This window comes from Pongo pygmaeus, chromosome 21 (assembly GCF_028885625.2).
Source record: "Pongo pygmaeus isolate AG05252 chromosome 21, NHGRI_mPonPyg2-v2.0_pri, whole genome shotgun sequence".
NCBI lineage: Eukaryota > Metazoa > Chordata > Mammalia > Primates > Hominidae > Pongo > Pongo pygmaeus.
In genome coordinates, this window is record NC_072394.2 from 33120870 (window position 1) to 33242765 (window position 121896).

The 121896-nt window shown below is 43.0% G+C and overlaps 1 protein-coding gene and 1 non-coding gene across 5 annotated transcripts; both read left to right on the plus strand.

The window, feature by feature from the left end:
* The first annotated feature begins 12827 nt into the window (after positions 1 to 12827).
* On the plus strand, positions 12828 to 12890 carry LOC129022171 (U7 small nuclear RNA). Its single transcript, XR_008496260.1, has one exon. It is a non-coding gene; the product is annotated as a U7 small nuclear RNA (small nuclear RNA).
* Positions 12891 to 58464: 45574 nt separating this feature from the next.
* Positions 58465 to 119746, plus strand: CSNK2A1 (casein kinase 2 alpha 1). Of its 4 annotated transcripts, XM_054466696.2 has the most exons (14): positions 58500 to 58638; positions 74391 to 74507; positions 93728 to 93937; positions 97127 to 97238; positions 102423 to 102524; positions 103051 to 103101; positions 104586 to 104645; positions 106567 to 106650; positions 109984 to 110094; positions 112479 to 112580; positions 113583 to 113683; positions 114793 to 114941; positions 115917 to 116003; positions 118363 to 119746. In XM_054466696.2, exons 3-14 carry the CDS (start codon positions 93837 to 93839, stop codon positions 118476 to 118478), a joined length of 1176 nt encoding a protein of 391 aa, XP_054322671.1. In that variant the 5' UTR covers positions 58500 to 58638; positions 74391 to 74507; positions 93728 to 93836; the 3' UTR covers positions 118479 to 119746. The 4 variants fall into 4 exon arrangements, with proteins under 4 accessions (XP_054322670.1, XP_063515174.1, XP_054322671.1 ...); XM_054466695.2 differs by lacking the exon at positions 74391 to 74507 and having other exon boundaries at positions 58465 to 58638; XM_063659104.1 differs by lacking the exons at positions 74391 to 74507; positions 93728 to 93937 and having other exon boundaries at positions 58487 to 58638.
* The last annotated feature ends 2150 nt before the right edge of the window (positions 119747 to 121896 follow it).

The window sequence follows — 121896 nt, forward strand, 5'->3', positions numbered from 1 at the left end:
CTCTCCAAAAAGAAATTTTATTTTAATTTGCCAAGCGTGATGGTGCAAGCCTGTAGTCCTAGCTACTGAGGAGGCTGAGGTGAGAGGATCTCTTGAGCCCCCAGAGATGGAGGCTGTAGTGAACCGAGATCACACTACTGCACTCCAGTCTGGGAGACAGAGTGAGACCCAGAGACCCTGTCTCTCTCTCTCTGACATATATATCTTGGGAATCATTCCACATTGGTACATAAAGACACTCTTCATTCATCTTTATGGCTGCGTATTATTCCCTTCTGTGGAAGGAGGTACCATGATATGATTAACGCATCCACTCTTGGTGAACCTTAGGGATATTTCCAATCTCTTCTCCCTGCATTACACTGCAATGGATAGCCAACGTGATCTCTCTAAAGCATAGGTTGAACCCCAACAGTCCAATACTCGAAAACTCTCCATCTTTCCCCCTTATGTGCAGAGGCGCATCTTAAATGTAGGAATTATCAAGAGCCCCTCTAAGACTCTGGTAAAAGTAATGGACCAGCTGGGTGCAGTGGCCCACACCTATAATCTCAGCACTTTGGGAGGCCGAGATGGGCGGATCACTTGAGGTCAGGAGTTTGAGACCAGCCTGGTCAACATGGTGAAACCCTGTCTCTACTAAAAATACAAAAATTAGTCAAGCGTGGTAGCACACACCTGTAATCCCAGCTACTCAGGAGGCTGAGGCAGGAGAATCACTTGAACCCGGGAGGCAGAAATTGCAGTGACCTGAGATCGTGCCACTGCACTCCAGCCTGGGTGATAGAGCATGATTCCGTCTCAAAAAAAAAAAAAAAAAAAAAAAAGTAATGGATCACGGCTGGGCACGATGGCTCACACTTGTACTAACACTTTGAGAGGCCAAGGCAGGAGGATCACTTGAGCACAGGAGTTCGAGACCAGCCTGCACAACACAGGGAGACACCATCTCTTTAAAAAAAAAAAAAAAAAAAAAAAATTATGCAGGCATGGTGATGCATGCCTGTGGTCCCAGCTACTTGGGAGGCTGAGGCAAGAGGATCTCTTGAAGCCAAGAGATGGAGGCTGCAGTGAGCTATGACCATACCACTGCAAGGCAGCCTGGGTAACAAAGCAAGACCCTGTCAAAAAAAAAAAAAAAAAATACAAGTAATGGACCTGCCCCCACACCCAAAAAGTTCATGGACAACCAATCTTCATATGGGACTCCAGGACTCCTGGAAACCCCGTCCATGGATGCAGTAGTGCCAAGACACCTCCTCCAGCTGCGTGCGGTGCCCATGGCTTTGGGCTGCACACTTTGGACTGTCAGCTCTCCTGCTTCTGAGTTATGTAGCCTTAGGAAAATTGATTAATTTCACCATGCCTCAGTTTTCTCATCTCTAGAGTGGGGCTAACACAGTGATTTCCTCCAAATATTGTGAAATAGAAATCAGATCCAGATTTGGAAGTGTTTAACACAGTGCCCGATGCATAGCAAGTTGTCAACTTGGGTTGGATATTACTTTCGTTGGTGGAGGTGGTGGTAGTGGTGGTGGGAGTATCGTTTCTGCAAGATAAATTCCAAACTCATTCATCTATTCAATAAACATTTATTGAGAACATACTATGAGCTGGGAACTGGGGGTTCAGGGAGCTAAGGAAAGGGAAAGGCTTGTACAAAACCAAACCAAACCAATGTGCTTTGCATGCCAACGTGCTCGGGGCTCTGAAAGTGGAAGATGTGATGGTTTAGGGAGCACTGAAGAGGAGCTAGCTAAGCCAGCCTGGGGCAGGGACGGCCAAGGAAGACTTCACAGAGGAGTGATGCTGGGAGGTTCTTGAAGGATGGAAGGGGGCTGTCTAGGTGTAAAGGAACCTGAGTACAGCAGACAGCCATACACCAGCCTTGAGGAGGGCGAGCCTACGGCAGCAGGGGAACCCCATGGAGGCTCCAAGTGACTAACTGTGGGCTTTGGGGTGAGGAGAAAAGAAGCTAGATGGGGCTAGACTGGAAAGTTGGGGGGCTGTGGCTCTCACCAAGGCAAGGGCTGGTCATAGCTGCAGGTAGAAAGAGACCCCGATGACTGGTGGAGGCTGGGTCGGCAGGAGGCAGGGAGGCCAGTTGGAGGCCATTTGGGTCAGCCATATAAAAACAATGACCTCTCTGGGCGCGGTGGTTCATGCCTGTAATCCCAGCACTTTGGGAGGCCAAGGTGGGTGGATCACTTGAGGCCAGGTGTTCAAGACCAGCCTGGCCAACATGGCAAAACCCCATCGCTACTACAAATACAAAAATTAACTGGGTATTGTGGTGCACACCTGAATCTCAGCTACTCAGGAGGCTAAGGCGTGAGAATGGCTTGAACCCAGGAGGCAGAGGCTATAGTGAGCTGAGATTGTGCCACTGCACTCCAGCTGAGTGACAGAGTGAGACTCTGTCTCAAAAAAAAAAAAAAAGACGACCTCAGCAAGTTAGTGGTCATAAAGCTGTGCAGAAGAGGGCAGCAGCCAGGAGAGAGAGATAGTCAGAAGCAGAGGCAAGATCACCATCCTGATTAAGAGCGGGACTGAGTGTGGGCAGAGGGAGATTTGAACAGAAAGTCTGATTCATATCCCTTCCCTGCTCAGCCCTCCGATGGCTTCCCATCACTCATACAACCAAATCCAAAGTTCTCTCCTGGCATACAAGCCCCTGCTGATCCCTGTACTCATCTTCCTCCCCCTCTCCCTTTGCTCTCTGGGCTGCAGCCACAAGGGCCCACTTGTTGTCCTTAGAACACACCAGGCTGACTCCGGCCCCACAGGATCTGTCCTGGCAATTCCCTCCACCCAGAATACCTTCCCCCCAATCTCTTCAAGGCTTGCTAATTCCCCTCCATTCTGTTCAAACGACACCTCCTTGAGACACATGCCCTGACCACCCTAGCTAAAATAGCACCCCTTTACCAATCCTGTTTTTTATTGTGGTAAAATGTACATAATATAAAGAACAGAAAAATACCTAATGTAAAATTTATCATTTTAACCATTTTACCGTTCACTGGCATTGAATGCACTCACAATGTCGGTCAACCATCAGTATTATCCATTTTCATCCCAAACACCTCTCCACTAGTCTGTATTCCTTTTACTCGTCTTAATTTTTCTAGATAACAGTTACTGCTCCCTGACACTATGATACTTGCTTATTTCTTTCTCATGTTTACCACCCGTGTCCTTCACCTACAAAAGAAGCTACAAGAGGGCAGGGACTTGGTGGTGTGGCCCACAGCTCTCTCTCCAGCCCTTCAACAGTGCCTGGCACATGCTGGTGTTCAGTAAATGGTTGTGGATGAATTAACTGATGAAGGGCATGCCTCCAGAGGAGGAGGATGCAGGCGAAGGAACAGACTGGATCTCTGCACGATTAGGGCACATCCCTTCTTGCCAGCTCCTCTCCCACCACCTCTCTATCCCCATCCTCTCCAATCACACTGGATGGTGCCACTTCCCTGCCCTGTTCCACCACCAAGCCTTTGCCCAGGATGTTCCCCTCACTGGAAATACTGTTTCTTCACCTTCTTTGTATATCAAAATCCTCTCCATTTCTCAAAACCCTGCTCAAAACCTGCCTCCACCAGGAAGGACTCCCAGATAAATCTTTACACACACTCCATCCCCTCTCCCTTGCCAACATTCCCATGATATTGTTTCTGCCTGGAATTAGCCAGGTCTCTTTGTGATTTTAAGAGACAGAAATCCATCTCAAAGTGGCTAATGCAAATATGTATGTGTGTGTGTGTTATTGGCTTCTAGAACCGAGTTCAAGCCTGGGCAACATAGTGAGACCCCATCTCTATAAAAATAAAAATGAGCCAGGCACAGTAGCTCACACCTGTAATCCCAGACCTTTGGGAGGTGAAGGTAGGAGGATCACCTGAGGCCAGGAGTTCGAGACCAGCCTGGGTAACATAGTGAGACCACATGTCTACAAAAAATAAAAATTAAAAATTAAATAAAATAATAAATAATAAAAATTAAAAATTAGCCAGACGTGGTGGCACACAACTGTAGTCGCAACTACATGGGAGGCTGAGGCAGGAAGATCACTTGACCCTAGGAGGTTGAGTCTGCAGTGAGCTGTGATTGCACCACTGCACTCCAGTGTAGGTGATAGAGACCTTGTCTCTAAAAATTAAAATTTAATTTAATTAAAAAAATAAAAAACTCCAGCCTGGGTAACAAAGCAAAATAGAACTGAGTTCAGGGTCACTGATTTCATGGCTGGATCCAGGAGGTGACCATACAGTAGCATTAGGACTCTAGCTGTCTCTCCATCTGTCATCCCTGCGTTCCCGTCAGCTTCATTTTCAGAGAACCTCTCCTCTTTTGGTGGCAAAGATAGCTGCCAGCAACTCTGGATTACAATGTATCCATTTAAAAAACCGTATGAAGTGGGATTTTTCTCTAGTAGTTCCAGCAAATTCCTGGGGAAGGCCCCCTCTGGCCTGCCTTGGGTCACGTGCCCAACCATGTGCCAGTCTCTGTGGCAAAAGGGATAAAGTGTTCTAATTGGCCAGGTCTGGTCATGTGCCCACCTCTGAAGTGGGTGTGGGGTTTGCCTGGTCTGAGCTACAAGAATCAAGAGTGGTGAAGAGGTGGTTTCCCAAAAGAATATGGGGAAATGACCACTGAGCAGACAAAAACCTAAATGTCACTAGAGAGGCCTCTGTTGGAGCACTTACCACACTGTCGCCAGAAACTTGAGTTATCTAGGATGTGTCTGCCCCCAAATTTGTGAATTCCCTAGGGGTGATGTCTGGCACCCGAACATCTAGCATAGTCAGTGCGCAATAAACACCAGCATTCTTCTCTCCTCCCCTCCAGGTCCCCCGGTCCTTTTTGCCTTCAGTCCATGACTTGGTCAACCTTGGAGGACTCTGTCTGACTAGCGGATCAGTGCACTGGACTGACCAGTGGGGCTGCACACAGTCCCTGACTTCTGCCCTCTGCCTTCCCCATCTGACACAAGATATCCCCCACCACAGGGCTATCAAGAGGCTGTCAGTTCTTAGTCCACATCATCAGTGTGACCTTGACAAAGTCCCTTCTCCTCTCTGTGCCTCAGTGGTCCCTTCTGTTAAGTAGGGGCTGGGAGAGGCATTAGCCTAAGAAGCATGTCCTCCTTTTCAGCACATTACATACCTCTTTATAATTTCTTCCCTGTCTCGTTACCACCTGTGCTGTAAATATTATGTAATTAATATTACATAATATTTTTTTTAAATGGTCCTTCTTCTAAAAACATAAATATATTATTTCAAAAGGAAAGTTTAGGGCCCTCCATAAATGGAAAACCAGTATCTCATGCCATAAATAGAAGGTAGCCATAAAAATAAGTACAATGAAAACAAAACAATGTCATCACATTCTAGCCAGATCCGGTTGCCTGCCAAAGGCTCTGGAAGCCTATTCTCTGTTAAAAAGGGAAGTGTTAAGAGAGGTGTTAAAAACACACCAGCATTGAACGGAGACTTTCTCCTTAATAACAAGTTGAAGGAAAATGGGAAAGGGAGGAAGGTTCTCTCTCTGGGCTTTGATGTTCTTTAGTTGGTGTGGCTCCACTGAGCAGCAGCTCAGGTACAACCTGTTGTACCTGGCCCACTCTTAGAAAGCAGTGGATCTGGCCATCCCTTCCCAGGGAGGGGCTGCTGCTCCTGATTCACACAGGGCAGGTGGGAGGTCAGAGCCCAAGCCAGGACAGAGCCTGGGTTTAGGGATCTGATTTATGTTTTACAGTCAAATAAATGTATAATCTTGTGCCCTCCCAGAATAATGGCTGTGTTGAGAAGGCCAGTGAGGATGAATACATCAAGTTCTCTGACTCTGTGCCCGCCTCAGCGGTCCCTGCCTTCTCAGTCCCAACTACCCCCACCAAGCAAGGCATGGGGGAATAGCAAGATATTTCATTTACATAAATTTGCATGAAGAACCTCTGGAAAGCTAAGAAATGAATAAAAGTGATGGGAACCAAACAGACGGAAAATGGAGTGGGAATGAGCCTCTTCCCAGTATATGTTTTAATATGTTTGAATCATATGAATATATCATTCATATTTTAAATAATAGAAACAAATATTTTCTAGCAACTGTTATGTAAGCAGGCTTGGTGTTAAGCACTATGAGTTCATTCATTCATTCATACATTCATTTATTCTTTCATTCATTCATCCTTTTATAAACAAATTGATTCAATGAGCATTATTCACACAAACTATGGACGAAGCCCTATACTAGGCACTGAGAGCTTGTTTGTTCATTCAGTCAGTCAATTAACATCTATCAGGACTCTGTGAGTTTGTTTGCTCATGTGAGGCTGGATCAGCAATAACCCCTGCCTTCATGGACTAGAAGGGGAGGCAGGTGCCCTAACAAAGTTAGCTGCAAGGAGTCCAGACAGTAAGCACAATTTCCGCAAGGCTGGGAGATGAGAGATTGCCCACACTGTAGAACCTTGCACGTTGTCCTGGGAGGAGGGGGGCCAGATTCAGACATCACAAAGGCCTGGTCACAATGGGGAGAAGCTGGGCCATTATACAGCAGGGAAGGGGGCAGTCTTTGATGCTGAGATGAATCCCATGCAAACCCTGCCCACTCCTCCTGAACTTCTCCCTTCATCCCCTCCCCAAAGCTCCCAAAGTCACATAGGATTTCCAAGTGCCAAATCCAAAGATTACATCTCCATATGCATCCACTCCACTGCTCAGCAGCATTTGATAGAACCGAACATTCCATCTGGAAGAGAATCTGGTGGTTGCTGTGACAGAAACTTCTGGTTGTCCTCAAATTTTTACTCTTTCCTTCTTCTATAGACAGTTGAACAACCTATTCTTCTGGCCAATAGGATGTAAGTAAAGTTGTGACTTCCAGGAAGTGTTCTTAAATGTAGGGAGCTTTGCTCCTTCATTTCTTCCTTCTTCTGGCTGCGTGGAAAGCAGATGTGATGTCTGGAGCTCAAGTAGCTATTTTGTAACATAAGACAAAGTTGGGAATGAAAGCCACACATGATGAAGTGACAAGATTGAAAAAGCCTGGGTCTCTGAATCCACATGGTGACTGACCAGTCATGAATTGCCTACCTCAGGACTTAGTGAATATCAGTTGAAAATAAACCACTTTCTTGTTTAAGCCAATTTTTAAGCATTTTTATGTTCTTTGCAGTTGAATTTAAATCTAAGTGCTGCCTGCAGCTGTCATCCAATGAACATTTTCCTTTTTTGTTATGCTAAAAAGATCTTCACTTTGCTCTACCGTCTACCCCTCTTTTCCTTACTTTTTTTGGGGAAAATTCTGATTGGTCCAAGTAAATCATGGTGGTCTCCTTCCCCTTGCTATAATTAGTTTAGGGATGAGCATGTGGCCTATTTCTGACCAATGAGTCATAAAAGGAAGTCTGCTCAGGGAAGGACTTCTAGGAAGGTTTCTTTAAACAAAAGAAAAAGAGCACTTTGGGAGGCTGAGGTGGAAGAATCACTTGAGTCCAGAAGTTTGAGACCAGCCTGGGCAACATAGTGAAATCCTGTCTCTACAAAAAGTTAAAAGAAAAAAAAAAGAAAAGAAAAAGGCATACGTGGAAGAAATGGCTCTTTTCTGCCTCTGTACCTTGCTGAGTGAGGATGTGATGCCTGGATCTGTGGCAATCATCTTGCAACTATGAAGGGAACTAGTTGAAGGAAGAGTAAAAAGATGGGGAAAAAAAATCTGAGTTCTTGACCGGACGCGGTGGCTCACGCCTGTAATCCCAGCACTTTGGGAGGCTGAGGCGGGCGGATCACGAGGTCAGGCGATCAAGACCATCCTGGCTAACATGGTGAAACCCCGTCTCTACTAAAAATACAAAAAATTAGCCAGGCGTGGTGGCAGGTGCCTGTAGTCTCAGCTACTCGGGAGGCTGAGGCAAGAGAATGGCATGAACCTGGGAGGTGGAGCTTGCAGTAAGCCAAGATCACGCCACTGCACTCCAGCCTGGGTGACAGAGCGAGACTCCGTCTCAAAAAAAAAAAAAAAAAAAAATCTGAGTTCTTGATGATGATATTCTATTAACCAACGCTCAAGTCACCCTACATCTGGGCTTCTTATTGCACAATAATAAATTCTCTTCTTGTTTACACTAGTCTGGTTTGCGTTGTTGCTTGCAGGTGAAGGTATCTTAACTGTTATATTTTCCTTCTTAAAACACTCTCTTGTTATTCCACACACAGCACGTACCCAGACCTTTTAGAACTAATAAACAAATTCAGCAAAGTCGTGGAATACGAAATAGATTTCACACAAATCAGTTGCATTACTACACACCAACAATGAGCAATCCAAAAGGAAATTAAGAAAGCAATTTCATTTACAATAGCATCAAAAAGAATAAAATACTTAGAAATAAACTTAATCTAGGAGATGAAAGACTTGTACACTGAAAACTACAAAATGTTGCTGAAGGAAATTTAAAAAGACACAAATATATGGAAAGATATCCCATGTTCATGAATTAGAAGACTTAATACTTTTGGCTGGACATGGTGGCTTATGCCTGTAATCTCAGCACTTTGGGAGGCCAAAGTGGGCAGATCACTTGAGGTCAGGCATTCAAGACCAGCCTGGCCAACATGGTGAAACCCCACCACTACGAAAAATACAAAAATTAGCCAGGTGTTGTGGCATGCACCTATCATCCCAGCTACACAGGAGCCTGAGGCACAAGAATCGTTTGAACCTGGGAGGCAGAGGTTGCAGTGAGCTGAGATCACGCCACTGCACTCCAGCCTAGGCAACAGAGCAAGACTCCATCTCGAAAAAAAAAAAAAAAAAGACTTAATACTTTGAAGATGTCAGTACTACACAAAGCAATCTATAGAATTAATGCAATTCCTATCAAAATCTGAAGGATTTCTTTTTGCAGAAATAGAAAAATTCATCCTAAAATTCATATGGAGTTTCAAGAGATCCTCAAATATCCAAAACAATCTTGATAAAGAACAAAGTTGGAGTTCTCACACTTCTCGATTTCAAAACTTACTACAAAACTACAGTAATCAAAGCAGTGTCATACTGGCATAAGAACAGAAATACACACCAGTAGAACAAAATAGAGCCCAGAAATAATACCTCATATATATGGTCAAATGATTTTTGACAAGACTGCCAAGACCATTCAATGAGGGAAAGTACAGTCTTTTCAACATGCAAAAGAATGAATTTGAACCATTACCTTACATCATATGCAACAATTAACTCAAAATAGATCTAAGACCTAAAAGTAAGAAATAAAACTATACAACTCTTAGAAGAAAACATAGGGAGAAAGCTTCTTGAAATTGAATTTGACAATGATTTCTTGAATATGACACCAAAAGCACAGGTAACAAAAGAAAAAAGACAAATTAGACTTCAGGAAAATTTAGAAATTTTGCACATCAAAAGACAGTATTAATAGAGTAAAAAGAAACCCACAGAATGAGAGAAAATATTTGGAAAGCATATATCTTATATGCCTTCTGATATGAAAAAGTATATATAATATGTGATAAAGGATACATCTGGATTGATATCCAGAATAAATAAAGAATTCCTAAAACTCTACAGCAAAAAACACCCCACCAACCCAATTCAAAAATTACTTGAGCAGATATTTCTCCAAAAAAAATATACAAATGGCCAATAAGTATACGAAAAGATGTTCAACATCACTAATCATTAGGGAAATGCAGTCAAAACTATAATGAGATACTACCTCAAACCCATTAGGATGGCTACTATTAAAAAAAAAAAAAGAAAATAATAAGCATTTGCAAGGATGTGGAGAAATTGGAGCCCTGTCCACTGTTGGTGTGAATGTAAAATGATACAGCCTCTTAGAAAACAGTGTGGTGGTTCCTAAAAATAATTAAACATAAGACTACCCTATGAGCCAGCATTTTTACTTCTGGGTATGTATCCAAAAGAAATGGAAACATTGTCTCCAAAAGATATTTGTATACCCATGTTCATATCACCATTATTCACAGTAGCTAAAATGTGGAAGCAAGGCCAGCTGGCTGCGGTGGCTCACCCCTGTAATCCCAGCACTTTGGGAGGCTGAAGCGGGCAGATCCCTTGAGGTCAGAAGTTCAAGACCAGCCTGGCCAACACACTGAAACCCCATCTCTACTAAAAATACAAAAATTAGTGGGGCGTGGTGGCGCACACCTGTAATCCCAGCTACTTGGGAGGCTGAGGCATGAGAATCGCTTGAACCCGGGAGGGGGAGGTTGCAGTGAGCTGAGATCATGCTGCTGCATTCCAGCCTGGGCGACAGAGCTATTTCAAAACTCCATTCAAAACAAAAACAAAAATAAAAAGACAGGGTGGAAGCAACCCAACTGTCCATCAATAGATGAATGGAAAAGCAAAATGTGTATACATATAATGTAATATTATTCAGCCTTTAAAAAGAAATTCTAACACATGCTACAACATGGATGAACCGTGAGAACATTATGTTAAGTGAAATAAGCCAGTCACAAAAGGACAAATATTGTCTGATGTCACTTATATGAGGTACCTAGAATAGTCAAAGTTGTAGAGATAGAAAACAGAATGGTGGTTGCCAGGCACTGGGAGGAGAGAGGAGTGGGGAGTTATTGATGAATGGGTATAGAGTTTCAATTGTCCAAGATGAAATGAGTTCTGAAAATGGATAGCGGTGATGGTTGTACAACATTATGATTGTACTCAATACCGCTGAACTGTACACGTTAAAATGGTTAAGATGGTTTTGGCACACGTCTGTAGTCCCAACTACTCAGGAGGCTGAAGCAGAAAGATCACTTGATCCCGGGAGGTTGAGGTTGCCATGAGCTAAGATCGCACCACCACGCTCCAGCCTGGACGACACGGCAAGACCCTACCTCAAGAAAAAAAAATCTAAAAAATAAAATAAAATGGTTTAGATGATAAATTTTATGTTATGTGTATTTCACCATAACAAAAAAAAGAAAAAAATGAAAAAGAGAACGCAACTCTGACACACTCTACGATATAAATGAGCCTTGAAGACATTACGCTAAGTGCAGTAAACCAGTCACAAAAGGTCAAATATTGTGTGATTCCACTTACATGAGATACCTAGAGAGGTCAAGGTCACAAAGACAGGACATAGAATGGTGGTTGCCAGGGCGAAGGGAGAGGAATGGGGAGTTACTGTTTAATAGGTATGGAGTTTCAGATTGGGAGGATGGAAATTTCTGGAGATGGATGGTGCAATGGCTGTACAACAATGTGAATGTACATATATTTTAGCACAATTTTTTTTTTTGAGACAGGGTCTCACTCCCGTTGCCCAGGCTGAAGTGCAGTGGCAAAATCATGACTCACTGCAGTCTCCACCTCCTGGGCTCAAATGATCCTCCCAGCTCAGTCTCCTAAGTAGCTGGGACCACAGGCACACCACCAGGCCTTGATAATTTTTGTATTGTTTGTAGAAACAGGATCTCTCTGTGTTGCTCAGGCTGATCTTGAACTCCTAGGCTCAAGGAATCCTCCCACCTCAGCCTCCCACAGTGCCAGGATTATGGGCCATGCATGTAATGGTTTAAAGTGCCACGTTTATGTTGATGAATCCCAAATGTACTTCTCCAGTCTCAACCTCCCCCGCTGAGCTCCAACTGCCTTGTTGACATTTGCACTTGGATATCTAATTGGCACCTCCAACTTGGCATGTGAGCAGTGTCATTCTGAGTTCACTCTCCCTCGCCTTCACGTCTTGTCACTCGCCCACTCTTTCTATCTCAGTAAACAGCACCACCATTCACCCAGCTCCTGCCAGATTGGAGTCATCCTTGATCCTTCCTTTGACACCTGCACTCAAACAATCGAAACGTCCTATCAGTGGACCCTAAAAAATGCCTCTCAAGTCCAACCATGTCTCTCCATCTCCAGTGCCATCTTTCACATTGACCATCCTCTTTTGTACAAATTACTGTAATAACCTCCTTACTATAACGCATGTATTTTGTCCCCCTCTAAGTCACAGCAGCCATTTTAAAGTTAATACCTAATAAAGTCACTCCACAGTTTGAAATCCTACAATAAGTTTCTGATGCTCTTAGAATAAAATCCAAACTCCTTACTGGGACCCACAAGGTCTTGCATGACCCAGTTCCTGACAATATTGCTGATCTCACACTTTCCTTGATTTGCTGTGCTTCAGCCACTGGCCCCTTTACTGTTCCTCAGATACACCAAACTCTTTTCTGCCTCAGGACCTTTGACCAGCCTATCCTTTCTGCATGGAAAGCCAGCTTCTTTTAATTCTTCACGTTTTATCTTAAGCATCATGTCCTCAGGAAGGCCTTGCATGAGCTCATGATATAAAGCAAGAATCAGCAAACAATGGCTCATGTTCCAAATCTGGCCCACCGCCCGTTTTTGTAAATAAAGTTTTATTGGGACACAGTCATGCCCATTCGTTTACCTATCGTCTATAGCTACTTTCCCACAACAGCGGCTGAACTATGAGTTGTGACAGAGAAGGGATGTCACACAGAGCCTAAAATATTTACTATCTGATCCTTTACAGAAGAAGTTTGCTGACCCCTAATCTAAAGCAATTATTTCCTCTTCTCAAGTTGATCTCCATTGTATCATCACCCTTATTTCTTACACAGCACTGTACAGATTGTACCACAATCTGTAATTATTTTGGTTGTTGTATGTTTGTTATCACAAAAAAACAAGAAAAAAATGACCAAAAAAAGCATTTAGAAAACAAAAATTTACCAGGAAAGAAGTTTTTCAAGGGCCTTTAGAATGATAAATCGCCAAATTAAAAATACAAGTTTTATAGCTCTTTTAGAATTTGTCTAGCAGATTTTCCAGTTTTTAATCAGAAAACCCCCATGGGAAAAAAATACAACAGATATTTCAAGGGAAAAAAATTACCAAGGGGTTAGTCTGTCCAAGGTAGAAAAAAACAGCAATTTTCTCCTATGATCATTATAAAGGCAATCACATATTTTCAGACATAGTGTATTGCACAAGTAAGAAATAAAGTTGTTTTTGTTAGGGAGTCTAACAGGAAAGGCTCCAATCTTCATTTATTTGGGGATTTAGAGCTAGACAGGTAGCGCTGGTTTTTCTCGGAGTACAAAGTGCTTTTATCATTTAATTATAGTCATGCATCCCATAAGGACATTTTGGTCAAAGACCATCCATGTATATGACAGTGATTCCATAATATTATAATGAAGCTGAAAAATTCCTATCACCAAGTGACATTGTAGCTATTCTAATATCATAGTGCAATGTATTATTCACATGTTTTGGGTGAAGCGGTTGTAAACAAACCTACTACGCTGCAGTGGTATAAAAGTCTAGCACGTACAATTATGTACATAGCCAGGTGTGGTGGCTCACACCTGTAATCCCAGCACTTTGGGAGGCCGAGGCAGGTGGATCACCAGAGGACAGGAGCTCAAGACCAGCCTGGCCAACATGGCGAAACCCCATCTCTACTAAAAATACAAAAATTAGCTAGGGATGGTGTCTCACGCCTGTGATCCCAGCTACTCAGAAGGCTGAGGCAGGAGAATCACTTGAACCCGGGAGGTAGAGGTTGCAGTGAGCCGAGATAGCGTCACTGCACTCCAGCCCGGGCGACAAAGCGAGACTCCATCTCAAAAAACAAACAACAACAACAAAAAACAATTATAGGCCGGGCATGATGGCTCATGCCTGTAATCCCAGCACTTTGGGAGACTGAGGCGGGCGGATCACTTGAGGTCGGGAGTTAGAGACCAGCCTGACCAACATGAAGAAACCCCATCTCTACTAAAAATACAAAATTAGCCCAGCGTAGTGGTGCATGCCTGTAATCCCAGCTACTCAGGAGGCTGAGGCAGGAGAATCGCTTGAACCCGGGAGAGAGAAGTTGCAGTGAGCCAAGATTGTGCCATTGCACTCCAGCCTGGGCAACCAGAGCGAAACTCCATCTCAAAAAAAAAAAAAAAACATGTACAGTACATAATACTTGATAATGACAGTAAACAACTTATTGATTTACACATTTACTATACTTTTTAATTGTTATTTTAGAGTGTGCTCCTTCTACTTATTAAAAAAAATAAGTTAACTGTAAAACAGCCTCAGGTAGGTTTTTCGGGAGGTATTCAGAAGAAGATATTGTTATCACAGGATATGATAGCCCCACATGTGTTATTGCCCTGAAAACCTTCCAATGGAACAAGACGTGGAGGTGGAAGGCAGTGGTATTGATGATCCTGACCTTGTGTAGGCTAAAGCTAATGTGTGTGTTTGTGTCTTAGTTTTTAACAACAATAAAAAAAAAATTTAAGAAAAAAACATTTAAAAGTAGAAAAAGGCTTATAGAATAAGGATATAAAGAAAGAAAATATTTTTATACAGCTGTACAATGTGTTCCTATTTTAAGCTAAGTGTTATTACAAAATAATACAAAAAGTGTTTTTAAAAATTTTTTAAGTTTGTAAAACAAAACAGTTACAGTAAGCTAAAGTTAACTATTGAAGAAAGAAACAAATTTTAAAAATAAATTTAGTATAGCCTAAGTGTACAGTGTTTATAAAGTCTACAGTAATGTACAGTAATGTCCTAGACTTTCACATCCAGTCACCACTTCCTAACTCACCAAGAGTAACTTCCAGTCCTGTAAGCTCCATTCACAGTAAAGATACAAGTGTGTCTTTTTAAAAAAACAATCTTTCTACATATTTTTTCTGTATCTTTTCTATATTTATCTATGCTTAGATACAAAAATACTTACCATTGTGTTACAATTGCCTACGATATTCAGTGCAGTAACATGAGGTACAAATTTGTAACCTAGAAGAAATAGGTTACAGCATAGAGCCTAGGTGCATAGTAGGTTGTACCATCTAGAATTGTGCAAGTACATTCTATGTTTGCACAAGAATGAAATCACCTAATGACACATTTCTCAGAACATATTCCTGTTGTTAATTAACATATGACTGTATAAATGGCAAAGACTCAGTTTGGCTTCCAAAAACTGTTCCCCAGCTCTCCACCCCAGTTAGAACATAAGGGAACATTGTCCTTGAGGGAGAAATTGTGTCTGTATGGTTTACCTCTGTATTATTAGTGTCTAGTACCGGTCTGACTCACATCAGGAAAAATTGTAAAATACTTTGAAGCTGAAAAAAAAAAATGTCCACAAAGATTACTGGAAGTCCTCTAGAATGGTATGAATTGTCTTTACATCATTTCAGTTTAGCTGATTCTATGGTGGCCGATGCATTTCACATTTTTGAGCTAGTGTACACTTCAATACGTTGTAACAAGATTGATGATAATAAAAACAATTCTCGTCACAGAGATGCAAACAAATTTCTTCTGCTCAAGACGCAGTTGAGGCCAGATGCAGTGGCTCGCGCCTGTAATCCCAGCACTTTAGGAGCCTGTGGCAGGAACACTTGAGCCCAGGAGTTTGAGACCAGCCTGGGCAACAGAAAGAAACCCCTTCTCTACAAAAAATTATTTAAAAATTAGCTAGTGTGGTGTCACATATCACTTGTCTATAGTCCCAGCTACTCAGAAGGCTGAGGTGGGAGGATCGCTTGAGCCCAGGAGGTTGAGGCTGCAGTGAGCCATGATCACACCACTGCATTCTAGCCCTTTGGCAACAGAGAGAGACCCTGTCTCAAAATAATAATAATAAAAATAAAGATGCAATTCATTCCCCCGGTACTCTTGGAAGAAAACAGTTTTGCATCTTTAGCAAATTAATGTAAGCAATCCTCATTACCTATGTATGCCTCTTCTCTTTGGATTCTCCTTTGAACTATTTTTTAACACCTTATTGGTTACCTCATAAATTAATGAGTTAAATAAAATCTTTGACATATGTTCATTTTATATTTGAACAAGATCGTGATTTTATTCCTTTCTAAAAATTGTCTCTAGGCCAGGCGCAGTGGCTCATGCCTATAATCCCAGCACTTTGGGAGGCTGAGACAGGTGGATCACGAAGTCAGGAGTTCAAGACCAGCCTGGCCAAGATGCTGAAACCCCGTCTCTACTAAAAAACAAAAATTAGCCAGACGTGGTGGCGCGCACCTGTAATCCCAGCTACTCGAGAGGCTGAGGCAGGAGAATCGCTTGAACCTGGGCAGCAGAGGTTGCAGTGAGCCGAGATCATGCCACTGCACTCCAGCCTGGGCGACAGAGCAAGACTCCATCTCAAAAAAAAAAAAAAAAAGCAAATCTCTAATACATATAATTTATTTTATTAAATATTTGTTTAATAAATGCTGGAATACACAATGAATATGCTCTCACAGCATTCTGCACTTCTGCATAGTGCTAGTCATTGGTCTCATTTAACGGTTATAGAGCTATTTGTGCATTTATTTGTGTAATATCTCTCTCTCTTAAGCATAAGCTCCATGAGGGCAAGGATCTTGTCTGGTTTGCTCACCAGTGTGTTTCTCAATAACTTTCACAATACCTCCTGGCACATAGTAGGTGATTATACATACACACACACACACACATATACATATATACACACATATGTACATATACATACACACATATGTACATATACATATATACACATATACATACACACATATACACACTTCTTTTCTGACCTTTCACCCACTCCAGTCCCCTTGCAAGTCACTTTCCTGCGTCTCTCTCTACTGTTGCTGGCTGCCTCCCAGTCACCTGGCCTCATCTTTTAGCCCTCTCCACTTTGGTCGTTACATATGTGTATGTAAATATACATATATGTATATGTATATGTGTATATCTGTACATACAGAGACATACATTCAGATATACATACATGTATGTCTATGTGTGTGTTTATGTTATACGTGTGTATATACACACATACAGAGGAAGAAGAGAGAAATCAAGGAAGGAGGAAGGAAGGGAGAAAGGGAAGGAGAAAGGAAGGAAATGGGAAAGGAAGAAGGAAACCAGTGACAGTTCTCTAGATAGGAATGGGCTGGTGGCACTCCAAAGCACCCTCCCATCTGCCACCTAACTTCATGTACCATCTATCCTCACCAGTGAGAAAATGGAGGCCAAGATGCTTTGTGAGCCCTTTAGCATTCTATTGAGGGAAGAGCTGTGATTACTAAATTATCCCTTCCTTCTCCCAGCTCTGCCCGCCCTGCAACACTGCATCCTCCTTTCCAGACTCTTCTCTGACCTTTCACCCCCTCCAGCCCCCTTGCAAGTCGCTTTCCTGTGTCTCTCTCTACTGTCGCTGGCCGCCTCCCAGATGCCTGGCCTCTCCACTTTGGTCATCACCAGGCAAAAGGCCTCTAACCTACTTGCTCTGGTTCCATCAAATCATTAGACCTCTATCCAGGACTGAAAAAGTCTTCTTCCTTAAGTCTGAGCTAGAAGCTTTCAGGGACACCAGGGTGATTAATCTAGCCCCCTGCCTTCAGGGAGCTTGCTGTCTAATGGGAGAGATGATATGTGACCCTAGGAGTCTTCACATGATAGAGAATATTGGTGTCCATACATCTTCTTCTCCTCTATGCCAGAGACCCCTATTTGCCCCTCATATCCATTTTCCCCTTCTCCTGTGGAAATAAAACCTCTCACTTTTACCTGAACACATAGCCTCTCAGAATAAGGACTACATTGCCCAGCCTCCCTTGCAGCTGGTTATAGCCACATGACTAAATTCTGACCAGTGGTAGGTGAACAGAAGTGGGGAGAGCAACCTGCAAGTCATAGTTGCCCCATGCCTTTCCCACTGCCTACTGCCTCTGGTGTAGATATGTGGGTGACATCTGAGACCATGGGGACTAGGGCATGGTCTGCCACCCTGGGGATGGCAGAGCTACAAGATAGAAGAAGCCTGGGACCCCAACAAGCTAGTCCTGGATTATTATTATTATTATTTTGAGATAGAATCTCCCTCTGTCAACCAGGCTAGAGTGCAGCAGCACAACCATAGCTCACTGCAACCTTGAACTCCCGAGCTCAAGCAATCCTCCCACCTCAGCCTCCTGTGTAGCTGGGACCACAGGCATAAGCTACCATGCCCAGCCTACTCCCAGACCTGGGAGAAAAAAAATTATATCTTTATGCTATTAATACTTCGGATTTGGCCAGGCACAGTGGCTCACGTCTGTAAATCCAGTACTTTGGGAGGCCAAGGCAAGCAGATCACTTGAGGTCAGAAGTTCGAGACCAGCCTGGCCAACATGGCAAAACCCCATCTCTACTAAAAATACAAAAAAAACAATAGCCAGCTTGGTGGTAGGCAGCTGTAATCCCAGCTACTTGGGAGGCTGAGGCAGGAGAATCGCTTGAAACTGGGAGGTGGAAGTTGCAGTGAGCCGAGATCGTGCCACTGCACTCCAGCCTGGGTGACAGAGCAAGACTCTATCTCAAAAAAAAAAAAAAAAAAAAAGACAACTTTGGACTTGTGTCAGAATAGACAAACCTATATACCCTATATTCTAATTGATCAACCATTTTCTTTGCAAGATAATTCAACAAGAAATAGAAGATATTTCTTGGTGGGTTGATGTTTGGCTTGTAAATGATAGCTATGAAAATTCAACAAATTTTTTCTTTCCTACTATGTCCACTATTTCAGAGTCTGAGGATACAGAGAAAATCTCCAGTAAAATGAGGATATATCTTAGTAAATGCACAAGTATGTCTGAGTCACTTATTATTCTCCTCTTCCTATTCCCCTCCTCCTTTCTCCTTGGTCCCCATGCCCAGTGACTAACGTAACCATATACCATACCCAAAGAAAGATGAGAGAGGCAGCAAAGAGGAGTGGAAAGGATATGGAATTTGTAGTAACACAGACCATATTTAAATCCTAGCTTAACTTCTCAGGAACTTAGTTTCCTCATTCACAAAATGGGGACAAGAGTAATAACTGCTTCTTGGAGCTGCTGAGGGTGAGTTATAAAATGGTATGATGCATGAAAAATTTATAGCACACTGTTCAGCACGTAGTCTGTGCTCAATAAAACATGGCTGCTAGAATATTAACAACATTATTATTATTTTTATTTTTGACATGGACTCCGCTCTGTTGCCCAGGTGGAGTGCGATGGCATGATCTCGGCTCACTGCAACCTCCACCTCCCAGATTCAAGCGATTCTCCTGCCTCAGCCTCCCAAGTAGCTAGGACTACAGGCATGTGTAACCATACCTGGCTAATTTGCATATTTTTAGTAGAGAGGGTTTCACCCTGTTGGCCAGGCTGATCTCAAACTCCTGACCTCAAATGATCCACCCACCTCGGCCTCCCAAAGTGCTGGGATTACAGGCATAAGCCACCGTGCCGAGCAGTAACAATATTATTATTAATTACCCAAGTAAAGGTAACAAGAAAATACTAGGTGGGTTTTTTTTTATTATTATTTTTTCTTTTGAAGCAGGGGCTCGCTCTGTTACCCAGGCTGGAGTGCAGAGGCACGATTTTAGCTCACTGCAGCCAGCCTCAAACTCCTGGGCTCAAGGGATCCTCCTGCCTCAGCTAGGACTACAGGCACATGCCACCACACCCGGTTAATTTTTTTTTGTAGAGGTGGAGTTTCCCAGGCTGGTCTCCAAGTCCTGGCCTCAAGTGATCCTCCCGCCTCGACCTCTCAAAGCACTGGGATTACAGGTATGAGCCCCACTGTGCCTGACCTGTTTTTCTCCTCACCTCACTGTGCTCTGTCTCTCCCCCTCCTTCTTTCCTGCCCTTTGTCAAATCTTCCTGGGGCTTCTGCTGTTACCTCTCCCTGAATAAGAAGCTGAGGTCTAGGAAAATCCCCTTCTTCACCCCATCTACAACCAGATCCTAAAACAGCAGGCTTCTGGTGCTTTGAGGCAGGTTTTCTTTGCTTACTTGTCTTCCCTTGAGTAACTTACCGTTTCCCATAAGAAGTGGAAACAGAACTAGTCTAGTAGGCTAGAGACTTGGTTACAAGTCTCTGTTCTGTTAATTAACTCTTAGTATGATTGTGCACAGTCACTTCCCCTCTTAGGACTCATTTCCCCCCATAAAAATACCAGGGGACCTTTGGGCTGGGTGCAGTGGCTCACTCACGCCTGTAATCCCAGCACTTTGGGAGGCCAAGTCGGGCAGATCACTTGAGGTCAGGAGCAGATCACTTGAGTTCAGGAGTTTGAGACCAGCCCGGCCAACATGGTAAAACCCCGTCTCTACTAAAAATACAAAAAATTAGCCAGGCATGGTGGCAGGCACCTGTAGTCCTAGCTACTCGGGAGGCTGAGGCACGAGAATTGCTTGAACCTGGAAGGCAGAGGTTGCAGTGAGCCACGATCGTGCCACTGCACTCCAGCCTGGGGGACAGAGTGAGACTCTGTCTCAAAAAAAAAAAAAAGTGGACCTTCTAATCATTCTTCAAGACCCAGTTTAATGAACTGCCACCTCCTTTGTGAGTCCTTCCTCAGTTCCCTCAGAGTCTGTGGCTCTCTCCTTTGTGGTCTCCCCTGGGGTGCTTGGTACAGTCATTCCTCTGGTACAGCAGCTATCATGTGCTTATTTATCTTTCTCCACTAGACTCTGAACAACTTAAAGACAGGTTGTAGCTTATTTAGTCTGTGTCTCTGGTGTATATTACCTGACAGGCAATACAGAAGATGAAACATAAATGAATGAATGACTAGATAAACATATACAGATGGATGATGAAATTACATAGATCACAGGGTGGTTATGTCGATGGAAGATACATAGATGGTGATAGGCATGGCTAATAGATGACAGATATTTAGTGAAAGAGTGAATGAAGGATGGATGATGCATGGAAGAGGAAGGGAGGAAGAGTAAATTGGTGGGTTGATGTTTGGCTTGTAAATGATAGCTATGAAGAAATGAATGAAGAATAGATTTTGGATGAATATTTCATGCATAAAAAATGGTGGGTGGATAAATGATGAATGAAATAATGGATGGATGGATCATTGAGTGATAAATAGATGGATAGATGCATGAAGAATGGATAGTTGAGGAACAAATAAATTCATGAGAGATGGTGATGGCTAACTAATGGCAGGTGGATAGATGGATGATGGATAAATGATAAATGGATAGACAGATGAAAGAATGATGGCTGCTTGAGTAGCTGGATGAATGGGTGTATGGATATGAAATAGATTGATGAAGGATGAATATAGAATGGATGATAGGTAGACAGATGGAAGGTTGCTGATGAATGCATGATGATGGATAAGGATAGATGGTGAGTGAAGGATGAATGGACTTTTGGCTAGATGAATGAACAATGGGTGATGAATGAATTGTTGGTGTTTGAATGGATATATGAAAAATGCATAAGTGATAGCTGTATAGATTGATGAATGATGTGTGAACAGTTCTTGAATAGATGTGTATGTTACCATAGAAAGGATTTGAGGGTCACTCTAGCCCTGACATTTTGTCTTTGTTTGTTCATTTGTTTTTGTTTTGGGGGATTTTTTAAAAAATTGTTTATTTTTAATTTTTGGGGTACATATTAGGTGTATATATTTATGGAGTACATGAGATGTTTTGATATAGGTATGCAATGTGACATAATCACATCATGGAGAATGAGGTATCCATCCCCTCAAATATTTATGCTTTGTGTAACTAGCCCTGATATTTTGTGAGTACCCTCTCTTGGGAAAGGAATGAAACTAATATTTGATGCATTACATGAGCCAGGCATCTTAATGGGAGCTTGACTTCTAACATCTCAATAATCACTGTAACAACATTGCAAGGCAGATATTGTTACACTCACTTTACCAAGAGGAAAAATAAGGCTCAGAAAGAGGAAGTAATTTTCTCAAGCCTGGCTCTACCTCGCTTCTGTGTCTATTTTTCTCCTTCTCCTAAAAGGGTATTTCATCCCCTCTGGTCACGCTTTTACACATACCTGCACTGTTCATGTCCTGCCTTCTCCAAGAGCCTCCCTACACCCTGGCCTTCATGGATCTTCCTAGTCCATACTCAAGACCTACCAGCTCTGCCCTTCTCCACCTTTCACTTGATTCTCACCATGACTCACAATCCTCATCAAAATAACCACCATTTATTGAGTATCCGTAATGTGCCCAGCATGATCTTGGAGCTGTACATAAATTACCTTATTTTATTACATGAAAGCCCTAAATATAGGTATTATCATCCTCCTTTTAAATGGGAGAAACCCAAGACTCAGAGAAATAAAGTGATTTATCCAAGGTCACCCGCTAGTTAGTGATGAAAATGGGGTTGTTCCATCTGATCTTTGACAAACCTGACAAAAACGAGAAATGAGGAAAGGATTCCCTATTTAACACATGGTGCTGGGAAAATTGGCTAGCCATACTTAGAAAGCTGAAACTGGATCCCTTCCTTACACCTTATACAAAAATTAATTCAAGATGGATTAAAAACTTAAATGTTAGACCTAAAAACCATAAAAACCCTAGAAGAAAACCTAGGCAATATCATTCAGGACATAGGCATGGGCAAGGACTTCATGTTTAAAACACCAAAAGCAATGGCAACAAAAGCCAAAATTGACAAATGGGATCTAATTAAACTAAAGAGCTTCTGCACAACAAAAGAAACTACCATCAGAGTGAACAGGTAACCTACAGAATGGGAGAAAATTTTTGCAATCTACTCATCTGACAAAGGGCTAATATCCGGAATCTACAAAGAACTCAAACAAATTTACAGGAAAAAAACAACCCCATCAACAAGTGGGTGAAGGATATGAATAGACACTTCTCAAAAGAAGACATGTATGCAGCCAACAGACACATGAAAAAATGCTCATCATCACTGGCCATCAGAGAAATGCAAATCAAAACCACAATGAGATACCATCTCACACCAGTTAGAGTGGTGATCATTAAAAAGTCAGGAAACAACAGGTGCTGGAGAGGATGTGGAGAAATAGGGACACTTTTACACTGTTGGTGGGACTGTAAACTAGTTCAACCATTGTGGAAGACAGTGTGGCAATTCCTCAGGGATCCAGAACTAGAAATACCATTTGACCCAGCCATCCCATTACTGGGTATATACCCAAAGCATTATAAATCATGCTGCTATAAAGACACATGTACATGTATGTTTATTGCGGCACTATTCACAATAGCAAAGACTTGGAACCAACTCAAATGTCCATCAATGATAGACTGGATTAAGAAAATGTGGCACCTATACACCATGGAATACTATGCAGCCATAAAAAAGGATGCATTCATGTCCTTTGTAGCGACATGGATGAAGCTGGAAACCATCGTTCTCAGCAAAATATTGCAAGGACAAAAAACCAAAGACCGCATGTTCTCACTTATAGGTGGGAATTGAACAATGAGAACACTTGGACACAGGAAGGGGAACATCACACACCAGGGCCTGTTGTGGGGTGAGGGGAGGAGGGAGGGATAGCATTAGGAGATATACCTAATGTAAATGACCAGTTAATGGGTGCAGCACACCAACATGACACATGAATACATATGTAACAAACCTGCACATTGTGCACATGTACCCTAGAACTTAAAGTATAATAAAAAAAAATTTTTTTAAAGAAAATAAAAAAGAAAATGAGGTTGTTAACTCTGGTCTGTTTAACTTCAAAGCGTGTATTCTAAACCTTAATGCTACATATCTTCTTGGCTACCATGATGTTTGGTTAATCACATTTGTGTACGTGTGTGTGTGTGTGTGTGTGTGTATACGTGTGTGCCCATGTGACTGTGTCTTGTCCCTCTATGAACTAAAATAGAGCTACTTTATCACACTTTTCCTGAACTCCCCTTAGTGCCAGACCCAGAGCAAAACCACAGGACCTCAATGCAAAAACAGCCACCTTGGGCATCCTGGAGTTCAACCCCTTTATGTTCCCAATGAGATCACCAAGGCTCAGAAAAGAGAAGTAACATGCTCAAGGCCACCCAGCAAGTAGGGAGCTGGGCTGGGACCTGAGCCTGGGCCTTGGTGCTCAGCAAAAATTTATTGATAAAACTCAGCCTCCACTCAGGTTTCTGTTAACTGCTGGGCTGGGATCCAGGAATAATAATACAATAATAATAAAATGGGAAGCAGGTACAACTCTCAGCTCACACGCAAAATAAATAGCCTCCATTCCACTAGGTGGGAGAAACTTAATCTTGGTCAATTCTGGGTGTCTTCTTTTGCTTTTTCCCCTCAGTTCACCTCCATTCCCCCGAAGTGTCCTGCTCCAGGTGCCTGCACACACACTCAGGCAGTTAGGTTCATGGCTTCCTTGGGTTCTACCCAGAATTAAGACTCTGGGCCCAGATCTTAGACCCCTCAAGACCACACGAAGTTTGTATTCTTTTTTCAGGGTTACACCAGTGTCTATGCACACTAATTTCCTATATTTCTTTTCTTTCTTTGTGTTTTTTTTTTTTTTTTGAGACAGAGCCTTGCTCTGTCGCTCATGCTGGAGTGCAGTGGTACGATCTCAGCTCACTGCAACCTCTGCCTACTGGGTTCAAGCAGTTCTCCAGCCTCAGCCTCCTGAGTAGCTGGGATTACAGGCACATGTGCTACCATGCCGCAGCTAGTTTTTGCATTTTTAGTAGAGACAGGGTTTCACCATGTTGGCCAGGCTGGTCTCAAAACCTGACCTCAAGTGATCTGCCCAACTCAGCCTCCCAAAGTACAGGGATTACAGGCGTGAGCCACAGCAACAGGCTAATTTCCTTTATTTCTGACCCACTGTATTACTTGGGATGCTAACTCAACTATTGATTTCTCTCTCACTAACCAGTAGGGGGCAAGCAGTCTAGGCTGCTATGAGTCCCATGACGTCAGACACCTGGGATCCTTCCATTTTGTTGTTCTGACATCCTCAACGTGTGGCTTCAGTCTTATGGTCTAAGACGGCTGCTACTGCTCCTGCCACCATGCCAGATTCTAGCTGGCAGGAAGGGAAGAAGAGGTGTGGGAAGAGGATGCCCCTTTTTTTCTTTCAATGCATGACCCAGAAGTTGCACGCACCATTCGGTTCACATATCCTTTGCCAGAGCCTGGTCACGTGGCCACGCCTAACTGCAAGGGAGACAGCGAAATGTAGTGTAGATACATGGCCATCTGCAGCTATAGAAGAAGGGGAAGTCAGATAATTACATGACAGCTGGACATCTCTGCTACACTTCCCTTCTCCCTGCCTCCCGATAATCTTTATCTCATTTCCTAAAGAGGAAAACCAATTTGACTCATCTATTCTTCTCAATCTATTATTTATGGAATAAATTGTACACTCTCAAATTACTCAGGGCTTTGACTAAATTTCCATGACTCTTGTCCTTTGAGACATGAATCTCTAAGGTGATGGAGGCCACTAATAAATAGGGGAAAAGTAAAATGTATGAAAAAATGCAGGAGATGCCTTCAATAGTACAAAATGTTTTACAGTTACCGGCCAAACGTGGTGGCTCACACCTCTAATCCTAATGCTTTGGCAGGCCAAGGTGGGCATATCACTTGAGTTCAGGAGTTCGAGACCAGCCTGGGCAACATGGTGAAACCCTATCTCTACAAAAAATACAAAAAAATGAACTGGGCATGGTGGCAAGTGCTTAGAATCCCAGCTACTTGGGGGGCTGAGGAAGGAGATCGCTTGAGCCCCGTAGTTTGAGGCTGCAGTGAGCCAAAATCGCACCAGTGCCCTCTGGCCTGTGTGACAAAGTGAGACCCTGTCTCCAAAAAATAAAAATAAAAGAAAGAAAGAGAAAAAATAAAATGTTTTACAGTTACAGATACAATCAGACATGTCTTTCTTGCTAAACCTTTTTGTGGCTTCCCTTTGACTTTAGACTTTGGCTCCAATGACAACTCTTCAAAGAGGCTTTCTCTGCCCACCCTATTTGGTTCCTTCATAATGGACACCACAATATGTAAGCTGAAAATATTTATACATTATTTGGCTTGCAAATGACTTGAGGAAAGGGACCTGTCTTTTCATCTTTGTATCCTCAGTGCCTGGCTCAATGCCAACACACGCTAGATACTCAGCAAATACATCTGATTGAATGATGAGTTTGTATACAGGGCCCTGTGAGGTGTAAAAAGTGAACACATCTTTTCAGATGACTGAATGGAGTGGACGTGACTCTTATAGTGTATGGCCCAGGAGGAGAAAGCTATGCTTCTTTGACCCTAGAGATCAAAGCATCAACATGAGTGGGGCATCTCCAGTGAATCCCAAGGGGGCAGAAGCATGCTGGAGAGCCAGATGGGTTGGTATAGCTTGGGAAATACCAGTCACAGACCCCTTCTTCCCTCAACCAATGCCAAGATGCCTCCACCCTTCCAGGACTTAAATCAATCGGGGAAAAAAAGGATGCCAGGGAAAGCTTGATTCACCCAACTGGGTTCAAATCTGAAATAACTGGTTTTTGTCTCGATTTTTTTGAAGTTTGCATTTTCTGGCATCAGAAAAAAAATAGGAGCTCAAGAGAAGCAAAATTCAGTTGTACAAAATGGAGCATTCCAGTTCTGATAGGTGTATCTCGGCCACATTAGAATGACATCATTCTGGAATCACAGTTAGGTTTACTTATGAAAACTTATAATCACAGAGTTAAAGTCATTGGATATTAGAATCACCTAAGTTTAGAATCATAAGCTATTTGGAAAGAACATTAGAGACTGTTTTAGTTTGGGTTCCCCTAAAAGCGGAGCCTGAGACAAGGATTTGGGAGCCGGTAGCCCAGGAAGCCTGAGGGATCTGGGAGAGTGTCAGCTAAGAGAGGAAAGGGATAAAAAGTGAGTTATTGAGCCAGTTTCCAGTATGGGCAACCAGTGCCCCCATCTCACTGCAGACCTTTGAGTGACCAGGAACCTCCAATGGATAAGAGGATGGGGCATTTACCCACTAACTCCTATTCCCCATTGACGGAAGGGTGCCCCTAGTGGCATCAACTCCTCCCAGGTCTCTGAGAGAGTTCCCAAGTCTTCAGAGAAGCCAAATGACTGCTGGGTGTTTGAAAAGGGATGCTGTCAGTGTGCTGGGAACTGCCCACCACAGCTATAGCTAAAGGCATAGGGGCAGACACCAATAACTATTGATCCAATTTCACCCCAGAACAAGAATTCCTTTCTAAAGGGCTAGGCTGGGGTTCCGCAGTCTACATCAGGCTGGAGGATTCATTTGTTTGATTAGCACCATGTTAAAATAAAATTGGAATCTAAAAGCCTTCCTTCATGGCTCATGATAGTTTTCATTTAACATCCCAACCACTCAGCATTGCTCGCAGGCCTACAGATTTCTGTCACCTGTCTGGCCCCCAAGGCATTTGACCTTGAGGCCCTGCCCAGCATCTCTTCTAGGCTACAGGGTCTTTAAGGAAAAGACCCTTTTCTAGCACCTGTGTCTCCAGCTGCCTGACATGCAGCCTCGGCTGGGAGAGGGCCTAGTAAATAGGTGCTGTGAATGTAGCTTCTGCTTGCATATTTCCCGGTCAGGGAGCTCACTCCCTTCAAGGTTGCCTGTTGTATTGTCTGCTACCTGCCCCCACCCCTCCTGCCCTCCCCCCAGGCATTCCCTGGGTGGGGGCTGGGGGTGAAACTCCCTGCTTGGGGTGAGCAGCAGGTTAATTTCCTCCTGGAGCTTCCCTCAGCAAACAATGAGACAATGGCGAGCCGGAGGTGGCCTGCGTAAGACAGCCGAAGAGGGGAAGTTGTAATCTGTGCGTGAAGCCAGCGGGCAGGCAAAGGGGCGAGAAAAGCAGCCCAGCCAGACCGGGCCCTCCACCCAGCAGGCCCCTGGGACCCAGGAGGCCCCAACCTGAAGGTCACCTGAGTCGCCCTTGAGGAAAACAGCCACAAACCACCATTCGAGTGGAGAAAACAAGGATGGGTGGGGCTTGCCCCCACAACCCTCCCTTATCCAGATGGTCCTAGCTCCTCTCTGCGTAACCCCATCTGCCCACCTTCTAAGCCTGGCTTGCAGGGAAACATTCCCAGACAGACACCATCTGATTATGGCTGTGTGACCTTGGGGCATGTTACTTAATCTCTCAGTACCTTTGGTTCCTTATCTGTAAAATGGGGGCACCTTCTTCTTCTGATTGTCAAAATGATTTCACCCCTCCATTTATCCAGAAAGCATTTATTGAGCATCTGCAATTTGCTGTTACTGTTGGGGATATGGCTGTGATCGAGAAAACGTCCCTGCCCTCATGAAACACACAGTCCTAATGTGGGGAGAGTCAGCAACCAGGTAATTGCAGCAACACATGTGAAATTACAACAGCGACAGGTGTTACCAGGAGAGGAGGCAGCACCGTTAAGATGCTGCAATGTGAGACTCAGCCTAGTCTACAGGACAGGGTGGGCTTCCTCTAGGAAGAGATAGTTAAACTGAGCTGAGCAGGGAGGGAGAGTTTACTAGGGCAAGAGGAAGGAATTCAGGGAGTAACACAATGTCTCAGAGGCCAGAACAACGTGGGCATTAAGGAGGGAGATTCAGGAGGCCTGTGAACCTGGACACAGAAAGCCAGGAGGATGTGAGAGTTGAGGTTTATAAGGTATGTAGGGTTAGCCCCCAGCTCCTACCTCCCATGGAACCTCTATAGGAGAGCAAAGAGAAGCCACAGAAAGTTCCAGTGAAGTGACATCATCCTGTCCACTTTCAGCTAATGCACAGAAGCTCAGCACAGTGCCTGGGCAGGTGGGATCCCTCCTTCTTAAGGGCAGGGTCCTGTCCAACCACATCAGGCATGACAGATCACTGCTTCCCCACACTTTCCTATCACTGCCAGGATTAGGACTTGTTGTGCCCACCTCACAGATGAGAAAACCGAGACTGAGGACAAGGGAGAGAGGGATGCGTCCAGCCCCCTCTGGGTATGGGAGAGTGGTTGACAGGGCATTCTGCAACCTCAGAGAACCTCTGAACCCCCGGCCACCTCCCATCTCACAGATCTCAGGGGCAGCTCCCAGCCCTTCTTCCCTTGCCCTAGGGTTACCTAAATCCAGCCACATACCCATAAGGGGAAAAGGGCTGCAGACAACTCAGGGATATCCCCATCCCAGATCATGACGCCACATGTCCCCAAAATCTGAGCAGCCACTGCTCTACCTGGGCTCAGAACCAGCCTTTGGCTCTGTCCCCAGAGCCTGCCCCTAAGCAAGTGGCTCCAATCCTCAGAGGCTCATAGAAAAAAACAGCTCCCACTTATGGAGAGCTGCAGCTCACAGGCAAAGTGATGGCAAGTGACCCTTCCTCTTAGTCTTCAGAGCTCCATGAGCCCACTCTACTGAGGAGGAAAATGAGGCTCAAGGAGAAGCATCCTGCCCACGCTCACAGAGCCAGGGAGAAGCTGAAGCCAGGACCCCAGCTGCTTGGCCTCCAAGTCACTCCTCCACGTGCGCACCTCCTGTAGAGCCCCCGTGGGTCCTTTACAGAGTGTGTCACTGCAGGCTCAAAGCCCTTCGTAGCTTCCCATGAATCGAGCCAAAGTCCTCGCCTCACCCAGAAGTCCCCACAGCCCTCTCTGCTGTCTCCCCCACTCCACACAAACCTTGCCTTCTCTTCCCTTCCTTGCTTGCTCCCACCTCAGAGCCTTTAGCACCCACTGCTCCCTCTGCCTGGGCTCACGTGGTGCCCCAGCAGAGCAGCTCTCCCCAGCACCCTCAGAAAATCTATCCCTGCACCCTGCTTCATTTTTTCTTAGAGCACTCATCTGCACCTGCCTCTACAGGAGACATTTACTTCTCTCTTATTGTGAGCCCCGAGAGGCACAATGGTAATTGTCTGATACACGTTTGTCTCATGAATGAATGAAGATAAGAAGGAAGGATGGAAATTCTCTGGTTCCACCCCTGCTGCCCCAAATGCAGCCCCCAAACCTGCATCCCCAGATGCCCCCAACACCTCACTTCTTGTTCCCTGTTTGGAAAGGGACCATGTACAGCCATCGCCTCGCTGGACTGTCCCAGCAGCTGTGGCAGATCCAGATCACATCCTCAGTTCTAAGGAGCAAGGAAACCCAAGCTCAGAGAGAATGCCCAGCTTCCCCAAGATCACAGAGCTGTGGTTTCCTAGAGGCGTCTCACTATCCCCGAGGCAGCAGCCCACTCGCTGCAGCTGCGGGTGCCACTGCTCAGAGGGCCCAGTGCAAAGGGAATATTGAGGCTCCGCTCACCCTCTTTCTCCAGGGAGGCCCAGTTATGTTGGGGGGTGCCCTGCTGCCAACAGCTTCCCTCCTCCCAGCGCTGAGACTCCAGCTCCATGTGTTCCAGGAAATCCAGGCCACATTTCCCTCCCGGAGCCGCCCAGAGGGACCCTCTGGGGAAAGACACAGCATTTTTGAGGAAAAGGAGTGGGAGGGGTGTGGGAGAAAAAGTCACCACCAAAAAAAAAAAAAAAAAAAAAAGAAGAAGAGGAAAAAAGTGGCTGGGCCAGGAATGTGCCGGAGTGAGCCAGAGCCAAGCCTCCTGTCACATCCACAGCTGGCTGGCCAGGGTGGGGCGAGGGCGGGGCGGGGCTGGGTCACTCTCGGGACAGGACGCCAGCTGCTCCTGGCGAGTAGGGAGGTGGGGCCAAGGGGGGTCCCTGCCACCCGTCTGGTAGGGGAGGAGCTGGAAAATAACCTGAGCCGAGAATCAGGACATTGGACTCTGCAATCCCCCCAGGGCAGAATGGCCCAAGTTTGTTCTCCAGCTTGGGCCTCAGTTTCCCCAACTGTGTAAGGATGAGATTTGAAGAAATGCTGAGATGGGGTGACTTTTCAATAAGAGACTGGTTGAATCAAGTGAGGAACAGCCACAATTTTTAGCAGGGGCTCTTTACCTGGTCTAGAACTCAGAAACTTCATGAACTTGGGTGGGAAAAAATAACTTTATATTCACTAACCTCTAATTGAAATGCAGCATTTCCTTCAAATATGAATGTGGATCAAGAAGCATGGTAGGGTTAGCAGTGACTGTTACAACGGAAGTCAAAGATACTTTCATTTCATATCACAGTGGTTGCAGATAACATTACATATTGTTTACGTTCATGGTGACCTGCAACCTGCTTCCCCATCTTTGTTATTTAATGTACTAATAAAGAAGCTCACCTCATCACTGCATCACAAACCCTTGTTGATACTGCAGTAATAGCATTTCAGTATAATTGGTTTCCTTTGTAATATCATGCATTTTATTTTATGCATTTATAAAACATTAAAAAAGAAAAAAGCCAGGTGCAGTAGCTCATGCCTGTAATCCCTGCTGTCTGGGAGGCCAAGGCAGGAGGATCACTTGAGCCCAGGAGTTGGAAAACAGGCTAGGCAACATAGTCAGACGCCACCTCTATTGAAAAAAAAAAAAAAAAAAGACTAATAAAAAAAACACATTTTGAGAATTGGTCCATCCCCACTTCACCATATGCCGAAGAGGTCTATGGAAAAAAAAGCTAAAAATCCTACTTTTAATGTAGCCATTTTATTTTATTTATTTATTTATTTATTTATTTATTTGAGATAGAGTCTTGCTCTGTCACCCAGGCTGGAGTGCAGTGCTGTGATCTCAGCTTACTGCAACCTCCGCTTCCTGGGTTCGAGAGACTCTCTCACCTCAGCCTCCAGAGTAGCTGGGATTACAGGCATCTGCCACCACACCAGGCTAATTTTTTTTGTATTTTTAGTAGAGATAGGGTTTCACCATGTTGGCCAGGCTGGTCTCGAACTCCTGACCTCAAATGATCCACCCGCCTCAGCCTCCCAAAATGCTGGGATTATAGGCATGAGCCACCACACCCAGCGCAATGTAGCCGTTTTTAAATGGGGAAGTACACTCTTTGTGTAAGAACTAGACCGGGTACCTAAGTTTGCTTGATACACATAAAATATAAGAAAGGAGCCTCAGGCTGGGTGCGGTGGCTCACGCCTGTAATCCCAGCACTTTGGGAGGCCGAGGTGGGCAGATCACGAGGTCAGGAGTTCGAGACCAGCCTGGCCAACATGGTGAAACACCATCTCTGCTAAAAATACAAAAATTAGCCGGGAGTCATGGCATGCGCCTGTAATCCCAGCTACTCAGGAGGCTTGGGCAGAATTCCTTGAACCCGGGAAGGAGAGGTTGCAGTGAGCCAAGATTGCACCACTGCGCTCCAGCCTGGGTGACAGAGCAAGACTCTGTCTCAAAAAAAAAAAAAAGAAAGAAAGGAGCCCCAACTAAGCAGCAGTGGTCATTTCCAGCATTTCCAGGGTCTGAAACCTGTCACTGAATACCTTGAGTGCTGATTTTTTTTTTCTCATGTACATATGTATTTAGAAAGAGTCAAGATTCGGGAACATGGGTATGTCTGCAGTGGAAAACTCAGCTTTTGAATCTCTCTAAATCCCCACATAAAAATTGGCAAAGCAATTAGGTAGCAAAACCAAAACCCCATGGACAAGATTTACAACAAAACTGGGTCACAAGGTGTCCCCACAAATCCCAAAACACAAGCAATAGAGACAAGTCTGCTTGCTCTCAGGGTCTGTGTGGGAGAATAACAGTACCCCATATTTGTTTTGGGGGAGAATACATGGATTAATAATAAAGTCTCAGTCCCTCTTCTAGGGCCCAGGATTAATGGGAGACAGGTAATTACATAGACATATATCAAATTGCAGGCCAGGCACGCTGGCTCACACCTGTAATCCCAGGGCTTTGGGAGGCCAAGGTAGACGGATCACCTGAGGTTAGGAGTTCAAGACCAGCCTGGCCAACATGGTGAAACCCTGTCTCTACTAAAAATACAAAAATTAGCTGGGCATGGTGGTGTGCGCCTGTAATCCCAGCTACTTGGAAGGCTGAGGCAGGAGAATTGCTTGAACCTGGGAGGCGAAGGTTGCAGTGAGCCAAGATCAGGCCACCACACTCTAACCTGGGTAACAGAGCGAGACTCCGTCTCAAAAAAAAATAGACAAATAAATAAAATAAAAATTTAAAAAAATTGCAACTGTGACAAAAGTAATTCTAAGAGTTCAAGATTTTGAATGTACATGAAAGACCCATATTTGAAATATTCCATGGTTTAAAAAAAAGGACAAAGGAACAACAACAAAAAAGAGCCTGGTAGACAGATACATGCCAGTATCTCCTTTGCAGGGCCCAACCCAATGGCTGCGGGTGGCATCTGAGGACAGCTGCCCATCTGCATAGGCTCAAGGGGAACTACCCAGCCCCCAGCTCAGGCTTCCATGCCCACCGCCCAGCATCTTCCTTCACCATGAATCATGTGTTTGTAGACAAAAAGGCAGGGTTATTCCAGCCAGGAAGTCCTTGGAGTCATCAGCATGGAGGCAGCCCCTTAAAGCGGAAAAAACAGTCTTCAGAGGCTGCAGACACAGGTTCGAGTCCCAGCCTGGCTGCATACTTCACATGTGAGCTCATGGATGCTGGAGAGCAGGCACCTACCCGGGCTCACACAGCAGAGCTGCGGACACTTTTGGATTCCCAAGTGGGCTCTTCCAGCTCCTCTGTTTAGAGGGAACTGGAAGTCCTTGGCAATCATTCAAGACAGATTGAGGATGAAGGCATGTATTATGCCATCTGTCCTCCAGGTTCTCAAGCCGCTCAGGCAGCACCCAACCACGGGCAGGACAAGAACGAAGTGCGCTCGTGACTCACTCAGCTTCTGTTCATTGTCAAGAGCAACCTTAGCAGGTAGGTAGCCTTACCCCATTTTAAAGGTAAGGACATTGAGGCTCAGAGAGGAGAAAAGGGGGCTTAAGGTCGCACAGCCCTAACATGTTTTGACCCTGGTCTTTTAGCTGAGCCACCTCAGTCCCCAGGGCAGCTTTGTCTTGGCAACCCCAACCTGACACTGTGCCTGGGGCCCCGCTCAGGGGTGGGGCCGTCTCCCTGTGAACAGGTCTATTTTTAGTGTCGGCAGCAGGGGCTAGGGGCTGAAGCCAGGAGTGACAATGGGGGGAAGGGGGTGGGGCTGCTGGCTGCCGCCCCCGCACCCAGCAGCCGCCCCATTTCCTCGAGAAACCAGGCAGCGCACAATACAAGGAAAGCCGAATGGGGAGCGGCTGGGGGCTCCTGTGGGGGGGCTGACCTGGCCCATCAGGGCAGCTGGGGACCTGGAGGAGGCCTCCAGGCCCGGGGGAAATGGACGATTAGTCCAGCTGCCTAGCCCAAGCAGAGTGATGGTTCCTGCTCTGCACGTGCGCGCACACAGGCACACATTCACCTTAAGGTGAATCACTTGGGGTCAGGAGTTCGAGACCAGCCTGGCCAACATAGCGAAACCTGGTCTCTACACACAGAAGTCTTTTAGTCACTCCTCAGCCAGGATACGGTCTCACCTTTAGCCTCAGAGGCAGAGAACTGGGCCCTGGGGACTCGACGAGGTCAGATCCTGCAGAGGCCAGGCAGAAACTGATTTGGCAGGGGCCAGGTGAAAGGCACTGCTATGAGCACCCCAGACATTCTGCCAAGGTCTTGGCCCCCTGGGGAAGGCTGCCTCTGCTGGGGAAGTTCCTGGCTTGAAGCTTGGGCTTCCAGTCGAGGGGGACTTCATGACAAGAGCAGGAAGGTTGTTCCCCACAGCTTTCTCTGCCCCTCTACAAAGTCGAGGTAGAGCTGTCCAGTTTTGCCTAGGCAAGTGCGCTGGACTAAATTTGATGCTGGAGATTCTCCTGTGTTCTCCTGAGGCTGAGAATAAACAATCACTTCTCCCTCTGTCCCTCTCAGCACTGCCAGCCCCTGGAGACAGAGCTCTGGGGCAGTCCTGCCTCGCCATCCCACTTCCACACCCTGGTTTATGCTGTGCCCCTGCCGGGGGTACCCTCCCTTACCTTCCCATTCCTGTTCCACAGCCAAAGCTCTGAGAACAAAGACAGTGACACTCTTGTCTGCCATCCCACTCCCAGAACCAAGTACAGTACCCACAGATTGAAATCCCTGCCTCCTCCTGGGGGCCTCTCCTCCACTCTCTCACCATGGATGAAGTTATGCTGTTGGACCTTCTTGACTACCAAGCGAGACAGACTCTTTCATCTCCACTTTAAGGAAAAGAAAACTGAGACTCAGAGAGAGGATGTGGCCTGATGAAGATTACACAATGGACAGTGGCCCAGGCAGACTCAGATCTAGACCCAGGGCTCCCTGACTGTGTGTTCACAAGCCCATGTGCACCCCTGGCCATCAGCTGTCAAGTCTGAAACTGACGTTCATGAGGTGGCTCCTCGCCATAGAGGTGCAGCTGAAGGATGAAAGGCTGGGAAGGGTTGGGAAGATGGGATGGGACCTGGATGTATATTAGCAATGGAGTCAACAAGACCAGTAGATAAACCCAAAGCAAGGGATGGACAAAATGGGTGCTTTTGATTTTTATGTAAATTATATCCTGGATTTTGATTGTATGTGACTTTTAAAAATGGGTATCAGGGCCGGGTGCGGTGGCTCACATCTATAATCCCAGCACTTTGGGAGGCTGAGGCGGGCAGATCACTTGAGGTCAGGAGTTCGAGACCAGCCTGGCCAACATAGTGAAACCCTGTCTCTATCAAAAATACAAAAATTAGCCAGGCGTGGTGGCAGGTGCCTGTAATCCCAGCTACTCGGGAGGCTGAGCCAGGAGAATCACTTGAACCTGGGAGGTGGAGGTTGCAGTGAGCCAAGATCGTGCCACTGCATTCCAGCCTGAGCCACAGGGTGAGGCTTCCTCTCAAAATAATAGTAATAATAATAATAATAAATAAATAAACAAATAAATAAATAAAAATGGGCACTATCCTGTCAACCTTGAGATTTTTACGACTGCATTTTTTCTGGTAATGGAGGCTGTCTTGTCCCAGATGTTTTACAAGGCCCAACACTGAGATTACATTTAGGTATCTGCTTAACTTATTTCCAGGAGTGGAGAGTGCAGCAAAGAGAATGCAGGCTGCTGTTTATTGAGCAAATACTATGGGCAGTGCTGAGCTCTACTGATGGGAAATGCACTTTCCCCCAACACTGATGAGATTGGTGCTCTCATTATCCCAACTTCACAACATGGAAAAAAGGTGGGAGAAGGGAACTGAACTCAACAGCCTGGCTCCAGAGTCCCCATTCTCCTCTGTGCGCCATCCTGAGAGAGGGTACTGGGGCCACTGTTCAGCCTTCTCAGTGGTTTCTGTTTTCTGGCCTCAAATGTATCCCACCCTCCACAAAACAAAAGCCCAGGAGAAGTGAGGACATGTCCTTCTTTTTTTAATTTTTATTTTTATTTTATTTTTTTTGAGACATTGTTTCACTCTTGTGCCCAGACTGGAGTGCAATGGTGTGATCTCGGCTCACCGCAACCTCCTCCACCTCCCGGGTTCAAGTGATTCTCCTGCCTCAGCCTCCCAAGTAGCTGGGATTACAGGCATACACCACCATGCCCAGCTAATCTTATATTTTCAGTAGAGACAGGTTTCTCCATGTTGGTCAGGCTGGTCTCAAACTCACGACCTCAGGTGATCCGCCTGCCTCAGCCTCCCAAAATGCTGGGATTACAGGTGTGAGCCACCGCACCCGGCTGACATGCCCTTCTTAAAAGGCAGTTTGGGCTGGGCATGGTAGCTCATGCCTGTAATCCCACCACTTTGGCAGGCAGAGGCGGTGGATTACCTGAGGTCAGGAGTTTGAGACCAGCCTGACCAATGTGATGAAACCCTGTCTTTACTAAATACAAAAAATTAGCCAGGCATGGTGGCACAGGCCTGTAATCCCAGGTACTTGGGAGGCTGAGGCAGGAGAATCGCTTGAACCCGGGAGGCGGAGGTTGCAGTGAGCCAAGATTGCACTATTGCACTCCAGTCTGGGTAACAAGAGCAAACTTCTGTCTCAAAATAAATAAATAAAAATAAAAGGCAGTTTGGTGCTGTTACCTGGGGGTCCCCAAAGGGGCCTCCAGGCCATCCTGGGCAGCTTGTCAACATGTTCTTCCCAACACCTGTGGCCAGCTTGTTCCATTTCCTGGCTGTGTGACCTGGGGCACGTGACTCTGCTTGTCCATGCCTCTGCTTGTTCATCTGTAAAATTAGGATAAAAATATCATCTATCTTTGATGGGTACAAAGTTTCTTTGGGGGGGTGTTGAAAATATTTTGGAACTAGACAGAAGTGTGGTTGTACAATATCATGAATGTACTAAATGCCACTGAGTTGTATACTTTCAAATGGTTGATTTATATTATGTGAATTTCATTTGAATAAAAAAAATCTGTCCAGATACAAATAGACATAAATGTACAAAAATATGATCTACCTAAAATCTGTACTGAAGATTAAAAGCATTCAATGTCAAGCAAGCACTTAGAATAGTTTGTGACCCACAGAAAGCATGCAATAAATATTTTTGTTTCTGTTGATATTTAGCACCCCAGATCGTTGGCCAAACTGCTGTGCTCATTGACCAGCCTCCTCACAGGGCTCCCTGCATCAGCCCTTGCCTGCTTCACCCTCCAGTCTTCTTCAGTGGTGGCCAGAACATCTCTCAGGGGGATCCTGGTAAAACCTGAGTCAGGTCACAACACATACCTCTGCTCAAAACCTTCCAATGTCAACAGGCCGCAGTGGCTTACACCTGTAGTCCCAGCACTCTAGGAGGCTGAGGCAGGTGGATCACTTGAGGTCAGGAGTTCAAGACCAGCTTGGCCAACATGGAGAAACCCTGTCTCTACTAAAAATACAAAAACTAGCCAGGCGTGGTGGCACACACCTGTGATCCCAGCTACTTGGGAGGCTGAGGCAAGAGAATCGCTTGAATGTGGGAGGTGGAGATTGCAGTGAGCCGAGACGTGCCACTGCACTCAAGCCTGGGTGACAGAGCGAGAATCCCTCTCAAAAACAAACAAACAAACAAACGCACATAAAAACCCTTCAATGTCCATGTCACATGAGATGCAGCTAAAATCCATACAGTGGCCTTTGAGGCCCTATGTGATCTGCCCCCCGGAACTCTACCCTCATCTTCCTTCACTCTCTTATCTCTCACCAGCAGCCACACTGGCCTCCTTGCTTGGTGCCCTCCTTCCTCCACACCAGCATCCTCTTGCCTCAGAGGCTTTGCCCTGGCCTTTGCACTTGCCTGAAATGCTCTTCCCCCAGATTCAGAGCTACTGCCTCATCTCCTTCAGGCCTCCGTTCAGATGACACCTTCTCAGAGGGGCCCTCCCTGACCACCATCACAAAATAGGTAGACACCAATCCATTCATTTTCCCCTGAGCACCTTTACAGCCAAAAGTGATACTGGATACCAATTCATTTTCTGCTTTTTGTCCATCTCTCCTATGAGATTGGGGGCTCCCTAATGAAGATGTTAGTCTCTCTTCAGAGGGACTTTGTTTCCTGCTGGGAGCCCAGCCTGGCCCATGGCGAGTCCTCCATAGATATTTGTTGAAGGAAGGAAGTCAGGCCTGGGACAGTGTCCTATGGCTCATTCTGTCATTCAGCTGGACTCAAGTGTGTGAGCCTCGAAGGCTGAATCCTGGGCTCACCTCAAGTGGCCCCAACCTCTCATAACACAGGAATAATAGGGTACTTACTGAAGGCAGCCCTCTATCCAGTTCGGGGTCTTGCTACCTGCTAAAACTGGGACCCAGGACCCCAGCCCAAGGGACTGGCCCACCCCATCCCATCCCTGGCCTTCTCTCTTGGAACTGGGCTTCCCCCCCACGTAGTTGTTCCTTCTGGCTCCTGAGCTCTTCTCTTCCTCCTTGTCTTGGCCCCAGCTACATCTCCTCATGCCTTTATCTCTCCCCTCAGCTGCTCTAGGGGGAAGGGGCACTTCCGTCCCTCCTCTCCTTCTCTGCCTTTCTGGCCTGAGTCCTAAAACCTCCCTTCAGGCTCAGCACCCCTCCCACCTCTCCCTCTCACTTCCAGCCACTTCCAGGTGGGATTGGAGGAATCGGCGCCAGGCAGGAGTAGCTAGGGGAGCCTTGGGTCCTTCCAAGGCCTTCTCAGCCTCTGACTTGCTGTGCAACCCTTGCTCTACTCAGAGTCAAGCATGGGATGAGGCGCTCTACGTTCCAGCTGTGTAGCCTTAGGCAAGTCACTTGACCGCTCTATGTCTCCCATTTCCTCAGCTGAAGAATGGGGGTCAAGGCAACACCTACTTCAAAGTGTTTTGGAAGAATGAAATAAGGCCTGTCAAGCACTTAGCAGAGTGCTTAAAGCTTGGAGAATTTGTCTTAACACAGGATGCAGTGCAATGCTGTGGAAGGACTTTGTAAGTTGCAAGGCCCTAAACCACCCTTGGCTGTGTGTTTGTGCCATGTTTCTGATCCAAAGAACCCAGAACGGTGAGGGAGAACTTCCCAGTGGCCTCTAGTCCATGACAGATGTTATCTGCCATCACTGTTATTAACATTATGTGATCATTAACATTCTCAGGTTTCAGAAAGGCCACAGTCAAAGGCCCACCTCCTATGAGACTGGGGTTAAGGTCCCTACCTTAAAGAGAACACTTTAGAATGTCATCCCTCCAGCTGAGCCCACTGTTCCCCAGGGTCCTCTCAATAATCCAAAACAGGGAAGAGTCATTACTGTTCCACTTTACAGATCAGGGAGCTGGAACCCAGAGAGCTTCAAGCTGCCGGACCCCAAAGCCCAAGCTCTATCCCTGTTCTTGGTTGGCCGACTGGAGTCCCTGTCCAGCCGTGCATACATATGCCTACCTGGACACCCTGTGGGGACTCCTGAGAGTTCCCTCACACCTCTGCTAAGCAAGCTCCCTCCCCAGTCTTTGCCAGGTACTGCCTATCCTTCCAGGATCCTTCTGATCCCAGCCGGGCCGGGGATGGCCAATGCCAGGTCAATCACTTTCCCTCCTGATTCCAGAACAGAAGAGGCTGGTGTCACTGTAAGCCTAAGAGGCCCCAGGCCTAGATTTGTTCATAAATATTACCAACAGCTACCAAGCAGGAGGGGCTCTTATTCCCATCTTAGACTGTGGCTCAGAGAAATTAGGTGAGCATAGCTAGGGAGAGTGTGAGCTAGAATTGAAATTCAGGTCTCTCTGACTCCAAAATGCATGATGTCAGCCTTAGAACAGCTCAGTGACATCAGGTGACTTATTTCTCAGTTCCAGTCCTCAGTTTTCTCATCTCTAAAATGGAGACATTAACGTTTCATGGGATTTGTTCAGTTGTAAGGATTAAATTGGATGAGTTTTTAAAATTCCCAGAGCCTCACTGGGCACATGGGTGTGGCATCTCTGAAGGATTGGGGGCCCTGAAATCAGGCAGACATGGGGCCGAGTGCCAGTTTTATCACTTTTACTCATGGAGACAATGATTCCTCCTCTCTGAGCCTCATAGACCCATCTGGAAATGATCGGCCCCTCTCACAAAGATAGTGCAAATGCCAAAGTTTTGTTTTTAAAAGCTAAAAACATGGCTGTCAGGCCAGGCGTAGTGGCTCACACCTGTAATCCAGCGCTTTGGAAGGCTGGGGCCAGGAGCAGTCTGTGTTTTAGCAAGCCCTCCAGGAATCAAGAACCCACAAGTTAGAAGCACGACCCAGAGTCGTCACCTGGTGGTATTTTGTGGGAACTACAGCATGGCAGACACTGTCACCAATCCTTTGACTCCAAGGAGAACAGCACGCTTTCTGCTCAGTGTCCCAGACCACGGTCATGGGCAATAGAGTTGGCTTTAGAGTGTGCTCATCACCTTTTGTCACCTGCAAGGGCACATAACACAGGAAGCCTTCCCCAGTAAATAACTCTTCAAGTTTTCTCCCTACTGCACTTGGGATAAACCCCCAATTCCTTACACAGTCTGGCTTCTCCAGATCTCTCTGTCCTCACTTTCTCTTCCCTCCTACTCCCCACCAGCCTCACTGGCTTCCTTGCTGTTTCTCGAACTCAGCAAGCATATTCCTACCTCAGGATTTTGGAGTTTGCTGTTGCCTCTTCCCCCTGAGACTTTCGTGGCACGTTCCTTCACTTCATTCCCAGCCCTGTTCAAATGCCATCTCCTCTGGGAAGCCATCCGGGACAACACTTACCAAGGATCCCTTGCCCTACCCTCTTTCCATCTGTGACTCTGCCTTATTTTTATTTATCACTGACATTATCTCATATATTTGTTTGATTTTTGTCTGTTCCCGTCACGAGACCATAAGCTCCAATAAGGCAGAGATGTTTGTTCCGCTGGCTGTTGAATCCTCAGTACAGACAGTAGGTGTTCAATACATATTTACTGAGTTAATGAATATACTCTAGTATGGCAGGTATTATCAATCACCCTTTTTCACATCAATGGGGAAACTGAAGCTCAATAAATTGATGTGACTCATTCAAGTCCACATAATGAGGGAGTGCTGGGATCTGGATTTGAAGCAGGATTTCTGGAAGCTGAAATGTGGGAGCTGTGTCCACAGTGGCACCTTGAGGTTCCTAAGCCTGGGGAGACTTTTTAATCAGACATCACCCAAGATCAGTAAGTCAGCAGCTGTGGGTTCTACAGGAAAGGGAGCAAAGATCCAGTGCAGAGATCCTCAGGGGGGCAGTGTCACCAAGAGTATTGGACAGTTCCCAGTGACCAGAGGGTGCCCCGGCCATACAGGAGGGGAGCAAGGGTGCAGACATCCTGCAGTGCATCTCAAGTCATGATTTTCAAATCTCCCTTTGGTAATTAGTGTAGGTAAAAACCTTGTTTTTAATTACCTGAGCCAAGGACGGAATTCTATTTTACATATAAACACAATGTGTGCGGGTTTTCATTTTGTTTTTTATGTTTAATAGACTACTTTTTTAGAGAAGTTTTAGACTTAGAGAAAAACTGTGCAGAGACTGGACACACTGGCTCACGCCTGTAATCCCAGTGCTTTGGGAGGCCGAGATGGGAAGATTGCTTGAGGCCAAGAGTTTGAGACCAGCCTGAGCAGGATAGCAAGACCCTGTCTCCACAATTTTTTTTTAATTTCCCTGGCATGGTGGCACATGTGTGTGGTCCTAGCTACTCGGGAAGCTGAGGCTAAAGGATTACTTGAACCTAGGAGTTCGAGGCTGCAGTGGACTCTAATCGTGCCACTGTACTTTAGCCTGAGGGACAGAGCAAGACCCTCTCTCAAAAAAGAAAAAGAAAAATGACACAGAAATCATAGACAGTTCCCTTGTACTCCTCCAAACATGCAGTTTCTCCTGTTATTAACATTTTGCATTAGTATAGTGCATTTGTTACAATTGATAAACCAATTTTGACACACAATTATTAACTGAAATCCACAGTTTACCTTACAGTTCACTCTTTGTGTTGCACAGTTCTACCATGCTGGGGGTTTTTTGTTTTTTTGTTTGTTTGCTTGTTTTTTGTTTTTGAGACAGTCTCGCTCTGCACCCAGGCTGGAGTGCAGTGGCACGATCTTGGCTCACTGCACCCTCCGCCTCCCGGGTTCAAGCAATTCTCCTGCCTCAGCCTCCCGAGTAGCTGGGACTACAGGCACATGCCGCCACGCGTGGCTAATTTTCTGTATTTTTTAGTAGAGACAGGGTTTCTGGATTGGAAGCAGGATTTCCATATTGCCAGGCTGGTTGCAAACTCCTGAGCTCAGGCAATCCGCCCGCCTCGGCTTCCCAAAGTGCTGGGATTACAGGTGTGAGCCACCGCGCCCGGCCCATGCTGGGTTTTGACAAGTGCATAACATCCTTTATCTACCATTACAGCATCATACAGAAGAGGTTCCCTGCCCTAAAAATGCCCTGTGTTCCACCTATGCATCCCTCTCTCCCCTCCCCTGAGCCCTGGCAACCACTGATCTTTTCATTGTCTCTATAGTTTTGCCTTTTCCAGCACAATGTGTGTTTGCTTGGTTTTAATACACAGTGACTCTGCCAGGAAAGCAAACTTCACATAAATTGGTGTCTTAGTCAGTTCGGGCCACTGTAACAAATTACCACAGACTGGTGGCTTATAAGCAACAGAAATTTATTTCTTACAGATCCGAAGCCTGGCAAGTCCAACGTCCAGGAGCTGGCAGATTCCATGTCTGGTGAAGACCGCTTCCTGGTTCATAGATGGCTTCTCACCGTGTCCTCACATGGTACAAGGGGCAGGAGAGCTCTCTGGGACCTCTTTTATAAGGGCACTAATCCCACTTATGAGGGCTCTGCACTCATAACCTAACCACCTCCAAAAGGCCCCATCTCCTAATACCATCACGCTGGGGATTAGGCTTTGACGCAATAGTTTGGAGGAGACAAACATTTAGTCTGTAGCGACTGGGAACAGAATGGATTGTGTTTGGTTCAGAACTTTACCTAGAACTGCTCACATTTCAGACTATCACAGCCATGCAGTCATAGTGCATGTGTTGCCAGTGCGGCGTTACCAATTCAGCCTGCAGATTCTCAATGATTACACCCAGAGCAGCGCCCACCCAACTACTTTGTGATGTTTTCTACACATTGTCCTGGAACATTTACATATTAATTTATTCTAAATTATTTTCATTTTATTTTCTTTTAAATTACAACTAGGACATTATTTATGTTTAAAACTATGTGTGGCTGGGCATGATAGCTCATGCCTGTAATCCCAGCACTTTGGGAGGCCAAGGCGGAAGGATCATGAGGTCAAGAGATCGAGACCATCCTGGCCAACATGGTGAAACCCCGTCTCTACTAAAAATACAAAAATTAGCTGGGCATGGTGGCACGCGCCTGTAATCTTACCTACTCGGGAGGCTGAGGCAGGATAATCACTTGAACCCAGGAGGCGGAGGTTGCAGTGAGCTGAGATTGCGCCACTGCACTCCAGCCTGGATGACAGAGTGAGACTCAGTCTCAAAAAAAAAATTATGTGCAACAGCAGGTTATGTTATTCATGTATTTTATTTTAGAAAAGAAGCATTATAACTACTATTAAAGGGAGCCTTGGGCCTCTAGGGTTTCAAGCCATAATCCAATGGCATGATAATAACAGCAACAGCAAACAATGATGGGTGCCAGCCACTCCAAAGGCTTGTAAATGACTCACATACACAAATCATTACATCTGTACGGTTCCCCTACCAGGTGGCTACAAGGGTATGCACTGTTAGCCCTGTTTTGCAGAGGAGAAAACCAAGGTTCAGACAGAATAAGGCCCCTTGGTGGGGCTGGAAATTGAATCCAAGCAGCCCATACCCCTAACCACTGAACTAACCAATCCTGGATTCCCTGGGCTTGAAACACAATGTTAGGTGAGTTAAGCATCCCCAGGACTGACGAGCCCAGGAAAGGTATGGGAGGCAGATGATGAAGCAGAAAGGTCAACAGGCCAGGCTCTGGCCTGGGTGCTAGTCTTGGCCGTGTCTTTACTCCTATATGACCCTAAAGAGCCACTTCCCTTCACTGAGGCTCAGTTGTCTCATCTGTTTTCTTTTGGGTTTTTTTTGTTGTGGCGATGGTGGTGGTTTTGTTTTTGTTTTTGTTTTTTGAGACAAAGTCTCACTCTGTCTCCCAGGCTGGAGTGTAGTGGTGGATCTCAGCTCACTGTAACCTCCACCTCCTGGGCTCAAGTGATCCTCCTACCTCAGTCTCCCAAGTAGCTGGGACTGCAGGCGCATGCCACCACACCCAGTTAATCTTCGTATTTTCTGTAGATTCAGAGTTTTGCCATGTTGCCCAGGCTGGTCTCAAATGCGTGGGCTCAAGCGATCTGCCTGCCTCAGCCTCCCACAGTGCTAGAATTACAGGCATGAGCCACTGTACCTGGCCTAGTTGTCTCATCTGTAAGAAGGGGGTGATGTCGCCAAAGTGGGTACTGTCCCTCTTCATGTTACAAGTGTGAGAACTATGGCTCAGAGAGCAGAAGAGACCTGCAGGGTTACGTGGGGATGATGGGATGATCCTCTAAGGACATGATCCACTTGCCCAGCAAGGTACCCATGGCTCCTTCAAAGCCCAATCTGAGACTCACGCATCACTAGACAAAAGTCAGAGGTCACCTGTCCTGGCCACTCATTCCCCAATGCAACCACCCACAAGTGTGACCCCACAGTGCAGAAGTATCTAAAAGCTTCCATTGGGCTAGGAGAGCTGGAGAGCTATCTTTGAAAGTACTGGGCCTCAGTTTCCCTGTGGTGAACTCCAGTTCCAAAATATGTCCCAAATCAATCCACCTCTCTTTATCTGCACTGCTTCCATCTTAGCCTGTGCCACATCACCCCTCTCCTGGCCCACCCACTCCCTCCCCTGCTCCCACACCTCCACTCCTCTCCTGCTTCCCCTACTCCCACACCTCCACTCCTACCCCTGCCTCCCGTCCTCCCTGCTCCTGGCCCAGCAGCCAAAGAGGTCTTTTATAAATGTAAAATACTTTTTTTGTTGTTGTTGAGACAGGATCTCGCTTTGTCTTTGAGGCTAGAGTGCAGTGGGGTAATCTCAGCTCACTGCAGCCTCAACTCCTTGGGTTCATGCAATCCTCCTGCCTCAGCCCCCCAAGTAGCTGGGAATACAGGTGCATGATGCCACTCTCTGCTAATTTTTGTATTTTATATATATATATATATATATTTTTTTTTTTTTTTTTTTGAGACAGAGTCTTGCTCTGTCACCCAAGCTGGAGTGCAGTGGCACAATCTCAGCTCACTGCAAGTTCTGTCTCCTGGTTCACACCATTCTCCTGCCTCAGCCTCCCGAGTAGCTGGGACTACAGGCGCCTGCCACCACGGCCGGCTAATTTTTTTGTATTTTTAGTACAGATGGGGTTTCACCATGTTAGCCAGGATGGTCTCGATCTCCTGACCTTGTGATCTGCCCTCCTCAGCCTCCCAAAGTGCTGGGATTACCGGCGTCAGCCACCGTGCCCAGCCTAATTTTTGTATATTTTTTAGAAATGGGGTTTCCCCATGTTGAACTCCTGAGCTCAAGCAATCTGCCCATCTTGGCCTCCCAAAGTGCTGGGACTACAAGCGTGAGCCACCGCACCAGGCTGATAAATGTAAAACCTTACGAAATCATTCCCCTGCTTAAACCCTATTGTTCTTAAATCAGATTCCTCTACAGGGTGTACTGGATCCTGCCAACCTCTCCCATCTCATTTCCCACAATGTTCCCTCCCACCCTTCAGCCTCTCCATGTACGTCTGGACCACATTGGCCTCCTTGATATGCCATTAACAGTCATGTTCCTATCTTAGGACCTTTGCCCATGCTGTTTCTCCTCTTTGGTCAGCCCCATGGGCCACCCCCTCCTGACCTTCCTTGGGTAAACTCTTCTTCCCTCCCTCCACTAGGTCAGCTTTACTCTCATGCACTCTGATGCCCCGCCCACTAGTCTCTCCTGGCGATGATCCCAGTTTGCAATGCTAGATTTGTCTGCTTATCTTCTCCCCACTTGACTGAGCTCCACCAGGCCGGGAACACTGACGTGTTTCCTGCTGTGTATTGAGAACCTGAGAAAGTGTCTGTCCCGGAGTAGTATGTGCTGAGAATGACCTGCTGAAAGCCAGACTGCAGGCATGAACCAATGGCCACCTAAAGGAGACTGAAGGCTCATCTCCCTCATTGTGCGCACTAAGACATCAAAGACAGCTTGAAGGCAAGGAAGAAGCTAGGTTTTTTTTTTGTTGTTGTTTTATTTTATTTTATTTTATTTAGTATTCTTCGGAGGCGTAGAATGAAAGGCAGAGAGAACCCCAGGTACAATTTAATTCACTTGTTAGCAGAGGCTACATGTGCCAAATGCCATGCTACACACTGGGGACAGCCTATGTATGCTGGGTTGGTGAGAGAATAAGCTTTGAGCCACACTGCCTGGATGCAGAGACCAACTCATTACTCACTAGCTGTGCAAGCTTGGGTAAGTCAATAAACCTCTCTGAACCTTGGTGTTTCCTTGTCCTCACTTCCTTCTTTGTGGATTACAGCCACGGTATAACTTTATCCCCATTGTGCTGCATACTCCCAAGATCCCCCTGCCCCTCTCTGACTAAACATCTGTTAGTTGGTGCCAACTCCATATCCCTCTGTGTTTGTCCCCCTGCGGTGGAATGTGGCTGGAGAAAAACACACCACCATGTAGACTGGCCTCACTTTACTTGAATGATGATAGCTTCAGTGGTGTCTTTTGTTCTGCCTGACAATCACAGTAGATCCATTCATTTTCCCTAAGCACTTCCTTCCTATCTTTTCAAACCTCCATCACCTTCTCCCCCATTCTCATTCTTAGCCGAGGACCTTGCTTCCTATTTCACAGGGAAAATGGTAGCAATCAGAAAGCATTTCCACACATTTCCACGGCACAGCTACCTACCTACCAATCTGGTACCCAAATACTCTGCCCTCCCTTCTGTGACCATGGATGAGCCATCTGTGCTCCAAGGTCAAAGCCCCCATTTGTATACTAGATCCCATCCTTCTCTCCAGAGACACCATTCTAGCCACTTTCTTCTCTCTCTCTCTGCATTATTACTTTTTTTCCAATCTACTGAAGCTCTCTCATCGGCATAAAAACATGCTACAATTTCTGCCTTTGAACAACTTATCTTGACCCCATTTTGCTCTTCACCTGCCACCTGTCCTCAGTTCTACAGCAAAACTCCTCAAAAAGTTACCTGGACTCACTGCCTCCATGTCTCTACTTCCTTTCCTTCTATTCTCTCTTGTTAGAATTTATTTTGACATAATGTCACTTACAGAAAAGTTACAAAGTAGTACAAAGAACACTCAAATATCACCAGCCACAATGGCTAACACCTGAAATCCCAGCATTTTGGAAGGCTGAGATGGGAGGATTGCTTGAACCTATGAATTTGAGAACAGCCTGGGCAACACAGGGAGACCCCATCTCTACAAAATATTTAAAAATTAGTCAGGTGTGGTGGTGAGAAATTGTGGTCCCAGCTACTCAGGAGGTTGAGGTGGGAGCATTGCTTGAGCCTGGGAGGTTGAGGCTGCAGTGAGCTATGATCACACCACTGCACTCCAGCCTGGGTAACAGAGTGAGACCCTGTCTCCAAAACAAAAACAGAATAGCCAAATACCCGTTATCCAGATTTTACCATCTTTGCTTTATCATTTATTTCTCTTTGCTCCAACCCTGAACTGTTTTATGGTAAGTTACAGGCCTAAAAACCAGTACACGTTTCCTAAAAGGAGGGACATTCTCTTATAATAACCAAAATCGGGACGTTTTACACTGATGCAAAACCATTATCTAATCTACAGATCTTATTCAAATTTCACCACTCATCTAGTTAATATATTTTGTAGTAAGTGAAAATGATTTTTTCTTAATCTAGGATCTCACATTGCATTCAGTAGTTGTAATTACTTTATTCTCCTTCATCTAAAACTATTCCTCAGTCTTTCTTTGTCTTTTATCACTTCAACATTTTTAAAGAGCAAGGTTCTCTTGCAAAGATATCCTCACTTTGGGCTTTTTTTTTTTTTTTTTTTTTTTAGACGGAGTCTTGCTCTGCTGCCCAGGCTAGAGTGCAGTGGCACAATCTCGGCTCACTGCAACCTCTGCCTCCCGGGTTCAAGCGATTTTCTTGCCTCAGCCTCCTGAGTAGTTGGGACTACAGGCGCACGCCACCATGCCCAGCTAATTTTTGTATTTTTAGTAGAAACAGGGTTTCACCATGTTGATCAGGCTTGTCTCGAATTCCCGACCTCGTGATCTGCCCACCTCAGCCTCCCAAAGTGCTGGGATTACAGGCGTGAGTCACTGTGCCTGGCCACTTTGGGCTTTTCTAATGCTCCCTCATGAGTCAATTATGCCTCTTTGGCAGAAATATCACTGACGTGACGCTATGTCCCACTCAGTGCATCATCCCGGAAGCCACATGATGTCAATTTGCCCTGCTACTGGTGATGTTCACTTTATCACTTGGTCAAGTGGTGTTGGCTGTGTTTCTCCACGTAAAGTTACTATTTTACCCTTTGTAATTAATAAGTATCTTGGGGGGAGATATTCTCAGGCTGTGCAAATGCCCTATTTCTCATCAAACTTTAATCCACTACTGCAATGTCCATTAATGATTCTCTCCTATGGTGGTTGCCAATTCCTATTCTACATTTAGTCATTGGCTTTCTACTCTTTTTTTTTTTGAGATGGAGTTTCACTCTTATTGCCCAGGCTGGAGTGCAATGGCACTATCTCAGCTCACTGCAACCTCTGCCTCCCAGGTTCAAGCGATTCTCCTAGCTCAGTCTCCCGAGGAGCTGGGATTACAGGCGTGCGCCACCACACCTGGCTAACTTTTTGTATTTTTAGTAGAGACTGGGTTTCACCATGTTGGCCAGGCTGGTCTCGAACTCCTGATCTCAGGTGATCCGCCCGCCTCAGCCTCCCAAAGTGCTGGGATTACAGGCATGAGCCACTGCGCCTGGCCCAGCTTTCTACTCTTAAAAAGAGCTCTCCAGGCCAGGTGCGGTGGCTCACACCTCTAATCCCAGCACTTTGGGAGGCCGAGGCAGGCAGATCACCTGAGATCAGGAGTTTGAGACTAGCCTGGCCAACATGGCAAAATCCCATCTCTACTAAAAATACAAAAATTAGCCAGAGGTGGTGGCACGCACCTGTAATCCCAGCTACTCCGGAGGCTGAGGCAGGAGAATCGCTTGAACCCGGGAGGCGGAGGTTGCAGTGAGCCGAGATCACACTACTGCACTCCAGCCTGGGCAACAGAATGAGAATCCATCTCAAAAAGAAAAAGAAAAAAAGAGCCCTCCTTCCTTCCTTCCTTTTTTCCTTCCTTTCTATATCTATATTTATATTTTCTCCGATTCTCTCTTAATCCCACTCCAATCAGACTTTTGTTCCCACCAATCTACCTACACTCTCTCCTGTCAAAACAATGCCCTCCACTTTGTAAATCAGCCCTTTGTTCTTTTCTTTTCTTACCCCTCAGCAGCATCTGACACAGGGGATCAGGGGATCAACACTCCTTCCATGAAATACGTTTTTCACTTGGTCCCCAGGACACTTACCCCACTGGCTGCTCCTTCTCAGGCTCCTTTGCTGGTTGCTTGTCTCTTACTGTTGGATGCCCCAGGGTGCAGTCCTTGGTCCTCCTTCTCTGTCTACACTCATTCCCTGGGCAATTTCACCCAGACTTATGGCTATTTACTTATTTATTTATTTTTGAAACAGTTTCGCCCTTGTCGCCCAGGCTGGAGTGCAGTGGCTCGATCTCAGCTCACTGCAACCTCCGCCTCCCGGGTTCAAGCAATTCTCCTGCCTCAGCCTCCTGGGTAGCTGGGATTACAGGTGCACACCGCCACACCCAGCTAATTTTTGTATTTTTAATAGAGACGGGGTTTCACCATGTTGGCCAGGCTGGTCTCAGACTCCTGACTTCAAGTGATCTGCCTACCTCAGCCTCCCAAAGTGCTGGGATTACAGGTGTGAGCCACCATGCCTGGCCCCTCATGGCTTTAAAAACCATTTCTCTGTTGCTTACTCAGTAGTAGTCTGCTCGAACTACCATAACAAAATGCCACAGACTGAGAGGATTAAACAACAGAAATTTATTTTCTCACAGTTCAGCCTCTCACTGAGAGGCTGGAAATCTGAGATCAAGGTGCTGTCGGGGAGGGTTTCTGGTGAAGGCTCTCTGCCTGGCTTGTAAACAGCTGCCTTCTTGCTGTGTCCTCACACAGCCTTTCCTCTGAGCACCTGCATGGGGAGAGAATGAGCTCTGTTATCTCTTCATCTTCCTGTAAGGACAATAGTCCTGTTGAATTAGGGCCCACTCTATGATCTCTTTTAACCTCCTTAAAGGCCCTACCTCCAAATAGTGTCACATTGGGTGTTAGGGTTTCAATATATAAATTTGGGGAGGACACAATTTAGTATATAGTAACTCCCAAAAATTACGTCTCCAGCTTGGACCTCTCTCCTGGGCTCAGATTCATACATCTAACTTCTGATTAGTCATCTGCACTTGGAAGTCTCATAGCTCACTTAAATTTAACAAATCCCAAATGGAACTGCTAATTCCTCCTCTCTTTCTCCACCTGCCCCCAGAAGTTCTCTTCTATAGCCTTCTTCATCTCAGTTACTGGCACATTCCTTCTTTCGGTTCCTCAGGCCAGAAGCCTTGGAGTCATCCTCAATTCTTTTTTTCCTCAAACACCCCATACCAAACCTATCAGTAAATTCTTTTGATTTTACTTTGAAAAGAACCTCAGAGTCCAACTTTGGTTCAAACCAACACCATCTCTTATCTGGCTTGTGGCAGTAGCTTCTTATCTTTTCTCCCTGCCCTCATTCCAGGTCCATCTAGTCCACACTTAGCAGCTGGACAAATCCTATAAAAATGCATAGCAGAGCCTGCCCTCCATCTGGTCAAAACCCTCCCATAGCTCCCCACCTCATTCAGACCAGAAGCAAGTCCTCACGATAGCCCTACATGGCTGTGCACAATCCAGTCCCTTGTGAACCTCTGAGACATTGTCTTCCCCTTCTGTCCAAACCTCCTGCATCAAACAGGCTGGTCCCAGAAGAATAAAAGACACATGCAGTAGACCTGAATTTGAGTCAACCCCAGCAGAGCCGAGACGAGATCAGCCACTCACTTGGCTCAGCTGCCCTATCTACTGACCATTCCTGAAATTCACCAGGCATGAGCCTACTTCACGGTCTTTGCCCATCCTAATTCCCTCTGCTTGGGACAATCTTCTCCCACATACTTTCTGGCTCCCCACCTCACTTCCTCCGGGCATTTGGTCAAGTTTCACCTTCGGTTGAAGTTTTGTTGATGATCACATTTGAAATTTTAACCCAGCACTCCCTCTCCTTCCCTGCTTTATTTTCCTCCATAACACTCATCACCAGCCGCCATTCCATACATCTCTCCACAGAACATAAGATCCATGAGAACAGGGTCTTGTTTTGTTCACAGTTGCACCCCCAATAATCGTAGTTCACATGCATTACACCCTTGCTATATGCCAGTGTATTTTTAAGGCATTTCCTGTATTCATTTATTTAACCCTGAAAAAAGCCCTATGATGTGAATCTGTTAGTTGGCTATTCCTATAATAATGTTGCATATCAAACTACCCCAAGACTCTGTGCTGACAGAAGCAAACATTGATTTCTCCCTCTCTCATATGTAGTCATTTGAGTTTGGCTGATCTTGGCTGGGCTCTGCTGGGGTTGACTCAATTTCAGATCTACTATGTGTGTCCTTTATTCTTCTAGGACTAGCCTGTTTGATGCTGGACATTTGGACAGAAGCTACTGCTTTCCCAAATTGAGACACAGCATTCTCTTCCCACCTCTTTAGCTTCCACTCATTCAAAAATACGGAGTTCACGAAAAACTATAAATTATAATTTAATTAATGCAAACTAAAACTAAAGAGTAAAGAACTATTCTTATCTCAGACTTGCCTACCACAACCTTGATTGGAAGTCTGTTTCAAAAGATCTAAGGCACCAATGACAGCTCGCCCTTCAAGGCAGAGGTGAAAATTCTAAGACAGCCAATTGAAAACGAGAGACCTCTTAAGGCCTAGGCTGGAATTTGCACATTGTCACTGATATGTATATTCCACTAACCAAAGCAAACCATATGGCCAAGCCTAATATTAATGGGGCAGGAAAATATCAATTGCCCCTGGCTGGGGGAGAAAGTGAACAGTCACTGAACAGTAATCTAATTTGCCACAAAATATGTAATGCTATATCGTTTTCTTTCTTTTCTCTTTCTTTTCTTTCTCTCTCTTTCTCTTTCTTTCCTTCTTTCTTTTTTTCTTTCTTTCTTTCCTTTGAGACAGAGTTTTGCTCTGTCACCCAGGCTGGAGTGCAGTGGCACAATGTCGGCTCACTGCAACCTCCACTTTCCAGGTTCAAGTAATTCTCCCTGCCTCAGCCTCCTGAGTAGCTAGGATTACAGGCATGTGCCACCATGCCCGGCTAATTTTTGTATTTTTACTAGAGACAGGGTTTCTCCGTGTTGGCCAGGCTGGTCTCAAACTCCTGACCTCAGGTGATCCACCCACCTTGGCCTCTCAAAGTGCTGGAATTACAGGCATGAGCCACCGCACCTGGTCTTTTCTTTCATTTTTTTTAAAAAAAGATGTGGAAATTGAGGTTCAGAGAGATCTAATAACTTATCCAACTATATACTGCTAGTAAGTGACAGAGCTGGAATCCAACCAAGTTGGAGTCAAACTTACAAACACCCAATGTACTAGGCCAAAGGGTTTGGACTTTCTGTGTAGACAATGCAATACCATTGAAAACTCTTAGACAAAAATGGAACATGATGGTTAATCAGCTTTCCCCCAGCAGCAAGCAGGATGCACTGCAGAGGGAGAGAGGAAGGGCCCTCAAGGTGGCCACAAAACTTCGGGTCAGAATTGATAAGGGGTTGGGCTGGGGTGGTATCAAAAAAGAAAACAAAAAACAATAAAAATAAAACCAAATAGAAAAAGACATAGGTGAGAATCAAGTTGAAGGACATTTTAAAAGCATTTTCTTCTTTATAAGGTATTGAAATAAAAATTTATGATTGCTGTAAAAAAATTCAAAGAAGGCCAGGCTTCGTGCCAGCACTTTGCGAGGCCAAGGCGGGAGGATCACTTGAACCCAGGAGTTTGTGACCAGCATGGCCAACATGGGGAGACCTTATCTCTACAAAATATAAAAATAAATTAGCCAGGCATTATGGCACACACCTGTGGTCTCAACTACTTGGGAGACTGAGGTGCAAGGACTACTTCAGCCCTGGAGGTTGAGGCTGCAGCAAACTGTGACCATTGCCACTGCACTTCAGCCTGGGCAACAGAGCAAGAACCTGTCTCAAAAAACAAAACAAAAAAAATTCAAGCAATACAAACAGAGGTATTTAAATTAAGTTTTCTCCTTTTCTCCTCTTCAAAGATAAGCTCCATTAGTAGTTTGTAGTAAATTCTTCCTGAATTTATCTAAAACTATAAGACATACAGATCTACTAATTTATTTTATTTATTTATTTTTTTGGAGACAGAGTCTCGCTCTATCACCCAGGCTGGAGTGCAGTGGTGCGATCTCGGCTCACTGCAAGCTCTGCTTCCCGGGTTCATGCCATTCTCCTGCCTCAGCCTCCTGAGTAGCTGGGACTACAGGCACCCACCACCATGCCCGGCTAATTTTTGTACTTTTAGTAGAGACAGGTTTTCACCGTGTTAGCCAGGATGGTCTCGATCTCCTGACCTTGTGATCCACCCGCCTCGGCCTCCCAAAGTGCTGGGATTACAGGGGTGAGCCCCCGTGCCCAGACTACTAATTTTTATAAGACATAAAAGTTTTTATTCTACTAATTTTTATAAGACATACATCTCCAGCTGGGCGCAGTGGCTCATGCCTGTAATCCCAGCACTTTGGGAGGCCAAGACAGGCAATCACCTGAGGTCAGGAGTTCAAGACTAGCCTGGCCAACATGGTGAAATCCCATCTCTACTAAAAATACAAAAATTAGCTGGGCATGGTGGGCACCTGTAATCCCAGCTACTCGGGAGTTTGAGGCAGGAGAATCACTTGAACCCAGAAGGTGGAGGTTGCAGTGAGCAAAGATCGCATCATTGCACTCCAGGCTGGGCAACAAGAGTGAAACTCCATCTCAAAAAAAAAAAAAAAAAAGACACACATCTCCTAATTATTTAAATGTGCTTTCTAAATGTTTTCTGATCAAACTACTGTTTGTCTCTTGCTTTATATTGTGTAACAGAATGTCAGGGCCAGATTTCTATGTCAGGACATAATACTGTCCTCATTCTTTTCAATGGCTTTGTCAGTTGCTGTGTGACATTGGACTAGTTGTTTAACCTCTCTGAGACTTGGTGTACTTAATCTCTGAAATGGAGATTAAAAATGTACTAGCCACAGAGAGCTGTTGTGAGGATTAAATGAGTTAATAGATGTAAAGCATCTTGTACAGTGTCTGACACACATTAAGTGCTCGAAAATGTTAATTCTCATTGCTGTGAATAGCCCCATGTCTGGCTGTACCATAATTTCTTTAACCAGTTCCATGCCTATGGTTACTTATGTGATATAATGTTTGCAAAGGTGGCCACAACAATTTCACCCTCCTTATACACATGACTCCTTGCAGTATGATTTGATGTTTTTCTCATGAAGAGATGGAATCTATTTCTACTCTCCTTGAATCTGAGCTGGCCATATGACTGCCTTTGATCGATATAATACAGTGAAAATGAGGCTGTATCATTTCTAAGCCTAGATCTGAAGAGATCTTGCTGCTTTTGTTTTCTTTCTTCTGGGGGCCATCATGTAAGGAAGCCTGAGTTAGCTTACTGAAGAAGCAACATGGAGGAGAACCAAAGCACTCAAGCCAACAACCCCAACCAACTGCCAGACGTGTGAATGAGGCCATAGAGTTCTAACCAGTTTGCTGACCTGTTCACTGACGGCAAATGTAAGAGTAAGCCAGGAAAGACCACTTGGAGCAGAAAAGAGCTGTCCTGGCTGAGACATGTCCAAACTGCCAATCCACATAAACATAAAATATTGTTGTTTTAAGCCACTATATTTTGGGGTTAAGCAGCAATAGAAAGCGAATACACTTAGGTTCTTAGTGCATGATTAAAACTTTTGCCTGTAATCCTAGCACTTTGGGAGGCCAAGGCAGGAGAACTGCTTGAGCCTAGGAGTTCAAGACCAGCCCTGGCAACATAGCGAGACCCCATCTGTACAATAATAATAATAGTAATAAAAATACTACTAAATTAAAAATGAGCCAGGCATGGTGGTGCATGTCTGTAGTCCTAGCTACTCAGGAGGCTAAGGTGGGAGGATCGCTTAAGCACAGGAGTTCAAGCTTATAATGAGCTATGATCATGCCACTGCAGTCCAGCCTGGACAACAGAGCAAGATCCTGTCTCAAAAGAGACAGAGAGGGAGACAGTGTCACTCTAATGGCCCAGGTTGAAATGCAAGCTCCATCTCCGGCATGTGACCTTGGGCATGGCCTGTGATCTCTGTGAACCTGAGTCTCCTCATCTGTACAGCGAGATACTTTTGGTTTCTACCTCATCAGGTTGACATGAGGATTAAGTGAGATGATGAACATTCAGTGTGTGGCACAGTGCAAGTACTCTCAACATCTTAACTCTTGCTTCTGCTGCTGTTGTTTGCAGAAAGACTAGCCTGAGAGGTGTGATGTGGGAGATCAGAGACAGTAAGAGTTAAGTATAAATGTTAAGTCCACAACTAGGTGAACACTCGGGATGGGAAGCCTCTTGAGATGGGAGACCTACATGAGGCTGGCGTAGTAGATGGCAGGAGTTGGGTTTCAATTATGTCCTGCATGAGTATGAGGGTTGTATATGTGTGCCCAGGTGAGCCCTCTGAATGAAGTCATGGATAGAGGCCAGAACTAGGAAGAAGAATGAAGAACTAATGCTGTGAGAGAGGCTGAGATCAGAAAGGCATGAAGACTAAGCAATGGGAAATATTCTCACTACACTCAGATGAAAACCCAGCTTCCTTATCATGACCTGAATGCCCTGCCCACCTCTCCCACCATATTTCTTCCTCTTCTTCCCTTTATTTGCAGTGCTTCAGCCACCATGGCCTCCTTCTTCAAACTTGTGATGCTCTTTCCTGCCTTGGGACGTTTGCACTTACTGTTTCCTTCTCAAAGAGACCTTCTGAACCACTCAAGCTAAAGCTCTATACTTCACAGCTACTTATCTTTTCTTTTCGTAGCACTTATTGCTACCTGAAATTACTTTGTTCATGCATTTGTTTACCTGTGCATTACTTGCTTCTCACTTTAGAAGGTAAGCTCCACCAGTGAGCAACTGGTGTATGTCTTGCTCATAACACATCCCCAGTACCTAGCACAGTCTCTGGCTCATAGCAAATGATGAATTGTTGTGAGTTAAACAAATGTGAATACAGTTGGGAAAAACAAAGCCACGAGAGCCAAAAAGATACGTTCAAGAGGTAGGTAGAAGGGTATCATTTCCCGGAAGATGGCTTCGCAGAAACTTTGGGATTATCTTGTATAACCTCCTCAGTCCACAAGTGGGGAAACTGAGGCCCAGTTACAGGATACTGAGAGAAAAACTGTTGTGGGTTCCCAGGCAATTGGGATCAGATGTCATAAGCTGTCTAGCAGATGAGGTCCAGAGAAGGCCACAGCCACCTCCCTGAGGCCATCAATATAAGTCTGCAGCCACCACCAGCCCTAACCCCACGTGGGGAGGAGGTGCCTCTTTGGGAGCAGAGGTACTAGTCAGCTGACAAACTGTGAAAGCAGGGCTGTGGAGGGTGGAGAGGCCCATTCCTGAGACAACCAGCTATTCTGAGACAGCTAGGGATAATGGTTGTACCGAAATAACCTGGCCTCCTCACCCTCGTTCCAGTGCTCACACCTCTGTCCCACCAGAGGTGAGACTAACACTTGAACTCCTTTCAGCAACTCTTAGACGCTTCAGCTTTTAGCAGGGCCTGCAAAGGAGAGGTTGATCATCAGACGGAGCCCTGTCCACTGAGGGCTCACAGTCTGATGGAGGAGACAGACTGAGGTCCTCAGGTTACTGACTGATAGTGGCTGGGTTGGAGGGAGTTAAACAGAGAGAAGACCCCTAGAGGAAAGGATCCCTGAATTAGTTCAATCGGCATACAGAAATTATCCAGTCCATGAGGTGACAGTAAGAGAAGTAACTGCCAGTGTAAAGAGAGGGAGGCAACACAGCTAAGTTCCAGGAATTGTTTGCAGTCTTAGTGGGTGGAATCTTCCGGAATTTGAGAAGAGAGTGGCAGAATAGGAGCTGGAAAGGAGGGTTTGGCCAAATTATGGAGGACTTTGAATGTCAAGTGAAGAGTTTGGGCTATCTTTGGTGCATAAAGAGGTCCATGGGAGATTTTTGACCATAAGGAGACCATGATGAGCTCTGCATGGTAGAAAGTGCTTTGTGGCTGTTTTGGGGAGGTAGCTCGGGCAAGGAGAGCGAGGGTGGGAGGCAGATAGAAGGAAAAAAAACACTGTATTTTGGACGCACAGCTCTTGGCAGGACTCCTGTAGGAGGAAGGAATTGGGCCTTGGTCTCTTGAGAGCTAGTATCCTCACTTCCCAGACTCCTGCGCCATGCCCCTCCTAGGGTCCAACTTTCATTCACTTCTTCCGAACTCCAAGTTTGAATAGAAAGTGTTGCTGAAACCCTAATTTTAAACGAGGGGTCAGAGCAAAAGAGACTTCAGCTCCCAGAATGCTTGGCTCTACAGCTCTGCAGGTCGCGCATGGTTCTTTTCAAGAAAGGAGGGGCCAGTTGGGTGAAGTGCGGGAAACCTGGGTACCGCCATCTTAACTTGGGTCAAACCAACTGTTCACCTAGTGGGAGGTTCGTGTTCTCTCTGTTGTCACTTGTTAACACTATTGAAATAAAATGCGCTTAACTATTGCAAGTCTCCTTATTCTGTTTTGCGTTGGGAATTCCTTCCATTTTGCACCCTAGGCCAGAACTGAATACCTAAGGCTACAATAGGACATCCCAGCATGGCCGCACTCACAGAGATTCCTCTGGGGGCGGAGTCGGAAGCTGTCTCGCCCCGCCTCCTGGTGGGAGGGGGTTTCCGCTTCCGGTAGCAGCGGCTGCAGCCTCGCTCTGGTCCCTGCGGCTGGCGGCCGAGCCGTGTGTCTCCTCCTCCATCGCCGCCATATTGTCTGTGTGAGCAGAGGGGAGAGCGGCCACCGCCGCTGCCGCTTCCACCACAGGTACCTTGGGAGCCGCCAGGCGAGGTCGTTGGAGGGTGGGGTGGGCCCAGGATAGGGCAGCGGAACGCGGCCGACCCTCACGCTTCCAGCGGACTCCCGAGCGGCCCGTCGCCTTCCCCTGCCCCCACCTTCACACATAAACCAACTGAGGCCCCTGCAGCCCATCGGGGAGGCCCAGGGCCACCCCCCAGGGCGGAGGGCGAGGTTTGGGGGCAGAGGCCGATGTGAGGGTGGGAACCGGCTGCCGGAGTCCAGCTTATTGCAGAGGAGAGGGCTGGACTGGGTGGGGACTAGGGGACAACTTGGAGGAGGGGGTCGTCAGAGGGGGAAGGGAACTTGAGGGGTGGGGCCGCAGGGGGGTGCTGGGGGAGGGTGCGGAGGGAGTGGTGCCTGCTGGGTAGTGTGCAGTGAACCCTCCCGCGGAACTGGGCAGCTGGAGTAGGGGCCTTCTTAGGGTCCCTCTGGGCGGGGCTGAGCTTCCCACCTGCAGAGTGGGTGCGAGGTGGAGAGAACCCCAGGCGGGGTTGCTGGGGAGAAAGGGGGAAGGGACCAAGATGTGGGGCAGAACGTCTGGAGTTGGAGTTAAGGACTAGTTAGGAGCCTGGATAGAAAAAGAGGTATGGAGAGAAAGCTTGGCTAAGAGTATACATATGTTGGTGACCTTTTGAAAGAGTAGGACTTTTCAATTTTGTTTTTCGTTGTATGTTTTTTGCAGTGTTGGAACATTGCTAGATTAAGCAGGTGATGGGTGGAGCTTCTGTAGTTTGTTTTGGGGAAGCAGAGTCAGGGTCAGGAGAAGTTGCATCTTGGCTGTTGCTTTGTGTGGAGGAAAGAGTTCTGAAAAGAAGGTGGCAAATTATTTGGGAAGACTTGATTACTTTTCAGTTGTTTAATTCTACGAGAATGGGACATGGGGAGAGGAAATGAAAACTAAGAAGAGAGGCCGGGCTTGGTGGCTCACGCCTGTAATCCCAGCACTTTGGGAGGCCGAGGCGGGTGGATCACGAGGTCAGGAGTTCGAGACCAGCCTGACCAACACGGTGAAACCTCGTCTCTACTAAAAATGCAAATATCAGCCGGGCTTGGTGGCGCGCGCCTGTAATCCCAGCTACTCGGGAGGCTGAGGCAGGAGAATCGCTTGAACCTGGGAGGCGGAGGTGGCAGTGAGCTGAGATCTGCCACTGCACTCCAGCCTGGGCGACAGAGCGAGACTCCACCTCAAAAAGAAAAAAGAAAAGAAAACTAAGAAGGGAAGATTTTTCCAAGAATTGGAGACTTCATTCCATCTGAGGAGTGCAGTATAGGCCCAGTGGTTAAAAACCACACTGCCTAGGTTCTCAAATATCAGGGCCATTGCTACTTAGCTGTGTGACCTAAACTCTCTAAGCCTCAGTTTTCCCGTCTGTAAAAGGGAGAGGTTGGTATTTTCTAGCTTGTGAGTTTATGGAGAAGAGTAAATAAGACAATTTGTGTCAAGTGCTTACTACAGTGTCTGGCAGGTAGTAAGTGTAGTAAGTAGCTTTTACCTGTCACTGTAAAGGGACTAGCTGGTATATTTGGGGCTCTTCTGTTGTAAGTAAAATTTATAGTAAAGAATTTGACTGTAGACAGGGCGTTAGAGTATTATCTTTGTAGTTGTTGTAGGGTTTTGTTGTAAGTCATTTGGCTTTACTGGCTTGGTGGACCTGGGGCTGAAAGTCCAGTACCAATACTAATTCTCCTCCGTGGTATTCTCAAAAGTTCACCTGCAGTCTTAGCAGGGCATGTTTTTGTCCTTCTGTGACTTTGAAATACTTGGCTTTGGTTTGCTATTGGGGGAGGGTGTATGACTTGAAGAAAGAATGCAAGATTGGAAATTTGCTTAGATTGAGTAATCAACTGATTATAAAGTTAGGTCCCCGTGAGGTGACTTTTCTTTAAAAAAAAAAAACAAAAACAATGCCTAGTTATGTACTCTTTTGTGGAATACAGAGAAGAGAAATACACATTTAAGGAGGAGCATGGGTTAGTTTCTAAATAGTTATGGGTGAAGTGCCTTGCAATTTGAGGATGAAACAGGTGGCAACTCGTTTTCCATACTGCGCGTTTAGTTCCTTTGCCTACTCACTTATCCAGAGTGAGTCCTTGTTTTTACTGTTGTCTCTATTTCTGAACATACATCTTTGTGTCACATAAGTAAAGACGTATGTATGTATATATACTTTACTTCACATAAGTAAAGTATATACATCTTTACTTCACACTCTGTTAAAGAAAGGGATGATTTTCTTTAGGAAGTGAGTTTAAACCCTTCCATAGGACTTGGATTTGTAGTAGGCAGAATTACATCTCCCTCTTCCCAAAGTGTCCGTACCTTGATCCCCAGAATCTGTAGCTATCTTATGTTACATGGCAAAAGGAACTTGGCAGGTGTAATTAAGGTTAGGAGTCTTAAAATAGAAAAATTATCCTGGATTTTCTGGGTGGGCCGAATCTAATCACATGAGTCCTTAAAAGCAGAGAACTTTCTCCAACTGGGGTCAGAGAAATGGGCAGAAAAGGAAATCAGAGATTTGAAGCATGAGAAGGACTTCATCTGCCTTTGCTAGAGAGGACCACATGGAAAGTTATCAGAAGGAATGTGGGCAGCCTCTAGTGGCAGAGGCCAGTCCCTGGCTGACAACCAGCAAGAAATGGGGACCTCAGTCCTGCAACCAGAAGGAACCTGAATTTGGCCAACAACCTGGTTGAGCTTGGAAGTGAATTTCCCAGAGTTTCCACCAAGGAATGCAACCTTGAGACACCTTGATTTTTGGCCTTGTGAGACCCTAAGCAGAAGACCTAGCTAGCCAAGCCCACCCAACTTCTGACCTACAATAAGTGTGAGATAACAAATTTGTGTCATTTTTAGCCACTACATTTGTGGTAATTTGTTATGGCAGCAGTAGAACACTAGTATAGATTTTGGTACCAGGAGTGGGGTACTATTACCTAAAAATGAAAGTGGCAGTAGATAAAGGTTAGAATTGTTTTGAAGGGCATGATAGAAAAGGCCTAGAACACAGGAGGATCGCTTGAGCCCAGGAAGTCAAGGCTGCAGTGAGCGGTAATGGCATCACTGCACTCCAGCCTGGGTGGCAGAGTAAGACCCTGTCAAAAAAGAAAAAAGAAAAGGCCTAGGACAGACTTTTAGTAGCAATATGGATGTTAATGACTCTGCTAGTGAGGGCCCAGACAGAAGTGAGGTCTTTCTTATTGGAAACTGGCAGGAAGGGGATCCTTGTTACATAGTAGCAACTAAGTTTAGCAGAATTGTATCCTATGGTTATATGGAAAGCCAAATTTGCAAGTGATGAACTTGTATATTTAGCTGAGATTTCCAAGCAAAGTATTAAATGTGCAGCCTGGTTTATTTGTGAATGTGAACTTTAATGGAGTGAACCCCTGTGGAATACTTCCACAGCCCATTAGGTTCTTGAGAATTTTATGGCAACATAAACAATTCTAGTTTGGATTGAAAGAGACAGTAATAGGGCTGTTGGACCCCCCACATTCTACTGATAGGAAGCAGGCTGATAAAACTACTCACATGTGAATGTGTTGCTTTTCATAAAAAAAAGCAGGGTGACTCAGACGGAGATAGGAGAGCCCAGAGGGGTGGAGCTAAAAGCTGGAGAGGATTTTTCCCAGGCTTTGAAATGGAATGGAGATTCCCTAGATTTTGAAACTGCTTTGGACCCGAGGCTCTGTTTTCTTTTACATTTTGCCCATTTGAACTGGAATGTCTATAACTGTTATTCTATACATGTCTCATAATGGTATGTTGGGAGTAGAGAACTTGTTTTCTTTAGGAATTGTGCCCCAGGAATTGGACTTACTGTTTTATCCCCAGAACCTCATCCACACCTGAATAGATGAATGAGATTTGGGACTTTGGAAATGATAAGCTTTAGATGGGAAACCTTTGGGACCTTGGGATGGGATGGATGTATTTTGCATTTGGGAGAGAGATGAATCCTTGGAAACCAGAAGGCAGACTGCGGTAAGCAGAATGGCTCCCCTACGATTTCCATACTATAAACCCTGGAACTTGAATATGTTAAGTAGATGTAATTAAAGTTAAGGATCTTAGGTAGATTATCTTGGATTTTCTGGGTGGGTTTATTCTACTCACATAAGCACTTAAAAGCCGAGAACTTTTTCTGGCTGGTGTCAGAGATGAGGCAGAAGGGGAAGTCAGATTTGAAGCATGAGAAGGACTCAGCCTGCCGTTACTGGAGGGGACCAGATTGAAAGCGTGAGATGGGGAATGCAGGCAGCCTCTAGTAGGAAAGGCCAGTCTCAGCTGACAACCAGCAAGGAAGTGGGAACCTCAGTCCTACAGCTGCAAGGAACTAAATTCAGCCAATAGCTTGAATGAATGTGGAAGCAAATTTTCCCCAGAGTTTCCAGCAGGGAACCCACCCACTGGTTACCCTCATTTAGCCCTTGTGAGACCCAGTCAAGCTCACTGACTTCTCTAAGATAATCAATTTGTGTTGTTTTGTTTGTGATAATTTGTTATGACACAATGGAAAACAAATACAGGGGTTTTGCTGGTTTTATTTCAGAGTCTTTGGGATATCATTTTCTAGAGAACAAAGATAGCAAAGATTCTATAAAATGATTTAGTCCTGGAAGACTCCACGGAATAATGGTGTTGAGTGGAACCTGTGCCTCTTTCTTGATGTTTGAATATTATTATTGTCCTTAGATGCAATTTGAAGGGTCTTGATGATCAGCTTAGTGAAATGTAGTTTCTGAAGATCTAGGACATTGGTAGGATTTCTGTAAATAGGTGGTTCTTCCATATCTTGGGTAAATGACATAATTTCTTCATTAGTTTTTATTGGCTTAATAATGGGTTTCTATGACAGCCTTTTAAGGCTTATTTCATATTTTTTTAGAGGAGATGGAAATGGGTGATACATTTTTGTGAATTTGTAACTGTCTCTCTGTTCTCTCACACCTCCTACCCCACCCCAGCTCAGCTCAAAGTTGTAAGATCTTTTCTCCCTGTCATTGTCTGTTGAGGTTGTTGAGTTTAAGAGTCAGATCTGGGAATCATCACTACAGAATGGAGTTTCTAGCTTTTAAGAAAAGTCTTTTGTTTTTGTTCTTTAACAGTATCCTATTAATTGGATTCATAAAATATGGACTAACTAAACTTTAGTAAGAGGGTGAAGGAAATGAGACCATTTCTTTTGTAATCACCTGAATAGAAAGGTGATTACAAGATTAGCATTTCAGGGTATGAAAGACTTTAGAGATTATGTTCGACTTTGGGTTTAGAGTAAGGGAAATTGGCCACATGAATGTTAACTGGTCTACTAAGATATCTCAGCCCTAGAGCTAGTCTAGAATCCTGGTCCAGCCAATAGAGAGTCATGACTTTTGAACTATGTTCCCTGAATACCCTTTTCTACTGTTGGCCAGGCATGGTGGCTCACACCTGTAATCCCAGCTCTTTGAGAGGCCGAGGTGGGCAGATGACTTGAGGTCAGGAGTTCAAGACCAGCCTGGCCAACATGGTAAAACCCCATCTCTACTAAAATTAGCTGAGTGTGGTGGCGCGTGCCTGTGGTCCTGGCTACTCAGGAGGCTGAGAATCACTTGAACCTGGGAGACAGAGGTTGGTTGCAGTGAGTCAAGATCACGCCACTGCACTCCAGCCTAGGGGACAGAGCGAGACTCCGACTCAAAAAAAAAAAAAAAAAAAAAAAGATGTTAACTGTCTGTAATATTCAACTATATGACAACTTTTGCATAAATATTACAGTATGATTTGTACAAGTTCAGAAACTGAAAACCAATATGATTTGCCATTGAATTAGGTAAGGGCTTAGTATTTTAAGGTAATAAATAATGTGATACTTGATTTGAAATGAGAAACTGGGTTTTGATCTGTCACAATTCGTGGGTAACCTGGATAAGGTTTGTTTCATGAGAGTGTTAATGTGTTCTTATACCTAAATTTCTTTGAACTTCTGAGACGGATAATTTCGAAAGTAGCATGTCATTTAGTTTATAGAGAAATCTAGGCCAGCCAGCTTTTCAAATGAAGAAATTCCTCTAGGATTATTAAGGAAAAGTAGCTGCTGTCATTGTAACAAAGGATGTATTTTCATTGGGTTACAGACAATTGGTAGTTTTCTTACGTTGAGTGCTCCCAGATGTACTTTTTTTTTCACATGTAGAAGTCAAAGATTGAGTCTTTTAAAAAGTTTAAGGTGAAAGCATTCACAGTATCACAAGATACTGCTAGGAGTGGCATTTTAACTGGTTTCTACAAATTCTGTCTTTCAGTCTTAGACATTAAAAAACCCTATGTAGCAACAGTTGCTATGGTGGGCAAGCTTCTTTACATTCGTGGTGATAATGTTTTCTTGCATAGAAAATATTGTGTTATCTGAGGTGACAGTTTTAGGGTTAAATACCAAGGTACAAGTTAGATTAATGTTTTATAATTTTTTATGTGTGACATCTTAAATGCCCTTATATTGGCTGCTCTTTTCTTTTTATACTTTCTTGTCTTGTGGGTTTTTCTGACAGGTTTTTATTAGCTGAAACATTTTAATTTGCTTGGAAAAGTGAACACTTGGCATTTTCCTGAAGTTATGACTAACGCTTTAATGGGCATTTCTCAGTTTAGCTATCTCATCAATGTTCTATAAATTTTAAGAAAGCTACCCTGTTTAAAATGAATGGGTAAATTATTTTCCAAAAAATGGTATCGTGTCATATCCAGAAGTACAAGATGGTCATTTTGGGTTATTGAATTCATAACCACTCAAAAGATGTTGTTCATTCAGCAGATCCTGAGTGCCTGCTACATTTCTGGCAGGTATTGTGCTAAAGATCTCCAAACTATCACTGCCCTCCAAGCTCAAAATTGAGTGACATTTTCTAATAATAGGCATATCATACCACAACTTAGTAGCTTTTGGAGGTGTTTTCTTATAATAACTCCTATTTGCTTTGTATCTTAGGTATAGTTTTTGAAACAGCTACAGAAATGAGAAGGGGGTAGAATAGAGAATTAATTGAGATTGCGGGTAGGGAGGGGAAGGCAACAGGTTAGTGGGAAAGAACTCCCACTGAGTTTGGGGAAGTTTACTTAACCTCTTCAAGTCTGGGAGTTCTTGTCTCTACAGTTCAGATAACAACTACCTTGGGCAACTTACTAACTTTCGGTTTCTTCACCTGTAACATGGGAATTAGTAGTCAGGATTTTTGTGAGGATTAATAACTAGAGTACTAGCTAGTATTATCATCTCAGGATTACTGAGGATTAAAGGAGAAAATTTATAAAATGTCTGGCATATAGGTGCCCAACATTAGTTATTTCCCTTCCGTTTCAGAGAAAAGAATATGTTTATTGCCAGTGCTGTCATTCTTCGTTCTTTATTTTCATTTTCTGCTGCCAAGAGTTATTTTTTTAATGAGACTTTTGACCTGTACTTCCTGTTTCTAATGTAGCCTGTTGGGTGGGTGAGGTATGAATTGCTGCCTAGGGGTGGATCAGTATGTAAATCACGCCCAGTGTAGATTACCTCAATTACTTGTGTACAGTGTCTATTATCTAGTCTTGGTGAGTCTAGGATTCTTTTGCTTCTAGATAGAGAAGGTAATATTCCCATCTCAGACTCAGGAAAAGGTCTGCCTTTGCTCACCTATAGACTTGTGAATATAGATCAGAGGTCTTACTCCCAGTGGTTCTCTGATCACAGTTTGGGAATTGCTTGAATATTGTGTGTTAGGGATATGTTTGGAGAAGGCCAGCTCCCTGCATTAACATTTTCTCTATGTCTTGCTCTCAGGTAATCCACTAACTTGCTTTCTCGTTTGCTTTGTATTATTAAGTGATAAACTGTAGGCAGACCAGGAACTTGTATTTATCGGCACTTTAAAACTTTTTTTTTTTTTTTTTTTTTTTTTTTTTGAGATGGAGTCTCGCTCTGTCGCCCAAGCTGGAGTGCAGTGGCGCAATCTCTGCCTCCTGGGTTCAAGTGATTCTCCTCTCTCAGCCTCCTAAGTAACTGGGATTACAGGCACGTGCCACCCCACCGGGCTAATTTTTGTATTTTTAGTAGAGGCGGGGTGTCGCCATGTTAGCCACGCTGGTCTCAAACTCCTGACCTCAGGTGATCCACCCACCTCAGCCTCCCAAAGTGCTGGGGTTACAGGCGTGAGCCACCGCGCCCGGCCAGTGTTTTGTGTATTTATGATTATATAGAATGGCTACAAATGGCCAACTGCTTTGGAGTTGTCTACCTTTTGTAAAAAAATGAAAATAGACTATTGCCTGGCAATTAAAAGTATTCAAACATGTATTTTGCTACAAAATTTATTGTGAGAAGGTTATCAATGTCAAATAAAATGCTTTCATTATTTGCTTCTATTTGTCTGTCTTCCTGACCAGTTCATTTTTCCTTCCAGTGAAGCCATCTTGAGCTAGGGTTTTCTTTGTGGGTAGTTTTTAATTTTTTTTTGTAGAGACAAGGTCTCACCATGTTGCCTAGGCTGGTCTCAAACTCCTGGGCTCAAGCAGTCCTCTTACCTCAGCCTCCCAAAGTGCTGAGATTACACTCATGAGCCACCGCACTGGTCTGAAGAATTTTTTTTTTTTTTTTTTTTTTTTGGGAGATGGCATCTCGCTCTGTTGCCAGGCTGGAGTGCAGTGGCACGACCTTGGATCACTGCAACCTCCACCTCCCAGGTTCAAGCAATTCCCCTGCCTCAGCCTCCCAAGTAGCTGGGACTACAGGCGCACGCCGCCACACCTGGCTTTTTTGTATTTTAGTAGAGATGGGGTTTCACTGTGTTGCCCAGGCTGGTCTCTAACACCTGAGCTCAGGCAATTCACCCATCTTGGCCTCCCAAAGTGCTGGGATTGCAGGTGTGAGCCACTGCACCCGGCCTGGTCTGAAGAATTTTTAAACACCACAGCTAAGGACCTGAGCATCCATCTGCAGCTACCTATATGCTCTTGTTACATACAGTTGTTATACTAGTGGGTTTTTCACAGCCATCTTTTATGACTGTTTGGAAAACATCACATTGACCTTCATACCTATTCAAAACTTTAGGCTTTGTTGCATCTGGAGTACAACGCTGAGGCCCACAGATGTCACCAGCCCCCAGCCAACATGGTGGGGCATGTCTCAGTTGTCTTCCTTTCTCCTTTCAGCAGCCACACAGAAAAGCTTTTCCATCGTTTAAAATCTGATTTTTATACAATTGTGGCCTGGTGGCCAGCCCATTCAGGTAGAAGAATAATGAAGAACCCTGATTATTGAAACTCAGTATCCCACCCCCACCTTGCCTCCAAATTTAAAGCAGTTCATTTTATTATAGTGTTTTGGATAGGCTGTTAATAAATCAGTTTGGAGAACTAAGGAAATCGTATTAAATTTAATGAAAAGAACCTATTTAGGCTTTGGATCCTAAACAGATCTGGCTTCCACCACTTAGTAATCCTGTTGTTTTTGGCAGATTATTTAACCTCTGAATCTGTTTATTTCTAAAATCAGAATATGCATCTGATACTGTGCCTGGTTTGTAAGAGGCATTCAAATGGTAGCAGTAGTTATTACATTCATAAGTGCTGAATTTTTCTTTAGATTACTGTATATCCCAAATGAAGTTTTCCATCTTTTGGTTCCAGCGGGTCATAGCCAGTGGAATAAAGTTTCACATTGTGACTTTATTTTGCTTATGTGGCATGGTAAAAAGGTGTATAGATGATGATTATATTATAGGAGACAGTACAGTGGAGTTCCGATTTCTCTTAGGTGTTTGGGGTAGAACTGTTAATCCAAATCAAACTGCTTGGATTTTCTTCTAATACCTCCCTTCATTGGAAGACCTCACACTTGTTGCTATGTCATTTATGTCACATTGACACTCAGATCCCTTTTCTGGGTTGAAGGTGGAGAAATGTAATTCACACAAAAGGCCCAAATGCTAATGTTTTTGTTTTACTGTACTTCCTGGTTGGTTTTATGGAAGTAATAGTTCCATGTATTGCTTTAATTTTTTTGTATGTATGTATGTATTTATTTTGAGACAGCGTCTCGCTCTGTCACCCAGGCTGGAGTGCAATGACATGATCTCGGCTCACTGCAACCTCTGCCTCCTGGGTTCAACCTCTGTCTCCTGATGCTTCTGCCTCAGCCTCCCAAGTAGCTGGGACTACAGGTGTGTGCCACCACACCTACACCTGGCTAATTTTTGTATTTTTAGTAGAGATGAGGTTTTGCCATGTTGGCCAGACTGGTCTCAAACTCCTGACCTCAAGTGATCCACCCGCCTTGGCCTCCCAAAGTGCTGGGATTACAGGCGTGAGCCACCGCACCTGGCCTACGTGCATTGTTTTTAAAAACAAAAATGTTGTATGTTTTGTATGCAGGAATGAAAGCAGAAGGCCCCCAGGGGCATGTTAGGATTTATAATCTCCTGAAGTTAAATATTCTGCAAGTTTACACAAGCAATAACTTCATGAATTACCAAGTATTACTGAGAGTATTTATGTTCCAAATTCGAAGCCTTAATCAAACCAGAAAAAAAACATATTCTGTTGGGTTTGAACAGGTAGTTTTCTTATTCATTGTATACTTAGAACTTTGAGATTTGAATGAAGGTCAGAGAGTCAAGGGAACTGCCAAGGAGTTAGTTGCTAGATACTTTTTTATTTTTTTGAGCTGTATATATTTCCCCACTTGAAAAAACAAAAACACTACTACTTATATGGCATTAGTATGATAGGTGAGAGAGAATGTTGTTGGCCATGGTTACCACCTTAAATTGACATGGGAAAAGAGAATCAATATGAAGTGGAGGAAAAAAACAATAACTTCATTTAATCATACATTTTTACCATTAACCTGTTTTCTTTTGGCTTATCCTTCTGAGCTAGGGTAAGGAGGCTTGTTTTGTCTTTGTTGTTTTTGTTTTTCTGTGTCAGTGACCTCCAAATAGATGATCTTCCAGACGAAATGGTTGCCTGTTAGTACATCTGGTCTGTACTTGAAAGCTGCAAAAGGTGATTGCGTATCTCTTGAAATAAGGGGAATTGTGAAATAGTTGTTCTCAACCTGCTGCATGGATTTTGACTATTCAGGTCGTGATCTCCACAAGTTATTTAAACTAGAATTTCTCAACCAGTGTATTGTGTCAGGGTGCGTTACAGATGTGTTGAGATACTGGTCCCCTCACACCTCTGGCCATTCATGCAGAATATAGTTTGGATACAGCATCCAAACCAATGACCTCAGATGCAGAGCAGTCTTGATCATTTACCCCATTGTGCCATACAAATATTATTTTCTGTCTTGACTGTAAAAAAGACTGGGCGCAGTGACTCATGCCTGTAATCCCAGCACTTTGGGAGGCTGAGGCGGGCAGATCACAAGGTCAGGAGTTCGAGACCATCCTGGCCAACATGGTGAAACCCTGTCTCTACTAAAATACAAAAAAAAATTAGCCGGGTGTGGTGGTGCTTGCCTGTAGTCCAGCTACTCAGGAGGCTGAGGCGGGGGAATGACTTGAACCCAGGAGGCGGAGGTTGCAGTGAGCCGAGAGCGTGCCACTGCAGTCCAGGCCTGGCGACAGAGCGAGACTCCATCTCAAAAAAAAAAAAAAGTTAAAAGTTAAAAAAAAACTGGGAGCACTAATTTAGAAAGCTCAGTAATTGGATATCTTAACAGTTTTAAGAGTCAAGGTGGTAAACAATCTGAAAATAATCTTGGCTTTAAGTTTTTAAAGCCATTTTAAGGTACCTCTCTGACCCCCAAGTAATTCTCTTTGGACACATGATTCAAAGGATATGCTTTAAAATACAAGACTGTGAACGATTTAAGGTTGGACAGTAGTGGAGAAATTCAAGTTCTTATTTTCTAAGCAGTAATGTGAGGCAGAAGTAAAGTTCCCTTTTGTAGAACTGTTATCTCTACCTGACTAACTCTGAATGCCACTGTATCTTTTCTGAGGCTGACATTTTGTTAATCATTCATCAAGCTTGGGTCTCATACTCTGAAGCCTAGGATACATTGTCTTCTTGTCTTCCTTCAGGAAAGAATGGCATATACTTAGTTTGAGCAGTTTAATTTTTTAATATTTATGTAAATCACCAAGTTAGCCTTCTTAGATGAGTTTCTGTTTGTCTAACTCAGGAATTATTAATTTTGCTGGAGTTTACAGATTTCCTGAGCCTGTAATAATTTTCTTCTTCAAAAAAAGTACGTGTACATGCTACTTTATATACATTTACCAGAGAGTTCATGGCCATTGATCTCATTGTTGAGCTGCATTTTCAGTTCCAAAATTTGTGTAGTCTAAATAAGAGTTCCCCCATCTTATTATTTATAAATTTATGTGTTTAGTATAAACCAGGGATTGATTGCTCAAATGCCTTCAGGAGTCGAGCCAATAAGGTAAATGAAGAGTTGTCCAGATTTACGTGTGGTATCTCCATTGGGTGTCTTTTAAAAGAGCCATTTGTTGGACAGTCACAGCTTAGCATATCCAGCTGGTTTTTGTCAGTGCAGGAATGAAGAATCATTGTTACCAGACAGACAGATCTACCTGCCCTCCCTCCTGCTTTACTTCTTTTAAGAAATAGAAAGTTAAATTTTTTTTTAGTGTTGGTAACTGTCACTTTGAAAAATATTAATTATGAAAAATTTTAATACATAATTCAACTTAATACCTTTTGTTTTTTGTTGAGATGGAATTTCACTCTTGTCACCCAGGCTGGAGTGCAATGGCGCGATCTCAGCTCACTGTAACCTCTGCCTCCCAGATTCAAGTGATTCTCCTGTCTCAGGCTCCCAAGTAGCTGAGATTACAGGTGCCCACCACCACACCTGGCTAATTTTGTATTTTTAGTACAAATGGGGTTTCACCATGTTGGCCAAGGCTGTCACAAACTCCTGACCTCAGGTGATCTGCCTGCCTCAGCCTCCCAAACTGGTGGGGTTACAGGTGTGAGCCACTATGCCTGGCCCCTGATTTACTTTTTAAAAACAGTGTGAAGGCTGGACACTGTGGCTCATGCTGTAGTCCCAACACTTTGGAAGGCTAAGATGGGATGATCGCTTGAATCCAGGAGTTCAAGACCAGCCTGGGCAACATGGCAAAACCCTGTCTCTACTAAAAATGCAGAAAATTAACTGGGCGTGGTGGTGCACACCCATAGTCCCAGCTACTTGGAAGGCTGAGGTAGGAGGATCACTTGAGCTCAGGAGTGTGAGGCTGCAGTGAAGTGAACTATGATCATGCCACTGCACTCCAGCCTGGGTGACAGAGCAAGGTCCTGACTCTAAAAAAAAAAAAAAAAAAGAAAAAGGAAAAAAAGTGAAAAACTTGTACACATATGCACCTAGCGACATTATTTCATAGTAGCCAGAAAGTGGAGACAGTCCAAATATCTGTCAATCAGTGAATGGACAACCAAAATGTGATATATTTATACAGTGAATTCAGCCATAAAAGGAAATGAACTACTGATACTTGCAACAACGTGGATAAACTTGTAGACATTTTGCTAAGTGAAAGAGGCCACATATTGCATGATTCCATTTGTGTGAAATGTCCATAACAGGCAAATACATGAAGACAGAAAGCAGATTATTGGTTGCCAGAGGATTGTAGGAAGAGGCTATTGGGAGTTAATCCTCTGAGGTACTGGGTTTCTTTTTGGGGCGATGAAGTATTCTGGAATCAGATAGTGGTGATGGTTCTGCAGCATTGTGAATATACGAAAACACACCATTTTAGGGTACAATCAGTTTTATGTTACATGGATTTTATCTCAATTTTTAAAAAGTAATATGTGAGCCAAATAGGAGATATACACACAGAGTAGTCCTGTTCCCGGCCATCTGTGGGAAATATATTCCAAGATCCCCAGTGGATGCCTGAAACCACAGATAATACCAAACCTGATTATCATCAGTTGGAACACAGTTTTCTGTTGATTTCTTCCACCCACAAATTTAATGCCTTTTCCGTTTTAACTAAGCATTTATCACATACTGCGGTCGTAACTTTTGCAGTTTGAGGTACAACAGCAAAACAAATGTGAATTTATTTTTCCCTCTTCACATTATCACTGATAGATTCGTTCTTACCATAGATCTTAGCAATTTCCACATATGATTTTTTTTTCCATATTAAGTCAAGAACTTTCACCTTTTTACTTAAAGGAAGCACTTTACAGCTTCACATTGGCATTTCCAGATTCTCAGCATCGCTACTCTTGCACTTTGGGGCATTTCTTAAGTAAAATAAGGGTAACTTGAAGGCAAGCACTGCAATACCGCAACATTCAAGTAACCAAGAAGGCTACCAAGTGACTAATGAACAGGTGGCATATACAGCTGGACAAAGGGATGATTCACATCCAGGGCTGGATGGTACTAGATGGTGCAAGATTTCATCACATTACTCAGAACCATGTACAATTTAAAACATGGCTGGGTGCAATGGCTCATGCCTGTAATCCCAGCACTTTGGGAGGGTAAGGCGGGAGGATTGCTTGAGCCCAGGAGTTCAAGACTAGCCCGGGCAACATAGTGAGAAACCTTCTTCACAAAAAAAAAAAAAAAAGCCAGGAGTGGTGGTGCATGCCCGTGGTCCCAGCTACAAGGGAGACTGAGATGGGAGGTAGAGGCTGCTACAGTGAGCTACGGTTGCACCACTGCACTCCAGCCTGGGTGACTGAGTGAATCCTCGTCTCTAAAAACAAACATGGAAAATAAAACTTATGAATTATTTATTTCTGGAATTTTCCATTTAATATTTTCAGACTGCAGTTGACTGCGGGTAACTGAAACCATGAGTATGGGGGTTGGCTGTGTTTGTGGTCACCAGTTTACGGTCCCTTGCTGTAGAACAGAAGAATAGGCTGTGAATCTAGACAAATGTTTTCCAATCACTACCTCTGACATTGGGAAGGTTATGCAGTTTTGCCTTCTGTAAAATGAGAAAGACATTACTTAGGTCATGGACTTGCTGGTTTAACAGTGATAAATCTGGCTGGGCGTGGTGGCTCATGCCTATAATCCCAGCACGTTGGGAGGCCAAGGTAGGAGGACTGCTTGAGCTTAGGACTTCCAGACCAGCCTGGGTAACATAACAAGACCTCATCTCAGCAAAAAAAAAAAAAAAAAAGTAAAGAAAAGAAAAAAAAGACAAAATTTAATTAGCAGGGGACAGTAGCGTATGCCTATGGTCCCAGCTACTAAGGAAGCTGAGGGAGGAGGATTGCTTGAGCCTGGGAGGTCAAGGCTGCAGTCACCCACCCTGGGTGACAGAGCAAGACCCTGTTACACAAAAATGATAAATCCCAAGACTCAGTGACTGACATAGGCATTCACATAATATCTTCAGAACTGAAAGGCAACCAGTTTTTACTGCCCTTACTTCCGGCCTATGCTATTTTTGTCAGTTTTAGGACAACCTACCTTATTAGCTGTTGGTTATTGATCACCTGCAGAGATGACGGTTGTCTCCTATGTAACCTACCACCATGGCAGTAAAGAAGGGAGTGGGAGAAGGGTGATAATCCTTATATTCTGCAGTTTTCTCACTTTAATCAGGTAGGTTAAATAACATATCCAACATCAGATGTAGGTTGTAGTGGTTCTAGTGTACTTACTCTTTCTGCAACCTTATGATGTCTTTTAAATCCAAGATCCATTCAGTAACGGAGTACTGAACTGTTTTTGTAGCTGTATCAAGGCTTGTCAAGCAGTGTGCTCATCACATGGTAAATCATGCAGCCTGGAACCTCATAAAATCTCCAAGAAACATCATTCACCCATACTGACTAGTTTCACATCTCTTTGGTAAGTGATAGTAGGAAACCTTTTTCCCCTGGTTTAAAAAGGATGGATGCAATAACATTTATAGGTAAGACTGAGGAGCATTTTAAAAATCAACCACAGGCTGGGCACAGTGGCTCATGCCTGTAACCCTAGCACTTTGGGAGGCTGAAGCGGTCAGATCACCTGAGGTCAGGAGTTTGAGACCAGCCTGGGCAATGTGGTGAAACACGGGGCATCCACCAAGAGAAATAAATCAAAGTCCAAGTACTTGAATTCATAATCTGAGGAGAGAGGTGTATGTAAACAAAACACGTTCAGTGTGACAATGTCAGAGAGTATATGGGGTTGCTTTGGCCCTGTAGAAGAGGTACTTGGCCTGTTTTGGAGAAAGATGGGAATGCTTCATAGTGGATGTAAAGTTTGCTGATTCTTGAAGGGTAAGTAGGATTTCCCCTAGCAAGCACTATTGGAAGGCATAATCAATGTATAAAAGCACAGAGACCTGGAGAGGAGTGGGAAGCAAGTTCAGTCAGTTTAAACAAATGTTTTGAAAATGTTAATCTGTGCAGTTCAAAGACATTTGGATAGAACAGGTTGAAACAATACTGATTGAGTTTATTGGTTATGGGACTATTTATGGTTTTTATTTTTTGTGTCAGTTTTTGTTTTTTCTCCCTGAGAATCAGACTGGGATCTTGTATCAGTTTTGATAAATTATTTTTCTTCTGGGAATTTCAAGTTTGTGGGCACAAAGTTGTTCATGATATTGTCTTATCTTTTTACCATCTGTAGGATCTGTAGTGATGTATCATTTCCATTCTTGATACTGGACATTTACCCTAATTCATCCCTCACTCCCTCATTTCCATTCTTGATATTGGACATTTACCCTAATATTCATTCTCTCCCTCTCTCTCTCTCTCTCTCTCTGACTGTCTCTCTCTCTTTCTCTCTTTCTCTCTTTCTCTCATTCTTTCTTTCTTTCTTTTTTCTAGACAGAGTCTCACTCTGTCGCCAGGCTGGAGTGCAGTGGCATGATCTCAGTTCACTGCAACCTCTGCCTCCCGGGTTCAAGCAGTTCTCCTGCCTCATCCTCCTGAGTAGCTGGGCTACAGACGTGTGGCACCACACCCAGCTAATTTTTTATATTTTTAGTAGAGATGGGGTTTCACCATATTGGCCAGACTGGTCTCAAGCTCCTGACCTCGTGATCTGCCTGCTTCAGCCTCCCAAAGTGCTGGGATTACAGGCATGAGCCACCACACCTGGCCCTTCTTTTTTTTTCTTAAACCAAGCACACTTACATTTTGAATTTCTTCCCCCGCCCCCCACCCGCAGAGGCAGGGTCTTTCTCTGTCACCCTGGCTAGAGTGCAGTGACATGATCATAGCTCACTGCAGCCTCAAACTCCTGGGCTCAAGTGATCTTCCTGCCTTAGCCTCCTGAGTAGCTGGGACTCAGCTAATTTTTTCCATTGTTTTTATTATTAAAAACAATTTTTTTGAGATGGAGTCTCACTGTATTGCCCAGGCTGGTCTCAAACTCCTGGGCTCAAGCAGTCTTCCCACTTCAGCCTTCCAAAGTATTGGGATTACAGTCATGAGCCACCATGCCTGGCCTAAAATTTTTAAATTATTTTTGTAGAGATCGGGGGTTGCACTCTGTTGCCCGGGCTGATCTCAAACTCCTGGACTCAGACAATCCTCTGCCTCGGCCTTTCAAAGTGTTGGGATTACAGGCATGAGCCACGGGCTCAGCACGAGCCTTTTTAAAGACTCAACTGGTATCGTGGATCCTCTTTGTTTCATATTTCTTTGATTGCTGCTTTTCCCTTTTTTTTCCTTCTACTTTCTCTGGGATTCTGTTTTCAAATTTATTGAGATAATGTGTAAGTTCTTAATTTTTAGTTTGCTTTTCTAAGTTCAAGTTTATGAATTTTTATTTTTGAATCAGGGCCTTGCTATGTCACCCAGGCTGGAGTGCAGTGGCATAGTTACAGCTTACTGCAGCCTCCACCTCCTAGGCTCAAGTGTTCCTCCCATCTCAGACTCCTGAATAGTTGGACTACAGGTGCATGCCACCACACCTGGCTTTTTTTCTTTTTTTTTTTTAATAGTTTTATTTTTAAGTTAAAAAAAATAGAGACAGGGTCTCACTATGTTGCCTAGGCTGGTCTCTAAACTCCTGAGCTCAAGCAATCCTCCCACCTTGGCCTCAGCCTCCCAAAGTGTTGGGATTACAGGCATTAGCCACCGTGCACAGCCTAATTTTTTTTTTTTTCCTTGAGATGGAGTCTCGCTCTGTCACCCAGACTGGAGTGCAGTGGCACGATCTCGGCTCACTGCAAGCTCCGCCTCCCGGGTTCACGCCATTCTCTTGCCTCAGCCTCCCAAGTAGCTGGGATTACAGGTGCCTGCCACCATGCCTGGCTAATTTTTGTATTTTTAGTAGAGACAGGGTTTCACCATGTTAGCCAGGGTGGTCTCGATCTTCTGACCTCGTGATCCGCCCGCCTCGGCCTCCCAAAGTGCTGGGATTACAGGCATGAGCCACCGCGCCCAGCCGATTTTTTTAATTTTTATTTTTATAGAGGCGAGGTCTCGCCATGTTGCCCAGGCTGGTCTCGAACTCTTAGGTTCAAGTAATCCACTCACCTCAGCCTCCCAAAGTGCTGGGATTACAGGCATGAGCAACCACACCTGGCCTAAGTTTATAAATTTCTAAGTCCTACTTTAATTGTATCCCACGTTTTGAAATATCGTATTTTTATGAACAAACTATCTGTAGCCTATGTTTTATTTTATTTAAAATTTATTGATTGATTGATTTTGAGGCAGAGTGTCTGTCAGCCAGGAAATTTTTCTGTAGAGATGGTAGTCTTGCTGTGTTGCTGTGTTGCCCAGGCTGGTCACGAACTCAGCCTCAAGCCATCTTTCCTCTTCAGTCTCCCAAAGTGCAGGGACCCCTGAGCTGTGCCCAGCTCTTAATTTCTAATTGATACATAATTGTACATATTTATGGGATATATTGTGATGTTTCAGTGCATGTATACATCGTGTATATATACCCCATGTTTTAGATGTATCTTTTTTTTTTTTTTTTTTTTGAGGTGGAGTCTCTGTCACCCACGCTGGAGTGCTCACTGCAACCTCCACCTCCTAGGTTCAAGCGATTTTCCAGCCTCAGCCTCCTGAGTAGCTGGGATTGTAGGCACCTGCCACCACACCCAACTAATTTTTGTGTTTTGTTGATGTTGTTGTTTTTAAGTAGAGATGAGGTTTCGCTGTGTTGGCCAGGCTGGTCTCAAACTCCTGACCTCAAGTGAGCCACCACACCTGGCCTAGATGTATCTCTTATTTATTTGTTTTTTATTTATTTATTTATTTTTATTTTATTTATTTATTTATTTTTTTGAGAAGGAGTCTCATTCTGTCTGCCCGGCTGGAGTGCAATGGCGTTATCTTGCTACAACCTTCACCTCTCGAGAGTTTCAAGCGATTCCCCTGCCTCAGCCTCTAAGAGCAGCTGGGACTACAGGCACACACCACCACACCCAGCTCATTTTTGTATTTTTAGTAGAGACGGGTTTCACTGTATTGGCCAGGGTGGTTTTGAACTCCTGACCTCAGGTGATCTGCCTACCTCGGCCTCTCAAAATGCTGGGATTACAGGCGTGAGCAGCTGCACTCAGCCTAGATGTATCTCTTTTAGACAGCATGTGATAGAATTTTTTTCCTTTTTTAAAATTTTCTTTTTCAAATTAATACACAGTAAAATTGACTCCTTTTTGTGTATACTGTTCTATGAATTTTAATACATACATAGATTCAAGTAACTACCATCACAACTGGGACACAGAACAGTTATATCACCTTCTGCATGTTACCCTTGGTAACATACCTAGCCTCCCACCCCTAATCTCTAGCAACCACTGTTCTGTTCTGAGTTACTACAGCTTTTTTTTTTTTATTTTATTTTATTTTTTTGAGATGGAGTCTTGCTCTGTCGCCCAGGCTGGAGTGCATTGGCGCGATCTCGGCTCACTGCAAGCTCAGCCTCCCAAGTAGTTGGGACTACAGGCGCCCGCCACTGCGCCCGGCTAATTTTTTATATTTTTAGTAGGGACAGGGTTTCACCATGTTAGCCAGGATGGTCTCAATCTACTGACCTTGTGATCCATCCGCTTCGGACTCCCAAAGTGCCGGGATTACAGGCGTGAGCCACTGCGCCCAACCTCACTACAGTTTTATCTTTTCATGAATGTCATATAAATGAAATCAAACATTATGTAATATTTTGAGACTGGCTTATTTAATTCAGCATACTGCCTCTGAGATTCATCAAAGTTATTGTGTGTGTAAATGGTTAGTTCCTTTTTATTACTGAGTAGTATTCCATTTATGGATAGACTATAGTTATTTTTATCCATTCACTCCTTGAAGGACATTTTGGTTTTCATTCTTTGGTGATTATGAATAGAGCTGCTGTGAACATAACATTATAGGCTTTTGTGGACATAAGTTTTCATTTTTCTAGGGTAAATAACTGTCAGTTGGATTGCTGGGTTATATGAAAAATGTACGTTTAACTTATTTATAAAGAAGTTGCCAAACTGTTTTCTAGAATGGCTATACAGTACTATTTTGCGTTCACACTAGCAATGTATGAGTTTCAGTTTTTCCTCATCTTCTCTAGCATCTCATCCTCTTTAGCATTTCAAGTTAAATATTGGCAGTATTTAACTTGTAATGTTGAAAATTTTAGATTTACAGAAGTTACAGATAGAATCTCCATATATACTTCCCTCAGTATCTCCTAATGTTCACATCTTGCCATAACTGTGATATGTCATCAACACTAAGAAACTGGGCCAGTCATGGTGGCTCACACCTGTTATCCCAGTAACTCTGGAGGCCGTGGTGGGGAGGATTGCTTGAGGCCAGGCGTTTGAGACCGACCTGGGTCTCAGAAGTTAGGTGGGCATGGTGGCATGTGCCTGTAGTCCTAGCTACTTAGGAGGCTGGGGCAGGAGGATCGCTTGAGCCCAGGAGTTTGAGGCTGCTGTGAACTGGGAGAGCTAGGATCACACCATTGCACTCCAGCCTGGGTGGCAAAGTGAGACCCCATCTCTAAAAATAAATAAATAAATAAAATAATTAAGAAATTAACATCGGTATAATACTATTAACTAAACTACAGGCTTTATTTGGATTTTACCAGTTGTATCCTTTTTCTGTTCAAGGAGCCAGTCCAGGATACCACATTAATTTAGTCATCATGTCTCCTTAGTATCCTCCAGTCTGTGAAGCTTCTTAATCTGTCTTTAATTTTCATTACTTGGAAACTTTTGAAGAAGACTCGTGATGTATTTTATAGAATGTCCTTCAATACAGGTTTGATGTTTTCTCAAGATTAAATTGTGGTTATGGATTTTTGAGAAGACTACCACAGAGGTGAAGTGCCCTTCTCATCACATTATATCAGGGGCATATGATGTCAAAGTGACTTAACACTAGTGATATTTCAGGAACGTCTGCCAGGTTTTTGTGGTTTTTCTACTGTAGAGTTGCTATTTCTCCCTTTCCAAGCCCATTGGACTTAGGAATACCCTTGTAATGAATAAGCATGGAAAGGGAGAAATTTAGGCTCTCTTTACATGCTTACTTATTTCCTTTTCTTAAAGGAGGAAAATTGAGCTCCATCTCCTAGATTCCTCACATGGGCAGTTCACAGTAGGGTTCTCCTATGAGAATCTAATGCTGTTGCTGATGGGACAGGAGGCAGAGCTCGGGCAGTAATGCGAGTGACTCCCGCTGCTCACCTTCTGCTGTGTAGCCTGATTCCTAACAGGCCATGAACTGGTACAGGCCCATGGCCCGGGGATTGGGGACCCCTGATATAAATGGAAGTGTACAATATGTAGCCTTTTGTTTCCGGCTTCTTCACTTTTAAGATTCACCATGTTGGTCAGGTGTAGCAGCTCACACCTGTAATCCTAGCACTTTGGGAGACTGAAGCCAAAGGATTGCTTGAGGCCAGCCTGGGCAACAAAGCGAGACCCTATCTCTACCAAAAAAAGAAAAACGATTCATCCATTTTGTTGCACAAATCAGTAATTTGTTCCTTTTTATTGCTAAGCATCACATGGCAAACTATTTGTTTATTCATGTAACTGTTGGACACCTTGGTTGTTTCTGTTTTTTCACAATTATGAATAAAGCTGCCTTAAATGTTTGTGTATAGGTTTTTGTGTAGATACGGGTTTCCATTTCTCTTGAGTAAATACCTAGGAGTGGGAATGCTGGTTGTATGGTTAAGTACATGTTTAACTCTATAAGAAACTGCCAAAAAAAAAAAAAAAAAGAAACTGCCGAACTGTTTTCCAAAACCATTTTGCATTCCTACCAGAAATGAATTAGTTACTGTTACTCTGCATCCACACCAGCTTTTGGTATAGTCAGTTTTGTTTTCTTTTTTTTTTTTTAATTTTAGCCATTTTAATAAATCTGTAGTGGTAGTGGTATGATTTAATTTCATTTTCCCTGCTGTCTGGCAGTGTTGTGTATCTTTTCATATACTTATCTGTATATCTTCCTTTGTGGTGTGTGTGTTCACGTCTTTTGCCCATTTTTAAATTGAGTTGTTTTGTTACTGAGTTTTTTATATGTTACAGATACAAGTTCTTTATTCAGATTTGTGATTTGCAAATACATTCTTCTTGTGTCTGGCTTATTTTCTTAATAGTGTCTTTCACAGAGCAGAAATATTTTAACGTTGATGAAGTTCAGTTTATCAGTTTTACAGCCCATGCCTTTAATGTCATGTCTTCACACTCTGCCTAACCCCTAGTTGCAAGAAGGTTTGATAATTTTACATTTATATCTTTTTTCTCCCCCCAGAGGTAGAGTCTTGCCTTGTCACCCAGCCTGGGATTATACAGTCATGAGCCACCGCATCTGACCCAAGTTTTACATTGATATCTGTGATTCATTATGAATTATCTTTATATAAAATGTGAGATTTAGATTGAAGTTTATGATTTTGCATATTGATCTCCAAGTCTTCCAAAACAATTTATAGAAAAGATTATTATGCCTGTAATCCCAGCACTTATTATTATGCCTGTAATCCCAGCACTTTGGGAGGCCAAGGCGGGTGGATCAGTTGAGCTCAGAAATTTGAGACCATCCTGGGCAATATGGTGAAACCCCATCTCTACTAAAAATACAAAAATTAGCAGGGCATGGTGACACACTCCTGTGGTCCTAGCTACTTGGGAGGCTGAGGCAGGAGAATCACTTGAACCCAGGAGGCAGAGGTTGCAGTGAGCTGAGATCACGCCCCTGCACTCCAGCCTGGGCACCAGAGGCAGACCCTGTCTCGAAAAAAATATATATATATATATTTATATATATATATGTATATATGTCCTTTCTCCATTGAACTGCATTTGTACCTTTGTCAAAAATTAATTGGCCTTATTTGTGTGAGTGTATTTTTGTACTCTTTATTCTGTTCCCTTGATCTATGTTTTATCCTTTTGCCAATACACTGTTTTGACAACTATAGCTTTGTAATAAGTTTAAAATCAGATAGTATAATTCTTCCAGCTTTATTATTTTTCAGAATTGTTTGGATTATTCTGGTTCATTTGGATTTCTTTTTTAATCCAGTCTGATATGATAGTCTTTGTCTTTTACCTGGATAATTTATTCCACTTACATTTAATATAATTAATCATATTCCAATTCAACTTTTTTCCCCTATGTTTCTTATGTTCTAGATTTTTTTCTTCTCCCTTCTTAACATTCTTTTGGATTCTTTTTATGATTTTACTTTTCCCTCTTTCTGGTTTGGAAATACATGCTATTTTTATTCTGTAATTAGTTGTCATACATGTTGTGACTTGCAGCTATAACTTAGCAAAACCTGATATTATAATTTTATCTTCTTTTCATATAATAAAAGACCTTTAGAAAGAATACTTTGAGATCTCCTCAGTACACTGTGTTTTTGTTATGTATTCTATGTTTTAAAGCTCCTCAAGGTATTGTTATTCTTTTGTATAATCAATGTTTGTTTGGAGCTGTCTGTAAATTTTCCTCTTTTTTGCTCTTTATTTTTTCTTTCAACTCAGACCTTCCAAAATGGGATTATTTTTCTTTTTTCTTTAGAGACATTTGCTTGATAACAGAATTTTAATTTGGCAGCTATTCATTTTTTTCAGCACACTGCAGTTATTAAACTGTCTTGGCTTCATTGTTGGTTTTGAAAAATCAGCTGTTCTAATGTTGCTCTTTAAATGTAATCTGCCTTTTTCTGTACTTGCTTTTCTTTAGTTTTTTGTTTTTGTTTGAGACAAGGTCTTGCTGTTTTGCCCAGGCTGGCCTCCAACTCCTGGGCACAAGCAATCCTCCTGCATCAGCCTCCAAAATAGCTGGGACTATAGGCCTGTGCCATTACACCCAACTCATCTTTGTTTTTTCCTGCTATTTTGTGATTATATGTTTGGTTTTGGATTTCTTTTTATTGATCTTGTTTGGAAATTGTTTGCTTCTGGAATTTGATTGTGTCTAATTGCTTCTGGGATATTTTCAACCGTCTTCAGTTACTGCCTTTATCCCATTCTCTTCTTTTCTGCTAGTACCAATTAAAAGTGTATCAAACTGGCTGGGCACGGTGGCTTACGCCTATAATCACAGCACTTTGGGAGGCCAAGATGGGCAGGTCACTTGAGGTCAGAAGTTCAAGACCAGCCTGGCCAAAACATGGCAAAACCCCCTCACTACTAAAAATACAAAAATTAGCCGGGCATGGTGGCATGCATCTGTAGTCCCAGCTACTCTGGAGGCTGAGGCAGGAGAATCACTTGAACCTGGGAGGCAGAGGTTGCAATGAACTGAGATCATGCCACTGCACTCTAGCCTGGGTGGCAGAACGAGACTTTGTCGCAAAAAAAAAAAAGTGTATCAAACGATTTCACTATATTTTTCCTCTTGTTTTTTGAGATCTGCTAGGGCATTGTATTTAAAAATAGATATTTGGCTGGGTGCAGTGGCTCACGCCTGTAATCCCAGCACTTTGGGAGACCAAGGCAGGTGGATCACGAGGTCAGGAGATCGAGACCATCCTGGCTAACACGGTGAAACCCTGTCTTTACTAAAAAAAAATAAATAAATAAATAAATAAATAAGCCGGGCGTGGTGGCGGACTCCTGTTGTCCCAGCTACTCGGGAGGCTGAGGCAGGAGAATGGCATGAACCCAGGAGGCGGAGCTTGCAGTGAGCTGAGATCAGACCACTGTACTCCAGCATGGGTGACAGAGCGAGACTCTGTCTCAAAAACATAAAAAAAAAAAAAATAATAAAAATAAAAATAGATATTTGTAGTAATCATTTGAGGCCCACAGTAAGGTACTTTTCTCCATGGAGAGCTTGCTTGTATCAGGTATGCATGGGCACTAATCCAGACCACCTTAAAACAAGCTTAAGATATGATATTCCCTTCAGTAGGGCTTTAATTCCTCCCTGGATCTTCCACTCCCCAGTCACTCTCACCATTAGGAAGTATGCCTCTGAAGTCCCACCTTAGGAAGAGGGCCTCCTGTTAGACTTTTTGTCTTGTGAGAGCCCTGGGCTTTGGTTTATGTGAGAACAAAATTCTAATTTTCAGGATCAACAAAGGCTTTCCAGGCTTCCTTGCTTGCTTATATCTCTGGGTTTGCATTTTCTATTCCCTTTTGGCTATAATTACTTCTCTGTCTTATTTAAAGATGAGTGGGCCAGGCGTGGTGACACATGCCTGTAGCCTCAGTTACTTGGGAGGCTGAGGTGGGAGGATTACTTGAGCCCAGGAATTTGAAGTGGCAGTGAGCTATGATTGTGCCACTGCACTCTAGCTTGGGCAATAGGGAACTGATTAGTGTTGGAAGTAGAGAAAAGAAAAAGAGAAAGAATTCCAAAGCTTGTGAATTAATGATATTGTTTGTTTTAAGCACAAAATGGTAACAGTCGAGTAAACTAATAGTCTCCAAATCAGATATTAAAAGTTTGCTGACCTGATGTGCAAAAAAAGCACATCAGGTGCTTTTTTACACCTGATGCCACGTTGCATGTGGCATCTAATGATGTGTTTCTTATAGAAGATAACAAAATGTGCCAGCCTTTGGTCATTTTAGGGTACAAAATTATAGGTCTTTGAAATTCTTAACTTGCTTTAAAGTGTTACGCTTTGCAATTTCTTGTTTTAATGTTTTCCATCTGAATAATTCCTGTGTGTACTTTAAGTGTAGTTTTTTTTTTCTCTTACAGTTTTTCCCCATTTTAGGTACTCCATAAATATTTGTTGAATGAATGATAGGTTGGTGATGGTTTAAATACCCTTCAACGTCTGTACACCACCATGACTTAATTCTTTCAAGCACTGATCACTTGAGATTGTAATGGTCTGTTTTCTTTGTCTGAGGGCAGAGATACTTTATTCTCCAGGGCCGAGAAAAAGAATGCCTTTCTGGCAGTGAGGCACACATTTCCTGGTATATAGTAAACGTTCAGTAAATGTTTGCTGTATGAGCATTCTGCTCTTGCTTTGAAAGGAAGAAAGAAATTAAGGGTAAGTATGGACATTTGAAATAAGTAATTCAGGTAACATTAGCTACTTGTGCTTTGTTGTATTAAGTTGGCCTTCTAGTCAGTGCCCCTTTTGTAAAGGGAAATGGGCAAGTTTGACTGAATTTTTCTCTTTGCTTCTATAGCAAGGTAGAAAAGTATACATATTTAAGGTCTCCCTGAGTTCCACAAATCTTGTTTGTCTCTTACCAGTTTATGTTGCCTGATTGCTTGGAAAAAGAGTTCATTCTCTGCAGCAGTGCATAAAAGGTGTCTTCCTGTTTAGCTGCTTTTCCTCTAAACAAGCAGTCCTAAACCATGCAGTCAGTGCAATCTAAGCACATTCCTCATTCTTTACTATAGAAATCTTTGTCCTGTCTGAATGATGATGAGATCTTGTTCATTTGCTATGGTTCATTTAGGGATGAGAAGGAAATTTTTTTTTTCCTTTTAAGATGGAGACTAATAAACATTAGGGTTAAAAAGAACTAATTGTATTACAGTTCAAAAATTGACTTAAAGTTCTAGAATGATCTTTTCCATTTCTGATACTAGGAAATTCATCAATAAAAATATATTAGCAGAAATGACTAAGCAAACTTGTTTGTATAGTTTTCTGGTATTGGACTGTTACTAAGCCTCTAGTTTTCTTTTTAGTTGACAAATTGAAAAATAACAACTGAACATAAGAGATTAGAAGGAGGGGGGCTAGCTAAGGGCAAGAGGAGTTTTTATTGAAATTAATTCTGCTGTATTCAGTGTATATCAGTAAACTTATGATTTTGGCAATGGACAATTTTTCCTTATGGTTTAATGGCATTTTCTTTTTATTTACTTATACTTTATTAAAGAATAGGTCATGCAGACCCATGCAGTTGGCTTCGATGTGGTCTGACTTCAGTCAGGAAAAATTCATTGACATGATACTTTTTTCATAGCTGATTAATTGGCTTCTGTTAGGCTAAACATTGAGCATACAAGACCTAGCCATGTCTTCAAAGTCATTCTGACGGTGTTAAGGTAGATGTAGTGGTCTGAAATGGTTAGCCACTAAAGTTACACCTCCTTTTATGCAATTACATGGGAACAGTAAGCATTAAGTAAGACAGTTTAAAATGGAACTTAATAAGAAAGGCAGTGCATTTTCTGTTAGATTGCCTTAAGATATAGTAGTGTTATGAACAGTGGAGAGGAGAATTATTCTTCCAAATATCTAGGACTCAGGCACTTTCTCCATCTTCCAAATAAGCTGCTATAAAAATTGCTAAAATCAAGTTTCTTCAGTATTCTCTTAATTTGAATTATCGAGGGGAAAAAGACAAATCCTAGTTGTAGTCCTGTGATTTAATAGAAGCTGTAGTATTGGGAAAGAGAGAGGGAAGGGAACAATTACTCAAGAACCTTTGACTTGGTTTTCCAGTTCTCCTAGTTGTGTACCAGATGACCTGAAGTATTTAGGAACACCCTATACTTTGGATGCAACTTCATTTTCATTTCATTTTTAAAAAATAAACCAAGATTAATTTGATCACCAAATAGTGTTTACTGCATTTGCTACAAAATGCAAAGCCTTAGGCTAGGTACTGTAAATTAAAAAGGTAAATTAAACATGGTTCTTAACTTTGTAGAACTTAGGGTCCAATTGAGAAATTAAGATTTGAAGACGGGTGTGTGTGTGTGTGTGAATGTGCAGTAGAAAGTGATTGTGTTCTGTAGGAGTGAGAAGACTTGAACCTTGGAGGCCAACTCACTGTCTTTGAATCCCAACTGTAACTGTATTGGATATTCTTGGTCAAGCTACTGAACTTAGGCTGTTCTTATTTGTACATTAGAGAAACTAATGCTTGCCTCATAGAGTTGTTGGAAGAATTAGATACTTAAAGCTGAGAAACTCTTTTAGCTCCAGACTTGTAATATCTAACTGCCTATTCAGAATCTTCGTTTGAATGATTCAAAGCCATTTTAACCTTAAGTTCAAAACCTATCTTGTGCACTCTTATCTCCATGAATGGCACCAACAGTCTGTCAAGCAAGAAATCCAAGAGTCACCTCCCACTTCATACAGCATTTTCCAGTTCACTCAGAGCTATTGATTTTACACCATAAATTTTGTTCCTCATATTAGTCCACTGATCTCCACTGCCACCACCTTAGGTCATCATTTCTCTCAACATGTGCTACTGTAACAGCCTTCTCCCTAAGTCCTGTCCCACACTCAGCCAGAGTAAAAATTTTAAAAACAATATGTATGGGTCACTTTTCTGCTTAAAACTTTTCAATGAATTTCTGTTACCCTTAGTCCATAGGTAAAATCTTTAATGGCATACTTGTCTCACCCCTTTTCTGCCTTGCTCACTTATATTCCTAAGGCCTAGGATAGTACTTTTTCATAGTAGATGGTTATATATTTAAGGGATGGACAAAATAAGGAATGTAGGGAAGAATCAAACCAAAAATTGAGAAATGTAGGCTGTGTGTTTTCTTCCTGTTAGCCTACATGTGATATACATATGCATTTGCAGAGACATAAGTGAAATACTATTTCTAAATAAGATAATGTTTATCTTGGTTGGGCATGGTGGCTCACACCTGTAATCTCAGCACTTGGGAGGATGAGGCTGATGAGTTACTTGAGTCCAGGAGTTTGAGACCAACCTGGGCATCATGACAAAACCTTGTCTCTACAAAAAATACAAATATTAGCTGGGCCTGATGGCGTATAGCTATAGTCCCAACTACTTGGGAGGCTGAGGTGGGAGGATTGCTCAAGCCCAGGAGATGAGGTGGAGGTTTCAGTGAGCCGAGATTGTGCCACTGCACTCCATCCTGGGTGACAGAGCAAGACCCTGTCTCCTGTCTCAAAAAAATAATAATGATAATATTTGTCTTTGACCTCTCTTTTCTGTCTTTTCACATCCCCTCTTGTTTTTGTTTTTTGTTTGTTTGTTTTTGAGACAGGGTCTTGCTCTGTCACCCAGGTTGGAGTGCAGTGGCGAGATCATGGCTCACTGCAACCTTGACCTCCCAGGCTCAAGTGATCCTTTCACCTCAGCCTCCCAAGTACCTGGGACCACAGTTGTACTCCACTACACCCAGCTCATTTTTATGTTATTTGTAGAGAGGAGGTCTCGCTATGTTGCCCAGGGTGGTCTCAAACTCCTGGGCTCAAGTGATCCTGCCAGAGTGCTGGGATTATAGGTATGAGCCACCACACTGGGCTTCACATCCCCTTTTTATCACCATCCCTTAACCCCCAATCCCTTAGTACCCTTTTATCTATCTGACGTTACAGAGTCACAGTTGAAGAACCCTCTGTATTATTTTCCCATATAGTTAATGAAGGCCAGCCATTTGAAATTCATGTGAATACTTTTCTTACCATAAGCAGATTATTTGGTATGCATGACAGTAAGGTGAAGCACCTCTTTGGGGGTACTGCAAAAACAGTTAGCTTGTTGTCTTCCCAGTGGAGAATCAGATCTGCTAGTTCATAAATTAGGTCCCAGTTGATGAGCCCCAAAGCTTCAAGGGTCATTCAGACAAGTACTGGAGAATCTCAAGAGTTTCATTAGTAATTAGTCTTTTCCCACTCCTCACAGAGGATGCCAGGGCCTTGAAACAGCAGAAGACTGGGTGATAAGAATGTACATGACTAGTAATAGGAGTTGGCTATTCTCCATATGTCAGATGGTTTCCAGGGAGAAATGAGGACTCATTTTGTAATGTCATGTATACTTGGGAGTTAGCCCTCAGTGGCCGGGAGTTAACCACGGCTACTATAATTTTTGTATTTTAAAGAATGAAGATTCCAGCCTGTAAAGATAGGTTTCTGCTTTATTAGCTTTCACTAAGGAGCTAGGGGATAGTAATTACTTAATACAAATTTACATGCATTTGGTGTTTCTAAGCCCTTTCTGGAAGATCATCTCACTTCATCTTCCCTTCAATCTGCAAGCACAGTTAAGACAGGTTTTATAAGTGATGAACCAAAGCTGGGAAAAGCCCAACAGAGAGATCACTTTTAAGCATAGGAAAAGGGCTTTGAGATCCACAGATGAAGGCTGTCTTACACGTATAACATGTTAACCAGAAGAGTAAAGTGGCTGTAAAGGTTATGTAGAGAAAGATACTGTTTCCTGTCAGAGGAGAGGCTGAGAATTTAAAAGTTTAGTATATTAAAAGTAATAAATTTCTGGGGACAGTATTTCTGTTGGGTTCATGCTGTTGTTTATACTATTTTGGCCATATTCACACCCACACCTTTATCTACTGTTTTCCCAGTGTCTTTCACTGCTGTCAGTGCAGGCATAGTAGTCACAGAAAGTCACCAATCCTACAACATAGATGACCTTATTTCTTTGGGAAGAAGAAAAATTATAAGAAAACATCTGGTTTTTGCATGTTTGATGTGTTTGTGTGTGTGTGTGTTTACACTTTTAAGTGATATTAAGTGAAGATAGATTAGTGTCACCCAGGTTTTACAAAATCAACGAAATATAAATAATTTTAAAGACTTTTGGTACTTGAATTACGTTGTTGTTTTCTGGTCATTTAGTACATTTATGGAACCTCAGAAGGTTTGAGTTGAACAGAGGCAAGTTACAGGAGTTTTTTGGGTGGGAGAATTCATGAGTCAGCATGTGAATCTTTTGATCTCATATATTTGGAGTGGAGTATCATTAATTGTGTTTGTCATGGTTAAGGAATAGAGAATTAATCTCCATCCCAGTCTTGCTATTCTTCTGAAAGCCTTTAGCTGCTGACACCATGGGCATAAGGAGGTGTCTCTTCTGGCTTCTCTTTGGGTGTGGTAGCTAAGTTACAGCTTAAATACAGCCTTGGAAAGATGAGCAGTTTGTAAGCAACAAAAAAATAGTATAGTTAACAAATGCATCGTCAACAAACAAAACAACCCAATCAAAAAATGGACAACAGCTTTGAATAGACATTTCTCCAGAGCAAATATACAAATGGCCAGTAAGCATGTAAAAACATGCTCAACGTCATTAATCATTAGGGAAATGCAAATTAAAATCACAGTCAATGAGATACAACTTCATACTTATTAGGAGGGCTGTTACTGAAAAAAAAAGAAGAAGAAGAAAAGAAAACCAGAAAATAGGCCAGGCACAGTCTATTTTGAGAGCACTTTGGGAGGCTGAGGTGGGAGGATCCCTTGAGGCCAGGAGCTCAAGACCAGCCTGGGCATAAGCAAGACCCCTGTCTCTATAAAAACAAGCAAAAAACAGAAAATAACAAGTGTTAGTAAGGATGTAGAGAAGTTTTAGCCTTTGCACTGTTCCTGGGAGTGTAAAGTGATACAGTTGCTGTATAGAAGTGAGCCACCGTGCCCAGCTTGTTGAAACAATATGCTGGTTCTTCAAAAAATTAACATAGAATTACTACATGGTTCAGCAATTCTGCTTCTGGATATATACATAAAAGATTTGAAAACAAGGTCTCAAACAGATATTTGTACACCTATGTTCATAGCAGCATTATTTACAATAGCTAAGCTGTGGAAGCAACTCAAGTGTCCATCAGCAGATAAATGGATAAGCAAAATGTGGTGTGTGTGTGTGTATATATATATATATACACAGTGCAAAATCATTCAGCCTTTAAAAGGATTGGAATTCTAACACATGCTACAACATGGATCAACCTTGAAGACATTATACTAAAATAAATGAAACAAAGGACAAATAGTGTCTGATTCCACTTATATGAGGTTCCTAGAATAGCCAACTCAGACAGAAAATAGAATAGTGGTTGCAAAGAGTTAGGGGGAGGGAAAATTAGTGTTTAGTGGATACGTAGTTTTAATTTGGGATGGTAAAAATTTATAGAAATGGATGATCTGGTGATTATTGCACAAGAATGTGAATATACTTAATGCAACTGAACTTTATGTTTAAATGTGGATAAAATGGTAGTTTTTATTTTTTTTAGATGGGGTCTCTCTCCTGTCATCCAAGCTGGAGTGCAGTGGTACAATTACAGCTCACTGTAGCCTCGACTTCCTGGGCTCTGGTGATTCTCCTACCTCAGCCTCCGAAGTAGCTGGGACTGCAGGCACACACCACCACACCTGGCTAGTTTTTTGTATTTTCGGTGGAGATGGGGTTTTGCCATGTTGCCCAGACTGGTTGTGAACTCCTGGGTTCAAGCGATCCACCCTCTTAAGCCTCCCAAAGTGAGCCACTGTGCCTGGCCATAAAGTTTATGTTATGTATATTTTACCACAATTTAAAAAAGTGTTTCAACAAGCTGGGCATGGTGGATCACTCCTATAATCACAGCACTTTGGGAGGCTGTGGTGGGAGCATCACTTGAACCCAGAAGTTTGAGACCAGCCTGGGCAACATAGGGAGACCCCATCTTTACAAAAAAAAATTTTTTTTTAATTAGCCAGGTGTGGTAGCCCATGCCTGTGGTCTCAGCTACTTGGGAGGCAGAGGTGGGAGGATTGCTTGAGCTTGGGAGGTCAAGGCTGCAGTGAGCTGTGATCAGACCATCGTACTCTAGCCTGGCCTACAGAGGGAGACCTTGTTTCAAATAAAAAGATTTCAACAAAAAGTAAATAAAAATAGTACAAAGGGCATCTCTATTCCCTTTACGCACATTTACCTATTGTAATATTTCACCCAACTTGTTTTATCATTTGTGAGTGTGCGGTCATCTGTGCTGTATATATACACATGTAAACGTGTGGGCACATTTTTTTCCTGAATCATTTTAGGGTAGATTATATGCATCATGGCTGTTTACTTCTAATTACTTCAGGAAAATTTCTTAACAATAGACATATTCTTGGGCTGGGCGAGGTGGCTCACGCCTGTAATCCTAGCACTTTGGGAGGCTGAGGATGGCGGATCACCTGAGGTCGGGAGTTTGAGACCAGCCTGACCAACATGGAGAAACCCCATCTCTACTAAATATACAAAATTAGCCAGGCGTGCTGGCGCATGCCTGTAATCCCAGCTACTCGGGAGGCTGAGGCAGGAGAATCACATGAACCCGGGAGGTGGCAGAGGTTGTGGTGAGCTGAGATCATGCCATTGCACTCCAGCCTGAGCAACAAGAGCGAAACTCCATCTCAAAAAAAAAAAAGAAGAATAGGTATATTCTCTTAACTATTGTGATTATGTACCAACTTCACAAATTTACATTGATACAATAATTTAATACCCTCTGAATTCCAGTTCTGTCAATATTGTTTCTTATAGCATCTCCACCTCCACCTCCTGCAGTATAGGATATAGTCTAGAATAGAGTATTGCATTTATGCAGTGTCTCTTTAGCCTCCATTTGTCTTTTATGCTATGGACATATTTTAGGAGTATAGTACCCCTTCCCCCTTTTTAAATAGACATGTCCTCTTTTTCTGAATGATTCCTAGTAATTGAATTGAAGTTGTGGCTGGGTGTGGTGGCTCACATCTGTGATCTCAGCACTTTGGGAGGCTGAGGTAGGAGGATTGCTTGAGTCTAGGAGTTCGAGACCAGCCTGGGCAACATGGTGAAACACCGTCTCTACTGAAAATACAAAAAATTAGCTGAGGGTGGTGGCGCGTGCCTGTAGTCTCAGCTACCTGGGAGGCGGAGGTGAAAGAATCACCAGAGTCCAGGAAGTTGAGGCTTCAGTGAGCCATGATCACACCACTGCACTCCAGTCTGGGCAGTGGAATAAGACCCTGTCTTAAAATACATACGCACATACAAATTGAAGTTATGCTGTCTCAGCCAGGAAACTGCATAAGTGTTGTATCCTTCTCACGTTATCACATCTAGAGACTCAATACAATTTCATCTAAATGCATAATGAGGAGAATCAGGAAATGCTGTAGGAGATAGGGAAGACATCATTGGAAAGGAACCTGATTTGATAGCATATTTCTAACATCTTACTTATTTTCCCCCAGTGTCAAATTTTGCATTAGCTCAGCTAATCTGTATTACTGTTTTATACCAGTTTTTAAGCTCCTGTATTAAATATAAAGAGAATATTACTGATTTCTGTTTTTAAATTTAATGAAACCAAGTGTGTCTTTCAAATGGTGATCAAGAGTCTACTGATTATTACTATAAGGTTCCCCCAAAAGATTTGGATTGGTATAAGATGACATGGAGCTTTGATGTACGAGAACAAGCCTTTATTCTCTTCCTGATTTTATCAAATATGAGTCAGACTGACAAGTTGTACTCTTAGCTTTGCCGCCATTCTAGAACCTTTTAGCACCCCTACTTAAGTTACAGAAAGCTGCTGAAAGGAAAGTATTTTTCTTGCCAATACCTTTTGTAGAATATATAACTAGTAGTAATGCTGATGTATCTATCCTCAATGCCATTTTTCCCTTCCAGGCAACCTTACAAAAATCATTCAAATTTTGCCTGCAGAGGTAACAGGATACTTGGCAAAATATGATTAAAGCAAATATCAGTTTACTGTATTTCTTGGGATTTTTCTTCTCATGTTATAGGAAGCACTGGTTGACAAAGTTGAGCTATATTTATTGGCTGTAGGTAGGAGAGCCAGAGGTATATTTCAGGCCATTAATATTTGTAAGATTATTTCCTTCCCATATACCTTCTGTAAATGATTCCTTGGACTTTGTGCATTTTGTTTCTGCAGTTTGAAGAAAACAGGTCTGAAACAAGGTCTTACCCCCAGCTGCTTCTGAACACAGTGACTGCCAGATCTCCAAACATCAAGTCCAGCTTTGTCCGCCAACCTGTCTGACATGTCGGGACCCGTGCCAAGCAGGGCCAGAGTTTACACAGATGTTAATACACACAGACCTCGAGAATACTGGGATTACGAGTCACATGTGGTGGAATGGGGGTAATTGTTTTTGTTGACTTTGTTATACTCACTCAAAGGGCTGAATCTTGTGGATCTGTTGAGTAGTTTTTGTCAGAAAACCTCCATGACTCTGTATGTGTATACCTCAAGATCAAAGCCCAATTTGTGTTTTCTTCTTTTGAGCTGAAAATTTGGTTTTGCAGTGAAGAAGCAGAGTTGCTTTGGCAAGTGAACAATTTTAATGGGCTTACCATTTAAAAATCATTTTAGTTTCTTATCCTTTTCTATGATGTATATGCAGTCATGCACCACATAACGTTTGAATTAATGACAGACTACATGTAGGACAGTGGTTCCGTAAGATTATAAGAGAGCTGAAAAATTTCTGTGACCTAGTGATGTCATCATAACATCAACAGTGCATTCATTACCTTTTCTATGTTTAGATACACAAATACCATTGTGTTACAATTGCCTGAAGTATTTATTACGGTACACATTTGTATCCTAGGAGCCGTAGGCTATACCCTAGGTATGTAGTATGCCATACCATGTAGGTTTGTGTAAACACTCTGATGTTTAACACATTTCTCAGAATGTCATTAAATAACGCATGACAGTATTCTGTATGGGCACCTGGCAACAAAAAGTTACCTATCAGCTTGCTTAGCAAGCCAAGGGCATTGCAGATCAGTGAGAATTGATACTTGAGAGACTTTGAAAACGCCAAAGTCTTACATAAAGTGTTTTTGAGGTAGAGAATGTTGTTTCATGTTAATACAGGAGGATGAAACAGTTCTCCAAAAAGGTAACTTCTTTATGATGAGAAACAGAATGAAATTCTTAAACATTTGCCCTTATCCTGAGACTAGGCATGTCTTAGCATGGAATTCAGCCCAAATTCTATCTTGAACAGTTGTAGTCTGCCTGAACACCTGTGTTTGCCCTCCTAATTCTCTGTGCAGACTCATTTGGATGTTTGCATTTCCTGTCCCAATGTGGTAGACATTTAATTGGTCAGATCATACTTTTGTGATAAAAGCATTTTGACATTCAAGTGCAAAAGAAAGCAATTTGAAAACTAAAGCTGCAGCTCCTGTATGCTGTATTTTATATCTGACTGCATGTGATTTCCGTAACCTGTAAGTGGTTAGTGGATGGCTTCCCTAAATTGTCATAGGGCGTATTTTTAATCTTGAGTATGCCATGAATTTGTGTGTGTGTGTGTGTGGAAATGAGTCTTGCTCTGTTGCCCTGGCTGCAGTGCAGTGGTGTGATCTCAGCTCACTGCAGCCTCCGCCTCCTGAGTTCACGCGATTGTCCCACCTCAGCCTCTCGAGTAGCTGGGATAACAGGCACCTTCCACCCCACCTGGCTAGTTTGAGTATGCCATGATTCTTAACGGTAAATACGTTGCTTCTGAATACAGAGGCACTGTATGCTGTAAAGACACCATTAAATGCCAGTGTGGTTTAGTACCAATAAATGTTGTTACTACTGATAATCTAACAATTCTCCTCTTATGTCACAGGCTTTGGACTCTAGGTAACACTGTGTTTACTATAGGAATTTCAACTGCTATCTTCAAATTGAGTGCTTTGCACTTAGTTCTGCTTAAATGGCACTAAAGAACCCTTTTGGGCTTTTGGCATGATTCTGTTTGCTTGCTGGCATTTGTTTTGTATGCCCTCCCATAGGAAGAGAACTCAGCCAGAAGTAGGAGCATTCTTCCCCTAGACCTGCCATGATTATTATGTTGTCCATTGTTTTTAGTACCTTTTGTCTTTTCATTCACTTTCTTTTTAGCTGCTTGAGGAAAATGAATGGTTGAGATGGTTGATTTGGTTCATATTGGATACTTAGTAGGTCCAGCAGGAGTAGATAGAATTTAGGCCTTAATGGAACTATGTTTGTCATTCTTCAGAGGAAAGCGCTCTACATTGGAAGCAGGCAGGGGCAAGAGGAAAATGTTGGCATTTCCCTTATTCTACCTCTGTTTATTACCTCTGATGTTGCTTATTGGTCACAGAATATGGGTATAAGTAGAGGAGGGGACCGCTGATTATAGTTTACAATCTGTAGTGTGCTTTGTACTACACATGGACTATCCCCAGAGCTTTCCCTGGAGGGCAAATAGATTAAGTCTATACATTTGAGAGCCATTTACTTTCAAAGAGGCCTGTTAAAAATCAGCTGCTGCCAAAGTGTGGCTAGATTGAAACAGTCTTGCAAAACTAAGTGTTGGCACTTAGTTCCTGCTAAGTGCCAACACTGGACCAAGCACTAAGGGACAAGAATATATAAAAATTATTCTCCGGCCGGGCGCGGTGGCTCACGCCTGTAATCCCAGCACTTTGGGAGACTGAGGTGGGCGGATCACAAGGTCAGGAGATCGAGACCATCCTGGCTAACACGGTGAAACCCCATCTCTACTAAAAATACAAAAAAATTAGCCGGGCATGGTGGCCGGGTGCCTGTAGTCCCAGCTACTAGGGGAGGCTGAGGCAGGAGAATGGCATGAACCCGGGAGGCGGGGCTTGCAGCAAGCTGAGATCACGCCATTGCACTGCAGCCTGGGTGACAGAGCAAAACTCCGTCTCAAAAAAAAAAAAAAATTATTCTCTTGGGGAAAGCTGTCTCTTGTTGGAGACAAACATATTTAGAACAAACCTTAATACAAGCTAGCTCCATGTCATGTGCCAATAACAGTTTGGAATTAGAAAGAATAATTGAAAGGTATAAGTTTTTCTAGTTATAGAATTTGAAACACATGTATTTTAATTGGCCTAATTAAAAAAAAAAATACAATGGACCAGGCGCGGTGGCTCATGCCTGTAATCCCAGCACTTTGGGAGGCCGAGGTGGGCGGATCACGAGGTCAGGAGATCGAGACCATCCTGGCTAACACGGTGAGACCCCCGTCTCTACTAAAAATTCAAAAAATTGGCTGGGCATGGTGGCAGGCACCTGTGGTCCCAGCCACTCGGGAGGCTGAGGCAGGAGAATGGTGTGAACCCGGGAGGCGGAGCTGGCAGTGAGCGGAGATCCGCGCCACTGCACTCTAGCCTGGGCGACAGAGCGAGACCCGTCTCAAAAAAAAAAAAAAACAATTTGGGAATTGTTTGAAATACTTCTTATTTCTATTACACCTGCTGGTAATAGATTCCTGTAAGTTGAATTGATGCTGATAATTTGACTGTTTATAAGTCATTTTGTTTGTGTCCACAGAAATCAAGATGACTACCAGCTGGTTCGAAAATTAGGCCGAGGTAAATACAGTGAAGTATTTGAAGCCATCAACATCACAAATAATGAAAAAGTTGTTGTTAAAATTCTCAAGGTGAGTACAAGAGATAATTTCAGAGGTATTTGGAATATAGATTTTTAAAAATAGTTTTGAAGACTTTTTTAAAACAGCATTTAAAAGGTTTTTGGTGCCAAAGCAAATAAATAAAATTTTATTGTATCCTATGAACTCAATAGAACAAGTTCTGCTTATTTGACAGATCAGGAAACTGAAGCAAGAGAAGTGATTTGAGTTGACTCATATAGCTAGGTTGTGGCAGAGTGAGGGAGCAAAGGTACAGTCTCTTCTCTCCCAGTTCTTGCCTAATACTTATTTCCTTTACTTTTCATTATATAATGAGGCTTTTGTTTTCAATAAATAAATCATTGCCTCTACTTTGTAAAGATGAGGAGTCACAGGACTCGAGGGGGACAGACAGATGATATTAGTGCAGCTAGTCTGGTGTAATTGCCCTTGCTTAGATGATGTGAGTGATAGGGACTGAAACAAACTGGGAAACACATGCCTCTTCAAAAGGAGTTAGCTGCTTCTCAGCTAAAGCTGATGATTGCCTTGCAGTAATGCAAGTCCATTGTTGCTTGATACTCTGTTTTGCAAATAAAAGCCAGAAATTTATATTTGTATATGAATTTTCCTGACTTAAGTGTTGGCTCAAGATTTTAAAAAAACAATGCACAGGCCAGATTTGGCCTCTGGGCGACCAATATACAACTTTTAATTTAGTTATAACTATGCTGTGCGCTGTCATATATTGGGAACTTAGCATATAGTTCCTTACTACAGGAACTTTTTCATATTTGACACTGAAAAGTAGAAGTTTCCAAACTTTCTCAATTTATAACACTTATACTGTCTTTAATTTTTCATGGTACTCCTAAATCAAGAAATACCTCATAGTTCTCTGTATTAAGTAGCAAGGTCCAAATAGCTAAGTAAGTTTTGTTTTTTTTATTGTTTTTGTTTTTGTTTTGAGGAGGAGTCTCGCTCTGTCGCCCAGGCTGGAGTGCAGTGGCGCGATCTCGGCTCACTGCAACCTCCGCCTCCTGGGTTCAAGCGATTCTCCTGCCTTAGCCTCCTAAGTAGCTGGGACTACAGGTGCACACCAGCAATGCCCGGCTAATTTTTGTAATTTTAGTAGAGACGGGGTTTCACCATATTGGTCAGGCTGGTCTTAAACTCCTGACCTCAGGTGATCCACCCACCTCGGCCTCCCAAAGTGCTGGGATTACAGGCATGAGCCACTGCACCTGCCTGCTAAGTATTTATATTTTAGCAACTTGGTAGCCATTTAAAAAGTTACTCACATAAATTAAAAGAAAAAAGTTAATTTTATTCTTATATAACTATAATTTATTACTATTGGGTTATGTAGACCTGTTACTGCACAGCTTTTCAAATGTTGTAATTGGTTGGACACCACCACCCTCATTTCCTGTCATTGATTTTTGTGCAGTACTTGCTTTTTATCACAGCAACTACTGCAAACCCAGCTTCACAAAAATATGCCATCACAAGGAGTATAATACAATCTAATGTTGAAACTACGAACTACCTCAAGCTGGTAGTGCACCCAGTGTCTGGCAGATTCAACGATTGGTTGGTGTGTCTTCCTCAAAAATTTAAAGTATTCCACAGTACTCCTGTGCATTGCTGGGGTGCCTCACATGCCATTTGAGAACGAAAGAGTTTAAGTATTTATATCTATCTTGAAATATGTAGAAAGAGAACTAGGTTGGAAATCAAAACATGTGGGTGACTAGCCATAGTAGTCCTTTTAACCTAGGACATGTTTATCCATCTATTAAAAAGAATGTTGGCTGAGCATGGTGGCATGTGCCTTTAGTCGCAGGTACTCGAGGAGCTAAAGTGGGAGGATCGCTTGAGCCTGGAAGTTGAAGGTTGCACTGATCTATGATCAAACCACTGCACTCCAGCCTGGGCGATGAGAGTGAGACACTGTCTCAAAAAACAAAAAGGATCAAACACCAAGTTATGTGTATATATACATACGTTGGAGACTGGAGTTCTTTGTGATTGTATGGTGATATTCATGTGGAAAGGTATATGATAGAATGAGGTGATATATTATTATTTAGAGCCACATGAAAAGCATGAATAGTGGGTCTACAGTTCAGAAGAGGGTAGTAGTTAGGAAAAGCTCCCTGGAGCTGTCTTCAGGCTGAATGGGAGGAGGATTTGGATAGGTGTTGGGTGGAAGTGGTGAAGGGAAGCAGGCTGTAGAGTGCACCAAGATAAGAAAAGAGGAGGAGGGAAAAGCGAGAGAAAGATTTCATGTGAAAGATGTTATGTGACCATACATAGGAGTTGAACTTGGAAAGAGAGATTAAGTTGGCGAAGGCCTGGAAAAAATAATCTCTGCATTTCCTTGCAGTCTTAAAATTATATGACTATCTCTTCTAGGTAATTGTGAGCCCTTGATGATTTTGAATGAAGGTTGATTTAGAAAGATTTTTTTCAGCTCAGTCTTTCTAACTGTATTGTATATTTTACTGTAACTGTGGGTAGGTGGTGTAAGTATAGATGAAGTTCCTTCGTAAACCGTATTTAAAATTTTTAATCTCCCCTATTTATTTAATAAGACAAAAGTTGCATTGATCACATTAAATTAGGGCCTGAGTCAGCTGCCTGGTCTGTCACAAACCAGCTTTTTAAGTTTATAGATTTGAAGGATTCTGTAGAGTAGTTTTGTCAACCAGAAGCCTTTTTTTCCACTAAAAAATCCAGCAGTTGGGTTAATGGAAAACAGGAGGTAAGTTGTTGGGTTAGTCTCTGCAGGGTGGAAAGATCTCCCAGATACTATAACAGTTTATAAAGATCTGAATAGTTGAAGCAGGAAGAGAAGACTTATATTATCTTGTTTCTTAGGTAGATATTGTATTGGGTAAGAGGTCGTGGGTTGAATTCAATGTGGACTACATGGAAGTCATTAGTAAAATAGCTTCTATTTATTGGGTACCACTTTGCATTGGACCTGTTCTAACCGTGGTATGTAAATCACTAACGGGCGAGTATGGTCCCTTTCAGCAATGAGAAACATTTAAATGCTTTTCTGAACACTGCACAACCACAAAGCCAGGTTTTGAGAACTGTCAATGTTTCCAAAATCTGCTTGCTTTCTGCTACCATGTGCTTGAGGCTTAAGACAAAGTTAAAAGAATTTATAGTATTATTTGGTAGTTTCTGGACCTGGATCATTAGCCTGGAAAGTATCTAAAAATAAATCCCCCATTTCCCTCTCAAGATTTTGATTTAGTGAATCTTGGTGGATTCTGTGAGTCTGTATAGTAAAAAAAAATCCCGGTGATTGTTGGTCATCAAACTTTAGTAACCACCAATCTTGTTAATGAAGAGATGAGATGTACTTAACTTCTAAGAGTTATATGCAGTGCATCCAGTCTGAGGTGACCAACACCCTAGGAAAAGACCTGCACAGTCCAGTACAGCAGGCACGCAGGCCACATGAGGCTGTTAAGCACTTGAAATATGGCTGGGCTGAATTGAGATATGCTGTAAGAGTAAAATACATTAGATTTCAAAGGTTTAATATAAAAAAAGAAGGTAAAATAGATTAGTAATTTTTTATATTGATTTATATGTTAAAATAAGATTTTAGATTAATAAAGTACATTAATTTTGTCCTTTTTAAAATTTTCTTGATGTGGCTACTAACACATTTAAAATTACACATGTGGTTTGTATTGTATTTCCTTTGGGCCAGCACTGTTTTTTAGACTATTCAGGAGAAGGCTTTATAAGCCCAGGCACAGTGGCTCATGCCTATAATCCCAGCACTTTGGAAGGCCAAGGCAGGCAGATCATGAGATCAGGAGTTCGAGACCATCCTGACCAACATGATGAAACCCCGTCTCTACTAAAAATACAAAAATTAGCTGAGCATGGTGGCTGGTGCCTGTAATCCCAGCTACTCGGGAGGCTGAGGCAGGAGAATTGCTTGAACCCGGGAGGCAGAAGTTGCAGTGAGCTGAGATCATGCCACTACACTCCAGCCTAGGCGACAGAGCAAGACTGCCTCAAAAAAAAAAAAAAAAAAAGGCTTTATAAAGGAGGTGCAGTTGGACCAAGGCCCTCCTCAGACAAAAATGAAAAGGATTCCATACTAGAACAGATGTGGAAAGGATGGGTAAGGACAAAGGAATGTTTAAGATAACCCTCTGTAGAATACTCTTTAGAATGGAGGGATTCATTTATAAGAGTATTGGCACTTGTATTGGCACTTTGGGAGGCCGAGGCAGGCGGATCACGAGGTCAGGAGATCGAGACCATGCTGGCTAACATGGTGAAACCCCGTCTCTACTAAAAATACAAAAATTAGTTGGGCTTGGTGGCGGGTGCCTGTAGTCCCAGCTACTCGGGAGGCTGAGGCAAGAGAATGGCGTGAACGCGGGAGGCGGAGGTTGCAGTGAGCCAAGATTGCACCACTGCACTCCAGCCTGGGTGACGGAGTGAGACTCTGTCCCAAACAAAAAAAAAAGAGTATTGGTGATCAGGCTAGACAGTTACTATTATGTTATGTTTCAGCCATATTCCGAAATCTTTCAAATACCTCATTTTCTTGCAAAAATCTTATGAGATGGGTACTCCTGTTACTCATTTTACACTTAACGAAAGGCTTAGAGAGGTTATGTAGTTTGCCATTAACAGCTAGCAGATAGTAAAGGTAGGTTTCACATTGGGCATTGTGACTCCAAGACCCACACTTTACCCTCAGGGTTATGCTACACAAAGATGTCTTGGCCATCCTTGTTGTTGGCCCTGATTAGAGGAAGAAATGGAAAGGGCCCATGTTTCATCCTAATTGATAAAAAGTTTGATATACTTTAGTATTACTAACCATTTAAATTGCTACTTTGTAAGGTTTTAAGACATTAACATGTTTAACATGTTTTAAAACATTAACATCAAGACTGATGATTGAAATGCTAATTCTGCAGAAGTGTCTGGTCTTTGGAATAGAAATCTTTTTTTCTTTCAATTCAACATTTGTAAGTACCTGCAGAATACCTGGCACAGTGCTAGGAGAAGGATTCAGAGACGAATGTGACACATTTTCTTCCTTCAAGGTGCTCATAAGTAAGCCATTTATGATTTATGTATTACACTATGTGTTGAAATACTCTGAAATTTTTTTTTTTTTTTTTTTTTTTTTTTTTTGCTGATGTACTTTTCCCCTTTCAGCCAGTAAAAAAGAAGAAAATTAAGCGTGAAATAAAGATTTTGGAGAATTTGAGAGGAGGTCCCAACATCATCACACTGGCAGACATTGTAAAAGACCCTGTGGTGAGTATAGTAGGTGTTAGCAAGGCCGCCAGAGCTGAGGTGGTGTTTGACCTGGAGCACAACTGGCCTCTTTTTGTTCCCTCTCCCAACCCTCATCATTAAGTCCTGCTTTGAAAGTGCTTAATCAGATATACCATTTAACTAGCTTGGGTCTTTCTTTCAAAGAGACCTCCACCCACAGACTATTTCTTATTCTTCTAGGCTAAGAGACTGATAGCACTGGAAACTGAAATGTGTTAATCCATTTTGCAAACTCAGGTCCGATGCCGATGGGCGATGGGCGCATTGTCGGGCTGCCTAGAGCCTGGTGAGACTTCAGCTCCATGTCTTCTGTTTGAAATCCATCCCAAAAATGACCTAAGTGTGGTGATGATCAGAGCGGGGAGGGCTTGTAGCAATAGAGGGTTTCTTACTACTGAGGCGAGGACTGCCAAATTTCACCATGCAGCATCCGCAAACATTGTCCCCACTAAAGCTGTCAGGGCTATTGCTAATGTGTGTTTTTGTTTTTGTTCTTTTCCCCTAGTCACGAACCCCCGCCTTGGTTTTTGAACACGTAAACAACACAGACTTCAAGGTATAATATATAACCAACTGTTTCGGGCTAGTGGGTTTTTAGACCACATAGCCTTTGGGGATGATGCTGTTAGGAGAGCTTGCTTCGCATTTGTTTTTAAAAAGATTTTCATCCTTACAGTGCAAATTTTAAGATAGAAGAACTCCTATATAAGCAGTGCCCACTTGCTGCATCTTGATATTTTGCCCATTTGTTTAATGTTCTTTTTAATGACCAACACATTTACTTCTCACTACTTAGTTGACAGTTTCTCCTGATGTTCAACCTAATGAAGGCAGCAACACATGTTCACTTAGGATCTGGCCATATGGCAATTCGCTTTAAACAATAGTGTTCAGGAAGAAATATATTGTATATATAAAAGTAGGGACTGCTTATTTCTTAGGATTCCTCATAAACTGTGGGCTATAGATCTTAAAAGGCAGGGATCGAGGAAGGATAATGTCAAATTCTGCCATAACACAAACCTCTATAAGAGATATCTCAGAATTCCATTCTATCCAGTGGCCTACTTATTTCACACAGTTCCAATTTTACAGAAGAATATAGTTACTCCTTTGGAGTAAAAGTGGTAAAGATCTTTGATTTGCCTTTCCACCAGTCCAGTATCCGGAATGTTATATATTAATAAATTAGTGAATTCTTTTGCAGAGATAGGGAAAAAGGAAGAGGAACTGTTTTAGAGTCAGAATGATAATTTCAAGAAAAACTTTGTCAGAAGACATTGCTAACCATTTAAAGAGACGTACCCATGGCTGGGCATGGTGGCTTACACCTGTAGTCCTAGCTACTGGGGAAGCTGAGGTAGGTAGGATTGCTTGAGCCCAGTAGTTTGAGGTTGCAGTGAGTTATGATCGCAGCACGGCACTCCAGCCTGGGCAGCAGAGTGAGACCCTGTCTCCAAAAAAAAAAAAAAAAAAAAAAAAGATATGTCCATGTAAAAAAACATTCTGCAACTCTTTGGAAACTGGAAAGGGTACATAACAGTTGTTCACAGAGTTTACTTTCCAATTCGAGCAAGAATAGTTTTGTTAAATTGACTCAACAGGTTCGGCATCATGCCATCTGCATACCCACTGGTGATCTGCAGGGCCAACTATGTAAGCCAAAGATGAGTTAGTTCCCTACTAAGGAGGCAGTATATTTGCCAAAATGCCTCTTTTGAGAAGGTCTGAAGATACATGAAAAGCAAACTAAATTATAGGTGTGTGTCAGTGCATATTAACGTATCTAGATCAGTATGTTTCTAACAGTGGATTATAGCTTCCGCAGTATATGTTTAAGTAATTCTTCACTTTTAAGAGTTGAAGACCCAAAGCATCTCTTTAAAGTTAATGTAATGTTGGAGAAATAGAGGGCAGTGAATGGACAGATCTTGGAACAACGGTAAACGAGCCAAGTCTTGGTTTGAATTGCTGTGAGTGAGGGTGAAAAATGCCTTTCTGTCAGCATTATTTCATGGCTCAAACATTTGTCTTTAACAGCAATTGTACCAGACGCTAACAGACTATGATATTCGATTTTACATGTATGAGATTCTGAAGGTAAGTGAACCTTGAATACTAAATATTTTTTAAATTGGTCTTCTCTTTGTTAAATAGTCAATTGATGGTAGAAAAGCCAGCAGATTAACTTTGTAAAGTATGTTGAAAGAAGGGACCTCTATATAAGTTTTTAATAAGTTAATAGTATCATACCTGTAATCCCAGCGCTTTGGAAGGCTGAGGCAGGAGGATTGCTTGAGGCCAGGAGATCAAAAGACCAGCCTGGGTGACATAGTGAGACCCCCATCTCTACAAAAAAATTTTTTTAATTACTTGGGCATGGTGTGCACCTGTAAGTCCCAGCTACTTGGGAGGCCAAGGCAGGAGGATTGCTTGAGGCCAGGAGATCAAGACCAGCCTGAGCAACACAGTGAGACCCTGTCTCTACAAAAAAATTAAGAATTAGCTGGGCATGGTGGCTTATGCTTGTAATTCCAGCTATTTGGGAGGCTGTGACAGGAGGATCTCAGGAATTTGAGGCAGCAGTGAGCTATGATTGTCGCACAGGCTGGAGTGCAGTAGCCCAGAGTAAGACCCTGTCTCTAAATACATAAATAATAAAAATTAATAATAATAGTATCAGAACCCTTGTGCTAAGGGTTGTGGAATGGGGTCTAGTGGGAGTATAATTTAGAACAATTTGAAAAAGAGTATTTGTAAGATAGTTAGCTGGGACTGACCCCTTAACAAATATTTGTAATTTCTGTGTGCCCCTACATAAGTTAAAAGTAAATTTTTCAAAACTCATGAAAACACCTGATGTGCTAGCTTCTGGTATACTTTATCTCACTTAAGATTCAACAAATAAAACAGTAAACTTCAACTCAGTTCTCAAAGGGTAATTGTCCTAAGGATTGTGTAAATTTCTGCTTATAGATTGCTAATTGAAAATTTACTTTCATTTCTAAAGTGGGGTCACCAAATATCTTGTTCCCAGTAGTCACAAGATCAGCTTCCTAGATGAGAGAATTGCTAAAAGTTGGCTAAGCTTTCTTACTAAATAAGAGTTGACATAAAGCCTGCCGTTGGAGCCTTAGAAGTCCCCTGAGGAGATTGTGCCAGCAGAGATACTTGATCTTTCCATTGGCTCATGCAGTTTGTGGCGAGAAAGGCTTTAGAAAGTTACAGATATGATTGCCCAGCCCTGGGAACTGTAGGAACCCAAGTTGCCCTTCAGGAAGGACAACAATTTGGCCAACGACATCGGCTGACTGAAAGGCTGGGATTAACAAACCCCAAAGATTATACTACTCAGTTCCCTTTAGTTTGAGGTTGGAAACATTTCAGATTGGATTTGATGACCTATATCAGGCATTGGCAAACTTCTTTAAAGGGCCAAATAGTAAATATTTTAGGCTTTGTGGGCCATGTAGTGTTCGTCACACTATTCAACTCTGCTGTTGTAGCACAAGAGCAACCATAGACAATATGCAAACAAATAGGCATGGCTATGTTCCAATAAAACATTATTTACAAAAGCAGACATCAGGCCAAATTTGGCCTGTGGTTTGCCAACCTCTGTTATAGACTCTTAACTGCTAAAGAATTAACTGTTCTTAGAATAAGACGTTTGTAGTAAAGATCAGTTTTCTTTCTTTGAGGGGTCTGTGAAAAATAATCTAGGATCTGGACAAGACAGAAAAATTTGAAGTGGTGCAATTTGGGTATACTTTGGGTCTTTAGGACAGAAAACATGTTGAAACAACTATGTCAGAAAAAGATCTCTAAGCTCAGAGAGCTGAGTTTGCTTGCTTATGAGATCATGAACAAGTCTCTGAAGCATTGCTGTGGAAGTGACTGTGTCCTCAACTTGAATCCCAGGGGTATTGTGAGGCTAAAAGAAAAATTTACATGGAGGGAAAAGGAAAGGACTCTTACCTATTATTCATGCTAACTCATTTCTGACCTGTTCTTCCCACAGGCCCTGGATTATTGTCACAGCATGGGAATTATGCACAGAGATGTCAAGCCCCATAATGTCATGATTGATCATGAGCACAGAAAGGTAAAGTGATAGGCTGACAAGTGTTATTTATCTACGTGATGTAGTTAATTGCCCATCTTCAACACTTTATCCCTTGTATTGTCACAGACCCTAGTACCTATTTGGCACTTGAGAAATATTTGGTGAATGAATGTACGAATTTACAAATCAACATGTTTGAACCATTATTTATATTCCTAAGAATATTACCAAGAAGGAAACATTAGTATAGTGGGCAAAATGTTCATCTTCTAAGCCCAGAAACGTGGCTTCTAGTCTTGTTTATTGAATAACTAGTTTCCTGAGCAACTACTTTCTCTCCATTTGCCTTCTTTTTCTTACCTGTACAGTGTGGGTAATAATAGCCCTGCAGGCGACTAGGTATTCATGAGAATTAAATGTGCACAGTTAAGTGGATGAAATATACAGAAAATGCTACTTTTGTTTATTGGATGTCATGAGGGCCCTATTGTCTGCAAATGCTTTTACATGAGAGCTGTAATGGCCACATGCTTTAGCATTTCAGTTTTTTAAGGTGACCAAGCTATGATGACTTATCTGTTGTGGTCTAATGGGGAGGTAGGTGATTTATTTATGCAACTAAATTTTTTTTAGACACATACTATGTCAGAGGCACCATTCTAGGGGCTAGGGATATATAAGTGAACTAAACATACAATAAATGCTTGTCTTTTAGGAGCTACATTTAGGGAGCCTGGTGGGATAGAAAGTTATTTTGATGTAGAAGAAAAAACAAGAATAGGGAATGGCAAGAGGATATTTGCAGTTTTAAACCAGTTATAAGGGAAGGTTTCATTGGAAAGGTGACATTTTAGCACTGGGAGGGACCCAGCCATGCAGTCTTATGAAGAAACATGTCCCAAGGCAGAGTAAATAGCAAGTACAAAAGCCCTTCAGGTAAGGATATGTTTGGCATGTTGGAAGAGCAGCAAGGATAAAGCTGAGACAGAATGAATGCGGGGAAAGAAGAAGGAAATGAGATGAAAGAGGTAAAACCAAATCATGTAAAACCTTATTGGTCATTGTTAGGCCTTTTCTCTGAAGATAGAGAGCTTTTGCATATTGTAAGCTTTAGCATGTTCTCACTTGAAATTTAAAAGTTAACTACACATCTATTAGAACAGCTAAAATAAAAAATAGTGATGGTACCAAGTGCTGGCAAAAATGTGAAGAAACTTGATCTCTCATACATTGCTGGTAGGAATGCAAAGTTTGGCATTTTGGAAAATGCTTAACTATTGTTTTATAGTTGGTTGGTTTCTTGAAAAGCTAAACATATGCTTACCATACAATCCTGCAGTGGCATTTATCTCAGAGCAACAAAATCTTAGGTCCACACAAAAGCCTATATATGAATGCAACTATATTTGTAATAGCTTAAAATTAGGGGAAAAAGCTGGGTGCGGTGGCTCACACCTGTAATCATTTTGGGAGGCCGAGGCAGGCAGATGATGAGTTCAGGAGTTCAAGACCAGCCTGGCCAACATGGTGAAACCCCGTCTCTACTAAAAAAATAGAAAAATTAGCCGGGCGTGGTGGCGTGCACCTGTAATCCCAGCTACTCAGGAGGCTAAGGCAGGAGAATTGCTTGAACCCCAGAGGCGGAGGTTGCAGTGAGCCGAGATCATGCCACTGTGCTCCAGCCTGGGTGACAGAGCGAGACTGCGTCTCAAAAAAAAAAAAAAAAAAATGGGGAAAAGTGCCCTTCAATGAGGGAATGGTTAAACAAACTGGCATATCCATACCATATAATATTATTATGAAGTAGTATTTCTCAGCAATAAAAAGGAAAGAAGTATGATACATGCAACAACTTGGATGGATCTTATGCTTAGTGAAAAAAGGCAATCTCAAGAAAAGTTATATGCCAGTGACTCCATTTTTGTAGCATTCTTAAAATGATAGAGATAAAGAGCAGAGGGGTTGCCAGGGATTGGGCTAACACACAGGACATGTGTGTGGTGATGGAACAGTTCTATATCTTGTTGAGGAGATTATATGAAGTTACGTATGTGATGAAATTGCATAGAAACACACACACAAACACAAGCGTGCATGTAAAACTGGTGAAACCTCACTAAGATCTTTCTGAATTGTGCCATTGTCAGTTCTTGATTTTGATATTGTACTGTAGTTATGTAAGATGTTACTATTAGGGGAAACTGGGTAAAGGGTGCAGAGAATCTCTACTACTTTTTCAATTTCCTGTGAATCTATAATCTCTCCATAGCAACCTGAACAATCCTTTTAAAAAGCTGTTTAATTATTTTTTAAATAACTATTAAACTATTTAGTATGTATTAAACTGTTTAGACTACAGGGCAAGAGTGAAAGCAGTGAGACCAGTTAGGAGAAGGGGCTATGGCAATATATCAAACAAGAGGTGGTGGTGGCTTGGATCGGGGCAGTGGCAGTGGAGGTGATGATAATGGTCAGAATGTGGTAGAACCTTCAGAATTTTTTGATAGATTAAATGTGAGGTCTGAGAGAAACAAGAATCCAGGGTGAATCTTAAGTTTTGGCTTGTATGACAGGGTGAGTATCACCTTTAACTGAGCAGGGGGAGACTATGAGTGGAGGTGGTTTTTGCAGGGAGTAATCAAAGGTTTAGTTTTGAGATACAGGCAGTAAACTTAGTGCCAGAGCAGTCCTATGGTATTCCTCAGGGCCTACTGCTGGCACTTCAGATCATGGTCATGCTATGCACGGTGGGCAGATAAGCTTGCCTCTTACCCCTTTTTCCATGTTTAGGACACATTTTGGTAAAAGCTGTATTGTATGACTTTTCTGTTATTTCATCTATCCAGCAAATATTTATTCATTTTTCTCCTGTATACCAGGCATTATGTTGAATTCTGAAAATTACAAAGGTGAATAAAACAGTCCCTACCCCCAAGGAGCTTGTCGTCCATACTGAAAAAGAAAGGTAGAAAACATAAAGAGTTTAGGTTCTGTTAAAGAAATATATTTAAAATTCAGGGGGCTGAAGGCAATGATCAGACTTCATTGAGAAGCTGACTTAAATATCCCAAAAGTTAAGGAAATGCTTACCAATAGGATTATAGGCTGGGTAGCAGGGACATTTTAGTCATTGAGCAGTTTTAAGAAATTTGTAAAAGCACAAATGAGATTGTGTCTTTCAGGAACAAAATCATGGAGAAAGTGGTATGTCAAGCTAAGCAGTTTTATTTTCATCCTAAAGGCTATAAGTAGTCAGTGGAGGGGTTTCAGTAGAGAGTGACGTATCTGGTATATTTTATCAAGAGTATGCTAATGGCACAATGTGGGTAGCTTAGAGAAAGATAAAATTGCTCATGATTTATTCTTTTTCAGCTACGACTAATAGACTGGGGTTTGGCTGAGTTTTATCATCCTGGCCAAGAATATAATGTCCGAGTTGCTTCGCGATACTTCAAAGGTCCTGAGCTACTTGTAGACTATCAGGTGAGAACAGAAGGGCAGGCACAATTTTGGTCCTGTGTTTATTTTGCACATAATTTACCAAAAAAAAAAGTATCATTTTGTGCATTTAGGTAGGCCACTTAATGCACATTCACAGCTGTCCTTTTTATATGAAATGTAAAATATAAATCACCTTAATTCATGTACCATAACTTACATTACTTTTATTGTCATAATGTCAGTAGAATATGAATAGGTTTGCATTTGATCCTAACTTGAGGGAAAGTAGCCAAAGACACGTTCTATAATCAGCAGTTCCAGAACTGTTTTGAGAATTGTAAGCTGTTTTGTTTTTGTTTTTGTTTTTGTTTTGAGACAGAGTCTCACTCTGTCGCCCAGGCTGCAGTGCAGTGGCATGATCTCGGCTCACTGCAAGCTCCGCCTCCCAGGTTCACGCCTTTCTCCTGCCTCAGCCTCCCAAGTAGCTGGGACTACAGGTGCCCACCACCACCCCAGCTAATTTTTCTTGTATTTTTAGTAGAGACTGGGTTTCACTGTGTTAGCTAGGAAGGTCTTGATCTCCTGACCTTGTGATCCACCCTCCTCAGCCTCCCAAAGTGCTGGGATTACAGGCATGAGCCACTGCACCCGGCCTTTTGTTTGTTTTTTGAGGCAGAGTTTTGCTCTGTTGCCCAGGCTGGAGTGCAATGCCATGATCATAGCTGACCGCAGCCCCGAACTTCTGGGCTCAAGTGATCCTCCCAGCTTAGCCTCCTGAGTAGCTGAGACGACAGGCGTGCACTACCACACCTGGCTAATTTTTAATTTTTTTGTGTGTAGAGAGAAAGTCTCACTATGTTGCCCAGGCTGAATCTCAAATTCCTGGGCACAACCCATCCTCACACCCTGGCTCCCCAGAGTGCTGAGATTACAGGCAGGAGCCACCATGCCCATCCTGTAACTAAGTGTAACCAGTCTTCAGAGTGAATTCAAGAATGTTTTCTTGTTCTTCTGAATTGTATACTAAATAAAAAAGTCTTCTCCCCAACTCCCCCAAAAAGCCTTCTTCTCACAGAAAAAGGAGAAAGGAACCAAATTAATAATAGATTTGCCAAGTGTTTAAAAATCTAAAGTTTTCTTGGAAGTATCTTTTATGCCCAGTCTTTCCAGGTTATGACCGGTTGATTTTAAAAGTTTCAGACTCTTTGTTCTTGTAGGAATTTCTTTCTTGGGGTCTTAAGGCTATAGCCTGAGTTCAAAAAGCATTTTATGCATAAAAATAGTTTTTACAGTATTACTAATAATTGTGAAAAACAGAACACTGTCCTATTATAGGAAAATTAAAGATTGAATTCTAAAACATTTATGTAATAAAATACTAATGATACACATTGGATGGTCTCCATGGGCTAACAATTTGGAGGTTTTTTTTTTTTTCATGTAAGTGAAGAAAACAGTTCAAAATAGTATATGTATTAGCTGAGCATAGTGGTGTATGTCTGTAATCCTACCTACTCAGGAGGCCTAAGCCCAGGAGTTGGAGACTGCAGTGAGCTATGATCACACAACTACACTCCAGCCTGGGCAACAGAGCAAGACCCTGTGTCTTTAAAAAAAAAAAAAAAAAAATGAGCCAGGCACAGTGGCTCACGCCTGTAATCCCAGCACTTGGAAAGGCCGAGGCAAGTGGATCACAAGGTCAGGAGTTCAAGACCAGCCTGGCCAAGATGGTGAAACCCTGTCTCTACTAAAAATACAAAAAAATTAGCCGGGCGTGGTGGTGGGCGCTTGTAATCCCAGCTACTCAGGAGGCTGAGGCAGAGAATTGCTTGAACCTGGGAAGCTGAGGTTGCAATGAGCCGAGATCACACCCCTGCAGCCTGGGCGACAGAGCAAGACTCTGTCTCAAAAAAAAAAAAAGTAAAAATTGTTTTAAAACCGAGTGAAAGATGCATAAAAGAAGAGACGAGCCAGGCATGGTGGCTCATGCCTGTAATCCTAGCACTTTGGGAATCTGAGGCGAGCAGATCATGAGGTCAGGAGTTTGAGACCAGCCTGGCCAACGTAGTAAAACCCCGTCTCTACTAAAAATACAAAATTAGCCAGGCATGGTGGCACGCGCCTGTAGTCCCAGCTAGTCAAGAGGCTGAGGCAGGAGAATTGCTTGAACCCGGGAGGTGGAGGTTGTGGTGAGCCAAGATTGCGCCACTGCACTCCAGCATGGGCAGCAGAGTGAGACTCTGTCTCCAAAAACAAAAAAAAAGAAAGAAAGAAAAGACTAAAAAGAAATATATGAAGATGTTATTAGTGTTTTGATTTTGAGTCAGTGGAGTGATTTTTTTTTTAATTTTAAAAATTAATTTTTTATTTTGAAGTGACAAGCCTGAGGATTCACAGATAATAACAGTGAGTTTACTTTTATGCAGATGTATGATTATAGTTTGGATATGTGGAGTTTGGGTTGTATGCTGGCAAGTATGATCTTTCGGAAGGAGCCATTTTTCCATGGACATGACAATTATGATCAGGTAATATATGTTATACCCATTGAAAATTTTACTGGTCTAATGCAATGATAGCCAGAACTGCCTATAATTTTCAGTTCACTGTTTGTTCAGCCACCGTGATATTGATCCTTAGATTGATGTTTTGGGAGCTACCAGCTTAGCCTTTTGAAATCAGACTTTCCCCCCTAGTCTTTGTCGTTTGCATTGCTTGTTTTATTGTGAAGAATACAAATAAATTGTCATCCAGATTTTTAAAATAGGACATTACCTTAGAATTCTCCTAATAAAACCTTATTCTCCAATATGGTGTTTTCTCCAATATGTTATCCCATATGTGGTATTTCTGTGATCCTTTTGTCTCTTTATATGGGTTGAGTTATAGATGTTTCTTAAACTAACTCCACTTCCCCCTTGAAGATCAAAGGGCTCTTTCATTCACAAGAACCTGGAATGATTCTAGGACCTTGTGGAAGGTACCATTGCCTTGTTCCCTTTGAGCACCATGTCCAATTTTAATGAGTCAAAGAATACAACCTGAATTCCATTAAAGTCAATAACTCTGTATCAAGTGTCATGCAGTACTGAGGAATACAGAAAAAAGAAAGAATAGTTTTCTTCCCTCAGATAGTTCATAGTTGATCTTGTAAGGGAGTCAAACATACAACAAAATAGATTACAGTCATAACTTCAGAGTAGAAGTGTGGACAAGGCACAAAAGGCCGTAGTGGTGAGTAGTTTGAGTGTGCAATGGGAGCTTCCCAAAAGAAGCGACATCTTCAGTTGGGTTTTGAGGGGAGAAAAATAAGAGTTCACCAGGGTGACATTTCAAGAGGAAGAAACCAGTTTATAAAGTAGTTTGCTTTTTCTAACACTATCACATTGAGTTGAAGTCTAAACTGTTAGGAGGTAGCATTCATACCCGTAGACGTGATGACCCGTTTATGTAAATTCAATCATTGTTAATTGTTGATTTGTTAATATAATATGCTTGTGGTATGAGTTTTTGTCTTTCTTTAATACTAGTTGGTGAGGATAGCCAAGGTTCTGGGGACAGAAGATTTATATGACTATATTGACAAATACAACATTGAATTAGATCCACGTTTCAATGATATCTTGGGCAGGTAAGTCATGAAACAAAATATGTGCATCTGTGGCTTAAGCACTTTGAGAGTGAACTGACACTTAGGATCTTCAAAACAGTTATGTTCTCTTTGCCAGCACTGTCAGGATGTCAGTGGTTCAGTGCCACAGGATGCTGCATTGAGCAGGCCTCTGATAAAGGCATTGGATTGAATGGCCCTTTATTCAAATTAACTTACAGGAGTCTGATGGAGGGGTTATAGCTAGAGGATTCCTACAAAATGAATGAAGTGTAGATTCTAGTAGAAGGGTTACAGTTGAGGCAAAAATCAAAATTTACCTTGCTTCTTTAAGTTAAAAACCTCTCTCCAAGAGAAAGAAATTGAAGTGGAAAATGCATGCTTTAAGACTGATGTGCAGGCTGGGCACGGTGGCTCATATCTGTAATCCCAGAACTTTGGGAGGATCACTTGAGCCCAGGAGTTGGAGACCAGCCTGGACAGCATAATGAGACCCTCGACTCCTTGCATGGTGATGTGTGGCAGTAGTCCAGACTACTAGGAAGCTGAGGCAGGAGCTTCCCTTGAGCCCAGGAGGGAATGCTACAGAGAGCTATGAACATGTGGCTGCACTCCAGTCTGGGCAACAGAGTGAGACCCTGTCTCAAAAAAAAAAAAAAAAAAAAGACTATATGCAGACAACCGACTCTTAACAGTAGGGACTAGATACAGTACTTATACACTTAACCACTTAACAAGAGGAGATGGACTTTCCTGATGCAAAGGCTTTTGCTAGCCAAGTGGCAGAGATGCCAGGAATATGTGTGGGGATGGGAAATAGGCCTGGTGAGCTCAGCCACCTGACCCTCCTTGCTACACAGAAGCAGTCACGTCCTGTCAAGTAATCTGAATTATGTTTCTTAAAATTGAGAGAACTCAGATGTCTTTTTTTACTCTGGCTGTGTTGTTTCCAGTCTCCAGTTAGCTTTGTTGTCCCACTCAGTGGCAGAGTGGTGCAAGACTACTCTCTTGAGTTTGGATCCCTCTTTTCTTTTGTCTGGGCTATTAGCCACTAAGAAAAATGTAGGAATGAAATGTTGGGCTTCTGTGCCCACGTGGCCCATTTCTCATTCCCTCTTTTGGTCCTGCAGACACTCTCGAAAGCGATGGGAACGCTTTGTCCACAGTGAAAATCAGCACCTTGTCAGCCCTGAGGCCTTGGATTTCCTGGACAAACTGCTGCGATATGACCACCAGTCACGGCTTACTGCAAGAGAGGCCATGGAGCACCCCTATTTCTGTGAGTCCAGATATCTAGCCCACAGAGTTTGTGCAGGCGCAGAGTCCTATAGAACAGAGTCGTAATCCCAGCTCCTGTCAGCTTGCTGCAAAGTTAATTCACCCATGCTGAGCCTCAGATTCTTCCAGTGGGGATAGTGATGGCAACTACATTGCAGAATTATTGGAAGAATTCTTCTGTAACAGAATACATGACACAAGAACATTCCGAAATAAACTTTTTTCATACTGTGAGGATGACACTTCTCAGTGCCTCAGTCTGGAATGGTTGAATTAGAATACATAGCCCTATATCTTTCCTGTCTCTAGTAATCATTCATTGGAAAGAGGTAATGAGGCTTACAAATCTTAGAATTGTATGAACACCTTGACTTAGATTTGTGAGTATAGCCACCTGTGCCATCCTAAGTGAAAATACCACTTAGACCCACCCCATCCTCACCGTGGTGTTAGCTGCAACATTACATTTTTCCTTCGGTAATAGTGTGATGGTTTTGTACTGAATCATTTACACTTTTGCCCAGTCTCCTGTACCTGAAGCAGACAGATAGGCTGATTGAGATAGAGAATGTGGTCATAGCCCTAACCTACATGGACCTATAGCTTTGGCCTACTTGGTACTGGGCTGTGGACACACTGGTAATATATTACCATCTTTGCCGAGTTACAGTGTCTTGTCTCCATTAAACCTCAACAGGACCAGCTTCATTAAATTAGCTCTACTATAAATAATTACCTCATCTTTCCACCATTTGATTGAAAGGTTAGCTTTTACCACAGTTTGATAGGAAAGCTATTTCTGTTTTGTACCACTTGTCTAATTCATGGTGAAGGCAATTGCCACCTTAAGTTCTTTGGGAAATAATGTAGAGTATAAATAAATGGCAAAGAATGAAGCTGACTGCTTTCAGGCTTCCAGACCATTAGTTTAATCTTTCAAGCAAAACAGAACCTAGCCTTTTTGTCTCTTTTCTAGACACTGTTGTGAAGGACCAGGCTCGAATGGGTTCATCTAGCATGCCAGGGGGCAGTACGCCCGTCAGCAGCGCCAATATGATGTCAGGTCAGTTCACTGGTAAATTTTCTTTAAAAAAATGTGGAAGTCAATTACTGTTCTTAGCTTTGTGGTCTGATTTCTTGTATACCTTCTCTGTACTGGTAGCCTTACGACTTTTTTTTAACCAGGTTTCAGCATGCTTGACACTTGGTATACTTTAGTGATACTGTCTTCAATAGGGTTTCCCCTTCTAGGCTAGAATCCCAGCATTCCTGGCTGAAAATTTCTGGCATAGGGGCTTGAAAGTGCCAAGCCATGAAAAGGAAAAATACACCATTTCATCTTATAGTTTGAAATGACAGTAGTTACATGGCCCTTAGAAACAATGTTAAGAAATGGGGTATAGAGGTGGGGTTTATACATAGGTGTGTATGTGTACAAGGACAGTTCTGTGACATTTGCCAGAGCAACTATAGAGTGCCTATCAGTTGTAAAAACATAAGTAAAATGGTTTTTCATTATTGAATCATTGTGATATATAGTGAATTTTTGTAGAGTACCCAGTTATTCCAAAGGAACTACAGGCACATAGCATAAGAATTATACATGTAGGCAACATCCAAGTGGGTGCACATCTGGTAGTGAAGGCATTTACTTACATACCCTCAAATAATTGCTGTTGCCCTCCCCTTTTTTAAGAAAAGAACTAACTGCCTTCTGGAATTTACCCCTTGAGTATCCTACCTCTGTACAGAGTAATGTATATCCAAACTTACTTGTAGCCTTATTTGTAATAACAAAACATTGAGAATAGCTATCAGTAGGAAACTGGTTAAATCAGTTATGGTATATCCATTTAATGGAATGTGGTGCAGCCAGAGAAAAGAATGAATAAGAGTTTCATGTTCTGTTAGATCTCCAACTCCAATATAATAATGTGAAATTTAAAACTCAAGATGCAGGGCCAGGTGCAGTGGCTCATGCGTGTAATCCCAGCACTTTGGGAAGCTGAGGCAGGTGGAACACTTGAGGTCAGGAGTTCGAGGCCAGCCTGGCCAGCATGGCGAAACCCTGTCTCTACTGGAAATACAAAAAATTAGCTGAGCATCGTGGTGGGCACCTTTAATCCCAGCTACTTCGAGGCTAAGGCAAGATAATCGCTTGAACTTGGGAGGCAGAGGTTGCAGTGAGCCAAAATCGCACCGTTGCCCTCCAGCCTGGGTGAGAGTGAGACTCTGACTCAAAAAAAAAGTGAGATGCAGAGCCATGTCTAAGAGGAGTGGAGAAGAATATATAATAATGTTCTCATATATTATTAGAACAGGAGTGGAGAAGAATATATAATAATGTTCTCATATATTATTAGAGCAGGAGTGGAGAAGAATATATAATAATGTTCTCATATATTATTATTATTTATTTATTTATTTATTTATTTTTTTGAGACAAGGTCTTGCTCTGTGGCCAAGGCTGGAGTGCAGTGGCACAATCTCAGCCGCTGCAGCCTCCACCTCCCAGGTTCAAGCGATTCTCCCACCTCAACCTCCCAGGTAGCTGGGACTACAGGCTCCCGCCATCACACCCAGCTAATTTTTGTATTTTTAGTAGAGATGGGGTTTCACCATGTTGGCCAGGCTGTTCTTGAACTCCTGACCTCAGGTAATATGCCCAGTGTGGCCTCCCAAAGTGCTGGCATTACAGGCGTGAGACACTGCACCTGGCCTTTGTATACTTTTTTGAACCTTTTGTATTTTGAACCATGTGAATATATTACCTGTGTGTACACACAAACACACACACACACACACACAAACATGATGAGAGAGGTGGAAAAATCGAATGGAAATAAATTCCAAAACACCGTTTTATCTTAGAAAGTGCTCTTTCGCCATTCAAATTGACTTTCAGTAATTTTGAAAGCTGCCAGCTATCAAGACAGCATGGTATAAGAGCACATGAGCTTTGACTGCGGTCCTGTGCTGTTCATTATGGTAGTGACTAGCCACATGAGGCTATTTAATTACAATTGAATAAAATTTAAAATGTAGTTCCTCAGTTGCACTAGCCATATTTCAAGTGCTCAGCAGCCACATGTGGTTGGCTACTGGTCACCAGGGTGGACATCTCTGCCCTAAACAGGCCTGGGTTAGAATCCAGCCATGGTTGCCACTTGCTAATCGTGTACTTTGGACAAAATCCTTAAATTGTCCAAGCCTAGATTTCTTTACCTGTCTCTTAAATTGATTAGGACTTGCCACTTTAACTTGAATTTGTGAGGATGAGACTTGAAGTATATGTAAAAATCCATCTAAGAGGAAGTCTTCAATAAAGAATTATTGTGTTCCTTTTGCAGTGAGTGCTATGAGAAACTGGTAAGATTGCCATGGTTGGTGTCTTTGGCTCACTGACAGCTCTTTTCTTTCAGGGATTTCTTCAGTGCCAACCCCTTCACCCCTTGGACCTCTGGCAGGCTCACCAGTGATTGCTGCTGCCAACCCCCTTGGGATGCCTGTTCCAGCTGCCGCTGGCGCTCAGCAGTAACGGCCCTATCTGTCTCCTGATGCCTGAGCAGAGGTGGGGAAGTCCACCCTCTCCTTGATGCAGCTTGCGCCTGGCGGGGAGGGGTGAAACACTTCAGAAGCACCGTGTCTGAACCGTTGCTTGTGGATTTATAGTAGTTCAGTCATAAAAAAAAAAAATTATAATAGGCTGATTTTCTTTTTTCTTTTTTTTTTTTAACTCGAACTTTTCATAACTCAGGGGATTCCCTGAAAAATTACCTGCAGGTGGAATATTTCATGGACAAATTTTTTTTTCTCCCCTCCCAAATTTAGTTCCTCATCACAAAAGAACAAAGATAAACCAGCCTCAATCCCGGCTGCTGCATTTAGGTGGAGATTTCTTCCCATTCCCACCATTGTTCCTCCACCGTCCCACACTTTAGGGGGTTGGTATCTCGTGCTCTTCTCCAGAGATTACAAAAATGTAGCTTCTCGGGGGAGGCAGGAAGAAAGGCAGCAAGGAAAGAAGGAAGGGAGGACCCAATCTGTAGGAGCAGTGGACTGCTTGCTGGTCACTTCCATCACTTTACTCCATAAGCGCTTCAATGGGGTTATCCTGGTGGCTCTCGTGGAAGTGTGTCTTAGTTACATCGAGATGTTGAAAATCTACCCAACATGCAGACAGATACTAAAAACTTCTGTTCAGTAAGAATCATGTCTCATTGATCTAACCTAAATCCAACTCATTTATAATTTTAGTTTTAGTTCAGTTTAAAATGTTGATACCTTCCCTCCCAGGCTCCTTACCTTGGTCTTTTCCCTGTTCATCTCCCAACATGCTGTGCTCCATAGCTGGTAGGAGGGGGAAGGCAAAATCTTTCTCAGTTTTCTTTGTCTTGGCCATTTTGAATTCATTTAGTTACTGGGCATAACTTACTGCTTTTTACAAAAGAAACAAACATTGTCTGTACAGGTTTCATGCTAGAGCTAATGGGAGATGTGGCCACACTGAGTTCCATTTAAGCTTTCTACCTTCTTTTCCTCTGACCTTCCCCTTCCCTTACATGCCATCCAGTGAGAAGACCTGCTCCTCAGTCTTGTAAATGTATCTTGAGAGGTAGGAGCAGAGCCACTATCTCCATTGAAGCTGAAATGGTAGACCTGTAATTGTGGGAAAACTATAAACTCTCTTGTTACAGCCCTGCCACCCCTTGCTGTGTGTATATACATAATACTTTGTCCTTCATATGTGAAAGATCCAGTGTTGGAATTATTTGGTGTAAATAAACGTTTGGTTTTATTTATCAAGGTTAGATTTAAGTTCCCTGTGTAAAGGTCTTGCTGGGTGGGTGTCTCATGTTCACATCTGAGGGGCCTGCAGCCCTGTACCGTGGAGGCTTCCCAAGGCCCCCATTTTTATACACCCCTCGTTCGACCCATGGTACCGGGCAGGGCAGAGAGGCCTTAAAAAAAAAGCACCACAAGCCAAAGCGTCTTTGGGGATTAAGGATCCTTTGCCATAAAACTCATTTTGTGTCTCAGCAGTGCAGGGATTGGGGATGGAAAAAGTCGCCAGTTTTTGTGTGTTTGTGTGTGTGTGTAAAGTGGACTTTCCACTGTAATCCAACCACCTAAGTTTATCAGGTGCTTCACTGAGGAAGCCTAGTTTTTTAAGCACAATAGCAAAACCATCAGCTCTGTATTTTCTCCTGTTAATTTCATTACAGTAGCTGCTTGTGGGAACTAGGAATAATTCTTCCAACATATTTTAAGGCCTAAAATCTTAGTTCCCCATTCTACCTTTATAGATTCACAGGCCTTTCTCGCCTAGGCATCATAGGTAGACGTAATTGTTTGGGGAGTTGAATTTAATGAACTTACCTAACTTTGTAGCCCATCTTGGCTTTAGTAACTTTATCAAGGTGGTGGCTTTAGTGAATATAATGGTAAACTTCAGAGGACGCTGAAGCCTCCTTTTATAGCGCTTCTCAACGATAGGGAGAGCTGAAGGGGAAACATTCTGACTGTGTGGCAGGGTGATTTTCTTCCTTATGACCACTTACAGTGGATATTTATTGTACTTGACCCTTTTATGCCCTAGAATGCTGTGAGGGTTACCATGTTGAATTTGTGCAGAAGCTAAAAGCACCAGATGTGCCAGAGATGCAATTTGTGATTATGTTTGCACTGGATTGTGATTTGAACAGGACACTTATAACTAATGAGTTCTTTCTTTTGAGGTGGGGAGAGGGTTGTAAATCAAGACTTCATACCCTATCCTTGTAGCTCGGAAATTTAGGTGTAGCTTAGGCTGATGCGGAGAGCTGCAGACAGCTGGACCTCCTTACACCCATCAGACCTTGGAATAAACCGAAGGTGAATGCAGAGGACTCTGAGGTGCCACCCAAGAGCCTTTTAAAATAAATAGAAGTTTTTAAAAATGCTACTTAGAGTCACTGCAGAAGCATGGAGAGAGGAAAAAAAAAAAAAAAAAGACCCAATTGGGTGGGGGGTGGGGGGGAGGCAAGGGTTTACAGAGTAACAACTTATGTGTTGTTGTAAATTACCTCATCTGTATACCTTGTATTGGGACACTTTATTTCTCAGCACTACCTGTGTCTGCATTGCTTAGATGGCAGGAAATGGAATGGCCAACATAAAAAGTTATGTTGACGATTACTCTGAAAGATTTTTTAAAGTATTTTTAAACTTTGTTTGAAGTGGTCCCTCCCCTCTTCCTCTGCTTTTTTTTAAGTTTGAAGCCAGAAGACCCTCCCCACCTTGATTTATTGGTTGTAATTGTATTGTAATTGGTATAACTAAAACATAACTGTGCTGGGAAGAAGTTGTGCCATGAAGGTCTTTAATTTTTTTTAATAAAAACATTTAAATAAATGAAATGTCCCTGCAGCCTGAGCAATATGCTTCTCCAACCGACACCGTGTGTGATAGATGGCTCAGTTTTCATGTTTTGAATTCTGTTTCTTATACTTGAAATGCCTGTCCAACTTACATAAGATAGATTAAATTGTTAGAGTGGGACTGTCAGAGGAATATATTTTGTAAAGTAGATTCTCAGGGTATGGCTAATTACTATAGTCCTAAAGTAGCAGAGAAAATTAGAGATTTGTTGACAGATTTGGGAATTTTAATTTCTTCTTAGTTTTTAACTTTCATCTTTGCTTCACCTTTTGACAAGTATGGTTATAATTAGAATTGACCATTTAAGCATCTCTTGAAAAACCTGATTTTGTCCCACCAGCAAATTCTCTCCCAAGATTGGAATTGGGTTTGCATAGTAGAGAGGCTGTCTTCCCAGGGCCTTTTCCTAGTTAAAGAAACACTTAACTAAAATGGCTGTATAGTAAGGTCATCCTCAGTTCTCAGTTCCTTCCTCAAAAAATGAGTCTAAAATTTTTTTATCCTGAATCCAACTTCCTCCACTGTCATCACTTAAC

Bases quoted from the DNA above. Each gene is read 5' to 3' on its own strand.
- CSNK2A1 (XM_054466695.2), top strand. From the start codon at position 93,837: ATGTCGGGACCCGTGCCAAGCAGGGCCAGAGTTTACACAGATGTTAAT. The intron at 102,525-103,050 runs GTGAGTATAGTA...CTTTTCCCCTAG, and splicing joins ACATTGTAAAAGACCCTGTG to TCACGAACCCCCGCCTTGGT. The intron at 104,646-106,566 runs GTAAGTGAACCT...TTCTTCCCACAG, and splicing joins ACATGTATGAGATTCTGAAG to GCCCTGGATTATTGTCACAG.